Genomic DNA, 110,827 nt, shown 5'->3' with positions numbered 1-110,827 from the left:
GACCTTGGGCCAGTCACTGTCTCTCAGCCTCAGAGGGCGGCGATGGTAAACCCCCTCTGAATACCGCTTACCATGAAAATCCTATTCATAGGGTTGCCATAAGTTGGAATCGACTTGAAGGCAGTCCAAGGAACAGCAGCAGCTAAAAAAGAGCCTTTGCAGCAAAAGCAATTCTAGACCAGTCCACAAAGGTTGCCGTAATAACACTGTTTTGTCTTTGAGAGGTGACATAAACACTTTTGGATGTTTTCTGCAACAGATTAAGTAAGCACAACTATCTCAAAATTAAAAGGGAAAAAATTATCTGTTACACCTTTGATTTCTACAGAGCAGGAAAGGGTACCATTTGGATCCCCCCCAAAATGCTTAAAAAGTCTTAGGTCAGTCCTAATCTCCTCTGGTCAGTTATCTTCTGCAAAATTTGAATTAGCATTTTCCAAAACCCACATTCCCATTGCTGTGCTATATCCAATGGAATCCCATTTTTTTTAACAACTGAAAAATCAACATAAACATCTGAAAAATATCAACAGTTGCCCTATATATATCTAAACCTCATAAAATCCTATTTGCACCTTCCTTCTCTGTCCCAGGAGGGAGGAAAAAATGGTCCAGAGCCAAAGGTGAACATGGTTGTAAATTGGTTTGTAGGAAAACATTAACAAACAGCAAGTTACCAATATTTAAGTCGTTAAACACACACAAGCTTTGAACGCTGGTTTTTTAGCATTTCAGAAAATGTGTTGGGTTGGAGAGAACAGTCACCTAACACTTTTTGGTGGAGGAAACTACTGGTAACATTCGTAGAGGGAGATAATTACTTCCCTAACAGCAGTTTATGCCAGCCGTGGAATGTGGGATTATTTCAGTTTCAGTCACTGAAGTCGAAACGCCTTGGTTGAGGTTGAAGCTGGATTTTGTCTCCCAAGCCATAGAATCATAGAGTTGGAGGGGGCCTGTAAGGCCATCGAGTCCAACCCCCCTGCCCAGTGCAGGAATCCAACAGGCAGCATCCCTGACAGGTTGCTCTCCAGCTGCCTCTTGAAGGCCTCCTGTGTTGGGAGCCCACCACCTCCCTAGATCATTGGTTCCGTTGCTGTACCGCTCTAACAGTTATGAAGTTTTCCCAGATGTTCAGTTGAAATCTAGCTTATCCTTCCAGTCAAACTGGTTTGTGGATGATTGTGTGACAAAGACATGTGATTTGTGTGTGGCAGATTGTTCCCCCACGTGGATTGATCAGAAAAGTTTTCAGAAATACTTCCCAAGTCACAAATCAGCTATTCTCAAATTGGTGCCCTCATGTTTTGGAACACATCAACCCAGCCAGCAAGAGTCAGGAATGATGGGAACTGTAGTCCAAAAACATCTTGAAGGCACCAGGCTGGGCAAGAGTGCTATATATCAACCAGGGAGAAAAATGGTTCTCTCCTGAACCAGGTTCCAGTGTTAGAATTTTAGGTTTGTGGTCTGCAGAACTATCTTAAAAGTTTCCCCTCCCCAAAAAAGAATTATATTCTGACACCAGAATGAACATGAGCTTGCAGAGAAGTCCACACAGCAGAGGGCCTATTTGCCATTCATTCAGTCATTCGCCTGGGATGAACCATCACACCTTACCAGTGCGTCTTCTGCCCTTTTAAGTCTTAGGAGACTGAGCTCCACAGAACCCTGGGGTAGGGGAGAGCTACACGTTCACCTTCTCCCAACTGTTTAAACTCAGGACAAAAGCAAGGCTGGCAGGGCTCTTTACAGCGCGCGCACACGGGAGGCGTTTCTAGGTATGAGCAATAACCCACTTCTCTATTCCCAAAACTGGAAGAAACAGCACGTGTGCACAAAACTGGATGTGACACAGTAGATCCATGAGCAGATCTCCCACCTTTTCCAGTGGGCTGTGGCTCAGTGGCATAGCACAGGTAGGTGGGTCCAAGTTATTCCCTACTTCTCAAAAAGCATCTCGGGTAGCAGCATGGGAAAGATGCGTGTCTGAATCCTTGAAGAACCACTGCCAGTCTGCAGAGCTGGCCTGAGACATTTTGCTGCCTAAGGCAGACAAGAGGATACCTGCCCAGTGCCGTGTTGACCAGATCGGCAGTCTAATCTTACTTCAAGACTGGCAATGAGATAGCAGTGGTAGAGCATGTGCCTTGCGTGCAGAAGGTCCCAGGTTCAATCCCTGGCATCTCCAGGTAGTGCTGGGAGAGACTCCTGCCTGATATCCTGGAGAGCTGCTGCCAGCCAGTGTAGACAATACTGAGCTAGATGATGGACCATTGGTCTGACTCAGTATATGGCAGCTTCCTATGTTTCTAAGAGGGGAGCAGGCTAGCATTGGGTGCTCCATTCTGCCTAATGGTGCGGTTGGCCCTAATAGCTCAGTGTTCTGATGGTGTAAGGCGGCTTTGTGGGAATGCATTAAAACAGTCACTGGGGAAAGGCAAATGCAGAGAAGAGGGAAGCTGTGGGGAAGAATGACAAAAGAGAAATCATCCTTAAAAATATTACATTTTATTGACTTGTTCCCAAGAGGGAGGAGGGCTGGTTTCCCCGGAAAGCTTGGAAGTTGTAGAACAGACTTGATGAGGAACAGACACAGACAGAAGCCGGCTACTCCCTATTGGCTGAAGTGCCTGTCCTCTGCAGGGTAGGCATCCAGTAGCAAACGCAATAAAATAAGTGAAACCTTCTCCAACAACAAAGACAGAACCGAAATGAAAAAGATGCCAAAAAAAAAAAAAAAAAGGTGTGGGAATGTGACAGTTTCTCCAGTGCTACAGTCAGCTGTAACTTTAATGACATGATAAAAGGAAAAAGACCAAAAAAACAAACACACACCACCTGTCGGCAATATACGATGCTAGATGTATATATATATATTTAATAATAAATCTGGATGTTATTAAATTGCAAGAGTTTGCCGTGTTTTTAATTTCTCTCATTTTTTAAAAAAAGACCTCTGCAAGGTTCTCTTTCGTTTAAATTTGGTCCTCAGAAAACCCTGCACCATGATGAAGAAATTACAAAAAAATAGATATATATATATATATAATATATATATAAAGCAGTGAAGCAATGGATTTTTAAAGGTTGTACAGAGTGAGGCGGAAAAGAGGAAGACTGAATGAGTGAGTCGCTCCTGTCCTACGGGCAAGAAGGAGGAGGGAACCAATCAGCCTGAGGCACCCCGAAAGAGGTTTTACTGCTTTGGGCTCCCATCCCATTTTGCAGCCTGATATCCTGCCTGGGTCAACCACAGGCTAAGGATGCTGCCAAACAAGATCTTGGGGTTCTCCCCTTCTTTCCAGATGCCAATCAAGATCTCCTTCCAAAAGCACCTGTAGTTATTTATGATCCCCGTTCAATCAACAACCTCGCTCCCCACTCCAACACACCAGCACACACAACCCCCATAGTGTCGAAAAGTGGAAACAAGGCAAATCTATTCCCCCCGGGGGGGGGGCAACCTGCTTTTAAGACTGATGTCCAGCTCCTAGGAACATTCTTCCCTACTTGAGGAAGTTCAAACCCCTTCCTCCTTGCATCTATGAATCTGCTTCTCATAAACTACCAGCCTTGTTCATGTGCTTCACCCACAAAATTGTGCCAGTATTGCTAAGATAAATGTTACTTCCAAACATGGTTACAGAAGTGGCTTTGGGTGACTTGCCAAGTAGGGAGGAAAGGAAGGGTGTCTGTGGATTTATAAAACCGGAGACAGGCCGAGCGTGTGAAAGAGGATGGAAGTGTCCGACAGGCAGATCCTCTTTGCAAAAAGGTTTGGCTTCTCCTCTAAGCGTCAGGGAAGAAGCAGCAGCCAACAGCAAGAGATTTGAGGAGAGGCACTGCCTCCACACTCATGGGCTCAGTCTGGGAAATGCAACAAGGCAAACACGCCCTTCCCAGACCCCAACCACCCTCTCCACACACACAACCCGCCCGCTCTCCCCTCCAAATAGCCTAGCCCCAAATTGGAAGGCAACCAATTTCTTCAAAAGCAAGTGAGGGACAAAAGACAGATGTGAACCCAATCAGGATGCGAATAAAGAGGGTGCTGATTACAGGAGCCGTCTCGGTCTGACATGACAAGCCCTTCTGAGTCAAACTAATAGCATCACTTGCCTGTGCAGAAATTGTGAGTTTGGATCAGAAGTCCAAAAGTGCCCACCTCTGGGGCGTGTTTGCATTGCTAAAGGATGTAAAGTGGCGGGCAGGTGTTATGGGGGGAAGAGAGAGAGGCTCTGCCCAAACTGCCTAGCACAGCTAGCTAAAGGATCTGGAAAAGGAATGAGGTATCCAGGTTCTGCATTAAAAAGAGAAAGCAAGAAAGTGGATCCCAGCAGTCCTCTGGATCTGGATCACACAGGGTGTCAACGCACCATGGACCCAAGGCTAGAGCTTTGGCTACCCAGACACATAAATTAAAAGAGAGCGACCCCAAGTGATGTTGGGGGTGGGGGGAAGGGACCCAGCTTCAGAGAACATGCCAGCCAACAGTCGGATTCTCCAGCCCACACCCACCACCAGAGCGCCCAGTTAACATCAGCAGGGGGAAAAATAGAATGGGATCTATATATAACAAAAATAGCCATCTGAAGCGCGACTACTGGGATGCTTCCTGGACTCTTTCCCGTCACTGAATGGCCCTAGGAACTTGCCCTTCTCCCCCTCCCTTGCAAATGCCATGGAGAATAAGGAGAGGCCAAGCTTCCCTGCTGCTCCGGAATTTGGGAAAGGAAAGAATAACGACTGTTGCATAGGTAGCAGTGTTTGCAGAATATGCAATGGTGGGCAAGGCGGGGGTGGGGTGGGGAGGAGCCGTTACACAGGGCAGCTCCCAGGGTCTCCCAGCGCAGAGGCAGCTTTCTGTCTTCGGAGAAAGGGCAATGTCCCCATTGCTCTGTGTGTGCGTGTATGAGAGAGAGAGAGAGAGGGAGGGAGGGAGGGAGAGAGAGAGAGAGAGGGAGAGAGAGAGGGAACACAGTGTGGGGAGGGAAAAAAAATCAAACTTTTGCTCCCCCCTTCCTTCCAAAGAAGCGCCAGTGCTTGCTGTTGCCGCCGTCGCCGCTGCCTCCAGCTCCGCCTCACAGGTCACTCTCTCCATACAGCGCCGTGGAGAAAGACTTGTAGTCGAGGGCCCCGGGGATGGCATCAGGACCCTGGTAAGGTGCCATGCGGGCAATGCAGTACTCAGCCTGGTCTGGGGGAAGCTCTCGCCGCAGCTCCTCTGCTGTGATGTAGTTCTGAATTGGGGGGGGGGGGAGGAGAGCAGAGGCCTCCGTGAGCTTGTGCCCACCGGGGTTCAATCCAGGAGCACTGGGATAACACTCTGGGGAAAGGGGAAGGCCTTTGGGGGAGGTGCAAACCAATTTCAAGCAGACGAGGGATTCTAAAATTCATCTCTCGTATCAAAAGGTCATGGAAGGCTGAGTGCTCTGCACTTTTAAGAGGATTCTAAATTCTGCATGGAAATAACCCACATTCTGCAACTTGTCTGAAAATCAGCCAAAATTCACACGAATATGCACGGTCTCCCTTACCCCGTGTGATTTATTTGATACTGTTGGGGAGCAGCAAGGTGTTCCTGAAGCCCCTGGCTCCAAACTTCTTCAGCTACTCCTTTGGCTTTTGAGATACGAGAACTTTCAAGCACACCTTTTCAACCTTAACAGCTAGAAATGGCTTTTGTTTGAAAAAGGAAAGCTGAGATTCTCTCGTGGTGGAATTCTGGGTCGTATTAGGGGAATCCATGCTTTCTCCACCCACCCCACCCTAAAATTACACCCCATACTAATGAAAGCTGCAGGGCAGCAGACAGAAACCGCGACTGAGGAAGCCCCTGGTTAGAGTACACAGATCTCTCCCCAGCCTCCTTCCTTGTGGAGCTCACCTTGTCTCCGGCCAGGACCTTGAAGGAGGCAATGACCTGGTCAGCCGTGTCTGTGTCAGTGGTCTCCCGGGACATGAAGTCAATGAAGGCTTGGAAAGTTACAACACCGCTGTTGTTGGGATCCACGACACTCATGATCCGGTTGAATTCTGCATCTCCCTAAGAAGGGGCAGTGGAGAGAGGAGAGAAAGGCATTCAACTTTTCTGGCAAAAATATAGCAAGCAGCTAAGGCCATTCTGATAAGCATGCGTGGCAGAGGCTGGAACTTGTCACATTTCTGGAAAAGTCAGCTGCCACCTGCGACATGTCAAAGTGTCGAAATGACCAGCTGCATTGCTTTAAGAAGTCTTCCTGGTGTCCCATCTCTGTGGTTCTCTGAATTCATCTGTATTGCTGTCCGATAACAAGTTGGATGACAGGGAATTCTGCAGTGTTAGGAATTACATCCTTGGCCCCGGATCCTTTTCGCTTATGCCTTTGCTTTCCTAGGCTAAATTGCCACGTACTTCTCCTCTGAGCCTCCCAGTGAAGGTTACAGTGTTACACTAAGGAGGAACAGTAGCTCACTGGCCGAGCACCTGCATGCAGAAGGTCTTCCTCTGGTCCCGGCCATTTCCAGGATCAGATAGCAGGAAATGGGAAAGACCTCTCTTTGCCTTAGATCCTTTGCCTCAGAGATCCGCTGACAGTCAGAGCACACAATGATAGTGGTGAGATCAGTCTTTCCTCAACCTAGCTCCCTCCAGATGGGTCAGGATGACTGAACACCAGCATCATCTGGAAGGCACCAGACTAAAGAAGGCTGAGTTAGATGGACTGGACAAGCAGGCAGTTTCCTATGTAGTACTACTGATGGTTTGTTTGTTTTTAAAGATACCGTGCTTTTCACCTCATCTTGGTCTCGAAGTGGCTTATAAAAGATAAATACATACAATATACAGACACCATATATTTAATGCACATGGCTTCCCCTCCAAGAATCCTGGGAACTGTAGTTTGTTAAGGGTGGTGGGACCTATAGCTCTGTGAGGGTAAAACTACAGCCCCAAGGATTCTTTGGAGGAAGCCATGGGCTTTAAACATACGGATTATGAATGAAAACAATGGAGAATAAAGCATCAGAACAGCATTTGCGGTGCAAACGCCTCCTGAAATAAAGCCATGTGAATTGGGCACCTGAAACTTAGCAGGGACGGGGCCAACCTGATTTCTCATTCCCCTCCCACAAGGATTATTATTATTATTATTAATTAGATGTATTAGTCTCCTGCCACCCAAAGATCTCCAAGCGACTTGCAACAATATTAAAGTACCATGTTATAAAAACAAAATAATAACCCCCCAGGAAGCGTTGGCAGCATATTAATAACAGACAACATAATCTCAGTCTATCAAATGCCTGGGAAAAAAACAGTACATCTTTACCTGGCACTAAAAAGATGTCAATGAAGATGCCAGGTGGACCTCAACAGGGGAGCGCATTCAATAGATGGGGAACCTGGAGAAAGGCCTCAGAAGATCTAAGGCTCCAGGTAGGTTCATATCATGAGAGGCTTTTCAAGAGATACTGGAGTCCCGAGCCGTAAACAGCTTTATAGGTCAAAACCAGCACTCTGAACCGTGTTCAGAAGTGTAAAAACAAAGCCACCATCAGCCATCCCCACTCTACCAAAAGGACACTCTCTTCCCTCCCACAGTACAGCCTCCCCAACCAGCGCTCCCCCATCAGCCAACATTAGGACATTCAGCTGGTAGATCGGTTTAAAGCTTTAGGCTGAATGATCGGCTGAGTCCATTTTTAACAGATGGGGCTGTGAGATCAGGATCACACTTGTGATTCTGAGGTGTTACCACATTAGGCAACAGAGGAAAAATAATAAAAATGGCCTTTCCTTCCCAAAAGAACTGGTGCATTTTAGTTATAATATTCCATGTTCTCTCCCACTGCCTTGGATCACTTTCAAAAGACGCTTTTGGCAGTTTGCTAAATAATATATATATATATATTTTAAAAAATGCGGACCTACTTATAAATAAAGTGGCTAGCATCCCTAGCAAATATCCATCCACCTGTAATCCTGTATTTCCACCCTAATCAGTCCATCTCTTGCAAATGCTTTAACAGCACCCTTACACATCAACCTGACATAACACTGGACTCGCACCCTCTGGCTCTCCTTGGCCAGTCCTCTTCAACTATGGACCCCCAAACACTACCGGACTACAACTCCCATCAGCCCTGACCACTGCCTATGCGGACTGGGGATAACGGGAGCTGGAGTCCAGCAACATCCAAGGACCCCAAGGTTAAAGAACGCTGCCCCATTAGGGCCAGTCACAACAGAGGACAGACAGGTGTAGCAATAGGGTTTCCTCATTATCATCATCAACAAAGACAGCGGAGGAAGAGAAGGGGGAAAAGCAGAGGGCAGAGCATACCAGGCTGTATCCTGTGGAGATAAGGAGGGCTCGGTAGTCATCTGCGTCCATGCTGCCCGTGCGCTTCTATTCCAAGAGGCCAACAAGAGGAGGGAGGGGGAGGCGGAGGAGGGCGCAGATGGACAAGGCATGTAGAGATGAGTAAGGAGGGAAAGAGCAACAGCCCCACGGAGGGAGAAAAGGGACGCAGAGAAAGAGAGAGAGAGAAAGTCAGTCAGGAAAAGCCATTGAGATGCCATGTTGCCAGAAGACAAGGACAGGAGGGAGGAGGAGAAACATGCACAGGGATCGGATACAAAAAACATTAACAACAGAATGGTCAGAGGGAGACAAAGGGGGAGGGGGGGCAGGGAGAAACAACGTGGTGAAGGAAGAGAGAAAGGAGACCTGGTTAATAGCAACATCGCCGGAAGGCTGCGCAGTTAACGGGCATCGGGTACCTGTCTGTCATTTTCCACATCGTATCCCAAGCTGATGAGGCAGGCTTTGAACTCCTCGGGTCCCAGGGAGCCGCCGTGGTCCTGCCGCCGGGCCACGCGTAGGGAGGGGCGGCATGCACATCGAGGGAAGGAGGGAGGGGCGGGGAGGCCCGCGGGCACACACGACAAGGGAGGGGGAGCGGAGGGGAAAAGAGACGCCGTTAGTTCCAACACTTGGCTGCTTTGGGGGGAAGCGCCTGGGTGGGAGGGAGGAGCCCTTTGGACGCTCTTGTCCAAGGATCCGGCTGGGGCACCCATGAGAGACAGAACTTTCACATGTCACCCCCGGTTCCGTTAAAACCTCAGCAACGAGCGCAGGCAACTGCATATGCACTGCTTCGACATAGATGGGCTTGTGCGTTAGGAGATGGAGAATGATTCACAGGTGAAAAAATAAAAAATGGCAATGCATGGGACTAGCTGAGAGAGGAAGAGGGATCCACGAAAAAAGCACACCGGCTTCTTCCAAGGAATCCCCAAATTCCTCTGTTTTACATGCCAACACAATAAGGCCCAGCTGGTTTCCTTTGGCCAGACAATTCATATGCCTGCCTGGTCTGGGTGTCGGGAGGGACAACAGGGCCAGAGGCTTCAGCAAAAGCTGTTTCTAGAGCTTTCCAATTCTGTCAGGGATGAGGAAGGAGAATTTCTCCATCTGTCTCTGGTAGCAAGGTTGGGACATATATATGATGGCAATTGGAGACAAGAAAGTAGCACGCACGCGCACACACAGAGGAATCTGTTGCCTGAAGCAACTACTTCTGGTTGCTCCATGGTATGGATGGCCCAACACTGAGACCAGGTTACCTTATCGAAGTGGTTGAAGGAGGCCCGGAACTCCTGCATCTGCTCTTGGCTGATCCCTTTGGCGTCCCGGGTAAGGATTTGGTTCTCTACTTCGTTGATGGTCCGGGCAATGGTGGTTAGGAGCTGCTCCCACCCGACACGGATATGCTAGAAAGCGGAGTTGGAGGGGGTGGGAGCAGGGAAAGAGGCAAGATTAATACACCAATCAGATCTCCATTGGTGTACTGCCTTCTTAAACGCTGAATATATGAAATGGAAATGGACTGCCTTCAAGTCGATTCTGACTTATGGCGACCCTGTGAATAGGGTTTTCACGGTATTCAGAGGTGGTTTACCATTGCCTTCCTCTGAGGCTGACAGGCAGTGACCGGCCCAAGGTTACCCAGTGAGCTTCATGGCTGTGTGGGGATTCGAACCTTGGTTTCCCAAGTCGTAGTCCAACACTCTAACCATTACGCCACACTGGGTCTCTGCTGAATATATACTCAGGAACTAAGATCCATTACAGAGCGATGAGGATTTCTAAGGGTTGCTTGCTAAAGGACTACACAGGTAACACCGAAGCCAGAAGATTCCCCCAAAACTGGTTGCCAGGTCATTTCTGGGTCCAATTCTAGGTGTTCACATTAGTGGTTTAGGATTTTAAACCTCTTTAAACGAGGCCTCAAATATCTCAAAGACCACCTCCTTCCCTACGGACCCTCTTGGGTATTAAGACTGGCAGAGGGGGCCCCCTTGGTAGTCCAAAAGATTTTTTTTGGGGGGGGAGAGAATTCTCGATGACAGTCCCTAAGCTGTGGAATCTCCTTCCCACAGAGGCACATCTGGCACCTTCATGATACACTGTCCTTTTTACCCTTTGGCACCCTAGTCCTGTGACTGTAATTTGTTTTGTTTAATTTATTTTTATTTCCATTTTGCATTAACATGTATTTAGTTACAATATTATAATTTGTTTTAAACTGTTTTTAATATTGCATGTTAATATTGAATTTTTAATTGTTGTAACCTGCCCTGGGACACGATGGTGAAGGACGGATAAGAAACTCTTATTATTACTGTTATTATTCAAAGCCTTGCTCCTTTCCACAGCAAAAGGGCCTCAGAAGAGGAGCCCAGCCAACAGAAGCCTGAAACCTTGAAACTGGCAGGCAGCACAGGGACTCCTCCTGGACTCGAAACGCTTTCAACGCTGCTGTTGTTGACATTCCTGCATGGCTTCAACACTGGCATTGCGCGACTGCTGCTGTTTATGCATCTATTCTTTGACTAATGTTTCTAACAGAGCAACTGTGTTGCGTTTTTCTAATGCACCCAAGTCTACCCCAACTGCTTCCCCAAAAGCCTAGCCAGGTGACACCAGGGCATTTCTAAGGCAGCCTTGTCCAAGCTGGTGGCCTCTGGATGGTTTGGACCACAACTCCCATCAGCTGGCCGGGGCTGATGGGAGTTGTGGTCCAAACGTCCGGAGGCCACCAGCTTGGGGAAAGTTGCCCTTGGGTTTTCTAAACCTCCTCCCTGCTTATCCCGTGTCCAGGGTGGAGCGAACCACCCTAATGCTGAGAGCTGAAAGTGCTGGAGAGCTGCGTGTGGACGCCAAGTGGGGCTTTGATACAGGAACCCCATTTTCGAGCACCACTCTTCCAGCAAGAGAAGCAGAAACACAGCGAGCCAGAAAAGAAGAGTTCCTCACCCTGCGCATTTCAAGCCCGGCTGTTATCTGTGCTCCCCGCCTCCCCTTTCCGCATGCAGGACACCAGAAACACAGGCCGGCCGGACGCTCGGCCAGCTTCCTGCACTGCCCTCACCTCCATGGTGTAGTTGGTGTGCTTGTTGTCGAAGATGAGCGCCTCTTGGATGAGCTGGTGCTGCTGCTCCAGGATGTCAATGTTGGGCTTGTAATCCACAATGCTCTGCTCGTACTGCTTGAGGTGGTTCAGCTGGTCTTCCAGGGTCCCGTTCATCTCGATGGAGATGCGTCCGATCTCCTGACCGGGGGGGGGGGGGGGGAGGGAGGAGTCATATCAGAGCGGGTGGACCGAACAAGCATCAATTCCACCTGATGTTTAGCCTTCAGGTCCATTTACCCCACCCTTTTCAAGCAGGAGGGGCAGCTCACATTAAACGTGTCTCACACACACACACCTCCAGAATAGTAGCTTGCGGCTATCATGAGGGATTTAAAGTGGGCACTTCCTGGCTCAGAGCTCCAGCTCTTAGCTGCCTACATGACACCAGTTTCCAGATCCTCTTCTCTCCACTCCTCTCCAAATTAGGGTTGCCAGGTCCTTGGCCTGAGACTGATCCTGTATCTTTAGGAGAAGAGAAAATTCAGCCAAGTGCTGGTGTTGTTGCAGCCCTGTAATGGGAAAAACCACAAGGTGGAATTCTCCCTTCCCCCTGCACAACTTTTAAAGATACAGAAGATCCCTTGGTTGCCAGGCCCGGCCTCCAAAAGGTCTTCTGTATCTTTAAAAGTTGTGCAGGGGGAAGGGAGAATTCCACCTTGTGGTTTTTCTCATTACAGTGTTGCAAGAGCACCTGCACTTGGCTGACTTTCTCTTCTCCTAAAGATACAGGATCAGTCTCAGGCCCTGAGCCTGGCAACCCTACTCCAAATCCTCCCGGGACAGGGAATAGGGAGTAGAGCCTCTCACCTCCATTTTGGTCTGGATCCAGGGCCCCACAATGTTGGCCTGGCTGGCAAACTGTCGGCGCAAGTGTTCGTTGGACTGCTGCTTGCTCTGCTCGTCCTGCAGGGCGTGGTCCCGCTTCGGCACCAGCTGCTGGACCTGCTCCAAATAAAAGGAAAAGAGAACCACAATTTGAACCACAATTTTATTTGCGGGCCTTTTCAGTGGTAGCTCTCTGTTTGTGGAATGCCCTTCCCAACGAGGTGCATCTGTCTCCATCACTACTGACTTTCAGGAGGAAGTTGAAAACATTCCTGTTTACCCAGGTGTTGGATGCCTGAAGGGGACTGTTCCTGGCAACACAGAGATCACGGGATAGAACAATGTTTTTAAACTATAACCGTATTTTGGAAAGTTTTAAAACTGTTTTTAGAATTTAGCGTGGCAGCACCTACTCTTTGGAATTTCCTGCCTACTGACATCAAGCAGGAGCCTTCGCTATATTCCTTTCAGAGCCTGCCTAAAACTCTTCTGTTTAGGCTATCCTTTCCAGACACATAGATGTTGATCTCTTTTAATCTTTTTAGTAGCTGTTTTCATTGTTTTAAATATGCTTTAATTGCTTGTCTTTAACTGTTTTATTGGTAAATTAAAGGTCTTTTGTAAACCACTTAGAGGTCTTTACATTCAAGCAGTAAATAAATTTTGTTAAATAAAAAAAAAAGTTAAATAAATTGCAAGAGTGACAAGACGGTGTGTGTGGGGGAGGATGCTATGTAAATAAAAATGGCAGGCAAAATGTAGGTTATTGATTGATAACTGGATTTATTTATTTATTTTATTTATTTAATAAATAAATAAATAACTGGAGGCTCCTGGGCCAAAGTCAGCCCTCACCTCTACATAACAACAATAAAAAAGAATGCTTTTCTTTTTGATGCTGTTAAATTGTTCCGCTACATTCGCCCTCATGGGCTCCTTCGTGAAAAGAGTGGGATATAAATGCAATAAATATTAATAAATAATAATAATCAGCCTCAGCGCCTCCCACTAGGCAAGCTAGCTATGTGTCATGCCAACTGCTCCCTCTTTCTCTCCCCCCGCCCCCAAGTACTCTTGTCTGGATGATCAAATGGATCTACAACCCCAGCCTGGACAGCGCAGATATCTCCACGCACCCTTTCCCACTTGGAGTTGATGATCTGCGGAGTGACAGACGTGTAAGGGTTGTTCCCGGAGAGTTTGATGTTATTGTAGTCTGCGATCCTCTGGGCTTCGCTCTGGATACCCAGGATGGCCTCGCGCTCTTTGTCTGCATCGGGCAGGGTGGATTTGAACTGGTCGTGGGCTGCAATCAGGCCCTGGAAGAAAAGGGGAAAACAAGTGCTGCAGGTAGAAACGAAGACTTCGCTAATTCCGTACAAGTCTGAAACCCAGCGAGGTCGTCAAAGTTAGCAATTACCCGTCATAGGAAATGAAAAGCGATCTGTTTGCAATGCACAGGTGTATTACAGAGCAACTGGCATGTCCCAGCTGCCCTTGGCCTGTGGCCCTTGGCCCCCTCTTACCTCGATCTCCTCGATGGTGTGGACGATGAACATGTCCTGCAGGTCCTCCATGGCGCTCTCCATCCAGTTGTTGAAGGGCGCTGCCCTCTTGGCATACTCCAAGTGGAGCTGGTCAATGGTCTCCAGCTGCTTCTCAGTTTTCTGCACAGAGGAGGCACATGGGGTGGCATCAGGTCTCACTACGCAGTGCCGGCTGCCCCCTCCCCTCCACCCAATCCCAAGGCAAGTCTCAGGAGCCTTCCCACTCACCTCCAAGGCTTCCCTTCGTGTGTGGGTCAAGGATCCTAGCGAGTCCCACTGGTCACAAATCTTCTGGCACCGGGCATTGACGCTGGGAGAGTCGTAGTAGTCCAGCTCACTGTGGGGCAGAGAGAAGGGACACATTACTTAAGGCTGTGGTGTGTATGTGTGTGTTGGGGGGGACGACAGGGATGTCCAGTGGGGCTATGTGCTCTGCTCTTCTCCCGAGAGTCCTCGTACAACCATGATGGACCAAACACCTGGGGCACAAAGGATAAAAGGGGAAGGAGAAATGGTTTCCACAAGACTGTATGCTGCGGCAGAGCTCCTGCTCTCTCAGCCTGGCGCACACTTGTGGCATTTATTTATCTATCTATCCATCTACGTTACATTTCTAACCTGCCTTTCTTTCATCAAGGAACCGAAGGCGGCACACCTGTGGTTCCCAGATGGTCTCCCATCCAGGCACTGACCAGACGCAGCCCTGCTTAGCTTCGGCAAGATGGTGGCCTCATGTGCCTTTAGACCATGCTCTGGGGCCAATTGTGGGGGTTAAATCTAGTGGGCTAATGCCCAGAGCAGCCTTCACCAACCTGGTGCCCTCCAGATGTTTTAGACTACAACCCTGTGCTGGCTGGGGATTATGGGAGTTGTAGTCAAAAACCCCAGGCTGGCGAAGGCTGGCCTAGAGAGGTTCCTGTTTCAGGGCAGGAGGCTGGGTGATAACCATCTGATCCAAGGCCTGCCAACAAGGAATTATGCAGCGCAGAGATTACTCCCTCCTCCCAGCTCCCATTTCTGCGCATTATTATGTATGCATCAATATGGTCTAGAATCACAGTTGCAAAGAGGGGCTGCCAAATATCTTGACTTAAGCTAAATGGACTCACACATGACCATGAAAGGTCTTCAGGTTTCCTAATAAGACTAAAGCTAAAATGATTAGAGATCCCCCCCTTTTTTGTGCAGGGGGTTGCTAAGCTGCAGAGAAACAATGGGTGGCCAAGCTGTATCTCCCAGAAAGTCTAAGGAAGTGAACAGAAAGAGCCAGTGTAGCGTTGTGGTTAAGAGTGCTGGGCGAGGGCTTGGGAGACCAGGGTTCATATCCCCACTCAGCCAATGAAGCTCACTGGGTGACCTTGGATCAGACACTGTCTCTCCTCCTAAACTACCTCGCAGGGTTGATGGGAAGATAAAATGGGAAGAGCCATGTACGCTATCTTGAGCTCCTTGGAAGAAAGGTGGGATAGATATGAAATAAATAACTACATACACACATAAAGAAGCCTTTTCCACACAAGCTTGCGTTTTGAATTTATTTATGTTCTTACCTTTATTTCCCACTTTTCCTCCAAGGGGTTCAAAGTGGCAGACAGGATTCTCCTCCCTCACCGTTTTATCCTCACAACAACCGTGTGAGGTAAGCTGAGGCTGAGAGACTGTAAGTGGCCCAAGGTTACCCAGCAAGTTTCATGTGGCCAAGTGGGGGATTTGAACCTGGGTCTCCCAGGTCCTAGTCGAATATTCTAACAGCTACAGCATGCTGGCTTTCCTGCTGCAAAGCTTTTGCGGGAGGGGGCGTGAGTGTATGTGTTTCCCATCTCTTCTTCCAAGCATGCAGTGGGTGAACCTTTAAGGGAAACTAGGCACAAGTAAGGCGAAAGGAGCAGGGGAACTGTTGCCTCCTTGATGCTGACTTTACAGCGGCAAGCTCCTTGGGATAGAGACCTCTTGCGTTGTGTAATATGCTATGTGCGTCCTGTATTAGTTATCATCTTGGAGATGTGACGTGGGACGGTCGTGACGGGGTGGGAGATGCACCATGCACCTATTTCCACAGCCACCTTTTGCCCCCCCACACTCTTCTGAGTAAATCAACTAATACAGCAACAGCGCTTGGGCACCAGGGGGCACTGCTTCCCCTTTAAAGGCTCCTAGCGGCAGAGCGGGCTGATCATCCCTACCAGACTGCTGGGTCGAGGTCTCTCCCTAAAATCTGCAGACTGACGGGGCTGGCACAGTGCCCAGCCTCAACAGTGGCGCATTCTCAGCCAACCTCTGAATGCAATGTTTTAGCAGACTGCCTCCGGAAGGCTGCATGTTGCTACACGTTTGGGATGTAGCAAGGATGAAAAGAAAATAAAACGAAACAAAAAAGAGCAAGAGAATTGCTAAGTAAAATAAAATAACTTGGGAGAGGGCCTAGGAACTGTGAGCACCATCCAGACACAAGGCCAGGAGAGAGCAGAAAAGAGCATAGCCTCCGAGTTCTTAAGCAACATGTAGGGTGAAAGGGCTGTCCAGTGTCCCGGCCTTCAGACGGTGCTTTCCGATTGCAAGGCTTTTGCCGGAGGGGTGTGTGGTGGGTGTGGGTGTGGGTGGGTGCGTTTTCCCCATGAAGTCATGCTCCAGGCCCCACACACCCATGTTTCCAAGTTCTCTGCCATTCCCGGCCACTGGAATAAGAGCCTCTATTCATGCCAGGGGCTCTGCTCTCTCGCCTCTGTGTGTACTAACTGTATGTAAGTTTATCTGAGTGGAAGAAAAAAAAAGGGGGAAAGTTTGCAGCAAACTCTTACAATAGCCACATTCGAGCGACACATAAAAGGAGGAGGGAAGGAGAACAATGGGGTACTGTGTGTGGGGTGGGTGTGTGCGCACGCGCAAGGGGAAGAGAGCACTCTTTTTAAAGGAACTCTTTCCAAAAAGAGAGGGGATCCCAGCAGTCTCTGTGCAAGAGCCAAAGATGTGCTGGAAAAGGATTGTGACAAATGGAAAAAAATGGGGGGGGGGGAGGACTGCTATTTTGGATTTGCCAAAAATATCACAGTGTCTCTTTGTATCAGACCCTTGCTGCAAGACGGTTCCAGTCAGACACACACATGTGGGCTGTGCGATGCGAGGGAATGGCACATGGGAAGTTTTTTTAAAGGGGCTGGAAGCTGCTGACGTTTCCCTGCACAGGATGCCGGCAAATCTTACAGCATTTTTTAAAAAACCCAACACCCTGGAGGGACTGAAATGGGGATTTCACTGCCCAGGCTGGAGGAGGATTGAGGCTTGGCTCAGGAGGAAAGAGAAGAAACCTCCCATCAGCCCCAGCGAGCATGGCCAATGGCCAGGGATGACTGGAGCTGTAGTCCAGCAACGTCTGGTCTAACAGCTTCAGCAAGGAGGCTGCCCCTGTGTTATGGCCAAGTTAAGAAGAAAAGGAGAGCCTGGCTGCTGGATCAGGCCTGTGGTCCATCTAGGCCAGCATCCTGTGCGCACAGTGGCCAACCAGGTGCCTCCGGGACGCCTGCAAGGAAGGCGTGGATACGACAGAGCTCTCATCTGCCATGTTGTGTGTCCCTGCTTGCAGTCTGCAAAACAATTTCTGTAGAGTCTCATGCACTGAACACAGCCTGGATGCAAACGCCCCCAGAAAGAGCGCCGCTTGCGAGGACGAGCCAGGAGGAAGGAGGACGTACTTGAGCTCCTGGGCAATTGCCGCAATCTGCTCCACGCGGTCCTGGTGAGCCGCCAGGTCACTCTCAAAAGCCTCGTGCTTCCTGATCAGGGCCTTGATGTCTGACAGAGTGGCTGTCTCGTAGTCCTTCTGCCTCAGCATGGCCTCTTTACCTGCGGTTGGGGAAAGAAGACGTGGCCTGGTCAGATGCTACCAAGAGAACAGGCCAAGTAGGCACCCAGCCTCACATGCAGCAACGTCACAGGTCTCCCATGGAGCTCACCACAAGGGCCGATGTAGCCCAGGAGGTCCTCCAGTTCAAATCTCACCTCAGTCCCACCTGCATACGATCAACGAGACAGCACCACTTCCCCATCTGTCATGCAAGGATAATCCAACGGCCTACCATACAGGGTTATGTTCATCAAGATAACATGAAGTGACTCTTTGGAGAGAGGCTGCAGCTCAGTGGCAGAGGACCTATTTTGCATTCAGAAGGTGTCGGGGTAGGGCTAGGAGTGTCCCCTGCCGGAAACCCTGGAGAGCTGCTGCTGGTCAGCATACAGCAGGCATGCGGAACCCTTTGGCCCTCCAGAGATTGCTGAACTACAACTCCCAGCATTCCTGGCCAATGGCCACGCTTGCTGGGGCTGATGGGAGCTGTGGCCCTCCGGAGGCTGCTGAGCTACAGGTTCCGTGCAACTGGAGTAGATAATACTAACCTAGATGGGCCAACGGTCTGACTCGGTGTCAGACAGATTCTTATGTGTGCTTGAAATACACGATACAGCAGTTTAATAATATATATTGCCACTGGAACTTCAGAAGCAGGCCTGTCCCCCAGGATATTTCACAGCCCTTGCATCAGAGTGTGCCACTTAGCTTGGCTGGAAGCAAAGACACACCCAGCCTTTATTTATTTAATCTATATCCCACCCTTCCTCCCAGAAGGAGCCCGGCCTTTTCTACTCTAGCCATTATGTGCATATGAGTCACTCCACAAGAGGGGCAGTTTATCGTTCTGCAGCCTTACCTAGCCCCGTTTCCATGCCCCATTTTACAACAACTCGCTGCACCAAGCTTCCTGCAACATCTCCTTGGCCAGGATCAATCTCATCTCGCTCCCTCGCTCTCCTCAAACGCAGATGGGAAGATCGCCCCCAATTTTCCCAGGAAGACCAGGCTGTGCAGCAGGCCTGGCAGGCCAGGGGGCAGCTACAGCGGTTGTGGAGCTTTGCTCCTTACCGGTTAGGTGAGTGGGAGGGCCTTGGAACACCAGCACACAGAAAGCTGCTTTATAATGAGTCGGACCATTGGTCCTAGTTTACAGTATTGTCTACACTGACTGGCAGCGGCCCTGTGGGGCTTCTGGATTTTTTTGGGGGGCGGGAGAATGAGCCTTTGCTTCTGCCACTGTAACAATCAGCAGCTGGAGCCGTGAGCGAGTGGCAAAGAACGATGGCACAGGACAATGCCCCTTGCAGTGCAGAGCCCATGTTAGAACACGCAGTTCCTCCAACTGGCTCGAGTCTGACTCGAAAGACAGATCCACATAGCTTGTTCTCACAGATCCATTTGGGATCTGAAGCAGAGGAGAGGCTGCTTGCCACAGGCGAGGACACCGAGAACCCCAGGGAAGGGCTTTCCTCAATGCCCCCTCCCCTCCTCAAGCCTGGTTCCCTCCAGCTCTTTCGGGCTAAAGTTGTAGTCCAAAAGAGCTGGAGGGAGCCGGGCGAGGGAGGTGGGGAGGCTGTTCTAATAGCATCACCCCCTGCACTTCTCTCTGTACCGTGAGCATTTCAGCCAGCATGGCAAAGAGTGGAAACAACCAGCATCATCACAACACTGGAAGCTGCCTTAAACTGAGTCAGGACGATCGGTCCACCCAGCTCACTATTTGGCAGAAGCTCTCCAGGATTTCAGGCACGGATTCTTCCCCAGCCCTACCTGGAGAAGCAGGCGGTGGAACTGGGCCCTTCTGCATGCAAGGCAGACGCTCTGTTATGGAGCAACAGCCCTTCCCAACCGCCTGTCACGCTGTCTGTCAGCCTCATCCAGGGTTTCCCAAACATTTGCCGTCCCTGGAATACAGCGTGGCTTTTCCCCACCCAGATTAAAATTGCAGGCTGGCTTCCAAGCAAAAGAAGATGCAGGCATATTTTCCTCCATCAGCTCCCAAAACAACGTGCAGGCCACCCACCCTCCTTGCCACTGCAGCTTTGCTCATTATTAACACTGCATGTGGCTGTCCCCTTTGCCTTGTTGGTCACAGCTCGGGGTGGTGGTGGAGGGGCATGCTTTCTGGACCACGCTGATGCGTCAGGGATTCCCCTACACCTGTCACAGCAGCAGCAGAGGCCAGCACGGGGAATCCCAAGATAATCCTTGCCTTGGGATGACATCACTGCTCACTTATTGGCAGGCTGGTGTTGCAGAGGGTCAGGTCTCCACACCTCATGGGGCATATGATGGTGCAAGCACTCTCACTCGGTTTTTTGAAGCCCTTCATGTAGCACACAAGTTGTGGGGGTTTTTTTTAAATAAAAAAAAGAGGGCAGGGGAGATCTCTGTTCCAAAGCTAAGTCCCTCTGCCTAGGCTACTAGCATTCAGTTAGCACAGAGAGCTGGCCACTCTCTCTCCCCTCCACAGTTCGCAGCTCCCAGATTGTCTGGAACTCTGCCTGGCTGGCAGCCAAGGAAGAAATTTCCAAGCTGAGCGTGTCCCACGGAACAGCTGATTGGAACAGAAGAGCATTTTTCAAAACTCAAGCAGTTTTTCTGCTCCCAACTCAAATAGCTTTTGAATTAGTGCAGAAAGCTCCAGCTAGTGCCATGGTGCTAGCAAATGTGGCTTGCCTTGGCCCCAAACTGAAGCTGGGAAAGGGATTTGGTTCTGGGGCTGGGGGTAGAGATGGAGGTGGTGGCAATGGCATCCCAACCAGAGGATAAACCAGAAGGAATCCGGAGCCCAAGGACAGAGCTCCAAGCTCAGGAATCTCAACTGCAGGCAGTTCTCTTATTTCCTGTGTAACCAGAGGAAGCCCAGAGTCTACTTCCTGTGTCTGGGACCCTCTTTGAGGGACTGATGGGAGGCGCACGGAGCAATTTCAGGGACGCCGTTGCCCCCAAGGTCCTGAAGCAGCCTCCGAGTCTGTTTTGGAAGTGCCAACGAGGAGCCAGTAGTCTTTGTGCCTTGAAAAACTGGCCACCTTTGGGGGGAAGAGCAAGGTCATTGCCAGAAGTTACAGTGAGGGGGTCCAAGAGGTATGGGTGCCATCCACTGAGGCCCAGGGTGGTTGGGGTACTCGGGAGGGGGAAGATAAATTTATAATTGCTTGATCCGGAGAGAGATACAGCCAGCACACCAAGCTGAAGTGTGAAGAAGCGCTCCTGGCCACAGGCTGCCTGACTATCTAGGAAGAAGCAGCCCCCTTTCCACAGCAGTAACAGCCCAGGCACAAAGCATGCCACTGCCCTAGACCAGATTGCCTTGCTGTTGCAAGTGCTGCTCCACCTTTACTGGAGATACCCATGCGCAACAGCGAATTGAGCTGCTCCCTTTGGTTAGTCCTATGTACAAATTCTGCACAGCAATAAAAGCCTGATTCACAGGAAAGGATCCTTACTGTCCAATCGTACAGGCTGCTTTCCATGACAAGATGAGGATCAGAACAGGGGCACATCCTTTTCACCACCACCTTCAGCAGCTCCAAAGATATCAACAAACCATCACTTGAGGGCTAGGGCAAGTCAATTTCTAAGGATACCGAAATGGCACACTCAGGTTTCGCTCTTTCCTGGCATTTTAGGGATTTGTAATTGTACAATAATGGAGCTTCAAAGCCTGGCACAGTGCTCCCTTACTCGCATCAGAAGAATCACACAAAATAACACATTTGCTTCAATTACACAGGTTCTGTGCATCAATAAATCTGTTCTTTTTAAAAGCACAGCCTTGCTTGCACTTCTGCTTCGCACCAAGTGGAATGAGTCTGGTGGCAGTGACGTTTCTGTGTGTGAAACTGCCAAAGGGGTTGGGGGACTGTAGGAGGGCGAGAGGGCTGAGCTGTCCTCCTGAACACAGATTGCAAAGCTCTCTTTTGGCTTCTGAAAGGTTTTTTGCAAGATTCCCAACCAGTCATGTGGCTTAAAAGCCTGATTTCTTTTTTAAAAGTAAAGTTTGGAATCCTAATTATTTAGGGTCTGTTGTAAACTGCAACCAGGCCAGGTTTTCTGAACTTGTCCTCTAGAACTGGGATTCAAGTGTAAAAAGAACCAAACACAGCTAGAACAGCCTCAGTGGCCGAGGAACATTTAAACAGGAAGCTTGGCTACCTTCCTGCTTTGTCCACAGTCCAGGCAGGATCTTAGAAGAGAGCGTCTCTAGCACCAAATGAGCTCCCTCCCTCTCACCTCCCTGGGGGTGACTATGCCTCCTATAACAACTGTCTGCCCACTTTGATGGATGAAGCCGGGGGGGGGGAGAGGAGACAGACGAGGACAGCAGCCTGGATGGTGGGGGTGCTCCCCTTTGCTGCAGACAAAGGAATTTGCCATGTATCTGACCAGGCCCAACAGGAAGCTGCAGGGATGTTGATAACACTTTCCCCAGGTTCTGCTAAGAATAGGGGTGGTGACAAATGGGTTCCAGCCAGGACTAAAGGCAGTAAACAACTTGAAAACACCCATCCTGAGCCAGCACCACCAGCCGCAACAGTCACCACTGCAGAGAAGTGGAGTAGGCAAAAAAAACCCAGACAGACTCCTTGACAGTTTGCTGCTGGACTTGCAGGTTGCAGCGTTTGGAGAGAGAGATGTAGTTGCTTCTTCTTTAAAAAAGGGATTAGAAGGGTGAGCCAGTTGGCGGACAACTATCGCCACAATCAGGCTGGCACTGAAGCACTCTGCATGTGAAGGTGAGTCAGACCATTGGTCCACCCAGCCCAACATGGTTCAGTCGGGTCAGCGGTGGCTTACCAGGATCTTGAGCTTGAGTCTGTGTCTCTCTTTCCCATTACTTGTTACTGGAGCCTTTTTAACTGGAGAGGCCACAGACCGAACTGGGGATCTTCCTAAATGCACAGGTCACTTTCAGCCAACTGAGCCCAGGTCCCTCAAGCTACACCCGAGGGGTTGGTGAGTATGACAACATTCTGCAAGGGGAAAAAAGTACTGGGTTACAGAGTTGGGAGCCAGAGTGGTACAGTGGTTAGAGAGTACTGGACTAGGAAGATCCTGGTTCAAATCCCAGCTCAGCCATGGAGCTCACTGGGTGATCTTAGGCCAGTCACCAACTGTTGGCCTAACCTACCTCCAGGGTTGTTGTGAGGTTAAAATGCAGGGGAGGACCATGTGCACTGCCTTGGGCTCCTTGGAGGTTTGTGTGCGTGCGCGCACGCATGCACACACACACACACACTCTTCTGCTTCTTCAGAATCTCAGTTTTCATTTCTAAAAAGGTTTCTAGCCTTTACGGATGTCAAGCAATATCTGAAAAGTGAGTAGGCAATGCCTGGTCAGAAGTCCCAAAGGGTCTTTGAGTAAGAGGTTAGCGGTTCAGGGAGGGAGTATTTTAGTTGTACAACATAGCTTGTTGCTCTTCTCCATGATTAGCGAAGCCAAATAAAATATGCAACCCCCCCCCAAAAAAAGACAACAAACCAGGGGAAATGTTTACCAATTAGCTTAATTTTTTAAAAGGCCACAGAACAGAGCTTTTCTTGGCACAGGATCTAGATCAGGGTTTCCCAAAGTGGTTGATATCAACTCCTTGGGGTCAGCGGGACTAGGCAGGGGGTGAATAAAGATCTAGAGGCTGAAATGGGGGTTAAAAGGGCCTAGGGGTGAAAAAGAAGTATATGAGATAAAATGTGAAAAAATTAAATTAGGAACGATGAGCCTCCAAAATAAAGGGCATGGGCATGTACAGAGTGCACCACCTTTGTCAATGAAGAACGCCTCTGTATTTAACGTCTTCTTTTTTTACTTTTTATGATTTCCAGTAATAGCGATTGATAATAAATGTTGATTATATATTAACTTTATTTCTTTACGTTATTTCATTTACATTCCTAAGAATTTGGGCTGGGGTCAGTGACAACTTTATAAAGGAGTCAATCAACTCAAAAGTGGGAAATCCTGCTCCAGATTGTTTGAACCCAAAACTTTAAGGGGAAGGCAGTGATCATAGCTCAGTGGAAGAGCACCTGTCCTGCACGCAGAAGGTCCTGGGTTCAGTCCCCAGCATCGCTAGTTAAAAGGGTCAGACAGCAAAATGATAGGAAAGACTTTTCCCTGCCTGAGACCATAGACAGCTGCTGACAGCTGGAGCCAACCATACTAGCCTAGATGACCTGGAAGAAGGAAACTGCCTATGAGTTGTGTTCAACTAAGACCTACTCAGAGTAGAGCAGTTGAAATAAATGAACCTAAGTTAGCCATGTCTGCTAACTTCAATGGGTCTATCCTGTGTAGGACTAGCACTGAATAACACCCTATATTCCTATTTTTGAACACAGCCCATAACAGCACCCAAACCTACAGCATGTGCAATCTGCATTTAACTAGATGAATTCTACGAGTGGAATAAACTTTGCAAAATTAAACCAATTTCTTCCACCCTCTGCATAATATAATCCACTTTAAAATGGTTCTGTGCCGCTTATTCTCAAGGGGAGTGGCAAGACGCCCCACAGTCCTACCCCCATCTGTGGGGAATATTACTCAGCCCTCCCCCTGCCCTGAGTCAGCAGGGGCCCCCTCCCCAGATGAAAACTAAGATTGTTAGGAAACCACACTCCTCAAATTTCAGTTCTGTGGCTTTCTCTCTGCCTTTGTTTAACAGACACCCTGCTTTTCTGCACCACGCTGGGGCAATCCAGGTGCCACAGGAGAATCAAGTGAGCAGTAACACACATGGATGCATAATTTAAATAGGTAACATTAAGACACAAGAAACGAGCCTCATGTGAAAAACAGCGCCTGAATAAACAGGCCTTCAAACCTCTTCTAAAAGCAAGGAGAGAGGGACTCTCTGCAAAGGAGTAGTCTACCATTTTGGAGCCACCACTGAAAAGGCCCTGTCCCTCGGACTTAGCCACCAGGCCTCACGTAATGACAGGCTGGAGAGCAGGGCCTCTGCTGATGACCTTATGGTTCAAGGCAGGCACGGTATACTTGTGGGGAAATATCAGCGTATGCACAGCTCTGCATATACCCCAACCTTTCGTACTGAACTCCCTGAAGGCATAAAAAATATGATAGGATATGTCATGTTGGATCCAATTCAAGGTTTGCCTAACCCAGCAGTCTGTCCCCAGCAGTGGTTAGCCAAATGTCCCCTGCCACTCCTTTCCCCCTCTCTCCACATCAAGATATTGGCTTCTCAATACACACACAAAATAAGATGAATAACCACAGAAAGATTTGTCCTCCATGAATTGACACTTGTTTAAAACACACACATACACCACCTCTGCTAGTGGCCATCCCATCCCATGGTAAGAGGTTCCTTCGGCTGAACGAGCATCAGGTGAGAAGGAGCTCCTGGTCTGCTGCCCAACGGCCAACCAATTTTATTTTCAATCTAAATAACCAGGCCACACACAGAGGGGTGAGCAAGTCAGCCACCTGCTTTAAGCTGGTCTTCCAAGGCTGAACTGCAGCTTCCTTCTGCCTTGGAGGGGCTGCAGCTGAGCCTGGGAGAACAGATGCATCCTGGGCCCTTGGAGTGCTAGGGGAAACCCTGTGCTAGACAAGTCAAGTTGCATTTCCTCCCCACCCTCTGCGCAAATGTTTTTTCTCCAACCCTCTCTATGAGAACAACATTCCTTCCAGTACATTCCTTCCAGAAGGGGGGATTATGGTATTTTTCTACGGAACAAGACACACAGCTGCCATGTTGGAAGGTTTGGCCCTCGCGCCTCGCCATCTGGTTTGAACAACGGTGAGAGCAGAAGAGGCCAGAGTGAGACGTTTAACAAGACAGGAGAGCCCCTGGAGAAGCCCGCCTCCCCGCTGTGAAAGGGGAGGCACATCTGTGCCACCTCCAAAAGCACACAGCCACCAGCAGCCCTCCCCATCAGGGAACCTCACCAGAATGCAGGCAAGGCAGCCTGATACCCCCTCAACGGTTCACTCCGTGCCTTTAAGAATGTGAGAAAAGCCCCGCTGAATGGGACCAGAGGCTCTCCTATCCCTTCCCTGCAGTGGCCACGCAGATGCCTCTCTAGGAAGCCCACAAGTAGGAATGAGCACCACAGAACTCCCCATTCATATTCCCCAGCAACTGGTATTCAGAGGCATACTGAAAGCATGAGATAGCCATCATAACTAGAGATAATACTGCACACTAGAGAAGATCCAGGCTGGACAAGAAGGCTTAACTCCTGTGTAACAGGCTCCAGACTGTTATGCAATTAAAACTGGTCCTGGACTTAACCACTTCATACAGCAAGTGGGGGGCTGCATGACTAAAATTAAAACAAAAACCCACGCTTAGAAAACTAGCATTTGAGGAATAAGGCTGGGATTCTCTTTCTAACCTGCTGGGTTCCCCCCCCCCTCAGTGCAGGCAGTTTGATGCACAGCAGCATTCTTTGACACAGTCTCCCCACCACCACATACCTGCAGCCTGAAGTGGTGTAGTCCAGAAAAATTTTTACCATGTGATGAGCACCACTCCTGGGTTTGCATCACTTACCCGGCTCCTGCCAGTGGCTGATATTTTATGAAGTTTGCATAATTTATACAGGCTGCAGGACTCAGCTTTTCTTGGTGTAGAATTTGGATTTATTTATTTATTTATTGTTAAAGCAGGGGGCACCATAGCACTGCCCGGGATCTGTCTAGCCCAGCAATGTCTACCCTGAGCCATGCGCAGCCATAGGTCGAAGGCAGCAGCTGTAGCTTTACTGCTCCTGCAAGAGTCAGAAGAGGCAGCAAGCAAAACGACAAAATTATCCTGCTAAAACTTTGTGGAGGAGACTTAGTTCAGTGGTAGAGCACCTATTGTCACTTTGTAAGACACTTTGGGTCACTTTTTTATGAAAAAGTGACTAATAAATGCAATATATCAGTGGTTCGTAATCTTTTTGGGGTCATAGACCCCTTTTAAGAATTTGATGAAAGCTATGGGCTCTCAGAAATAAATTTTAAAAAATGCATTACATTGGAAATGGATTTTTGTGTGTGCGTCCAGTTCATGGACTCCCCCAAGCCCATCCACGGACCCCCCTAGGGGACCATGGCCTACAGGTTAAGAACCCTGTAATAAATAAAAGGCTGAACCCCTGGCATCCCCTGGTAGTGCTGGGAACATCCCCTGCCTGAAATCCTGGGACAGCCACTGACAGTCAGTAGAGACCATAGACAATGCTGAGCTAGACGGCCCAATAAGGCAGCTTCCTATAGACCTTAGCAACTGTCACCCTCCTCCAATAGAATCTCTTAGACTTAATCAATTTCCCTCCCTCCTCCCAAAGACCGGATCATCCTGGCACTACTGTGGAGGAGCTGCAGATCAGCGGTACAGCACATGCTTTTGCACATGGAAGGTCCAAGGTCCAGTTCCTGGCATCTACAGTTAAAAGGGATCCTGGATAGGAAGGGTGTGAAAGACTGACCGCTGCTAGTCAGAGCAGATGATACTAGGTAAGCTGGACCAATGGCCAGGAGAAGGCAGCTTGGTGTGCGTCCCATTGACTCAGGAAGGATCACAGCTCAACGACAGAGCACCTGCTTTGCACGCAGAAGGTCCCAGATTCGAGTCCCGACACCTCCGGGTGGGGGTGGGAGAGAACCCTGCTTGGAATCCTGGAGCATCTCTGCTAGTTTTGGGTTTCCCAAAAGTGGTCAGTACTGACCCTTGGTGTCAGTGGGACTATGCAGGGGGTGAGTAAAGACCTGGGGGTCGAAAGGGGGCTGAAAAGGGCCTAGGGGTAGAAAAGAAGTGTGAGGTATAATGCGAACACTTAGAGCTATGAGCCTCAGAAATAAAGGGCATGTATGGGGTTCAGCTCCCTTGCCAATGAGGAGCCTCTGTATAAGAAGATGACTCCACGATACAACAGTAAAAATCCAATGGGCCCATCCATCTCATTACAGACGATAACAAGTATGGAATTATTCTTTTCGCTTGTTTTACTTCCTTATTTTTTTACATGTGATGATTCCTATTAATGGTGACTGACGATTAATAAATGTTGCTTATATACTGATATTTCTTGGCTTTATTTCATTTACATTCCTAAGAATTTGGGTCGGGGGCGATGACAACTTCAGAAGTTCACCAAGGGGATCAGTGAGCATCTGCTTCGCATGCGGAAGGTCCCAAGTTCAATCCTCAGCAGCGCCTGGGGCTGGCAGAGAACTCTGCTTGGAACCCTGGTGCGCCTCTGCCAGTCAGTGTAGGCAATACTGAGCTAGTTGGGCCAATAGTCTCACTTGGCATAAGGCGGCTTCCTATGTTCTTAGGCTCACCTTCGGTCCAGGATTCATGGATTGACGCCTTCTGCCTGAACTTCTCAGCCAAGTGGTCCAACCTTTCCAGCCTCCGGATCTCATTCAGCAGCCACTCTTCATACCCTTTCTCTGCCTGCTCCAAGTGCTGCCAGCCATTATTGATATCCTGGGAAAATTCGGAAGGGGAAGGGGGGAAGGTTTCAGCAAAAGCCCCAGGTGCATCATAACGCTTCTGCGTTTTTATCCTATGTCTCACCTCGGGCGCCCCCCAAATTGGTTGCAAACGTCTACTTTAACGAGAAAAAAAAGATGTTACTGAACATAACAGTAACAGTTTCCTCCAACTGTCACCACAGGGGCATCTGCAGTAGAACCATCTTGACCCGAGGTGAGAGGAGAAGAAGCAGTAGCAGATTCTTCTTAAACAAGCTATCTTTTCCATTTTATTGTAACTTTTAAAAAAATCACTGCTTGTCATCGTAATAAACTTATGTAAACTGCTTTGTGAGGTCCACCTGAAAAGTGGTATATGAATGTCTTAAATAAATAAATAATGTTTTTAGTGATTTATCATTTGCTTGCTGTCCTGGGCTTCCTTTGGGAGGAAGGCTGGGATATAGATGTAATCCATTGTTAAAAGAACACACCCTACGGCCATAAACAAACAAAGCGGAACAAAGAAAGACAAAGACATTTTGGAAAATTTCAGTAACAGCTTCTAATGGTTTTTTGAAATTGTTCTAATCGCCTTGATTATACACCCATTAGGTATGTGATTGACTAGGAAACTCTTGGGGGGTGGGGTGGGAAAAAGTGGAAACGGACTGCCTTCAAGTCAATCGTGACTTATGGCAATCCTATGAATAGGGATTTCATGGTAAGCAGTATCCAGAGGGGGTTTACCATTGCCTCCCTCTGAGGCTAGTCCTCCCCAGCTGGCTAGAGCCTGCTCAGCTTGCCCCAGCTGCACGAGCCAGCCCCTTCCTTGTCCACAACTGCCAGCTGGGGGGCAACTGGGCTCCTTGGGACTATGCAGCTTGCCCACGGCTGCACAGGTGGCAGGGCACGTAACCCCTGAGCCACTCACTGTGGGGGTGATCTTTAAATGACCCTTGACCCCCAGGAGATACGAGCGGGGATTTGAACTCGCAGACTCTGGACTCCCAGCCAGGCTCTCCTCCCCACTGTGCTATACCAGCTGTGGGGTGGGAAAGGGAAGCCACAGAAGATTCTTAGCAGCCAATTTGAAGTCATCCATGCAGCCTGCATATTGCCCCGGTTAACCTGTCATATCAGGGGTGCACCAAGCTTCCACCTCCCCTTGCACACGCGGAGAGAGGGGCTTTAAGCAGCTACCTGCAGTCCACCCTACATCCTCTGAAGCAGCAGTCTCCAACCAGGTGCCCTCCAGCTGTTTTAGACTCTTCCTTCCCGCTGGCTGGGGCTGAGGCTGATGGAGGTCACCAGGCTGAGAAAGGCTGAGAGACACCAGGCCTCTAGGGGGATGAGAAGAATTTGACTATGTCTGCCAGGTGTGGGGAACCTTTGGCCTCTCAGGTGTTGCTGAACTACAACTCCCATCATTCCTGGCCACTGGCCATGCTTGCTGGGAGTTATGGGGGTTGTAATTCAGCACCATCTGGAGGGGCCAAAGGTTCCACACTCTTGATGTATGCCACTGTATCTCTCTTAGATTCAGATCCAACAACACTATCCATGCTGCATGTCTCAGTAACCTTAACCACAGCCCTGTAAGATAGGCCAGTATTCCCATATTGCAGACTGCAGCTGGGGGGGGGGAAGAACAGCAGGAGATTTTGGCTTGCCTAAGGCCCTATAGCAAGTTTGTAGCAGAAGTGAGATTTGAAGCCAACTTCTTGACTCACACCCCTTTTCTTTGAAGCTGTCTCCGATTGTTTCATTGGCCGATAGTCACGTCCATCCTGCCTCTGGTGACAGGGAAGAACACCCACCTAGTACAAACTGGAGCTTTGATCTGCAGTTCCCGGAGGTGTTCCCTTCTCCTTTGTAAGATGGCCAGTCAGGCACACTCACCGAGACCATTTTTCCCTCGGAGGGCATGAAGGCCGGCCGGTTGCTTAGCCGCAGCTTGGTCTGCAAGGTGTTGAAGTTGATCTCCAGCTGACACTTCTCCTGCACCTTGGGGGGTTTATGGACCCTCCGGTAGTCACGAAAATCCTCCAACTTCTGCTGCATTTCTTGTATGGTCTTCTGTGGAACACGGTTCTCCAGCCAGGGAATAGTGCGTTGAATCCACTCCAGCAGCTGAGGATTGTAGGTGGGGAGGGAGATACGGGGTTAACAACAGGAGGAAGAGATCAAGAGTCTGCCCCAGAGTTGCATGTTCCACCCCTGGCAAAGTCTCCCCTAACTCCAGCTTGAGTCACAGTTAAGGGGCATGTAGGCACCTTTGCTAGTTGTTGATAAAGTCGGTGGCAGCTCTATGTCTATGCAATCCACTCCGGGTTTTAGTCTGAACTTCCAAGGAACTGCTTGAAACCCGGAGCAGATTCCACCACCCTCCACTGACATGGAGCCATCCACAGACACTGGATAAGGCCCACCAGACTCCTTTGCCACTGAGGTTTGACAACTAGCCCAACCTCCCTGTCTGAACATATCAATGCTTGTGCATATGCGCGTTGGAATTCACTTCTGGGAGGAGAGTGACCACGTGATCCTGCAGCCTATGTCCCATTTTCTCAGCAATAGCTACATCTAGGGTGGTCCACTGACAGCCTGTTGCATGAAACCGCTCCTCCGTCAGATATGGCAATCTTTCAAGAGGAGCAGTAGCCCCAGTGCCTGCCCAGTGGAGGCCCCCCTTCAGCCACATGCAGGGGAGAGGGAAGGGACAGCCAAGACTCACATCAGAAGCCAGCTTCTCATAGTCTTCCATCAGGTGCTCGTTCTCCTGGTTCACTGCCAACACTTTGCATATCCTGTTTGCAGCCGTCTCAGCCTAAAGAGGGGAGGGGGGGGAACCAACAGGGAGGGAAATGGTGGTACAAGAGACAAGCAGCCAAAAATAAATAAATAAATAAATAAATAAAAACAGAACTGCCTGAAGTAAAGACACAGCATGGAAAGATGGTGACAGAATAGCCTACAGGACCCACCAAGTCCAGCAACAGGCAGAGAGAGTATGGTTTTGAAGAAAAGCCAACAAGTTTAAATCAACTCGTCGCCTAGAGTGGCCGTTTTTTGGCCAGACAGGCGACTCAGAAATAAAATTTTATTTATTTATAACTCTTGTGGCTTACCCAAGCATCATCTGGAGGCTGCGCAGGCCTCGCCCCCTTCCATAATCCCAACATCCCAATCCTGGAAAGAACATCTTATTTAGGGTGAAGGCAGCTAGTGCTCCCGTCTGCCCTACGTATAGGCCTAAAGGTACCGGTGCAGGCTGGGACAGCTACAAGGTGGGCTCGAGGTTTACAGGTCTGTCAAGCTTCTGTACTTTTGTGCACGATTAAAGTTCCTGTGAAATGGGTTCCCCAGCCAACCTCCCTTTGAGCTCCCTTTGAGCTCTTGTGCTGCATTTCATACTCTGCAGGTGACTCTGGCTGTTTGGATGTACATTACTCGTCTTGCTAAGCCAAGCTATGCACAAGCCTTATACCCGTCTGTCCTCCATTCACTGCGCATTGCAATTAGATACTTCCTGGGTTAAGTTATACTTTTCCGTTAAGTCCAAACCAGGAAATGATGGTTACCAGGATTGGAACACGCCTGGGATGTTATGAACTTGGTTTCACATCCTGCCTTGTTCCTATCCTGATAACCATCGTTTCACGGTTCTGACCTAATGGGAAACTATGGCTAGATTAATTCAGGAAGTGTTGAATTGCAGTGTACGGGGGGGGGGGGAGTGATGCGAGTGCAGACTGCATGGGTACAATGGCTGTGCATACTTTGCCTTAATAAGCCAATATAGGCACAATTTGGTATTCGTTGAAAAGGTTTAGATCTAGCTCTTGTGTTTGCATTTACTATTATAGCCTGTTGAAATGCAATAGAAAAAACTTGACAAGAGAAGAAGAGCTTCCTTCTGTCATTTCTTTGCGTAGTACTCCACAGATTCTCAGTGGCTTGTTTTTGTTAGCTAAGCTCCCCAATCGTCATGTCGCTATTTCATTTGTATTGTGTTTCAATCACTTTTTGGTTTCCTAATAGCAGAAGCCAGTCTATCATTATCAAATGTTGGTTGTTTTGCATTCTGCTTTCCTGCTCACAGACCACTCAAGAGTGACATGCATAAAACTAAAAAACTCAGTCAAGTAAAACAGAGATAATGACAGTTACAAAAAGATAGGTTTAAGGAGCAGCATTATAGCAGTGGTAAATCAAAAAAACAACACCAGTTTAAACACACACACACACACACAAAGCCTGCTGCAGTAGGAGAGGTTTTCACACTGCGCCAGAGCGGAAGGGCCCCCTCCAGAAGGCAGAGTGCCCTGGATTATTTGAAAGCAGGAGGGGAAATAACTACACAGAAGCCAATGGGATGGGAAAAGTCAAGAGATCAAGTACCTTGCAAGGAGCAGAGAGAGTCCAAGGGAAGGAGATGGAAGCCAGACATCAACAGAAAGGGTGAAGAGGGTCTATAGAAGGACGGGGAGAAGGAAAGAGCCATGGAAGAAATGAGTTGCCAACAGAATAGGATAGTCAAAATAAAAAAATAATATAGTCTTGTTCTACTAGGAGAAAAAAAAGGGATAAGCCACACATTATGGGACCTCCTTACTAAGAGACTTGGTATTTAGAAGGCTGATGTTGGGCAATGATTGAGGAGGAGTAAGAGTCAAGCTTGAGAACAAGTCACCTTTCGATGACACAAGAGTATTGGGGAGGGTGGGGGGGCAACTGTAACTCTGCACTGGGGGTAAGCCCTGCATTTGTGGAGTGCCTCCTGCCCCAGAAAGGATGGCCCTATCACTCTGGGTTTTAAAGTTAACTCTTAAGGAATTTTCATCTCAACTTGCTTTTCATTCATTGTTGCGTAGCGATGTTCTGACTGCTCATTTCAAGACGGGGTGAGGAGCCTATGGGTCTCCCAGATGACAATTCCAATTGTGCCATGCGGGGGCTGATGGGAGTCCCCAACAACATCTGGAGCCCCCCCCCCACGTTCCCACCTCCCGGTTTTAAGGAGTGCTATGTGAATTTTAATCTGATGGTTCTTTAATGTGTCATTAATTGTTCTGTACACTGCCTTGTGAGGGCAAACTGGAAGGCAGTTTATGCATCTCTTAATTGAGAGAGAGAGACTGTGTGTGTTTATTAAATTTGGGGGTTGGAGTGTGATTGGGTAGCAAAGCTAGGGATGGGTTTCACAATGCTGTAGATTTTTAGATTTCTCTTTTGGAGTTTATTCTTAGCTTATGCTGAGCCCAGAAGTACTGGGAATCTCAAGTATGCCAAATCATGTTCTTTTATGCATCAAGAGGTGAAGGATGGGTACTCTGGACATGCTCAAAGGCACTAACTTGTGGGCTGACCTTCCTCAACAAATGTAAAGCTAATCAAAGGGAAAGGCTTGTTTGTGAGACTCCCTTAAATGTTGTAGTTCATTTGAGAAGGCCCCAATCCAAGTGCCGCAGCCTGCAGAAGCCAGGAGGGTGGGGGCTATATGGGGCATAGCCTTCTCAGTGGCAGCCCCCTTGCCTGCAGAGGTTTGGCAGGCCGGTTCTCGACAAAGCCTTTAGGAGGCTGGCTGGGGCATTTTTAATTCCGAAAGAGGGTCTTGGAACTAGTGACCCAAGGCATGACAAGGGGGCCAGGGAGAGAAAAGAATCAGCCTGTGTCTCAAATCTCTGGTCACAAAAGGACCAGAGACCAACCAAGGAGGCCTCCTCGCATCAACTGGCTGGAGCAGAAGACCTCTAGAAAAGGCTCCAGGTCATGCCTGCTCAATGATTCTGAACCACAAGGAAGCCTGCACTTGCTACCATCCTCTGGGCTGCACAGGAGCTGGGCCTAATACAATGTAGTTTGATCAGCTTTAGCGTTTGGCTCATTTTACTTTTAACTATATTCAGCCTGTTTTACATAAACATCTTGGGGGACAAAAGGGCAGGACACAAAAGTCTTAGCCGTCCTGTGTGACACCCCCCCCCAAATGCGGTATTTAGAAACAAACTCTGTCCCCTTAACCTGCATCCCTTTACACTCTTTGCAGTCTCTTACAAGAAAGAGATTGATTGTTCTGTGGCATGCGACACCTTTCCCCAAGCCCTCTGTGTCGTTTTTTTAAAGGAGGGTTTTTACTCAAATCGCAATGGGTCACTGAGACTCCAGTCAAAGTAAATGGAGGAAGATGAAACACGACATGCCCGAGGTACTGGGGATTCAAATGACTCCAGTTGTGGGAAAAATCCTCCATATTTAACCACGCAAGAGGTCTTTTATATTAGTGCAGCAGCTAAAAGGCGGCGTTTAACCATTGAGGGTTTCATTCAAGTAAGTCCTACTCAGAGTAGACCCACTGAAATAGCTCCCATCACCTCCAGCCTGCAAGGTAAATTGTCACGCATGATGGGAGCTGTAGCCCAGTAATACCAGAAGGGCACCAGATTGGGGAATGCTGTCCTTCAGGGATTAAACACAGGAGGTCAGCACAGATCACCCAGCTGTACCTGTGTACTGCAAGCAAGGTATGGGCAAACTTTACACTTGGAAATGATCTACTTTGTGTTTTTTTTTTTAAAAAAACAGAACCCTGATGTCCACCAGCTGCAGCAAGATATAAATGGTGGCTCAGAAGGCATTGCCCAATGGCCTAGAGCGCACGGCTGCCGATTAGTTTCTGGGCTCAATGCAAAGTGCTGATTTTGACCTACAAAGCCTCAGGACCTCAATACCACAAAGACCACCTCTCCCTGTATCAAGCACCCTGGACCCTGCGCTCGTCATCAGAGGCCCTTCTTCATGTGCCACCTGCACAGGAGGCTCAGGAGGTGTCAACAGAATAGGTGGTGGCCCCCGCTGTGGAATGCTCTCCCAAGGGAGGCATGCCTGGCACCTTCTTTGTTCATCTTTAGGCACCAGGCAAAGATCTTCCTTTTCACTCAGGCCTTTGGCCTTTGAGGTATGCTGTCTCAGTTTCTTTCCTTTCAGATTTACGCTTTTAGGTTGCATGTTTTAAAGTTTGTTACATTGTACATTTTAAAATCTGTTTTCTATTGTATGTTTTTAAACCTGTTGTAAGTCGCCTAGAGATTGTTGAGTATGAGGGGACCATCAAATGAAATAAATAAATAGTACTGCACCGTAACAGCGAGACAATGGTGTGACTTGCATACGCAAGTACAAACTTTTATCTGAGTTATTACCAATCAGGAATCCAAAGAGCCTGATTTTGTGAGAGAAAGGGGGAGGACATGATCCTTTTCTCTCTGCGGGTGTTGCTATTGTTAAAACAGCTGGGAGCCAGAAACCCCTGCTGATCTACGACCTGCTGCAAATCTTCCTGCATTCCACCAGCAGACCCTGATCTACCTTCTTCCCACCATGCTGTAAACAAGCCTTCCCCCAAAGGCTGCACTAACGGGAACTGTAGTCTAAAACATCTGGAAGGCACCACCAGGCTGGGGGAAGGCTGCTGGTAAACAGTAATTCTCCGACATGACTTCTTCGTCAGGGCCGGTTTGACCCAAACGTCCGATTAGAAAAGCGCAGGAGTTTTTGATGTTTAAAAGCAGTAAAAAATATGGGGCGCAGCTCAGACTCTGCTCTAAGCCAGCTAATTCAGCAGGCTCCCACGCAGACTGCCCAAACAATGCAGTTGCTGCCTGGAGCCCAGGAAGGCAACACACACAGAGCCACGCTGGAGAGGCTGCTGGTGCTGTTACAAGGCAGCTAATCAATCCCAGCTGATGCCAGCTGAGCTCCCAAAGCCTGGAATCAGACACAAAGGACAATAATAATAATGACTGGCAAGGCTAGAAATTCACACAGTCCAACCATCCCCCCCCCCCCGCACACAAAGGGAGCACCCGATTGTGAGCACCACGGGTGCAATCAAGTTCAGGCGAGGGGGGGGAAGGGGGGAACTGTCCCCTCTAGCTGGAATATGTAGAGAGATTTGCTGGCCAGGGAAAGGCTCCACTTCCTGTCTATAAAGGATTTACACGTTCAGAGCCAATAAATTAACTTGCGCTTTTAATGGAAAACACTCCACTAAACTTAGCGGCAGATCTAGTATGTTAAGAAGCTGCTAAGAAAAAGAAAACACACCAAGAAAAAAACCCCACGTAGACACAGTGCAATGCCCGCCTTTTTAAAAGCATCCATTGGAGTGTTTGGGTGAAGTCATTTCCCTCCCGGCATTATGCATTCCTTCAACGCTGAGCGGCTGAGGTGAACTTTCAGGCTTGCTGGCAGCCAGACGCAGCCAGTAAAAACTTGTAACGCAGTCGTCTCCTACAAGCTGCTCCTGCTCCTTCATGCCACCTGATGCAGCAGCGAGATTCTGCCTGGAGTTCCCAGCAAACTCCAGTAAAACCAGATTATATTTGCCAGATACAAGGGACTGAGGCCCATCTTGGAAAGGACCAAAAGGATCTGGGCCTTTCTAGACATCCTCCAAACTCACCTGACGACATCAATAGTTTTATACAGCTTCAGCTCCAGAGATTTTATTCCTCTGCCCTCAATTTTAAATAGTTTTGTTACAGCAATGTTTTGTTCCCTCTTCTGTTTCATGGATCAAAACAACATGATCTTCATACCCTCTCATAAATTGGGACAATCAGAAAACAGAACTAGAATTAATAAATGGTTTTAGAATTTTGCTTTCACATTTTTCAGAGCAGGGTGAAGGAGAAATGCAAGGGCTTTAAAAAGGAGGGGCATTGAAAGCCAGTGTAATGTCGTGGCTAGAGCAAAAGTTGGGAACATGTCGTGTTGAACTCCAGTTCTCATCAGCCCCAGCTGACCATCAGGGATGATGGCAGCTACAGTCTAGCAACATCTGGAGGGTCACAGGATCTCCATCCTTGGGCTAGTCTTAGGACAGAAACCCAGGTTCAAACCCAGGCTAAGCTATGAAGATTACTGGGTGACCTGGGCCCAAAGACCACTTTTCAACCTAGCCTACATCACAGGGTTAAGAACATAAGAACATAAGAAGAGCCTGCTGGATCAGGCCAGTGGCCCATCTAGTCCAGCATCCTGTTCTCACAGTGGCCAACCAGGTGCCTGGGGGAAGCCCGCAAGCAGGACCCGAGTGCAAGAACACTCTCCCCTCCTGAGGCCTCCGGCAACTGGTTTTCAGAAGCATGCTGCCTCTGACTAGGGTGGCAGAGCACAGCCATCACGGCTAGTAGCCATTGATAGCCCTGTCCTCCATGAATTTGTCTAATCTTCTTTTAAAGCCATCCAAGCTGGTGGCCATTACTGCATCTTGTGGGAGCAAATTCCATAGTTCAACTATGCGCTGAGTAAAGAAGTACTTCCTTTTGTCTGTCCTGAATCTTCCAACATTCAGCTTCTTTGAATGTCCACGAGTTCTAGTATTATGAGAGAGGGAGAAGAACTTTTCTCTATCCACTTTCTCAATGCCATGCATAATTTTATACACTTCTATCATGTCTCCTCTGACCCGCCTTTTCTCTAAACTAAAAAGCCCCAAATGCTGCAACCTTTCCTCGTAAGGGAGTCGCTCCATCCCCTTGATCATTCTGGTTGCCCTCTTCTGAACCTTTTCCAACTCTAGAATATCCTTTTTGAGATGAGGCAACCAGAACTGTACACAGTATTCCAAATGCGGTCGCACCATAGATTTATACAACGGCATGATGATATCGGCTGTTTTATTTGCAATACTGGTTGCTGAGAGGATGAAAAAAGGGGGGGAGCCACAGCTGAAGTCCAGTCAATATATACAAATAATATTTGGAGGGGGGACACCGTGTACACCATCCTTTAAGGAAGTGGGGAATTAAATAATAGTAACCGGAAACATGAGCCAAGACGATGCATCTTGTAGAAATGCAAGGAGTAGTTTGACATGGAGGGACACAGGCTAACCTTCCCAGAAGTAAAATGCCAACTGAGAAGTCAAATAATCTAGCCAGGGGAACAGGAATGAAAGATGTTAACAGCCATAAGTGTAGATGGAAAGGGGTTGATACATGTGCTAGGGAGAGCTGCATAATGAGCATGAAGTGCGAGGCCAGGAGTTCTGTGTAACCTGAGGCAGGGAGACCCATGCAGACAGTGGCTTGGAAGACAGGTTTGCCACCTTCCAGTTCCACGCTGCAGACAGAAGCCAACAGGCTTGGGGGGGGGAAGGGATGGGGGGAAGGGATAGGCTTGAGAAGCAGAACTTCCTACAACAGGGGCGTGCGCTCACTGCACAAAAAAGAAAAATATGTTATCAGATTTCTTCACCCAAAAATGAACCTCTGCAATCTGCATAAATTATGCAAAGCAGGCAAGTTGACATTTTTAAGTACAATTCACTCTGCTTCTGCTAATAAAGGAGCACAGGACTGCAGGTAATAATTGGACCTGCAAATCCACTCACAAAATCAGAAGCTGGCAAAGCTTTGCCAGGAATTGCCCAAATACAATCAGAACTGGAATATTGCTTTGGTTAAAATTAAAAATAAAAGGTAATGTTCTCAGACTTTGCACTTAGTTCCCCAAGTCGTGTTCTTCCAGATTATGGTGGAGAAATCAGGGAACACGCACCACACTGTGTATCACTTCAGATGAACGTGGTCCACTGCCGTTAACTGCTGTAGAACAGCCTTTGCTAACCTGGTGCTGTCTAGGTGTTTTTGGCTACAACTCCCATCATCCCTGATCTCTAGCGATGCTGGCTGAGACTGATGGGCAGTTGTTGAAGCCAAGTCTGTGTGGTTATTTTTCCAGCCAGAAGGAAGATGCAGACATTAGTTTCAAGCGAGACTTGCTGGGTTAACTCCCTGATGTCTCTTCAGAAAGTCAACGCCACACCCTGGAAACTCTACTGCCCTGATAACGCATTACTTAGGCCCAGAGTTGCACGGAATTTCATCTAAGGTGAACATTTGAAGCAAATCTAGAAGTTGGTTCTCGCCAGGAGAATTTTCAGAGGAAGCCAGAAGAGTTTTAACTAGCAGAGCCTCACTGGGGTCTTCATCCATCCCTAGCTTATCACCCAGATTTTGTACCAACAATAAAATCAAAACCACCCAACATTCTAGCCTTGTTGAGCCTTTGCACAGCCCTTTCATACAAGTATAAACACAGTGCTCCAGAAAGTTGATTAAAGAACATGTTAGGGGCAGCTTAAAGTAGTAAGGTACCTTTTCAAAGCAGCAGCGAACAGCCCCACCCAGCCAAAGCTCACCTTCTGAGCCCCAGAGAAAGCATGATAGAAGCAGGAGACGTAGGTCATGATGGCCTTCTCATCGGGCCTGAGCGTGCCTACAATATCTGCACAGGAGGGAAGAGAAGAAGGGAAGCAGAGTCAAGGGCACAATGCAAGATCCTCCAGGCTCCCCTCTGACATGCAGCAGAGGAGGGGTGGGGCAAGACAGGGACCCAAACCTCGGCTGGGACAGGACTCCATAGCAATAGATCTCCTCCTCCATGGTTCAGGCAGCCCTGGAAAAGTTCAAGGTGCCTCTCAAAAAGGTTCTCTATTCTGCTCCCAAGAGCTCTTGAAATGTAGGACTGCAAGACTTAACTGACTTACCCTGCAACCCTGTGCATGTTTATTTAGGACTGCAGCTTTAATCAACTACAGCTGCCACTGATCCACTGGTAGGCGCCCAGTTTTAAACAGTTTGAGTTCAGGAGTTCACTTGTTAATCTGGAGCAGCTATTTTGGCTCAGGTGTGTTACTGTAATAATGAGAGGAAGAGTTGAAGGCTGCATTCTTCTCATAACGCAGCGTTCTTTGATTAAATAAGCACATTCTCACATTTCCTTCAACTTCTCAAAACGACACCTAGAGTGAGGCTTTGGAAATGTGCAAATATATTGAAATTTAATTGGTTCATCCACTGATTTAAAAGGCAGATGATTAGTCCATGAAAATACCCACTGGTTGGCAGCTGTTCCTGAAACACCACAGAGACAGCCCCTTTAAGTAAGTGGTTTTAACTCCACCAATTGAAGCTCTCCAATTATCTTAAGGAGGGTAGAGATTTTGAGCTAAAGATGATCTAAGCATGCCTTGCCCTGAACTAGCTGAGGTTTGGGTTCCCGATAATCTGGAAGTAGCTGCCCTCTGCAGAGAAGTCAGAAGAGTGCAGGATGCTGGAAAGAAGAGGAGCTGTTAACGGTGAAGGCTCGGCCACTTCTGGTACCTTCTGAGCGCCAGAGAAGGCATGGTAGAAGCTGGACACATAAGTCATAATAGCCTTCTCATCAGGCCGGGCCGTGTTGACAATGTCTGAAAAGCGAACAAGAAGTGTTAAAAATACCAGGAGGCAAGACTCTCCCCACCACCACCCACCCTCAAGCACTGTTGGGTCTAGCCACTTCCACCAGCTCTGGTGTCCCCCTGCAGGCAAAGATTCAGCCTGGAAAAAGTTAACACCAATAAGCCAGTGTTACAAGTGCAAGGAGAGCCAGAACTGGAAGTTAACTACTTGTCCAACACAGAACTTGAGCCAAGTATCTTAGATTTATACTGCACTGCCTGCCAGAGCTCAAGGCTGCTTACACAACTGATGCCAAGCCTATTCAAGGTTGCAGAGTTTTTACAACTATGCAGTGGTTAACCTCACTTGCCTTTTCCTCTAAAGAAGAGCTTAAATACACAGATCATGTGAAGAATGTTGAGGGGATCTAATAGAACTTTGTGGATACCCACTGGAATCCGATCACTCCTGCTTTATTTTTGGGGGTGGCTCTTTTGCCCTGGGTTTTCCCCATAGTCACCTAGGGCCTCGGGGCAGCCCTACTGGAGGAAGAGAGGCTGCTATTATTATTATTATTATTATTATTTCTCACCAAAGTGACTCACAGCAACTTATATTTTAAAAAAAGGATAAAAACACACACAGCTGTGCAAAGCCTCAGAAAAAGAAACATTAAGGCAAATAAATAACTAAATAAACAAAAAGCTGAGGTTTGCCCTTCTGGCTGTCAGTCCAGTGAACTGAAGACCACATGAGTGTCTGATTGGCTAGGAGCAGACTGATCCTTCCCCTTGGATCCATCAAAGCACATGTGAAGTATGAGCTTGGAGGAATTCCTTAGCGTGTCTCCTTAAGGAGGCTCATGGCTCACTTTGGAAACCAGGCTCAGGACGCACTGTTTACGCTAACCAAGAGACAGTCTATCTAGAACTGGAGCAAGATCAGTCAGCTTGCTGTGAGATTCAGTAGCTAGCAAGTTTTACACTTCGTACTGGACCCTGAAAATGTATACAATAGTTGTAGAAGGCTGTATGCCCCCTTGAATAAAGTATTACTGTTGGAAAAGCTGCTAAGAAATGTTAAAAATCCTTGCAGCTCAGTCTCTCTATATCTCAGTGCTCAGGTCTGCAGATAAATACACAGGTTTGCCAGCCTACCAGGATGCAATTTCACATGTAGCAGAATGAGGTGGCAAAGTCCTGAGGGGAAAGAGTGGGACTACATCACTTCAGGTGGTGGTGTAAGCCCCACCCATATAACCCCCCCCCCGCCCAGCACATCAGGGAGGAAAGACAGCTGGATAAAACCTCTTTCCCCACCAGTGTTCTCATTTTCTGTTTTCAAGAAGTTGTAAATAGGGCAACATTCAAGATGCGACTTCACTACTTGCAGTCTGAAGTGATATAGTCTCTTCTACCTCAGGACTCTTCCACCTATTTCTGCATGTCTTTATCAGGCCTGTATCACAGTGTGGCAGATCTGATCAGGCAAGTTAACTGACCACAAGGAATTTGGATTTGCAAGGTGTGTGCGTGAGCAGATGTTGAACAGCTATGCACGGGTCAGTTCGACTGAAGGAATGCCAGTTTAACTAGAGCAAGGCAGGTAACCTAAGGCAGTGCTCCACAGTTCTCTTTGGGCTTCTGCAACCCAATCCTACTTATATGGAAGTACAGAAAAAACATACTTCAGTGACAAGGACTTCTTACTATGGGGACTGGTTACATGACAGCCCAGATGCTGTTATGAAATTTGCCTCTTGGAACCGGATAACACAGCCCCATGCTACTAGGAGAGACTCCAGCATACCTTCTGCATCCAACATCTTGGGAATGTCGAGGTATTTCTCCGCGACCTCAAAAGCATTGTTCAGATTCGTGACTGGATCATCCTGGAAGGGGAAATTTGCCAGAGAGCACAGCTGTTAGAACCAGTGCCATCCAGAACAAGCTGTAATCCTGCCCTGCCAAGCCAACTGGAAACGAAGCGTCTAAGGAAAAAAAATGTTGATCTGCCTCTTCCCATGAACAGCTACTGGTGACCTGAGGCCCGATTCAAACACTGCATTTCTAGCACAGCCAAAGTGCCTTGAGAACTCCCCAGGTGTGAGAATGCTTTAAAAATGTTCTTTCATGGATATAGGAAGGACTTTCCTGAGGCTTAATGATGCTCACAGTCATGGCACAAACTAGAGGTACTTCCCATACCACATGACCTGGCAGATCTACATGAAAAGTACATTTAAATATATCATGCAGCTGCCATGCCAAAAATGGAAGAAGTGAATCAGTTACCATGAGCTCAAGATTCTTTATCGCCTTGCTAGATTGTGGCTTGCCCCAGAACATCCAAGGAGATCCTGACCAAAGTGAGATTTGAACCCAACATCTCAATCCAGTGAGCTATACCAATTTCTGGCCTTGCTGAATTCTGGAGAGATCATGTGACATGATGCAAAAAAAAAAAAGAAAAAAAAAAGAGGTATTTCAAGTCCAAAATGAGAAGGAGCTGCTGCCACCAACATACCTTTCTGAGCTTGTCATACTCAATGAGTTCTGGTCTGTGTCTGTGGATCAAGGCATTAAAAGCAAGGCCATCCTTCCAGCTGTAAAAAGAAGCCCAAGGATACAGTTAGATTGTGTGGCTGTTAAGAGGGGAAACGGTGGCTTTAGTACAGCATTCCTCAAAATTGCAAGCCCCATCTGTACAGAATGGTGTTTTTACAAAAAGGCAATCAAAGACGACAAAACTGAGCAAGCATCATGAGAGTCACTAAAAATTCAGAACATAAAGAGTCCTGCTGAGCTAGACTCAGGATTCATTCAGAATTCTGTTTCCCCTAGTGGTCAGCCAGGTGTTTCTGGGAAGCCCATGGGCAGGGTTTGAGGCAAGAGCCTGTTCCTGCTGCCTTTCTGCAGCAACATGTATTTAGTACCCTACTGCCTTAGGTGTGACATAGCCATCATAGTCACTGACAGGCCTCACCTCCTCTGTGCATCTGCCTGTTCCCTTTTAGAAAGCCTTCTAAGCCAGGTGTGGGAGCCTTTGGTCCTCCACATGTTGCTGAACTACAACTCTCATAATCCCTGGCCATGCTCGCTGGGGCTGATGAGAGTTGTAGTTCAGCAACACCACTCCTGATCTAAGCCATCAGCCATCACAACATTGTGTCAGTGAATTCTCTGAAGTCGGTTATGCACTGGGTGAAGGTCTTACCTTCATCTGCCGCCCATTTATTTTAGTGGGTGATTGAGGGTGGGTGGGAATCTATCCAGTTTTCACACAGCATGGATAATTTTATCAGTTCCTATCCACACAGGCCTCCCCAATATCTGTATTTTCCAACACAGAGGTCTAGCCACAGCCTCCTGCCAGCACAATAACCAAGAACACCTGCCAGCCTCTTAAAGATCCCCAGCTAGCAACTGTTTCTATACACCCTGGGTCTCTGGCTTGAGCAGGAAGCATGATGGCTTTTGTTTCTTGATGGGCTGGTGTGCTGAGTTCATTAGAGAGCCATCCTCAGGAAGCGATTTCTCACAGTCTCTGAGATGGGCGAGGCTTTCTGCCCAGAGATAATCACCAGCTCAGTGTTTGGAAAAGAGCAGGTCAAAATGCCGCACAGAGGTCGTGCCTCGAACCGTTACCTGATGTGGAAGTTCTGCACATTCACGTTCTTGTAGGGAGCAGTCTTCCTCTGGCACCAGAGCAACAAGCCTTCCTTGGCCGAAGTCTCTGCACACAGAAGGAGGAGGAGGAGGAGAAAGGAAGGTACAGCGCTGTCCTTAGGAGGATGTGTCCCTGACATGGCAATTTAAGCTAAAGGAGCAACAGTGAGAACAGAACAGAGCCAAGACAAGACTACAAGCCTGAGAGTGGAAGGTCAAGGCACACAAAGCTCTGGGCTTGCACAAAAAGGACGGCTGCACATATGCCTCAAGGTACCTCACAGTGTATCTGTGGTCTCCTCCAAAACGAGAGTTAATTGTTTTAACTGAATTTAATATTGCATTTTTACTTTGTTGTGACCTGCCCTGGGACCTTAAGGTGAAGGGCAGGTAAGAAATCTATACTTGTTGCTTTTATTGGGTTGTATCCAACCAAATTTTATTCAGAGTAGCCCCACTGAAATTAATGGACCTAACTTTGTCATGTTCATTGATTTCAGTGGGTCTAGCCTAAGTAGGAATAGTATCAGTTACAACAACAAATTATTATTATTAATCATCATCATCACCATCGGAAGTGACAGATCTGAGTGCAGAACTGTTGTAGTCAAGGTGGCCTTTTCCTGTGAGGTATTTGCCAAGACCAAGACCAAAATAAGTGACACAGCCACAGAAGGCTTTACTGGCTTGCCTGTCTACAATAAAACACAGCTAGATAGATACACAGCAACAAACTCCAGATTCCTATCCTGCACTTGCTAAGCAGCGATGTGGGGCATCTGCAGGGGAGAAGTGGCAAGCAGGATGGGTTGGTGGGCTCTTCACCCTCTCCTTGCCTGCTTTTCCTTGGCAGCTCCTCCCTCAGACGTGCATCTTTGGTTGCTCTCTACCATGTCCCTGTGTCTCGGGCTGGGTAAAGCCGAGGTCTCTGCCAAAGCCACACCACAGGAGAAGATCACAGAGCTCTTCGCCTGTGCTTCAGTTGGGAATAAAACAGCTGAGGTGCATAACAGCCAGCGTGGGTGGGTGTCCTTAGGATCAGGGACTATATTGCTGGGGCATAGGTGGAAAGCTATCAGGGTGAGCCCCTGAAGCCTTCAGCTGCCTAAGAGCTGCATTATGACAGGCATTCCCAAAGCAAGTATTTGACAAAAAGCCAGAGCCACACGCTCAATAAAGTGAGGGTTATTGCAACTGACTGAGCAGCTGCATGGTGCACGATTTATTGGAGCTGATCTAATGGGAAAGAGGAAGTGGCTGAAGGCATGGGCACCGTCCTGGATCACCGCAACCCCATAATGCATTAACTGCCTGGGCTTTATCATTTCCCTCTCTCATACGTTAAGTGCAGTAGATGTATGCCTGGTGCCAACATGCTGGGAGAAAAATGCAGAGGGTACATCCACACGCAGCCTGTGCAAGGCTAGCCCTTACCTTCCACAGAGATGTCCTGAATGGCAAATCTGAGGATGATGGTCCAGATCATGCCAAGGGTCATCTTTGCATTGCCATCGACGATTTCTGGAAGCAGACAAGAAGACCGTTAAGGAAGGGAGAAAGGTTCTGTTGGGGACAGTTTGCACTTCTACAAGAAACAAGCCACTTGGTTGCATTTATGCTGAAGCATGGAACACACATGATGTACAAAACTAGAATTAATTCGCTCCAACTGTCAATTAGCTCAGGCTCCACCAACTGTTGGCTTCCCTGCCTTTTGTTCTACCAGGTCCGATGGGCACCAGCCACCACTGAGTTAAGACACCTCTGATGTAAACAAGCTAGGTGGTCTAATTGTTTAACTTTGAATAAGGCAACTTCCTACATTATTCCCCATTCTGTGAATTTTAGTTCTGGTTTGTTTGTTTAAAGCAAGTTTCTAGGCCTCATGGCTGTGAAATAATACATCTGGCACTGCAGGGGTAATACTGGTTGAATAACATTTCCAACTGGCTGTGAGTAGGACTTTGGTGTTCTATTTAGCTTCTTGCTGCTCCCCGTGACTAGGAGCAGCAGCATAAATTATGTAAAACAGCAGAAACGGCAGGATTATGCAAACGAACAGCAACTGTGCAAATCTGCTCAGTTTGCATGATTTATGCAAGCCACAGGATTGACTGAGCACAGAATTGTTTTGTGTTTGTGATGTACAGACTATAGACAGCTTTGCATTCTTGAGCCACCTAGGAAGCTTCTTTGTTGGTCCTCCAGTGCAGCCTGTGCCTTTTCTTTCCAAATGCAGACACAATGGAGGAGGAGACTGGAATGTTTTGGTTACCGTGAAGATTAATAAGGGATCCCTGGGAGCAGCCGAGCACAGAATTTCAGATCCAGATTTGTTTATTTGTACCTAGTCATTTTCATCACAAAGCAAGAGTTAAAATTTGGTCCCTATTTTAACATGCTAAAATAAAATTATATAAAACCTGAATAAAATAAAGGTGTGGGCAAACTTAAACTTCTGAATCTCCCTGGCGAGAGACAGCATTCTCCCTCTAACAGTCACTGCAGGTAGAAAAGACGCAGCTTAAGCGCACAATGTCACAAGTATCTCGAAGATAGCTAGAGCCACTCCCCAAACAGACAAACGCTTGGAAGTGAGAAGGATTGGAAGTGAAGATGCCAAAGGAAGTGCTGGGCAGAGATCTAAAGGGTGCTTGTCTTGGAGGGGGAGGGGAGGGAGGAGCAGAGAGGGTGCAGACTTTGGTGAACCTTCACTTCTCTAACGCGAGATGCCACACCTGATGCATTAACAGGGCACCTGTCAGAACATGCTCTGGTTTCAAGGACAGCTCCCTTTCCTCAGGTTAGGTCCCCGAAGGCAGGGGAGTTGATGCTGGATTGCCAAGGCAGATTCAGAGAGCTGTATTCTATTAGTCTGGTCTAGCATCGCTAGGAAGGACAATATGGTGGTAAGGCAAGATCCGCCCCCCCCCCCGACTCAGGAGCAGACCCTGTAGCAACTGTCTCTCTACCCCCCCCTTCGGATAAATAAGTAGAGGCAGAGGACTTCTTGCAGCTGCTATAGAAGAACCAAAGCACATCGTCTTGCTGGATCAGACCAAAGGCCGTCTAGTCCAGAAGTTCCCAATGTGGTGCCCGTGGGCACAATGTCATGCTCAGGCATTCCTGCCTGCCAAGGCTCCCCGCCTCTCCTAATTTTTATTTTAAAATATTGAGCTTTTTGGGAAAGGGAACTCTTTGGTTGGGATGGGATTGCCTGTTTGCAGGAGTGTTTCCTGCTTGTTTTGTCTATGTTTTATTTGTTTGGCTTGACTATCACCAGTTTTTCTCCTGTGAAACGGGTTATGCTGCAGAGCGTCTAGATTTCCAAGTGTGCCTCCAGGCACAAAAGGGTTGGGGACTCTGGTCTAGTCCAGCATTCAGCTTCTGACTGCAGCCAGTCAGGTGCCTCGGAGCAGTTCAGCAGCACAGCCTGAGGGTAGACGGCGTTCCCAATGCTCACCAGCATCCAGCAGGCTGCCTCTGAATAAGGCACTTCCATTTAGCTCAGAGGAAGGGAACCTTTTCAGCCCTAGGGCCGCAATCCCTTCTAGAAAACCTTCGGGGGAGGGGGCGAGATGCCAGCAGTGGGTGGAGCCAGAAACAAATGTGGGCGGAGCAACAAAAGTTCGTTTACTCACACATCCGTCTCTATTTTCTATCCAGAAAAGCAAGAAGCATTATCAGAGTTCAAGGACACATTCTAGCCGGGCAGACACTCGAGCAGGGTGCAAAGCAGGGCTGGGGAGGGGTGTGGCCCGCGCAGAAGAAACATGGCCAGGGATGGGGAGTTCTCTGGGGAGCGTCCTGAGGGCCCGACAGCGAGGTCTGGAGGGCCGCAGACCTGAGATTCCCCATTCCTGATTTAGTTACAACAGATGCTGCTCAGTTCATGACCTCCTTTTTTAAGTCATGGAGACCAGATGGCATATCGAGTCCAGGCAGTTCGAGCCACAGCAAGAACTGGATGGGCAAGCCCAAGAAGAAATCACCAGCCAAATCTTGGGTTGCAGAAGTGTGGCCAACTGTATCTATTTGTCTAAATCCAGACCGAAGTACAGTTGTGGAAATCTAGGGAGGGGTGGGGGCATGAGATCTCCAAGACCCCCTGCATTGTTTGCGAAGGAGTCTTCTTCTTAGTACAAGCCAAAACCAGAGCAGAGAGCCGGCCCAAGAGTAAGAAACTGAGAAAAATCCAACAGAAAAGAATTTTGGGGATTTTTGTTTGCTCGTTTTAAAGCATATAACACATTTACCGCCAGTGTGTAAATCTGGCAAAGCTCAAAGGAATATCGGTCACAGAAGCTCAGAAGAATAAAGGCGAATATTTGGAGGGGGGGATTGCATCACTAGATGCAATTAGTTCAGAGAAGTGAGCAGTAGACTCCCAGCTGACCAGCTGCAGGGAAATGAATCTTGCCCTGGGCAAATGACTCCATGGCTGCCCTGGCAGTAAAGTGTGTGTGTAGACTGCTCCTTCCTACTCCCAAACTCAAAGTGCTTTTCAAATTGCCTTGTACATATCTGCAGACACAGAGAGCAGGGAGACGAAACGATACTGCTGACTTGCCAGAGAGATTTGTTCAAGACCTGCAGCCACAGCCCATCACACTTACATGCTCTTTGGGAGCTTTATACTAAAGCTACTCTAAAGCTAAAATGATGAAACTGAGGTTAACATACTTTGGACACATAATGAGAAGACCTGATTCACTAGAAAAGACAATGCTGGGAAAAACAGAAGGGAGTAGAAAAAGAGGAAGACCAAACAAGAGATGGATTGATTCCATAAAGGAAGCCACAGACCTGAACTTACAAGATCTGAACAGGGTGGTCCATGACAGATGCTACTGGAGGTCGCTGATTCATAGGGTCGCCATAGGTTGTAATTGACTTGAAGACATATAACAACAACTCTATTCAGGTTTGCAAACTCTGCACACTAACTAAATCCTGCTTGCTGCCCTGGGCTCCTGCTGGGAGGAAGGGTGGGATATAAATCAAATAATAAATAAATGAAAATGGAAAAGGGCTGCCTTCAAGTCGATCCTGACTAACGGGCGACCCTATGAATAGGGTTTTCATGGTAAGCGATATTCAGAGGGGGTTTACCATTGCCTCCCTCTGAGGCTGAGAGGCAGTGACTGGCCCAAGGTCACCCAGTGAGCTTCATGGCTGTGTGGGGATTCGAACTCTGGTCTCCCAGGTCGTAGTCCAACACATTAACCACTACACCACACTGGCTCTCCAATAAATAAATAAATAAATAAATACATTAGAATTCTGTGCCCATGTAACCCATATACTGCGACCAGTATAAATTTGGGCAGTTTACAGGATCTCCTATTTTGCATCATTCATTCCAGTTTTGTGAGTCACGGGGAAGGGCAAGGAGTATGCAGGGCACAGGAAATGTTACTCAGCAACTCCTCCAACGTCTAAGATTTCAGCAGGCATTGTCCACACACTTTCAAGCACTGAAGAACATAAGAAAAGCCTGGCTTCTGGATTAGGCCAAAGGCCCGTCTAGTCCAGCAGCCTGTTCTCACCGTGGCCAGCCAGATGCTTATCCAGGAAGCCTGCAAGGAGGACCTGAGTGCAAGAGCACTCTCCCTACTTGTGATTCCCAGCAGCTGGTATTCAGAAGCACACTGCCTCCAACACTGGAGGGAGAATACAGCCATCATGGCTAATAGCCATGAGGGCTAGAAGCTTGCTTACATTTTATTTTTAAATAAAGCTGAGGGCCAAACTAAATGCAACAGATGAATTTGCTGTTTAAACATACTACCTTTCCACACAGAAAGGAGAGTGAGGAGGGCCTTTTTAAAACAAACAAAGGTATGCATCTGCGAGGGGAGCCAAGCCCTGCCTTCTCCCCTACTTTATCTTAGAGTGCTGTATATCACTTCAAGCACCTCTTTCCCCATGCTTTTCACTTCTGGTATGGGGACCAGGTGGGGAGAGGAGAGCCTTGGGCAATGAAACATGGAAGGGTCGAGCCTGCCAAGAGGGGAAGAGTTCAGTGCCCCTCTCCTGCATGCCCTTTTGGTGTAAAAATTAGAAATGTCTCATCCACCTGCCCCATTTTGTACATGACATGGGCAGATAACTGTGTAAACTCTGCCTCCATCACATCTTGTTTGCCCCAGAGATTGTCAGAAAGCTGCTGGATGTTTTGCCTAATGCTACATTCTGTACTTTTTCTTTACTGCTGCAGAATCCTGACACACGCAGAACCCCACCTGTGTTCCACTAGGCCAGAATGTCTTTAGCAGGAGATCTGTCTGTCTCAGAGATGGGAAACCTGTGGCTCTCCACTGCTATTTAGCCCCAGCTCCAGTGATCACTGACTACTGGACACCCTGGCTGGGGCAGACCTGAGCTCTAATCCAACAGCATCTGAAGGGCCACAGGTTCCCCACCCTGCATCTATCATACGCATGTCCCAGCCTTCCAACCAACCACTTATGTGATGTAGTGGGGAGGGGGGACTTGGCCCACGTGACTCTCGTAAGGAACTGAACTCTGCTTTATATGCTCCAAGGACATTACTCTTCTCTATGCCACACTGGCTCTGCAAACAAACAACAAAACACACTGACCCACCCACAGTTTGACAGGTAACAGAGGTGAACTGTAGATCCAAAGGAAGCTCCTGAGTATTTCCTTTGTGGCTGGGGCTATGGATGAAACAAGTTGCCCAGTTCACAGCTGCAGAATATACACTTCCTCAGTGCAGAACCTGGATCCTTGTGTGTCTTTTATGCCCAACCCTCTCCACTTGCAATCTGGGAGGGACGTTGCTCAACGGCAGAGTACACAATCTGCACGCAGTTTTATTGGACTGATTCAGTTTCAACCCAGGAAAATCCCCAAGGTGCCTTGCATAAAATAAGCCAACACAACACTAAGGCTGCTTCTACCCTCTTCCGACACCCAGCATTGCCCTGGAGTTACATATCGTTCCTTCCTCCTAGGACTGCAGGGTCCTTCCCTTTCCAAGGGCAGAGAGGGAAAGGCAGATGCAGGAACAGGAAGTGAGCAGCAGCAGAAGGTTCCAGGTTGAATCCTCAACATCTCAGCTGAAGGAGATCTGGAAGTTGGGCTGTAAAAAGCCTCTGCCAGAGTTCTCAGACAGCCACAGCCAGTCCAAATTTGTGGTAGTGAGCTAGATGGGCAAAAAGTGAACTACGTATTTTATTGTTTTATGCAGCACCATCAAGGTGCAGGGTGCTTTTAGGCAGTAGGAAAAAGACCGGTCCTTGCCCCGAGGAGCCTGCATTGCCCCCTCCCCAATCCCCACAAAAGGCTTAGGTGTTCTGTGAAATGGGTGCAGGTTATCACTGGGAAAGAGTAAAGTAATGGCACCCCACCCCAGTAACTCACCTTCAGCTCCTATGGAAACCAGCTTGACTCCTTTGCTTGCAATGAAATCAAGAGCTTTATTCACATTGTTGATCTTATGCACTCTCATTTTTCCTCTCTCAGGTTTCGGTAACCGTTCCCCTGAAAAAGACCAAATTCATTTTTATTCTGTGGGGGAGCAGAGGAGATTGGATGGAAAGAATGCAAAAGTTTGCTTCTTTTAATATCGAATGCAAGCTTAGCAAGACAAAGAAAGGCAACAGGTCTTGCAGGACAAACACTTTCATTGGCCCAAGAGGAATAGATTTTTTTTCTAAGTTACTCCAGGTTGAATTTTTAGTATTCCATCTGTCTTTCCAAATGCATTGTACACAAATGGAGAAGATGACATTTGGGAGAGCTCTGTGAGTGTGTAAAGCCTTGAATCAATTGGGGGAACTGAGAGGTAGCCAGCACAAATGGGTCAAAATAGGGGAAGCAGGCCCATCACCAGTGCCAGATGGTCCAGCAGCCCTTATCCACCAAAAAAAATCTATTTAAACTCATGCTGTAAAATTATTCAGTTTGAGATTTAACAAGGTTTGCACAATTAATTCAGAGTGCAGAATTGGACAATGGTGGAGGGAAGAGGACACTCAGCCTAACATATTGTCACCACCCCCCTGCAATAAAAGCATTTGTGGTACATTAAGCATCCATCATCAACAGTCAGCAGTTGAAAGGCTAACCCACATTCTTCCAACCAAACCTCTGGAAAATTAACTAAGTGAATTAGGAATCTGATTACTTAGGAATTTGATTGCTTGCTTTACAGGCTGTGGGGTTATTGTTATGATCACAGGATCACATCTTGCCTTCTCAGGATGTCAAGGAGAATTGCTCCAAACTTAAGAAGCTCACAGCAGAAATAAAAGCAGGTCAACAAGAACCCTTGCAGGCCCCTTAAGAAGCAACTCTGGCCCTCACCTGAAATGACCTCCAGTAGCAACATAAGCTTCAGGCCATCCCGGAAATCTTCGTCGATATTCTCGATCTGTGTGCCGGCTTTCCGCAGGTGGGAATTGCACCATGCTGTGAAAGTCTGGGGGTGGGGGGAAGAGAATGAGGAACAATAAAGTTCTGGAACGTTTAGACTCAAAAGCGTTGCAGACTGTAAAAGTGGTGGCCACTTTGGTTCCTTCAAGGCAACATGAGATCCCAAACACACGCTAATGGTTTTTGGCATGAGAGGGAGACCAACAGAGTGGCAGCTCTCTGCCCACCCCCCTCCCTGGTTCTGACTCCAATAGCTGTGGCTTTAATCTGAAAATGAGAAGGGATGCAGTTTGGCCATCAACGAATTCTCATGACACAAGGCATAGACTCTGGCCTAAACACAGCGTGGCTCTCCTTTGGAAAGAGGCAACGTTTCTAGTCCTCATGTTCAAAAGCAGCCTGAAGACGAGTTTTTGACCCTTTAAACACAGCACAAAGCACAGTCCTGTCTCTCTGCCTTCAAATATTTAAGATGAAGCTTTCCTTTCCTAGCCCCTGCCCCTGCCTTTTTTCAAAACACTGAAGAGAAATTATTCAAAAAAAGGTTGCATGGATGCAAAATAAGCGTGTTCTCTTCCAGTTTGCCCAATTTAAATATCTCTTCCCAGTTTGCCCTTAAATATCAGACAGGCGCCATCTCTGTTATCTTTTGGGCGCCTACTGAAGACCTTCCTCTTTCAACAAGCCTTTTAAGTTGAGACCTTATCTGTATTGGAACTGCTGTTTAATATGCTTTTAAACCTTTTTTAAAAAAATGTTTTTAAAGATGTTTGTTTTAATATATTTTAAAGTCTGTTTCTATGATGTTTTAAAGTGCTTTTGTTTGCTGCCCTGGCCTCTTACTGGGAGAAAGTGTGGGATATAAATCAAATAAATAAACAAATAAATTTATGCCAGTTGCAACGATTGGAAGTTTCTCCTGGCAAAACTTGATTTTAGAGCAAACTCTAAATCTTGTTGGACCCAAGGAAATCCCCCCCAGCCAAAGGAAGTCTTATTCAGCCATCTATTTAGCGTCTGAGATTCCAGAAAGTATGATTGCCCCCACATCTTCAAGTACATCTTTGCAAACATAAGGACTAGAAGCTAATTTAAAAAAAATAAAAACGAAAGGAAAGTGGAGATACTAAAAAAACTGAACTCTATATTATATACCCTTTGTGGAATCATACACAACCTTGTCCATAACTAACATGGGAAGCAAATTACCTCTGCCATTAGAAGACATACACACACACTCTCTCTCTCACTCACTCTGCTTTGAATGAATCTGCATGCTAACAGCAGAGAGAGAGAGAGAGAGAGAGAGAGAGAGAGATTCAGTTTGAAGCACACTCTCCCTGACTGCTGTGATCATGCAGAGAGCAGGTGCTCTACTTGACAGCATCAGCAGGGGAAAAAGGAAGTCCCACTTGCATGTGGCTGGGAGGAGGTTGGCAGGTAGGGAAGCAGTTTATGGCTCTGATGGTGTGCACATCCAGACGCATAGGGGAAGACTCTGAAGCAGGGAGGCAGCAGAGAGGTGTTCGGAAAAGCATGCTGGCCAGTTCTTCCAGCCTTATTTTAAGGGAAGCACATTGACGGCAGAATCTTGTCCAGAGATTTTGCTACCACTGTCCCTCCCTTAGCCCAGGGGTCAATTCATGGGATTTACATGGCTTCCTATATGTGCATGCACAGGGGTGGCTGGGTTCTGCCTATGACGACACCTACGTGGTTAACAAAGGACAAAGTGCCTGGCACGGACCTCCATGTGCTTCCAGAGGTTCCTTGCCAAAAGCAAAGCAAGTGGGATCCTGGGCTGTTCCAAAATTGCAGGCACTTCCTTAGGCACCGTCTGCGCTGTTAAACTTGCCTCTAGGAAGGAGACGCCATACAATAGTTTTGGGGGCTGGGGGAGGAGGGATGACTAAGGGGAACATACAATTATGCATGATGTGGAAAAAGCAGATAGAAAGGAGACGTTTCTCTCTTACGCACACTCTCTCCGATATTACACACACTTTGAAAGTGGCGGGATGCAGATTGAGGACAGACAAAAGAAAGGACCGCTTTGCACAACATAATATGTGGAACTCTATGATATGCTAACAGCCACAGCTGGGATGGCTTTAAAAAGGGGTTCAACAAATTCGCAGAGGAGAGGCCTGTTGACGGCCAGATGGAGCATCCCTATCTAAAGGCAATGTACCCCTGCTGAATACTAGTTGCCGGGGACAGTTAATGCTGTCACCAGTTGAGCTGCTGGGCTTCCTGGAGGCATCTGATTGGCTACTGTGGGAAACAGGATACTGGGCTAAATTAGCCTTTGATCTGATCCAAGAGAGCTTATGGCCTTATGATAAACGCTCTAGAATGAGACGTAACCATGCCACTGAAGACCAAGCCACCTTGCTCGGCCTTGTAAATGAGCCAAAAATGTATTAATTGATTTTCATTAATTTCCCAGCCCACATATACCTTAGTGATCTGTAGCACATTTGTAGTTTGGAAAGAATAAAGGACCCATCCTCTTCCCTGGCACCAAACACTTCCCTGGAGGCAATTTTTGCTCCTCACAGGCAACTGGCTCTTTACAAACAGCTGATACGGCTATGGTCTGAAGACACATGAGGCCAGCTCCCTGCTGAAGCTAAGCAGGGTCAGGTCTGGTCAGTGCCCGGATGGGAGACCGCCTGGGAACCATATGTAAGCCGCCTTTGGGTTTCTATCATGGAAAGAAAGGGGGGGTATAAATGTAATAAATAAATAAATATATTACCAAACACCCTCTTGGGGTCCAGCCCTTAAAATCAAGAGCCAGAGTAAGTCAGCAAATCAACATGAAATGAGCCTTAGGACACCTGCACCCCACCTGTGCCATGAACTCATGTGGCCAAGGCACTCAGCTTCCTCTTTCGCAAACTGGAATAGCAGTGACGATTCCCAGAGTTAGTGGAGGCAGCAAATTAAGATTTATAGTGATTGTATTTGCAAGTGCGTTCATTAAATTGTGTATATACATTGCCTCCTGTGGACCTTCTTTAAATCACATGAGATATTACATTCATATGATCTGGGGTTCCACACGGAATTTGAACAAAGCAATGGGTGGATAGCTGGTTTTGTTTTGTTTTTAAGGAAGAGCTCCCAAAATCTCCTCTTGCTTATGTAGCCACAATAGAGCCAGCATGATGCAATGGCTAGTGTGACAGACTGTGGAGACCAGGGATCAAATACCTTTCCAGTCACAAAATTTACTGGGTGATCCTGGTCCAGTCACTCACTCTCAGCTTAACCTACCTCACAGGGTTGTTGTGAGGATAAGAAGGTGTGATCCACGGATACCATCATGGACTTCTTAGAGGAAAGACATGATAAGAATAACCATCACTACTATGAAGACCATAATATGGACTGAGTATAATGAAGAGCTTCACTTAACTCAGTTTTTCAGGTTAGCCAACATATGTCACCAACCCACCTGCCAACACACACCTATAATGATGCCATACAGACAGCCTGAGAAGGTGGTATGAAATGGAGAGGGAGAGAAAAAACACCTCTGTTTTACATCTCAAGTTTCCCTGCCTGGTTGCCTAGAATACAGTTTTTACTCACCACAGGTGACTGTGGCTGTTTATAAGTCATACTTCAAACACACACACCTATAAAACCTGAAGGTCAAGAAGACACATGAAAACTGGCTATGACTGCAATGCTCACACTCCCTCTGCAAACAAACAACTAGTCACACAGGCATCCGCTCATTTGCTGCAACTGATCTCCTTGCACAGCATAGAAACACAGGAAGATGCCTTATACCAAGTCAGACCGTTGGGTCCATCTAGCTCAGGACTGTCTACCAGTGTTTTGGTCCCCAGATGTTGTCAGACTACAACTCCCATCAACCCCAGCCAATGGCCAAGGATGATGCAAGTTGCAGCCCAACAACATCTGGGCAACCAAGGCTGAAGAACAGTGGTCAACACTGATTGTCTATCCCGGAGTTTCAAGTAGGGTGCCCTTCCCAGCCCTATCTGAAGATGCTGCAATATGGTTGCAGCCCCCCCTCCATCCCTTCCAATTTTGAAGAAATCCACACAAATATACCACAGGTGTGGCTGCTACTGTAAGACCTTTTCGGACCAAGCAACACTGCATTCCTGTTACTCAGAAGCAGTGAGCTGTTGGCTATGAGTAAGGCCTGTCAGTCTACATCAAGCGTTATCTGCAACACCCCAGCTCTGAACACCTCCTACGCTACACATACGCCGAGATGGGCAGAGGCATTGATGTAGCGTGATGAGCACGGAGATCAGGCTCAGGAAGCCAGGAACTGCAAGCTGGAGAGCTTTCGGCAGCGGGAGGCTTGTTTTGACAACTGTTACTAACCCCGTTCATTCAGAAACTCAGAGGCAGAGGCTGATTAATTGAGCAGCAACACCACATGCAGTTATCCAGCTACTGGAGAGAGCCAGTATTGCTGGGCTAAGCTGCAGGCAGAGCTGGAGAAGAAGGAATGCTGCACCCCCCATCACCCCAATCCATCCCCTTATCATCTGACAGATGGATTCCATTTGAAATGGAAACTGACACAAGTGGTCTCTGGCAAAAGAGAGAGGCAAACATGGAGGAGGAGGAGGAGGAGGAGGAGGAAGCAGCATCTGGCTTGCCCCTTTGTCCCTCCTCAAAAAGGCCAGGGAGTGTGCTCGGGCACAGCGGAAAGTGACAGGCATTGGAAAGAACCTGGAAGGGGCAGTTTAGTGATGGTGGGGAAAACCCTCATCTGTTCCTCTCAAGGCCTGACACATGGGGTGCGGCGTTAAGAGGAGTGGGCCAGAAGTAGAGCCATGGTGGCCACCAAGACAAAAGGAGCCGCGTAGGGCTGACCCTTTCTGCAGCATCGCAAGGGATTGGCGGAAAGGGTGCCACAACTCTTGGTGACATGGTACCACTGATCATAAAGCAGCGAGGCTTCACCTGCTACCCCTCAAGGGGAGGGAGAAGAGTTAGTATCTGAGGTGTGGCCTACAATAATGCATTGAAACAAGGGGCAACACTCCCCCCACTCACAATGGGTTACAGGGGTGACCCTTGGAGTCAAGACAAGCTCTCCCTCCCCCCACACACAACTGGTTGCCTTCCCAGGAGGGGTATCATTTGCAAGTTTGCTGTCCAGACACTTGCAAACAGATCTACCACTTGGTTTCTTTGGGAATCTGATGCAGGCTGCGCTGTGTGATTCAACTGATGCACTGCTTAACGTATTTGTAAAAGAACAATGTTCAAATCTCTCCTTCGCCAAGTACAAGCAAGCCTTCATCACTCTCAGCATCAGTCCCCTGTCAGCAACATGAGGATATCACTAACCTACCCTCACAGGGCTGTTGTGAGGATTCCCGAGGTAACACACGTGAAGTGCTTTGAACACTTGTGAAGTGCTATAAATGCCATGTACTCTTGCAATATTGCACAAGTGTAAAAGATGGCACTGTTGCAAACTGCCTCAAGCACCTTCAGGTGGCAAAGAAATTGCAGGAATAAAAATAATTGCATCCGTCAAAGAGGTTTTGTTTTTTTTAATTCCCAGCAGCACAGGTAGTGCACAGGAGTTGGCCCAAGGGAGGAGGGCTGGGCCTTGCAGCCTCACCTCTTTATTCCCATGCTCACATTCATTCCCACGCTCCAAGAAGACCCACCCCACTGGCCTGAAAGGGACTGGGAGCCCAAACTGTTCACCTCACACAGCAGAGCCCCTGCTCACATGGCTGGGTGGCATCAGGAAGCCGGCCGGGTGAATGAACAGGGCATACTGTGTTGTTTGGTTTCCAACCCCCTCCCAGCATGGCGGCTGGCCAATCTGGGCAGGCTTCAGTGAGCTAAGCAACCAAGAATGTCGCTTTGACAGTTTTTAACGAACCATTCATCTGACAAGGAGGGGTGGCAGAGAAAGGCTCTTCCCCTGAAAAACAAGAACAGGAGGATCTGAAGCTGCTGCTGCCGCTTAAACAAAAAGAAAACTCCTAAAGTAACCTCAAAGTTCTTCCCATTCATGCTGGCGTCAAAATTCAGACAATTTTAGGAAGAGATGTGCAATGCTCGCTCATGACCTCCCCTCCCCACGACGGGGGTGGGGGTGGAGCAGAGTGGAAACCCAGCCTTATTGTCAGGAAATTTAGATTCTACCTCAACAGGGAGAAAGGTTGCCATTGTACAAGGAAGGAAGATAGCTTTTTCTCAAGCGAAAAAGAAAAAACCCCAGAAAGGATACCAAAAGGGCCCTTCTATAGCTGCGTTCTTAAATTAATGTTTTTGTTTTTTCATTTAAAGGGCCAAGTTTGGGACATTTTGCCCTACCCATCGGGCTAACTCTGGGTACAGACTTTGTTCAAAAAGGTACTACAGCTGCACGTTTGGAGGCATTAAAAGGATGGGGCCTTATGGCAAGCTGCACAGTGATCCAAACCAGATGTACCGGAGTAACGCCTCCTCCACCCTCCTGGAAACACCACCAAGACAGAAGCAAAGAGCACAGAGTGTAGCTCCTTGCACAGAGTCAGTTACTACCTGTAGTTCATGTTTCACTGCTTGGCCCCCGAATTCAGGTCACCCAAATATCATCAAGTAAGAAGGGGGAAGATCAAAGTAAACACTGCACCAAAAATGTTGAAGGGGGGGAACCCACTTCCAGTTTCCTTTCACACCTGCCTACTACTACAAAGATACAATGCAACTTCCACACCCACAAGCCGGGGTCTTTCAATAAATAGCCAATAAATGCTCATTGTGGGAAAGGACATTTTCGTCATCACAAAACAGAGTGAACAAGGAGACATGCCCACTTAGGTTACACAGCTAAAGACTCTGCCACCCAATCCAAAAAAATACAAGATCCACACAGCAAACATCGTGCCAAGCTTCACCCCAAAGCACCTGAAAATACTTGTCCCAGTGATGGGGTCAGCTTACCATTGTGGGGAGGGTATCCTGCATCCCACATGTGTGGCTAGGACATCCTCAGAAATATATCTACAGAAACTACAAAACTATCAACACAAGTAATTTGTGTCACCGTTATTGGATTGATACTCCATCCCACCCCAAGGATTTGGGGTGTTAACATGTAGACCAGCCTTTGCTAAAATGGTGCCCTTCATGCGCTTTTGGACTGCAACTCCCATCAGCCCCAGCCAGAACAGTGTAGGCTGACAGGAGTCCAGAGGGCACCCAGTTGGTGAAAGATGATGTATAATGTCTGGGAGGCAAAGACCTACTTTAGACTCACTCCCAAGTATTTGGGCATGCCCAGGGTGATTTTTGATTCTAAAACATCATGTGCACGCAGACACACACGTGCACACACACTCCCTTCAGTTTCAAAGTGGTTTGCCATGTGGGGGGCTCGTCAAGAAACACAACTGCAAAGCCTCATTGGGCAAACGGAACTTGTTGTGCAGATCCGGCCTGCTCCTTATCTTACTGTATCCACACCCATCAAAAGCTAGCTTACATAGGAACACATCACACCCTGCGTCCAAAAATCCTGGGGAAGGAAGAGAATTCCTACCTTGGGTAGGCTCTCAGAATGCCTCTCTGCACATCCATTCAGCGCTTAGAGGATGTACTTACAACATTCTTGGTGAATTTTCAAAGGCTGGGGTAAGGCTGCAAAAGGCTGAACTACAGCTTGTGGAATACAGCCTGGGAGTAACGGGAGATAGGAAAAGGAAAAAGGATTCTGGGCTTGCAATGGCTCCTCTCACCCTGCCCCTAATCTTGAAGGGCCACTCAAGTAGGAGAGGCGGCACAGTGGCTAAGAGGCTGAGCTGGGAAGTCCCATTATCAACCGCCTAAAAGGAACACAAAGAACAAATTTTCTCCCAGTTTAGAGAACCTTCCTTCTATGGTGGCTTCGAGCCAAGTCCCACAAGGCAAGTGGCCATTTACAGGCCCCGACCAGGAGCAGAGTACAGCTAGTGGCATGAGGTGTGAACCTGCCATTAGGAGGCTTGTGATTCAGTGATAATGACAACCAACACTTGCTTGCCCCATTTCACACAAGCACCAGCATGAGATGGCTATTTTAAACAGCACAGGTTCATAAGCAGGGGAAATTGTTTTCTGTCTGAATAGCTCCATGCACTTTAAAGCCATTAACCCCCACGCCATTCCCGAAATGCAGGCATTTCCCTCTGGTCGATGAAAGCCTTGCTACAGTTACCAGAGTTAACGATAGATCGACAGACCAGCCTCTTGCTCTTCCAACCAGAAAACCAGTTGCTGGTTTGCTCTGACTTGGTCATTTGTTCTGCTTGCTCTGAATGAGCCCATCTTCTTGTAATCGAGAGCAAACGTCTACTTTAATTATCCCTTCTTGCAGAACATGCGTCTGCTGTTCAGGCACATAGACAAAAGCAGAACCCCTTTCTAAACACCATGAAGAGGGGTGTGCTTCAGGATGTACTATTGCATTGGGAAAGCTCACGTTAGTGTTCCAAATAATAGCCATGGTCAATGGCAAGCTAACGTCCAATCAGAAAGCAGCTAATTAAGCTGAATGTGCAAGAGGAGGGGGAAGGGCACATGACTTGTGCCTATAGCACCAAACTAGGGCATTGCATGTGAACTACCTCACAGAGATACACGCTTGATCAAAGTTGCCTGGTTGTGGAACATCACTTGCATTATTCAGAGAAGCATTTGCATTTATAATCCATGGCTTGTTGTTCTACTCAAGTGTGCAAAAACCAAACAATTCAAGGGGCTTTAACCCCATGGCTCCTGTTGCCAGCACTGGAGGAGGAGGAACAGCATTATAGAGGCTAAGAGTGCCAGCTGCAGAATCCTCAGGTCAAATTTCACCTCCACCACATATGCACTATATGGCCTGTGGAAGTTACTTTCCAGCTTCAAACCTCCCATTCACAACATGGAGTAAGAAGTGGAGCAGGCCTGTAAATAGATGTTTGCATGGTCACCTCTGGTGAGCAATCACCACCTCCAGGCAACCAGATGCTTTTGGAAACAGACAGTAAGAGTTGCAAAGAATTTGCAAACAAATGATTAAATTGGGTAGGTGTGGGTAGGCAAGCTCATAAAAAATGTCTATAGCTTAGTTTCAAGCATGAGACAGACGGAGGTGGCGGCATTATTTTCAGCTCGGCTGCCTGTTTGCAGCACAATTGCTGCTCGTTCCAGGTGAGTGGCAAACTGCATCTCTGGCATGAAACCCAGCACTTAGTACCGATAGCTCATTTCAGACGTTCAAAGCACTTCCCATGCACTCTCAGCAATCCATACCAACACCCTACAGGAAGGGCCAAGCATGCAGGAAGTCCCAGGTTCCATCCCCGGCATCTCTAGGCAGGGCTGGCAGAGACCCCTGTCTGAAACCCGGGACAGCCAGTAAACACCATACTAAGCTGGATGGACCAATGGTCTGACTCAGTGTAAAGCAGCTGCCTAGATTCCAACCCTGTAGAACAAGTACAGGATTCTCACGTTGCAGATGAAAGTGGGGGGCAGGGACACCTAGCGAGTCTGTGGCCAAAGTGAGATTTGAATCAGGAACTTGCATTGCAGGCACACCGCTATACCAATTTAATGGCAGTCCACTTTTACTGAGTATTTGAATTTAAAGGGAGAGCCAGTGTGGTGTAGTGGTTAGAATGTTGGACTCTGGCCTTGGAGACCAGGGTTGGAATCCCCACACAGCCATGAAGCTCACTGGGTGACCTTGGGCCAGTCACTGCCTCTCAGCCTCAGAGGAAGGCAATGGTAAACCACCTCTGAATACCGCTTACCATGAAAGCCTTATTCATAGGGTAACCACAAGTCGGGATCGACTTGAAGGCAGTCCATGTCCATTTTGAATTTAAAGGTTTCTTCTGACAGCATTGCGAGTATGCTGCCATTACCTGCGGCCAGCTCTAAGAATCTTGGCTGCCGCTTTTGAAAAATTAAGCTACTTCTATTTCTCATTGGTTATTAAGACATATTGCTGAGTGAATGCACAATGCATGCTGAAACTGTAGAACAGGAGTGGATAAGCTGTGCTCACCCAGCTAGACTACAACGTGCTCTGCTATTGTTAAATGACAACTCTCATCAGCCCCAACCAGCAGAGCCAATAGTTAGGGAAGATGGGAGCTGTAGTCCAACATTTGAAATAACTTTGTGCAATGTGGGCACAGCTATGCCCACTACTCAACCTGCTTGGCTTGCCATCTAAACTGTACAAACCACTATTTGTGTTTTATGACAGAGAAGGGGCCAGATTAAACACTGCTTAATTAAAAGCGCCACTTGGAGACAAGTCCTACGCACAAGAAAAACCTTTAGAACAGTTCTTCTGGAGGCCAACTGTGTGTTAAGGCCAAACTGCAAGTGATGCTGGAATGTTCCAAAATTAATCATAATTTAAACACACTATTTTGAAATTGGGCGTGACTTAGCATTTAAGAAAAAAAGAAGCCACTAATTAAGCAGGCTTTCTTTCATCAAGGCCTAAATGGGGCACGTTCTTCTCTTATACACACCCATGTCCACAGTTCAGCACTTCAAAATTCTGCTCCTGGGCTTTCAGGATCTCTTTACTAGGCGGGAACTGAGGGTGTCAGCAGAAACAAACCTGAAAAAAGCCATCAGTGCTCCAGCTCAGTATTCTGTTCTCATTACTACTAATAGTATATAAAACCCTTAACAGCTTGTGACCAGTTTACTTCTGAGACTGCCTTACCCCATATGTGCCCAATTGAGAACTTCGCTCTGTGCAACAACAGGCACTGTTACAGGTGGCACACAATATTCGTTCTGCACTTGTAACAAATTGTTCTTTTAGTGTGGTAGCACCCAGTCTTTGAAACTCCCTGCCTACTGACATCAGGCCTTTGCTGTATCCCTTTAGGTGCTTGCTTAAAACTTTCCTGTTTAGGCAAGCCTTTCCAGACACATAGATGTTGCTCTGCTATAATCTTTTTAGTTAGTAGCTGTTTTGTTTTAAATATACGTTTTTAATTGCTTGTTTTCAACTGTTTTATTGACAATTTTAATGTTTTTTGTAAACCGCTTAGGAGTCTTTACATTCAAGAGGTATATAAATTTTATTAAATAAAAAATAGTTAAATAAATAAATTGCAAGAATGACTTGGCGGGGTGTGGGGGGGAGGGTGCTATGTAAATAAATGTGGTAGGCAAGCCCCCACCCCTGGAGAATGCCAGTCGGGCCTCCAATGCAGATCTGGAGGCAAAAAGAAGCATGGAAAACATTGGCACAGGCAACTTTAAGCTTCCTGTAGGTCACCTTTTTTAATCAGATGGGAGTCAAGACACTGCTTCTCAAACTGATCTTTCAGGAAGCTGAGTTGCTGACAGCACGGCAGGGGTTTTTATGCTGAAACAGGGCACAAGGGCTGTAAAGAATGAGGAAGTCGTGTTTGCTCCTCTTTGACTTCTCCGACTAGCACAGAATACTGTTTTTTCACATTCAAGCTTCTCGCTGCACGCTGTAAGGGTCAGAAGCTTGCTTTAGTAAAAGAAGTTGCATATATTAAAAATCTGATTGTTGCAAATTATGAATTTCGGCAATCAAGTCAACCTTACATACCAGCCACCATGATCATGAGCCAAACAGCCTGGTCCTTTATATTTTAATCCAAGCTTAATTAGCCAGTCATCTAGAGAGTAAGAACTAGCTCCAGGCAACTAGGTAGAGAAGCTTTACAAAAGTATGTATGGGGAGAGGGGATTGGGTCACAAATAACTAATAACTAATTATTAGACTAATAACATATCATTGTGGACTAGTAGCTTGTGAACTGTTTTACAAGATTGTTCTTCCAGGTGCACCCCAACCCAAAGTAACTAGTTTCAAATATAGTCTGAAGGCACATGATGTAGCTACCTTGCTGAAGCTAAGCAGGTCTAGGCCTGGTCAGCGCCTGGATGGGAGACCACTAGGGAACTCCTCAACTTGGGTTCCATGATGGAAGAGAGGCGGGAACTACATGTAAGGGGAAAAATTCTGTACAGTATCTAGCACTGTCACCCTCCACATGTACATGTGATGAAGAAAGCTATTGTAGCACAAGCATTTGTGGGCATCTGAATCTGAAAAGGAATGTGTTGCCCTCCAGATGTTGTTGGACTACAACTCCCATCATCCCTGACCATTGGCCAAGCAGGGTGGGGTTGATGGGAGCTGGAGTCCAACAGCACCTAGGAGGGCCACAGGTTCCTACCTCTGACCAAGATCTTCAGGTGCCACAAATGCTGTCCACATTTCCAAGGTGTTCTTTATTATTATTTTGTATTACTAACAAAGTTCATTATAAGTTTGCTCTCTTTTAAAAATGGGGGGACCCTGAAGTTATCTAGATACTAGAGAGAAATCCACAGCATATCTCTCTGCAAACTGCATAGCCATCAGCTGCTGTGTTACCAGGAATGTGGGCTGCTAGTTTGGAAGTGCCCATTAACAATTAAGGACAACCACTCCTCTGTTCATTTGACTTGAGCTGAGCTGCTGTGGAAACCCCAGCTGGATACTATCAGAAGCTCTATCTACCTTCAAACAAAGACAAGTTCCCACTGTGTAAATATCTCCCCTTGTGATCACCATTATTTACATCTATACAAATATGCAGACACAAAGACTGCAGACTCTCTCGGACAGCTCATGCCTTACCTTCTGTTCCCCACAATAACCCTGAAAAGAACCCTAGTATTAGAAAACCATTAAGCACCCCCCCAACCAAACAGCATGCACCATTCATTCCAAAGTAGCAAGAGCTTTTCTGTAACCCTGGTCTGCAGTTCAGACTCTTCAAAGTGGGAAGAGGGCCTAGAATTCCATACCAACATCCCCCTCACTGCCTCAGAATCCTGCAAACAGGAAAAATGATGTTAAAAACAGGAATAAATTAAACCACAGAAATTTGCATGAGCCTTATTTGCATCAGTTTGGCCAACTACAAATAATAATAATAATAATAATAATAATAATAAAATGGGGATAGGGTGGAAGAATCTGGATTATTCCAGACCTCTTATAGGGTACAGCCTAGAAACGTATCGTTTTTGGACATTCTGAAGGGGGGCAGCGACCTGGTTTACACACAACTGTAAGAGGAATGGAAAAACTGGAAGGAATTGAAGCATATACAATATCTAAAAGGAGATTACATGTATTCTGTCTAACTTGGCACACACAACTTCAAAAGTATCTTTGGTGCCGTCATCATTTTTTAAACAACACTACAGATAAGATTATTGTGGTTTATTTTGATGCCATCTTTCTTGTCAGCATCCAGAGGGATGGAGACAGAAGCTGGTGCATCCTACAGTACCCCAAATATAGCTTAGTTTTTTGTGAGGTAGAGAAACAGGGAAGGGGAAAAAAGTTGAAAACTGAAATGATCAACACAATACTAAACAAAAAGGAAGGTTTGATTATCTGGGCTTAGAAACAGTGTGCAGAGCTCAATGTTATCATGCAGAAAAAGACAACACTGCTACTTTCAGATAAAAAGCTCAAAAAATACACAGCCCTATAAGGTAACTAATGGCTGCATCCAGCTAAGTCCTTCTCAGAGTAGACCCACTGAAATTAATGGACCCAAGTTAGTAATGTCTATTAATTTCAAAGGGTCTACTCCGAGTAGGACTAGCACTGAATACAACCTGGAGATCACTGGATGGGAGAATGTTTGTAACTGTATTTAGAATGTTTTTAGAATGCCTTTTTTAAAAATAGTTTTGTTGATGTGTTTGCCACCCTGGGCTGCTTTGGGAGGAAGGACAGAATATAAATTCAATAAAAATAACTAAGTAAGCCCATTAAGTCTGGATACTGAGTTAAAACGTTATAACACTGACCTCTTCAATAACCTCTTTCAGGGGCTTCAGAAAATGGAAGGTTTGCATGAACTTAAAAAAAGCTTTTTAGACCTTTGCCATGTCAGTGTGCATTTGTGTGTCTTTTGTCAAACATTAATCCATTTATTTCCTCCAATGCAGAAAGTGGATGTGAGAGGCAGAAGAGGCAGAGGCTGTGCCACATACCGAGGCCCAGTGACCATGTGGCTGGAGCAACAGGCTTGGCAGTCTCCCAGATTGTGCTTCTGGGCTAAATCCCAGAAGATGTTCTGCAAGGTTTGGAAGCATTCCTTCCCCTCTCCCACCCTCACCAATATCAATCCCTAAGAGCATTGCTCGCTTTGTAATCCAAACACAGCAGCCGTACTTCTGTATCAGTAACACTGCAACCTTTCGAATCTTGGACCTTTGATATGTAGCTGTATGAATTAGCTGAATCACTATTAAGTTTTCAGCACCGCTTTAAGGAAGTGTTTCACTCATTGCTCTGAAAGAAGATATTTCCCAAGAGATTTTTTTCATTTCCCCCAAGATTTCCAGGTCTCCCATTTCAGAAGGGAGGGAGGCCATCCACCTATGTCATGCCCCTGAAAATTCCTGCTCCCTGGAACTCTGCATCTCTAGGACAGCCTCAAGAAAAAAAAGGAGCACAGCGCAAGGATAACGGCACTAACAACTGAAGCTTGAAAGGGCAGCTCCCTTTCTCGAACTCACCAAGCCTGCTCTGATTTTATCTTACCACGTTCATATCCTGCCCTTCCCACAAGGAGCGTAGGTTAGTTTACCCTGGGGCTGTCTCATTATATCCCCACAGTTACACAGTGAGGCAGGTTAGGCTGAGAGATAGTGACTGAAGGAAAGAGGCCGCAGCTCAGTAGCATCCATCTCAGATGCTTGATCCGAATGGGAGGCACCTGTTGGTGACGCTGCCTGGTCAGCACTGACCTGTGACAAGGCCTTCTCGGTGGTAGCTCCCCATTTGTGGAATGCCTTCACTGGTGAGATGCAGCTGTCTCCATCATTAGCAACACTCAGGAAGAATTTACAAACATTCCCATTTATCTAGGAGTTTGATGTCCGAAAGATACTGTCCCAATAACGGCTAGAGAAAGACTCCTGGAACCCTGGAAAGCGCTGCCAGTCTGTGTAGACAACACTGATCTAGATGGACCAATGGCCTGACTCAGTATAAAAGGCAGCTTCCTACGTTCTTATTTAGGAGGCTTGCCCAGTCAAATTGAGTTATCAACTTCCAAGCCGGCCAAGAAGAATGAGCAGGGCCTTTGCAGCAGCCCTTGACTACTGCCAGTTACTCACGCTCAGTCTCCACCCTGGAGCTCTGCTGGACTGAGTCCCAGCTGGGCTGCTAACCAACACCCCCCCCCAAACACAATTGCAGATTAACAGAAGGAGCTAAAATTGGTTTTGGAGGAGGAGGAGGAGGAAGGAGGAGCAAAAAGGCAAACCCCAGTTACGAAGTTCACAAATCACAATGTATTCTGCGCAGGGCACCTTTGCGCAAGCACGGCTGTGTCATTAACCTGAAAAGGTCAGGGAAGGGACCTATGAATAATCTGCTCATGTTGCCCAGCAACCTCCGACACGTCTAGGACATGGAGTCCTCAAGCAGTAACTGAAGGGACTTGGCAGAGCCCAATTCTACTTTTCTGGCATTTGGGCTCAAAAATAATAATAATCAGGGAGCAATACAGGCACCTGGGAAAGGGCTGAAGCCTCCCCGTTCCTTCCAGAATAATCCTAGGGCTAGGCGGGGCACGGATGGAAAGAGTCAAGGCATCCAACAGGCTCACTCTGCAAGCAACACAAAAGGCCTCAACCTGGCTGGGTGACCGAGTAGCCTTTCCTCTTTTAGTCCAGCTTCCTGTCAAGTACTGGTTTTGGATAAACCCCCCGACATTTTAGACAGGAGGGCTGGCAGGAACAGGAGAGTGCATGGAGGTGGTGGAGCTTGTTACTTTTTAAGGACTGGCATGTACTGATTTCAGGTGTGACCTCAGTCAGCGAGAGCACAGCGAGCGTGTGGAGAGGGGAGTTAAAAAGGTGCTTTAATTTGCTACATCCTATAGCCAGAAATACCAAGAAATGCCAGCTATGGCTCGGGTTAACAGTTCTGCGTGGGCAGCAAAGCAGAAGCTTGCCATCAGGAAGGGACCAAAATGGAAAAGTGCCGGAACTTTCCAGAAGCCAAAAGGGAAGTGGGAAGCACCTAGAGTGGCAACAGCTGTTGTAAACAAGCAATACTCCAGGGCTTCCAGTTAAGAACGTGTGGTACATTTGGAGAGGCAGTTGGCAGCCCTGCTGCAACATCTAGCCCCTGGGGTTTTGCATCTGGACCCCAACATAATGCCTCGTCCCAACCCTCCCTCCCCATTCTGTACCTGAGCTCAGCCCAAAGGCCACTTTATCCATCTCCTCTCCAAACTCAAACAGCAAAATGCAGACGCCGCCTGTTATTCTGTGCCACGCTTAGCCATCTTTTCCTGCCCAAGCAAGCCTTAGGTTAGGACAAGGGTCCCTCTCCAATGCAAAGGATCCCTTGGTATTATGCACCTCAGCAGGTCACTCGTTTACCTCTCTCAGAACAAGCAGCTGACCTGCCTGAACAGGAAAGGGGGAAGCAGAGGGGAGTCTCCCAAAGCCTCAGCTCCTGTTCAAGGTGCGGAGATGATGACCAAAGAGCCCTGTCACCTTTTCCTTAGGAAAGTCAGCAGGTGCAGCCAAGGTTGCAGCCCTTTCCCCAATTCAAAGTATGACCCTGTTAAAAAAAACCTGCCAGTCAAGGGTCTTCTCATTGCTCAAAGCAACCACCTTTGTTTGTCTTTTTGCAAGCTGACAGGGCTTTCTCTTTCTTCACGTCACATAACCGAAATCTTATGCTGCTTGTATCAGTTTTGTATTGCCAAACTTTATTTGTAATTGTGTTGGCCTATGGCTAAAAAACCACAAATGTACTAATTTCCTTCAGAACAGAGCCCCATCCAACTCAAATGCTTCCTGCTTCTAGAATTTTACTCAGCTCAAGGCTGGGGCGGAGAAGAGGAGAGAGAGCGCTACTTCTGCTTCTTATTAAGGCCCACCGGCACCAGCTCGCAAGTCCCTCTTCAGGACACTGTGGAGCCAGACAGAGAAAACCCAAAAAGTGGGGAAGGGGGAGATAAGAGGGAGCACTTGCCAAACATTGCCAAGATGTGACAGACCTCGTTTGAACACTCTCTCCAGATGGAAATCTGGGTAATATTACAAGTCGGGGTGGTGACGCAACAGTCATATCAGTGTCGGCCACTCCCATCCTGATCTGGGAGCTCTCTGGACCCTGCCCTTCTGTTCCACCCAATCCTTTTGGTTTGACAGAAAGATTCTGCAAATGAAGGAGCTGGGAGACCTCCCTGCACGATCACATCCAAAGCCCCCAAGGGCGAGGGCGGACCGGTAGGTGCTCATTTGAACATGCTGAAACCCAACACCCGCTAAGCCCTGTGATTAGCTTCTACCTCCGAAGAGGACAAGAACCAAACTACACCCAGGCAGCCTCCTTAACCTTGACATTCCTGCTGCCGCGCCAACACCACCAGCCACCTCGGGTTGCTTTCAATGACCTACAGAGGCCGGTTTTCAAGGGGACACAGCTCTTTCCACAGCAGGCAAACACAGTTCCGCACAAGCACATTCAACATAACCAAGAAGACAGCTTAAGAACACAGCACAAGAGCAGAGGATCAGACCCAAGGTGGGAAGCACAGAACAGTTTATGTTCACAGCGCCACTGTTGCAGCTGGGGCAATTTATGGACAGATCTAGGAGGCCCGAGGGCCAATTCGCATCCTGCTTTCTTTGGTGTACATTCAATACACTGAAATAGTACTCCTGTACATGTGAGTTATTGGGTCAAACCTGTTTGCAAACTCAAATCTCGCTCTCTCTCTCACACACACATGCCATGATTACATGCTGCTCCCTGCCAAGTGCATTTTCAGGGGCAAACCCAAGCTTGCCATTCTGAAACATAAAGAGGCCAGAGGTTCAAGCCCCACTCTGCATTTCTCATCTCTGAGAACAGCGATGAGAAACCACCTTACAGGGCGGCTGGAAGGATGGACACGAACAGGAATGAAAAGATCCAGACTCTGCTGAGGTCTAAAAAACTGGACCTGGTGATTAATGCCTGAGTAGCTGAAGAGGGCGAGGAATAGGTGCCTCTTCCTCCCATGTGAGCTGCCCACTGTGGGGTGCTTGTGTGTAACAGGAAGGGCCTTCTCCATGGGGGTCCATGTCTGTGGAACAATCTACCCCCAGAGGTCCATCTGGCACCAACATAGGTATCTTTCTATCAGCAACTAACAACACACTTCTCTGCACAAGGCATTTGGAAGGAGCTAGTCTTTTGTAAAGAATGCAAGTTATATTCTGCATTGCTGTTGTCTTCCGTATTAATGAGCTATGCTGACTAAGTCATATTTTGCTCTTTGAACTTCATTTTAATTTGGATTTTAATGGGTTTTAACTAGGAAGAATATAAAGGAGAGTCCTGCTGGATCAGACCAATGGCCTATCTCGTCTAGCATCCTGTATTCACAGCAGCCAATCAGATGCCTATATGGCATCCCACTTGTGATTCCAGGCAATGGCTCTGACAGTGGAGGCAGAACACAGCCACTCTGACGAGTAGCCACTGATAGTTTTACCATGAATTTGTCTAACCCTCTTTTAAAGCCATTCAAGATGGTGGCCTTTATTACATCTTGTGGGGAACAAATCCCGCCGTTTCATTAGGCGCTATGTGAAGAAGGATTTCCTTTTGTTTGTCCTGAATCTTCTAACATTCAGCTCCACTGGATGGCCCCAGTGCTAGTAATGCCAAAGGGCGAAAAATATTCTCCCTATCCACTTTCACCACACCAGGCATAATCTTGTACGCATATTGTTAATGTTGTGTAATACTGTATGTGGTTTTATGATTCATATAACCCGTTCAGAAGCTATTGGTGAAGGGCAGGCATATCCATCTAAATAAATCAAACTTGAGTGCCACTTCCTCTTAACTGCAAACAGCAACCTCCCAAGGAAGCAAAGTCACCCTGGCTGAAAATGGAAATAGACTGCCTTCAAGTCGATCCCGACTTATGGCAACCCTATGAATAGGGTTTTCATGGTAAGCAGTATTCAGAGGGGGTTTACCATTGCCTCCCTCTGAGGCTAGTCCTCCCCAGCTGGCCAGGGCCTCCTCTGCTTGCCACAGCTGGACAAGCCAGCCCCTTCCTTGTCCGCACCTGGTAGCTGGGGGGCAACTGGGCTCCTTGGGACTATGCAGCTTGCCCACGGCTGCACAGGTGGCAGGACACGTAACCCCTGAGCCACTCACTGTGGGGGTGATCTTTAAATGGCCCTTGACCCCCAGGAGACATGAGCGGGGATTTGAACTCACAGACTCTGGACTCCCAGCCAGGCTCTCCTCCCCACTGTGCTATACCAGCTCCAGCACCCTGGCTAGAGGCTATGATTTCTAGACAGGTTCAAGGCCTGCCCCCAACCCCGTCTCAATTAAGCAGTGCCTAGAAGAGTCTTGGCCAACCTGGTGCGCTCCAGATGTTTGGGACTCCAACTTCCATCAGCCACTGGGGCTGATACAAATTGAAGTCCAAAACATCTGGAGGATGCAAAGTTGGCCAAGACTGTTTTAGAAGAACAGAAGAGACTAGAGCACACATGTACGAACAGGACCTCTTACTAGCAGGCTCAGGACTCTTCCCATGCCTCTTTTGAAACTTGTGCCTAATATGGGCAAAAAAAGTTTGAACTGGCAGTTTGAACACTTTAACACTTCTTCCGCACGACTGTACATCAGAAAGCAGCCAAAACAGATCTGGTCACTACCCTTTTACAACTTCCGCATCATAGTTGTGCAAGTACACGACTGAATTATACGTTCACTGGGCACAAATAGTAGGTAAATGCATTTCAAGGAGCAGTGATTTGTAGAGCAAGGGTTCCCAAAGTGTGGTCCAGGAGCCTCATTCAGATGGTCTGCCACAAAGTCTCTATTTTATTTCATTTTATTTGTTTTTCTCTTTATTACTTATTTCTTGTTCTGTTTTATTGTATTAACATTTTAATTCCGTATAATTTAAAAATACATACTCTAGCATCCAGCACAGCATGTTACAGTAGCTAAACAGGCAGAAAAATAATTTAAGTGGTTGGCCAAGACCCTTAGCAATTTTCACGTGGTGGTGGTGGTGGGGAGAATTTTGGGAACCACTGGTGTAAAGCCTAGAATTCAAGACAGGGCAGGCTTCTAAGTAGCCCTGCACTGTGATACATAAGAATTTTATCCAGGCAAGCAATCAACATGCTACATGTGTGAAGAGACTCAACTCCCCTACCGCAAACTTCTTTGATCACTGATGTGGCACAAATGACTTACTAGCCTGCCACGTGTAACTTCTGTGGGCCTCTTTGCAAGGCTGGCACAAGGGCCTTGGGTCCCTTAAAGCAGCCAGTCTTGGGCACATGGTCAGAATAGCGCCAAGTGTTGCAGTCACAGCCATCCTGCAGCCAAATGAACAACATTACCACACAAGGGGGAGGGAGAGAGGGGGGGAGTTGAGGAAGAAAGGTTTACACACCTAGATTTCAACTTCCAAGGGGAGACCTGCAGTTACTTGCCCCAGTGCCTGGAAAAAGGAGAGGCAAGAGATGAATCACACCCAATTTGAGAGAGACAGGAAGATCTGTCAAATGCATTTGGGAAAAACAAAGCTTTTTGGGTTTCACTTGCCAGCCAGTTCAAACCCCTCTCCCTCCCTTCTCTGGCTTATGGGACAGTGTGTACTTATAAATCCAGAAACCCCTCCATGTGGCTCCCCCTGAAAGCCAGGCATTTCATTACTCCAGTTACTATAAAAAATCTGGGGTTTGTGTGTTTGTCTGTGTCTGCCTTTCAGGCCACTTTATATTAGACTCATTTCCCAGTTCCAAGGAACTGTTGGGCACTGTTGCTGTGAAAAAAAGGGCTCACTGATCCCTTTTGGTTGGTGGCACCACAAACTGTTTGCTCCTTTAACACTTGGAAGCCTTGTGGCTTGTCTGCGCCTTTGGGCACTGTTCGAATTGTCCTTCTACCAGAGCTCCGCCCTTGTTTCAAGAGCAGCAACGGCTACATCCACTCCCTGCCTGACATGCCTCACCCAGAGCTTGCTAGAGAACAACCAGGGAAACTGCCAGCGTGCCTTTGTGAGTGTGCATAATCTTTATTGCCATGGCAAAGGGTCAACTATTTTGCTCTGAATTCATCCATGCAAAACACACCCAGTCCAACATCAGTATACTCCTTGCCAGGCCTTCAGACAGCTGGCGTGGCACAAGGCCACAGATCTGCAAGTTCCTGGTTCAAGTCTCACTTCTGTTTGCTCCTTTTTTACATGACCGTAGGCACATCAGTGTTCTCTCAGCCGACTGAGCTCAACAGACACTCAAGAGTGCTGTGAAAATGTTGATCACCATCATTCTGGGCAGTAATAGTCTGAAAAATATGTTTTTATTGCTCTGCATCAATTCCCACCAGGTCCAGATTCCCAATCAGCCACAAAACTCAGTTGAAAATGGTGGGCCTGTCACTTTCAGCCTAATGTACCTCCTAGGGTTGTTGCAAGGATTTTTAAAAGGTGCCACTTGCTCTGAGTTTCTGGGAACCAGGGTGGGATAACAGTGAAATAACAGTGAAATAAATCAAGCAAGCTCAGATGATTTCTGTTTACAACACTGATCCTGCAATTCATGGGGAAAGAGAACAAAGCCTGCCCCTCCCCCAGTTACTGGAAACGTTATTCTGTTATCTACCACCATCCTTTTGCAGACAATGAATGGAAAAAAGCCCAGGCGGGTTTGGTTCGGCCAGTTGCATGAGGAACTAACATAGAAATCTGACAACCCCACAGGTTTTAAAAGCAGAATTTTACATTTTAAAGTTGCCCATATGGGACAGTTTGATGGAAATTTGCAGAACTCCCAGGCCACAGGAAGGAGAGGCAAAGTGGAGAGATTTGGTACTACCTGTGTGGGGAGGGGCTTCTCCCCCTGTGCATGTTGTCTCATTCACCTGCAAAAGCCCAGGCTTCCTCCAGAAAGGGCACCACTCCCTTTTGTACTCAGTGGTACATAGAGGTCCTCTGATGGGGAAAGGGAATGAGCAGACCAGCAAAACCCTCTGCATTCTGAAGGGGAGGCAACTCGCCATCTCCTTCCTAAAAAGCAAGCGGCCAAGGGGCTGGAGTCCCAGCTAGCTAGCAGCAGAGTGACGAATGCCACATATACCACCTTGTGACAGGTTCCCTGCCTGGATCAGCCAGATTATAAAAGCAGAGAAAGCAGGTTAAGCAGTTACCTTGATAATGGATGATGACAGGAAAGAGATAAGGAGAATGACAGATTTGTGGGGGGGGGGTGCGTGGAGAGTAAGCCTGCAGTCTGTTCCATCTAATAGGTGTTGGCAAAAACACAACATCTCAGTGTTTTTTGGGGGGATGAATACTTCCTTTTCATCAAAACCAACCCCCCTCATCAAATGCTACCTACTCTCCTACTGAAGCCCACTGCTACAGCAGATCTCAGCATCATCAGTACAGTAATATAAATATTTATATGGAAAAACAGAACAAAGTAGAAAAAGAGGAAAACCAAACAAGAGATGGATTGTCTCCATAAAGGAAGCCACAGACCTGAACTTACAAGATCTGAACAGGGTGGTTCATGACAGATGCTCTTGGAGGTCGCTGATTCATAGGGTCACCGTAAGGTGTAATTGACTTGAAGGCACAAAATGCACACAGAGCACTCTGTGAAATGCGCTGAACACTCTCAGAGACCGTATAACACCCTCCACATAGGACACCATTATCCCCCATGTTGCTGAATCCAACAGGACAGTGGCCCGAGAGAGAGATTTGCCTAAGGCAGGGGTGGGGAACCTATCACTCTCCAAACATTCCTGGGCTTCAACTGCCAACAGCTCCAGCTAGCTTGGCCAGTGGTGAGGGATGATGGCAGTTGTACACCAGCAGCACCCAGAGGGCCACAGGTTCCCCACTCCTGGCCTAAGGGTTAGTGTCAAGACTAGAGTTTGGGAGACCCAACTTCAAATCCACATTCAGCTATACAGCTAACCTGGCAAACTTGGGCTAGCTGCTATCTCAGCCTACTAACCTTCCCCAACCTGGTGCCCTTCAGATGTTTTGGACTACAGCGCCCATCTCCATGACCACTGGCTAACTTGCCATGGTTGATGGGAGTTAGTCCAAAACAAAAGGAGGGCACCAGGTTAGGAACAACTGTAACATACCCCGATGGGTTGCTTTGATTTATTTATTACATTTATACCCTGCCTTTCTTTTCATGATTGAAACCCAAGACAGCTTACATATGGTTCCCAGGCAATCTCCCATCCAGGCACTGACCAAACCTGACCCTGCTTAGCTTCAGCTGGGTGCAGACCTCATGTGCCCTCAGACCATAGCCTGTTAAAGAGGGAGAGTACAATGTGTACCACCTTGAGCTCCTTGGAAGAAAGATGAGATATAAATGTAATAAGTAAGTAAGTAGAGACATCAAGGCAGAGGCCGGACTCACACCCTGAATGTGTTTGCTGCTCAGTCACCTAGCCACTGCATTAGACCAGCTATAAATCTTTCCTCAGCCTGGAACTTTATTAGCTGGCCATTAGCAATTTGGCCTCAGCCCACAACAACTGCAATACAGTGAAAATTGCTGCTCCTGGGCAAAACTGCCGCCCTGGGCTCCTGCTGGGAGGAAGGGCGGGATATAAATCAAATAATAAATAAAACTGATGCCATGAAGCTTCCTACGGGTGGCAGTTCACGTGAGACAGACCCTCCTTTGGGCAGCTCATCTGTTGGCTTTACGAAAGTACTTTGGACTCCCTGTGGTACGGCAGGATGTGCAAATATAAATGAGCCTTCTTTGGCCAAAACAGAGTCCGGAAGCAGTACGTTTGCAAAGGGTTCTTTCATCTTGGGGGGCAGGGGGGAGGGGAGGAAGCCGTAATGACCTTGTGGCTTCCTCTGAGAGCTTTGAAACATTACATTTGCCTACCTGTAAAAACGGCAGGCTAACTTGAGCCTTCGTTGGAGAGACTAACCAGAAGTCAGTGAACTTCCTCTCACAGATACAAGTGGCGAACGAGCTGCTAGAATAAATGGGTTCAAGAGAGGGAAGCATGGCTGGGTCAACAAGCTTCTCACCCCTACCCCCAAGACTTAGATCTTAAGGCAGGGGTTCCATGAACTAGGCACACAAAATCAATTTCCAATGCAATAAAATGCTTTGTATTTATTTATTACTTATTTATGGAGGTCCATAGCTTTCATCTGATCCTCAAAGGGGTCCATGACCAAAGAAAGGTTAAGAACCTTTTAAGGAATCACTTAGATATCTGTAGTTGAGAAGGTGTTCACCTCAGCCAAACTAGGCTTATATTCATGCACTGAGTAGCTGGTAGCATTTGTTTGTCCCTGAAGCATGTGGCATGAATTACTTGCCTGCACTATTTTTCTGTCCTCACAACACCCCTAGTAAGGAAGGTCACTACGCTCACTTTACAGGTAAGGGAACTGAGGCTACAAGTAAGCTATCTAGAGCACACTTCCCCATACTGGTGTCATCTAGATGTTGGATTCTCAACTCAGTCCCAGCCAGTACGGCCAATGATCAGGCATGATGGGAACTGTAGGGATGATGGGATGGCTGATCTAGAGCACTGGCCTTCAGCTGGTTGGTTGGGAATGTGACACAAAGTGGGTTGCAACGGCAGCACTTCCACCATACAAATATGATAAAAATTAAGAGGTGGGTTTCCAAATGCAGGCTTGGGCAAAAGGTGGGTCCCAGGTTTCAAAAAAAGCCTACAGAACTAGGGGAAGCACAGGATTTAAAAGCCATTACAATTTCAAATTCAAAACATGGTGCTCCCTGAACCAGATCAGCTCTATTCCAAGGACATTTAAAAATTGCTTTTTAAAAGTGTGTTTTTAAATTTGTATATTTGTTTTTAATGTTTTTAATTGTTGTAAATCACCCAGAGAGCTTCGGCTATGGGGCGGTATACAAATGCAATAAATAAATAAATACTTTCCCACCTTCCTGAATGAGTGTGTCTGCTGAGCCATGATGATTGGAGATTTAAACACCAGAGCTGGATTTAAAAGAGAGAGGCTGCCCATCCTTGCTGCCAGCTGAATATATGGCCTAGTCAAGTGCTTTTCACCAACCATGAGATTTAAATATTACTTTGCCAAACCAGTGTAAAACCATTTCCAGCTAACCTGGTTTAGGCATTTTGGCCTGTAGGATGGCTCAAGCAGAGCTGCACATAACATCTTTAAAAACAGCAAGATTCCTATGTAACCTTAATTGTCCTTTAGTCAACAGGAGGGATGAGCAAGGAGAAAGACTAGACTTTTGAATGAGTGCCTGCTAGCAGCCCAGCACTGCTGAATCAGACCCAAGGCCCATTTAGTTCAGCATTCTGCTTCCCAAAATGGCCCACCAGGAGTCTCTAGGAAATCTGCAGACAGATTGCACAGCCAGTGTGCCTTCTATTGCTTCTACCTGGAGCAGCTTTGTGATCTATACTTTGGGGAGAGGTGCTTGTCTGTGCCAAGGAAACTTAATTCTTGCATACGAAAACTGGGGGGGGGGGAAGCCCTGTACCAAACATTTACATCAAATGCCTTTGCCCAGGTTCCTCAATCTGCAATGTTTCCCTCCCTTTTCCTGAACAGTGAGAGGCTTTTGCATAATTTGGAGGGCTCTCTTCACAAAGAGCAACGTCTTGGCAGGAGAAGAGAGAAAGATGGGAGGCTCAGCAAAGGCTGTTGCACATGTAGAACAGGATTGGTGAATGTTGCTGCTCCCCTCTGAACAGGCCCTTTGGAAAGAGATTGGGAACAATCCAGGGAAGCTGCACCCTTCGCTCCAGGTGTGTAAACAACTATTCATCTTGTTGCTTGTGGCAAGTAAAAGATCTCTTCCAGGGAACCAAAGAGAAGTCCCCACTTGGTTTTAGTTCACAAACCACTCACCTAAGCATGGGCGGGCAGGCGGGAAGGCAAGTAACTATTTGCAAAGCTGCCTTAACTCCCAACAATTCCGAAGGAGCTTCATTGAAGGTAGACGTCCCTTTCCATTTGAGAGGTGTGGAGACCTTGCCCAGCACTCCACTTAATCCACGGCAGTGGCAAACTTGAACCCACAGCTCCCCAGGATGAAGTCCTACATGATCTGCTCAACCACAACAGGGTTACAATTTCCTCCACATACACACACACCAAACTGCCTGCCTGAATGGAGAACTGCTATCCCAAGGCATCGAAATTCACACACCAATCCTTTTTCACAAAGGAGATTGACATTAATTAGGTCTATACTGCATGCACTTGTGAACTATCCAATAACCACTACAAAGAAAAAGGTATCTATTCCTTGCTTCTCAGAGCAAGAGATGGGATGGGGGTGGGGGTTTGCCAGCTCTCCAACTATTTTGCTACAAGTAGCAATTATCAAGATGGTCAGACACCACAGTGCGTACACAGTTGCCAAGTTTTTAAACTCCAGTCTGGAGGATTCCATAAACAGAGACAGATGGCATTGGGCAGACACGGGGTGGGAGTGGAGAAGAGATAATTGTTTTCCCCAAAACTTTTTTTTACTATTCTAAAAAAAGATACCTCATTTTAATTCCGCTTCATGGAAATTTTAAAAAAGATCATTCAATAAAAATAAACATACAAAATGATTGCCTGGGGTTTTTTTAATGATGGGTTAAAACAGGGGCATTTGCCTTCATCTTCCAATATTAGTGCAAGGCCTTAACCAAAAATTCTGGCTGGTTATTTTAAAATCATGCACCTCTTCAATCTCTTTATTCTGGCTACAGCTGCTACTCCTCCTCCAGCCACTCTCCTAGTTTCTCCTCCTTCCAACCTTGCTTTCTTCAGCCTAGACTGTTGCTTCCTCCTTGCCTAGATTTCTACTTCTCTACCACTGAGGTAGCCACCGCAATGCCATTCAGATACTGCTGGACTCCAGCTCCCGTCATCCCTGACCACTGGTCATGCTGGCTGGGGCTGTTGGGAGCTGGTGTTCAACATCTGGAGGGCACCACATTGGCTATCCCTGCTCAACCCACTCTTTCTTTAGGTCTAGTTCTTCCCTAGATAATTGGGTATCTCAGCCAAGAGCAGCCACTGCCTCTTTCCTGGCCTTTTCCCTTTGTAATATTGGGGCTGCCTGGTCAATCTGACAAGGCCTTCACTACCACTACCAAAACACTAGGACAATTAGGCCCAAGGCCAACATCTGTGCACCTTGGTTCAAGTCCATTCTCAGGCATGGACTTGTTGGGTGGCAAATAACTGAGTTCAGTTCTCCAACTCATAATATAAAAATTGTGGCCTACGTCACAGGACTGTTTACAGACGAACAAGATTCTGAAAACACTTTTTGTAGATGCTCATATAGGCTCAAAAACATTCACTTATCCAGATACCTCCAGACAACCAGGAGGTGAAGACTGTATAAGAGTTTCGATTTTTAAATCGCCACCAACCTCCATGAAAATACAGAGATATAGATGTGGGCAGGTTGGCAAGCAACTTTTCTGATCTTACTTGCAAGGCTGGACCAATAGTATAACCGACTCACCTCAGTTTAACCAGTTTGCTTTAGTGCTAGATTCTTAGCAAGTGCTTAAGTTTGGCTACATCAGGTCGAGCATTTGTCATCTGTGTGGAAGCCAAAGATTATCTGAGATCTTCCACTGGCCGAGGCAGGGAGCATATTCATGTAACTTGCTTCTCCTCCACATCAAACCAGAATAATACATATTCTGCCATGGTTGCAACCAGGAAGTACATCCTGATTTTGAAAGGACGGGCTTTTGTAGAACACCTTAAGAAATTGCACAATGCTGAAGCGGGAATGGGAGTGCCACATTCCTACATAAACTTGCACTGCTCCCCAACTGTTAAACACTAGATTATTAGACACAGTGGAGACTGGTGGTCCGCTGTCAGAGGGGCAGTGAATCCACTCTGGGTTTTAGTCTGAAATTTAAAGGAAGTGTTCAAACTGCTTTGCACCTTGTCCCACTGACATCAGAGCTGTCAGTCTCTACTGACTGGTCAACATCTGGTTTTTGCAGCATCAGTCCCACCTCACATGGCTTTGTTTAGAGCGCTTGCAGTGTTCACAGAGCTGATACTCTTCACAATAATAGAACTCGTGGACATTCAAAGAAGCTGAATGTTGGAAGATTCAGGACAGACAAAAAGAAGTACTTCTTTACTCAGCGCATAGTTAAACTTTGGAATTTGCTCCCACAAGGTGCAGTAATGGCCACCAGCTTGGATGGCTTTAAAAGAAGATTAGACAAATTCATGGAGGACGGGGCTATCAATGGCTACTAGCCGTGATGGCTGTGCTCTGCTACCCTAGTCAGAGGCAGCATGCTTCTGAAAACCAGTTGCCGGAAGCCTCAGGAGGGGCGAGTGTTCTTGCACTCGGGTCCTGCTTGCGGGCTTCCCCCAGGCACCTAGTTGGCCACTGTGAGAACAGGATGCTGGACTAGATGGGCCACTGGCCTGATCCAGTAGGCTCTTCTTATGTTCAGACCCTGCCAGCAGCAACAGCAAAGTGGGCCACTCATAGTTCATCCCACTCCAGTTCAGCCTCTCACAGCATTCTAGATTTTGACTCAGCAATGTGCCTACTTACAATGTTGCGATCACAGCAAAAGACAGAAAGTGGAAGATTAAGAGGCTCAAGTGAATGTCACCATAAGGGTATTTTTCCAGAGCAGGCTCATAACATGCCCTTTTGCAACCGCTGGTCTTTAGCTCCTCGGGGAACAGTTATGGAAGGCAACGCAGGACAAACTGGACTTCAAGGCTGGTTCAACAAGCTCTGCTAGGACAGCACAGAGTTTTAAAGAAACTTTTTTTTTTTGAAGCTACAAGCAAAGAAAAACCTCTGCGAAAGTCCTGAGCCACTAATGTGTGCATTTTCAGCTATTTCAGACTGTCAGGAAAACCACAAGTTAAACATGTTGTGCTTTGTTGGGTACATCCCACTGATAAGCATGATAAAAAAAAATAATAGCAACACTGAAATCTTTTTTCTTTTCTGTTTATGCTAATCTTTTTGCCCCTAATCAATTATTTAAAGCCTTATTACTCCAAACCTTTATAGTGACTTTCTTTCCACCAATCTGTAACCATATCCCTGCCTCCACACCTCACTCCTGCCTTCCCCCTCCCTTCACCATCTTCAGTTGAGAACCAGTGACTTTACATGTGCAGAAACCATGTTGTCAGGGCCTCTAGTCAGTAATCTGATTACTGTGTGGCAAATCTTCTGTGTGTCCCCCATCCCTTGATAACTTCATGCCTGGGCTGTCTTTTAAAAATGCAGAATTTGGAGCTGCCACCTGTGCTGGAACTGAACAGCAGGTTCAGGTATTTTTGTCGAATCGGTGAAATATTCAGTGTTTGTGGTCAAATGAGTCTTAGTCATGGATTTTCAAGGAAGAAGGGGGGAGAAAAAACCCTGCTCATCCGGCAGCTATGTTTAAAAATAACAGTAAATAACTCGTGCCATGAAGTCACTGTGCTACACAATGAGTCAAAACTTTTCTTAACCTCTCCAATTCCACAGGGTACAGTATGAGAAGGGTCTGTAAGACAGCAAGAGTCTGTTTCAAGCTTCTTCCTTGGGTGGCTGTTGTCAGACTTTGGATATGGCAGGTGTGGGCTCTGAACAACGTAGGTAGCTTTCCTTCAGGGATACAGAGCATTTGGCCCTCCAGATGTTGCTGAACTACACCTATCATCTTTTCTGTCCATTGGCTGTGCAGGCCGGGGCTGATGGAGTCCAACACCAGCTAGAGGGCCACAGGTTCCCCACTCCTGCTTTGCATGATGATGGATAGAACTTGGCTCTTTTAATCTACTCCGTCCCGCCTCCCCCCACCCAAATCCATTCGGGGGTTTCCCCCAGCCCTCTGGAGCAGATTTTGAGAGGGGATGGGAGTGCATGGGGAGAGGAAGGGGGGGGAACCACACGGTGCCAGTGGAAATCCTTGCAGTGACAGGATGGTTACTTAGCACTACACTGGATACAAGCCTCAGGGTTCAACCCACCAGGAAGTCTTCAGAGGGGCTCATGGCTGGAGCATCCCCAGAGGATTGCGCTCAGTCCCAGGCACCAAAAGGTCCACCACTACCCTGCTCACCTTCCTTCTATTTTGCAGGGGTCACTGTATTGTCTTTGAGGGAACTCCCCTTTAAAGCTGCTCCTGTTGGCAGGATGTCTCCCCAAGCCTGAGAACAGACACTCTGATGGAACAGCAGCAAGGCATTGTCCAACATGTCCCTTAACTAAATAGGGGTGAATGTTTTATACAGGGGTGGGGAACTTCAGGCTTGGGGGCCAAATGCAGTCTTCCAAGACTCTCCATCTGGCCCTCAGAACACTCCCACACCACACCCACTCTGCCCAGCCCCTGCCCTTCATTGGCCCTGCTTCACACCCTCCTTGACTGTTTCTCCCTGGCTGGAAAGGCATCCTTAAACTCTGGTAATGTCTTTGGCCTGCCTGGAGGGTAGGACGATGTGTGCAGAAACTACTCTACTGTATAAATGGTAACATGAACAGTTGTTGCCCCTTTGCATCTGGCCCCACCCAGCACTGGCATGTGGCCCCTGGAAGGTTAGCCGAAGGGAATGCGGCCCTCATGCTGAAAAGGGTTCCCCAACTCTGCATTTACAGGTTGCCAGGGCCTTGTTTGCAAGGAAGTGAAAAGGGCTTGATGAGAACTGCTGTGGGAAGAGGTAATGGCTCCTCTCTTCCCCAGGTGAAATCTGTCTCCTTGAAGGGCATCAGCTCTTTCCCACCTTAACAGGCTGCGACTTTATATTATTAGCTCTCAGTTTACAGGCTTTCTTCACCAGTCTGTGGCAATGCTAAAAGGTTGCAGGATGCCACTCTCCTGTTTTTTTTAAAAAATATTTTACGTTGCTTTTCTGGACAAATGTCAATCCAAAGCTGCTTATAATCGAATTAATGTAACACTTCAAAAGGGGATCGGACATGGGACCTTCTGCATGCAAGGCAGATGCTCTGCCACTGAGCGACAGCCTTTCTCAAACCTCAAGCGTTACATCTGCCCCATTCCCCAGGAAGAGATGCGTAAAGCTCTATTAGACATTTGCAGCTCATTTAGAAAGGGATGGAAGTGCTCAAGAAAGGCAAAGTTATTACACGACAGGATAGAAACAGACGGAAGAGAGACTAGTATGCAACAGGTCGCTCATGCTCCAGTTCAATCTCTGATGAGGCTTAATGAGCTCTCTAGCTAATTAGGCCTTCACCTTCCAAAAAGAGGCAGCAAGACCTCTGGATGTGTTTTGATTAGCGGCATTTGCAGGCGATTGATAGAGCCGGATGGGAGGCAGTGAGAGCGAGATGTTAATGTCCACTGCTCATTTGGTGGAGGACTTAGCAAGCAGCCTCGCAACTGTATCCAGGCTAGCATAACAATGTCTGCTGACGCTGAAATTAACATCCCATAAGAAAAGGTTGGAAATGGAATGCCAGATTGGAATAATAAAAAGAAGGTTGAATTCTATTTTAAACTGAATTTAGGGTGGCACATGAGTAGGTAAACTTTTGAGTCTCACAACACTCTATCAAACACAGCCCAAAGAACTGTTTGCACTGCACTATTGGGAAGAGAAGCTGACATCACCACCACCACCGCATACATACGTATAAATACATACACAATTTGAGACAAGCATAAGGTCTGCACCAGAATGTAGTGGTAGAATAGACTATCCTGATGCAGACTGTACACAGAGGTCAATACTCCCATGAATAGAAAAAAAATTAGCTACCATATTCTGCTGCATGTGTAGACCCAAACCCATAGTTGTGTGCATGGCTGTGTGCATATGCATCACTCTGTGCAACAAGAAAAATGTGAGAGACAGGACAGGAAACACCACATTAAAAAAACACTTTCTATGGCATGACAGTAGCTCTGCCACAACGCCACCTCCGCCTAAATCCCCCTTGGGCAAGCAGAAACTGACACCCCTTTAATGTGAAGATTGCAGGGAGATTCCGGAACTTCCCATAAATGCCCTACCCTTTAAAAAAATTAGTTGCACACCCCAGGGGGTAAAAAGCAACATCTGCCTGAGAGACTATCCTGGGGAGTACGAACACCACAGAGATTTCATTCACATACTTCTGTCCTTTAAAAAAAAGAAAAGAAAAGCTGTTTTTGCCGCCATTCCCTCCCACCATTTGAAGCCACAGGGAAGAGCTCAAGGGGAAAGCAGGACACACGAGATTCCCGTCATTCTTTTGCCTTATTAGGCTATAGCCTGGGTATCATTTTGTGAGATTTAGACAAAGCTAAGGAATGGCAGCAGGAAACAGCTTTTGGGGGAGACAAAGGGGTGGTGGGGAAGGGAGGCAGGTCACTTAAGCAGGAGCTGGGGTGGGAGGGAAATAGTTTCCACTCAGAGCTGGCCTTCTTCGCTGTGTTGGAATGCCTGGGAGTTTGCAACAGGTGCACTCACCTTTCACTTTTAAGAGTGCTTTTAGGGAGGCTCCAGCTCTGTGAAGTTGGGCACACCCTTTCCTCTGAAAGCAAACCCGCCTGGCCAGCCGCTCAAGGAAGGTGGAAGCTTGAAGTGAGCACTGACAGCATTCAGAGAAAGGAGCCACACTGGAAGCTGTTGGGTTGAACGTTGATTTTAACGTTCTAGTTAAGAGAAATCTAGTCAGCTGGAGAGATGATGGGGTTAATTTGTGCCTTTTATGTGCATGTGTTGCTCTTAAAAAGATGGACCTCAGCAAGGTGGCACCAGCTAGACCACTAAGCTGGCTCAAGCCATCATACCTCTGCATTCATAATTTGCCATGTTAGGCTCTTGCTGGGAGGAAAGGTGGGATATAAATAAATAAGATAGATTAGATTAGATAGATTACACCTCCAGGGCTGTGGAGTCGGTACGCCAAACCTTCTACTCCGACTCCTCTATTTTTCTACTGTCGGACTCCGACTCCACCCAAAATTGCTTCCAACTCCACAGCCCTGGGAAGGGCTGTAAATGTCTTTTTAAATTGGAAGCTCTCATAGGAGCATTTTTATCGCTGCCTGAATATGCACTGATCTTGGCATCACAGCATTTGTCTTCATCTGGGTCCTGTGTCATACACTGACACACAAAATGTTTTCCATCTTGAGTTATGGTGAAATGCTCAACTACAGCTGACTTCATGGGAAGCTTCTTTGACATTTTGAATTTATATTTTTTAAAAATTGTCAATCAAAATTTATTTTGAAGCCGGAGTCGGAACATTTCTATCGACTCCGACTCCACCCAAAATTGCTTCCGACTCCGGCTCCACAGCCATGATCATGACACTGACCTAACATAAGAAAGGCCCTGCTGGATCAGACCAAAGGTAGATTCATCCACTTCTACTGGAGACCAGCCAGGTGCTCAAAGTGCTTAAAGCCTAAACCAGTGGTTCCCAAACTTTTTCCTCCATTGGACTACTTGAAAAATTGCTGAGGACGATTGTTGGACCCACTTGTTGATTTTTTTTTTGCCTGTTGTAGCAATTGTAAAGCACTGCGCCAGGTGCTGTATGCTTTTTGTTGAGTCAGGATTAAGCATCTTAATTCTAGCTTACTATTAACTTTGCTGCCACTCCTTCCCCCACCACTTCCGGACTGCACTGCTCACCCTTCCGGGCAGACCGCTACACTCTAAGAATGATGGCACAGCTGCTGTGCCTGCTGTTCACAGTGGCTGTGCCCACTGCTCTCCACAGATCTGCCGTGGACCACTGGTGGTCCATGGATCACAGTAATGGGAACCTCTGCCCTCAACGACGTGGACACCAAATATCTGAAAGACCACTTCCTTCCCTACAGTCACAGGTGTTGAGATCAGCAGAGGGGACCCTCTTGGTAGTTCCATCGCCTTCAGAAGCTCGGGGGGGGGGGAGGCCTGGAAAAAGGCATTCTCTGTGACAGCCCCAAAGTCATGGGACCCTCCCCAAAGAGGTGTGTCTGGCACCTTCACTCTATGATTTTCGGCAAATGCTGAAGACTCACCTCTTTACCCTTGCATTTGACACTTGAGATGTACATTTGTATAACCCACCCTATTCTCGTGATTGCAATTTGTTTTAAACTGTTTTCAATGTTGTATTTTAAATTGTGACCTGCCCTGGGATCAGGTAACATATCAAATTAATATCATCATCATGGTGGTTCCATGTAAATATCATGCCTGGTAGCTGTTAATACACCTCTTGTAATATGATTTGTCTAATCCTCATTTTAAAGCCATTCATAGCAGTGACCATTACCACAGCTTGTGACACTGAACTGCATACATTAACTTTGCATCCTGCGCTGCAAGGTCATGGGGTTGGGCTAGATGAAATCTGAAGTCCCTTCCAACTCTATTAATACTATAAGTGATAAGTACTTCTAAGTACTGCCTTTTGGAATGTAATTGCCCGGCTTAGCTTATAGCAGCTTCTGTCAACCTGGTACTCTCCAATGACTACCCCTCCCATCAGCTCCAGCCAACATGGCCAATACGATGCTAGGGCAGCTTGGCACAGCTGTGTTGCTTGGGGCTGATGAAAGTTGTAGTTCCAAACAGCTGGAAGGTGCTAGCTTGGGAAAGGCCAGCTTATAGTACCTTGGAGGAGGGCATGGCTGGCTGGCAGTGTGAACAAGAGCTCTCCTGTCCATGGGCAAGTGTGCTTTGCAGGTTTGTCTTATAAATTGCTATTGCATTTTTCCACATCTTAATACAGCCTTTTTGCCCTCAAAAAAGCCCAAAGTGTTTTAGCCTACCTTGCTGGATTGTGGTGAGAATGACTGAGCATGTTTGTGAAGGGCTTTGAATCCTCAAAACACACTGCACAAATGCTAAATATTATTGCCTGACGCTGTTTCACTGGTACAGCAAACTAAATGGCCAGCTGCCCAGCCTTCAGCCTTGGAGATATCCAAATCAGGAGTTCGAACCCTCCCACACAGTAGCACTCAGTGATGCTGGCCAAGGCACTTCAGCAAGTTTACTCTAGTATCATACTCATCTGAAGTGCCACTTGTAAGAAGGTTGCCTCCTTTACACCTTCTTCATGAAAGAGGGGGGAAGGATCTGGAATCGCTAAAGGATCCCAGTTGAATAGACTGACATTTCTGCCAGGACATGCATTAAGGGTGGCCAAATGTCTACATAGGAAAATGCTTGCAAAACTCAGCTTATGGAGTGCAGGATCTTCATTAAATATTTTTCTTTTTTAAAGAAAGGCTTTTAAAAAATCCAATTTAAGATTTTTTTGTGAGCTGGAGGAGGCAGAACATCCACACTGCACCTACACATAACAATTAACACAGGTGTGAAGATCCCTTGGCCCTCCAGATGTTGCTGAACTACAACACCCATGAGCCCCAGCAAGTATGGCCAATGGCCAGGGATGATGGTAGTTGTAGTTCAACAACATCTGGAGGGCCAAAGGCTCTGCACCCCTGAATTAATAGGAAGCCCAACCCACTGGGAGGTTCTCCTGCACAAGCTCCATTGCGATGACCAGGAGGTGCATCAGAACTCCTGTTAATCTCAGTGGGGCCTCTGCAGGAGAACCCTCCAACGGCTCACATCCCATAAAGCTCAGATGTGTGAGCCTTCTACTCTGCCATCCTTAACGGTGCCCAAGATCTGCTGACCAAGGCAAGCCACCTCGCCTGGCCTCACACAAGTGCTGCCTCTGAAGAAATTGCACTTTGCTCAGCAGGGTCACTTTGAGTCAAGAGCAACAGCAGCGGCATGCCATCCCTGCCAACACAGCAGATGGGTTACATCAGAGTGGCTCCTGAAGCCAGCTTGCTTTTGAAAGTGAAGCGCCCTCACCCGGGTCCCAAAATGCACACTCAAAGCTTACCCACATAAGGCCACTATTTCACTGAAGCAGCACACCTACAGTCAAAATCCCTTTTGTGCTGGTAGCAATGTGGTTCTCTTGAGCCTGGCCTCACCCTGCACCTCTGCTCCAGTCCCGATTTTGTATCCATTGCCTCTGTCTCCATGGTAATGTGATTTTATCTGATTATTTATTTATTTATTATTTTATTTATATCCTGCCCTTCCTCCCAGCAGGAGCCCAGCGCGGCAAACAAAAGCACTAATAACACATAAAAACATCATAAAAACAGACTTAAAATACATTAAAACAAAACAACTTTAAAAACATTTTTTTAAAAAAGCTTAAAAAAAATCTTTTTAAAAGGGTTAAAAAACATATTGTTTAAAATTAAAAATATGTATATTAAAAGCAATTCCAACACAGACACAGACTGGGATAGGTCTCAACTTAAAAGGCTTGTTGAAAGAGGAAAGTCTTCAAAGACACCAAAAAGATAACAGAGATGGCACCTGCCTAACATTTAAGGGGAGGGAATTCCACAGGGTAGGTGCTGCCACACTAAAGGTCCATTTCCTATGTTGTGCAGAACGGACCTCCTGATAAGATGGTATCTGCAGGAGGCCCTCACCTGCAGAGCGCAGTGATCAGCTGGGTATATAAGACGGTCTTTCAGGTATCCTGGTCCCGAGCTGTATAGGGCTTTGTACACCAAAACTAGAACCTTCAACTTGGCCCGGTAGCAAATGGGCAGCCCATTTATGTGATTTTAATTTTTTTAATTGTTTTTAATTATGTATTTTAAACTTTTGTAACCCACCTTGGGACCTCAGGGTAAAGAGCAGGTAATAAATTTAAAATCATCATCATCACCTGTGGTGTCCATCCTTCCTCCAAACATGATATTGCTATCTAGCAAATGCACCAGGTTCAGTGCTAGCCCAAGACATTCTGCTGCCTGAAGTGGAGAAACGCCTCCCCACCACCTCCACAGCCAGGGCCAACACTTTATAAAGTCTTGCAGCACCACTCAGATGCTAATTCCTGCCTTTATCTTCCCCACAGCCTGAAGTTGGTTGTTACTGCATGGAATGACTGGCCGTGATAAGACTTAAGGGTGGCGGCGTGAGGTGTGGACGCATTCGAGTGCAAGTGCCCATCTGTCCCATATAAAGGAAGAGACAACAGAAATGGTTGCAAAGAATGCTTCTCTCCACAATCTAGTGTCTAATTAGCACCAGCACCACTGTATAATTAAAGATGTTTCAGCTTATTATTCTTTGTTAGATTTATTAGTCGCTTGATACCTAAAGGTCTCCATTTTTGTAAGACACCCTTGTAAGGTTGTGCTATTTCCCCTATTCATCATCATCATCATTTATTAAATTTATATCCTGCCCTTCCTCCCAGTAGGAGCCCAGGGCAGCAAACAAAAGCACTCTAAAATATCTTAAAAACAGATTTTAAAATATATTAAAACACAATATCTTTAAAAACATATTAAAAACATCTTTAAAAACAAAACAAAACTTTAAAACATATTAAAAAGCAAGTCCAGCACGGACGCAGACTGGGATAAGGTCTCTACTTAAAAGGCTTGTTGAAAGAGGAAGGTCTTCAGTAGGCGCCAAAAAGATAACAGACGGTGCCTCTATTCCTGCAATTTTGTGACATGATCCGCTCTCCCCTTCACTCCTCTGCAGGACAGGAGCTCCATCTGGCTCAATATAACCCTTTAACTCCCTACCAACCATGTGAGAGCCCACAAATAGCCCTTGTGCATAGCTACAAGATCCAACTATGAGATTGCAGATGAGCCTCCTACTGCAGATACTGAGTGTGCGAGTTGCAATGTGCAGGCATTATGCATGCGCACTTGCTAGCCAAGGGGCAGCGCAGAAGAGGGGCAACCTCTATGGGGAAACCCTCCTGCAAGAGCTGCAAAGGCAGGGCAGGAGACACTAAGCGCAAGTTTCCCTCTGGGCTCCTTTGGAGGAAGGTGCAGGATATACAATGAATAAATAAAGATAAATAATAATGATGAAGCAGGTTTATCATCAGACTCTTCAGAATTTGAGTTCTCTCATCATACAGTTTTTCCAGTTGCAGCATCCTGCATATACCACCTCTCCCTCCCCCTCCCTCCCTTTCTCTCTCTCACATGCACACAAGTTTATCTTGCCTTGTATGTAAGGCCCTAGGAGCCATGTAGGTGGCATTCTTGCTGACATGTGAAGGGTGGTGGTGGTCTGTGATATGCAATATGTTCAATTAAGGAAGAACCACCGGCAGAGCTAATTGTCCTCTTTTCAACTGGGGTTATATTTTGCTCTGCACTTTGATGCCTTAACTGCCGGTTGCATTTAAAGAAAGGCAACAGTCACAGCTGGTTGAGACTGCTGATTTTTTATTTTATTTTGCACTTTCAACATTCTCAAGATTCCTCCACCACCACTCCAGCAGAAAAGGATCTTTCCTTCCTTCCCAAGCTGCAGATTTTTAGCTCTAAATATAATTTAACAATATTTGCAAAGTTACATCATGGGAAATCAAATGGTAATTCTCTCCATTTGCCAAGAGATTTTGGGGAGTGGGGGAGAGAGAAGTAGCATTTTAAAAGGAGCAGAGATGGGGGGGGAGAGAGAGAGAATGAACACAACTGGATTTAGGTTACAGAGTACCATACAGAAGCACTGCTTTGAATTATACATCCAGCTATGAAAGTTTTAGTAGATAGGAGTCTACCCTACTGGCATGTTCTTCTGAAAGCAAAGGGTGGAACGTGAGCCAGGAGAGAGCTTGGGAAACAAAAAGCACATAAAAAGGCCACATTTGGCAGAAACTGACTTGCCGGGAGCCACTTGCCTGTAAGTGGTGTTTGGAGTATGTTAAGAGACGAAGCCATGTGACATCAAAGAAAGAAAGAAAGGAGATATTCTGTACCGCTTTGTGGCTGGGCAAGGAAAGTGGGGCAGTTGACACTTTCTGTCTGTGCACGTAGAGGCATTGCTTTGCAGTATTTGACAAGCACATGAAACATCTGAAGCCTTAACAGAAAAGGCCAACAGAATGGAGTTAAGTGACCTTATTTTCACAGAATATCAAAAGAAGCCAAAGTTACAATGTCTGGAGGAAAGTGGCATTCCAAACAGAATTTGCAACTGAGGGGTTGAGTGAGACTTCCTCTGTTTTCTGATCCATCGCTTCATCTGTAGCTGTTGCACTTTGAGCAAGTACCAGCAGCCAGGTCAAAAAGAGAGTGAAGTTTCATTTGGAAACACAAGTTGGACACCACGTGTGCAAGCCTTGCAGAAAGAGCCCCAGGTGTACCCTGATCTAGCGATTGGGAAGGGCCATAGCTCAGTAGTAGAGCACCTGCTTTACATGTAGAAGATCCCAAGTTCAATTCCTTGCATCTCCAGGTGGAACTGTGAAAGATTCCTCCTGAAAGCCACAGGCTGAGGAGGACAGTCAGAGCAGACAGAGCCACTAACTTAAAGGTTAAAATTCTACAAGCAGAAAAGCTGGATTCTGCTACTGTTATATTTATTTATTATTTTATTTTTACTCCACCCTTCCTTCTGGCAGAGCCGAGGGCGGCAAACAAAAGCACTGAAAACACTTTAAAACATCATAAAAACAAATTTTAAAACAAAACATCTTTAAAAACATTTTTCTTAAAAAAAAGCTTTCAAAACATATAAATTGTGGATTGTATCCAACACTATCTGTGATCAAACAGAAAAGACTTCTGTTCACACAAGGCAACTTGAGTTTCTTTTCTGCTCCCTTGCAGCCCCAAAATGGGCTCCAGAGGAAGTAAACTCCCGCAACATTGATTCCACCTTATGTAAGGATCTTTTCTTTGGCCAAATTTGGTACTCTGTCAATTGCAGAATGGGGCAAGGAGACACCCAGGACGGAGAGCCCCTCTGCCTGGAAATCTTATTCAGCAACTATTTTGGCTTCTGAGTAGGGTTGCCAGGTCTCCGGTTTTCTGCCAGAGTCTCCGGCAAAAGGGGGCCTTCTCCGGCCTCCGGCAATACTTCAGCTAAACTGGTGGAGCTCCGGCTTTTCATTGGCCCCCTCAGCCACGCATGCGTGATTGACACACGCATGTGTGACGGCTGTGGCTGGCCGCCTTCCCGCCCTTTGTCATTGAGGCAGGGATCACTGAGACAGGAGGTCTTGAGGCTGAGCTGCGTGGAAGCGAGGCCGCGGTAGTTTGGTGCTGGCTAGCTCGGAAGCAAAGCATCGCCCAGGCCAGTATTGGGGAGCGGGGGTGGCCGGCTCCAGCGGCAGCCCCTGTCCGCATTTCCTCACGAGCAAAGCACTGGCGGGGGGGGTGCGGCGCGGCGCGGCTTTTGAGGAAACCTGCTGGCAACTTTTCAACGCGCTTTTATGGAAGCCTGGCTTGCCTTTTGCAACTTTGCCCCTGCCTGCCTTCCTGCCTTCCAAAAAGCTCTCACTGGTGAGACTTTTTTTTTTTGCTTTGCAAGGCTCTCTTTCTCGCGGCGTGCGCCCATCCCCGTGCCATCAAACCGGCGGCCCCTTCCCCGTGAGGACCTCCGCCTCTCCAGGGTGCCGTTTGCAACTTTGGCTGCGCGTAAGAGCCGCTGCTCGCTTTCTCGCGCCTTCCCTGCAGTTTGGATGTAGGGCGCCTGCCGCCCCCCACCTTCCCTAGCGTGACTTGGCCGCGGGCCGGCCGGCTGCCTCTGTCTCCCTGAGGAGTGCCCCTTAATCCCGCATCACCTTCCAACAGAAAGCGGCAGGTTCCTGCGGTGGCGGCGGCACGAGCCGCGAGTGCTTCTCTGCGGCGCGTGAAAATCATGCTGCAAAAAAGCGCTTTCTTGTGCGGCTTGACACCCCCTCCCCGGTGCAATCTGCATTTCCTCTTTCCTAATGCCTCCTTCTTATGAATCGCTTCCCCTGCCCATGCCACAACCCACCGCACATCCCACTTCAGTCGCACTAGGAAACGTTTCCCAGACCCCCCCCAAGTATAAATCCGCGCCCTGGGGGGGCAGCCACCTTCTTCTACCTGCCGGCTCTTTCTCCAAAAGCCCTTCGCATGCATCTTTCACCTGTCTTCCCGCCCCCGCCCCTCTGGTTCTTCTGCAGCTGGAATCGGGGCTGTTTACTGTACAGAGTAATCCTCTTTATTCTCCCCTGCCCCCCCCATGGAAGCATTTGGGGTCTCATCCATCAGGCGCATTTCTAATTCCATGTCCCATGCACAACTTGGAGAGCCAACCTCCTTAAAAAAAGAAATCTGATTGCGTTGAATGGAGGTGTGTCAGGGGCATGGGATGCTTTTTGATGCACATTTCCCTGCTCAATCGTGTTGCTCTCTGGAAAAATGGAAAGGGACTGCCTTCAAGTCGATCCCGACTTATGGCGACCCTATGAATAGGATTTTCAATGGGGTGTAAAAAGCAAATATCCTGCTTGATTCCCTGCCTTGGCAATGCCTGTCACCCCCTCTACTGCTCTTTTAAAAGAATTGTGCCTCCCCTGTCCCCAAGAGATGCAGTCACTCTTCCCCAGGTGTGTCCAAAGATGGTTTTGTGCTCCCAGCTGCCCTCCCAGTTACCTTTCCTGATCTCGAAATAACAAGGTGCCTTTTCCCAGGCTAAAGGTATTACAGCGGGTGTTCAGGGAGAGGTGGCAAAGGTTGGGTGTGTGTGGCTGATTTGGCTCTCTATAAATGACCCCCCTCCCTTGTGCTGGGCTCCCTGTCTGTGATGCTAGCTTTAGGCAAAGACCCCCCCCCTGCATTCTGGAAGAGTATGCATTGCTTGTCTCGCTCCGCATTTCTCTGGAGGCTTCAAGAGGGACAGGTTTGCTATAAGACATTGTGCTGATCTGGACACACTCTTATTTATTTTTCTCTTCTGTAAGATTTTGCGGCCTGGTTCTGCAAGCTGACATTGGTTTTCACATGTCTGTGGTCCCCTCTTCCTTTCTGTCTCCTGGTTTTTGCTGGCCCTGCAGTTTACTGCTGATGACTCCATTAGGACGCGGGAAGACACACCAGATTTCTACCAGGGGCCATGGGACGGGTCGTCCCCTAGAGGGTTTTTTTTAGTCAATCAAAATGCTACAAAATAGTGAGCAATGTGAAGGGCTTTCCAGTAGCTAGCCTGTAGCTGTTGCTTTCAGTTTATTTTGTACTGAGTATAGTTTGATACACTGGTATTTTGTATTATGTTTATGTACATACATTAAAAACCCTTTTGAATCTACTAGAATTCTTCATCATGCTGGATGTTGTGCAAAGCAGGAGGTAAGGCTTGGTATTAAAGCCGCAGTGTTTGCATTGGACAAAAAGTAATTCTTATTGCAGCATCAAATATAAGCTCGGGAACTCACTGTCATTACCAAAGAAGTTTATTTCTTGAAGAAATAGAACACAGGGACAGACAACAGGTGAAAGTGCGCTGTAGCTATTGGCAAAGTCAAGTTTAGAAGTCTGGTATTCCTGGGGCTCTCTCAAAAAAGGCTGAGACAATTCAACAGATTAAACCACATTTATGTAAGTTAACACACACTCTGGAGGAGTAGAGGGGGGGAGGTCACTGCCTTTCCCTTCCCCTGGCCTGGCCTTCACATCCACTCCACCAGTGAGGCGGGGGGATTGGCTGGCACTATGCACCTCTCCCTGCCAAATGCCCCACCGAGAAATATGTGTGCCCCACTTAACAAGGAAGGCTGGCTACAGGGCTGAGTCACCATGGTGCTCTCTTGAGTTTTAATTTGTATAATTTTTAACTTACTTCGGCAATTTTATCTGCTCAGTTAAGTTTTTATGTTTGTATTTTGTACATAAACCGTAGTGGCTGATGACTGATACAAATAAATTCCTCTCTTAGCCTAGCTCACTTGCTTTTGGGGGTGGGTTGGGGGAGAGTTTAGGCAACTCACCTTGGGGGAGAGTATGGGAGTATTTAGTTCCTTTTGGACCTTTTGAAGTTAACATTAAACACCCACCTCTCTACTTTATATGTGGCAGGTACATGATTAAACAAGCGTGATTGCTGTTGTCATATCTAGTTTGACGCTTAGCCTTACACAGACGAACATCTGGCAGGGAATGGAACTATCCAAGCCCTATCAGAATGTTGGCCCCTCTCACTCTCACAGGAGTGGGGGCAACCTAATTGTCACAACATCACCTTAGGACGATTAATAGTGCTTGCCACACTGCTTATGCCTTGAGCATCAGGGCATGAACAGAAACACTCTGTTGTTTGCTGCAATCACTTCTGCAGGCAACAGAGTTTTTGACATTCTCAGATGAAGAAAGAGAGCTTCTGTAGGAAGCCATTCATTTTTATTAGCTCCCTGATCTCCCCCATTGGGTACAGCAGGGAAAAGGCAGCTCTCTCATCCTCATTTTTACCATTGACGCTGTAGTGGAACCCACAGGGGAATGTGACAGTCACTATCCCTTCTGAAGTTCACCAAGGGCAGGTCCACACCATATATTTAAAGAACCCCCAATGCAGATTTAAAGCATGACTTCCCCCAAGGAATCATAAATGGGGTGGGGGAAAAGAGAAAAGTGTTAATCATCCCCTCCAATCAAAATCAGAGACCAGTGCTGCTCCTTTACAGAGAAGGGGAAAAACCACAGTGCAAACAAATCATAGCAGTATTCAAATTCCAGAGGGGTCCTAGCCCCATTACCTTTTGTGACAGTCCCCCTAGCTGCTGTTCTTAGTGGGCATAATTTCATAGAATCATAGAATAGTAGAGTTGGAAGGGGCCTATAAGGCCATCAAGTGCAACCCCCTGCTCAATGCAGGAATCCAAATCAAAACATTCCTGACAGATGGCTGTCCAGCTGCCTCTTGAATGCCTCCAGTGTAGGAGAGCCCACTACCTCTCTAGGTCATTGGTTCCATTGTCGCATGGCTCTAACAGGAGGTTTTTCCTGCTGTCCAGTCGAAATCTGGCTTCCTGTAACTTGAGCCCATAATTCCTTGTCCTGCACTCTGGGACAATCAAGAAGAGATCCTGGCCATCCTCTGTCTTGGCAACCTTTCATGTACTTGAAGGGTACATTATATCTCCCCTCAGTCTTCTCTTCTTAAGGCTAAACATGCCCAGTTCTTTCAGTCTCTCCTCATAGGACTTCGTTTCCTGTCTCCTGATTATCCTTGTTACCCTCCTCTGAACCCATTCTAGTTTGCTGTATCTTTCTTAAAGTGTGGCGTCAAGAACTGGACGCAGACTCAAGATGAAGCCTAACCAGTGCTGAAAAGGAGAACTAGTACTTCAGTCACTTTGTTAATGCAGCCTAAAATAGCATTTGCTTTTTTTGCAGCCACATCACACTGTTGGCTCATATTCAGTTTGCGATCAACAACAATCCCAAGATCCTTCTTGCATGTAGTATTGCTGAGCCAAGTATCCCCCATCTTAATAACTGCATTTGGTTTCTTTTTCCTAGGTGTAGAACTTTGCACTTATCCCTGTTAAATTTCATTCTGCTGTTTTTAGCCCAATGCTCCAGCCTATTAAGATCCCTTTGAATTTTGTTTCTGTCTTCCAGGGAATTAGGTATTCCTCCCAATTTTGCATCATTTACAAGTTTGATAAGCATTTCCTGCCCCTCCTCATCCAAGACATTAATAAAAATGTTGAAGAGCACTGGGTCCAAGACCAAGCCCTATAGTAGCCCGCTAGTTACCCCCCTCCCAGGTTGAGAAGAAACCATTGATTAGCACTCTGAATATGATTGTGTAGCCAACTGTGGATCCACCCAATAGCTGTTCCACCCAGTACACATTCAGCTAGCTTGCTAATCAGAATATCATGTGGCATTTTGTCAAAAGCTTTGCTGAAGTTGAAATGTCCACAGCATTCCCACAGTCTATCAGGGAGGTTTGTTGTTGTTGTTGTTATGTGCCTTCAAGTCAATTATAACTTATGGCTACCCTATGAATCAGTGACCTCCAAGAGCATCTGTCATGAGCCACCCTGTTCAGATCTTTCAAGTTCAGGTGAGTGGCTTCCTTGATGGAATCAATCCATCTCTTGTTCGGCCTTCCTCTTTTTCTACTCCCTTCTGTTTTTCCCAGCATTATTGTCTTTTCTAGTGAATCATGTCTTCTCATGATGTGTCCAAAGTATGATAACCTCAGTTTCATCATTTCAGCTTCTAGTGATAGTTCTGGTTTAATTTGTTCTGACACCCAATTATTTGTCTGTTTTGCCTAGAATGCCCTCCCTTGTCCTTAACATGGCTGCAACCATATCTACTCAGAAGTAAGTCCTATTGAGTTCTATGGGGCTTAGTTCCTTAATAAGCATGTTTACAGTTGCTGCCTTCAGGGGCATCCATCTGTGCTCCCATCTAACATCTCTGCAACACTAAGCTCCTTTCTTCCAATAATGGCCTGGCCTGAGGGCACGTAAACCCTTCTTGCCAGAAGCAAGTAAGCTAGATTAAATGTTCCCTAAAGGAGTTGAACTGTGACCTGGCAGACCAGGGTTGGAATCCCCACACAGCCATGAAGCTCACCGGGTGACCCTGGGCCAGTCACTTCCTCTCGGACTCAGAGGAAGGCAATAGTAAACCACCTCTGTCTGAATACTGCTTACCATGAAGACCTATCTGGGATCAACCTATCTGGTTGATCCTATCTGGGATCAACTTGAAGGCAGTCCATTTCCATTTTCCATCACCCTAAGCTTGTGAGAAAGAATGACCTTGTCACTTCAGATGGACCTAGGAACACCCTATTTTAGGTAAGATTTCTATTTTAATCTCCAGAGAATTTTTTTTTGAATGGTATGCTCCAAGCAACTGTGGTTGATACAATGTATCATGTTTAATGACGTCGCCAGGGCCCGCCCCGTGACGTCGCCAGGGCCCGCCCCGTGACGTCGCCAGGGCCCGCCCCGTGACGTCGCCAGGGCCCGCCCCGTGACGTCGCCAGGGCCCGCCCCGTGACGTCGCCAGGGCCCGCCCCGTGACGTCGCCAGGGCCCGCCCCGTGACGTCGCCAGGGCCCGCCCCGTGACGTCGCCAGGGCCCGCCCCGTGACGTCGCCAGGGCCCGCCCCGTGACGTCGCCAGGGCCCGCCCCGTGACGTCGCCAGGGCCCGCCCCGTGACGTCGCCAGGGCCCGCCCCGTGACGTCGCCAGGGCCCGCCCCGTGACGTCGCCAGGGCCCGCCCCGTGACGTCGCCAGGGCCCGCCCCGTGACGTCGCCAGGGCCCGCCCCGTGACGTCGCCAGGGCCCGCCCCGTGACGTCGCCAGGGCCCGCCCCGTGACGTCGCCAGGGCCCGCCCCGTGACGTCGCCAGGGCCCGCCCCGTGACGTCGCCAGGGCCCGCCCCGTGACGTCGCCAGGGCCCGCCCCGTGACGTCGCCAGGGCCCGCCCCGTGACGTCGCCAGGGCCCGCCCCGTGACGTCGCCAGGGCCCGCCCCGTGACGTCACTAGGGCCCGCCCCATGACGTCACTAGGGCCCGCCCCATGACGTCACTAGGGCCCGCCCCATTTTCTCAGGTTTTTGGAAGGTTCCGACCTGGCAACCCTACTTCTGAGATATTATCAGCAATAGCCCATATATTATCAAACATATCTCTGCAACCATAAGGGTCAGAAACTTGTGAGATTCTCAACCTGTCCTCATTACCCCACTGTGTACTTGTGCAGAATCACAACTCCAATGACACCTTTGGACAGGCCAGCTGAGAAAACTGTAAAAACCATGCTGGCATGTTTAACTTTTATCTTATGTTTCTTCCTCCCTACCCTATGAAGAAGATCCTCTGTGGCGCAGAGAGGTAAGCGGACGGCTGGAGTTCGATTCCAACGGAAGGAGGAAGTCGAATCTACAGTAAAAGGGGTTGAGGTCCACTCAGCCTTCCATTCATCCGTGGTCGGTAAAATGAGTACCCAGCATATGCTGGGGGGTAAAGAAAGGCCGGGGAAGGAATTGGCAATCCCACCCCATATATACAGTCTGCCTAGTAAACGTCGCAAGACGTCACCCTAAGAGTTGGAAACGACTCACACTACAAGTGCGGGGACACCTTTACCTTTTTACCCTATGAAGAGCCTAAAATGCCTAACAATAAATTAATACTGTAGCAATTTAAGAATAAATTGGGGATCAGGATTATGGAACTTAAATGCCATACACTGCATAATTTAGAAATAACTAGCCAGACCATCTCACAATTCTTGGGGAACAAGGTACTTTTGAACATCTGAGATTCAGGCAGAACCAGAAGACTCCACTGTTAAAAGGGTAGAGCTATACTTCTTGACACAACAGGAAGCACTTCCTAAACAATTAAGGGTCCTATGATGATCATACGGCACCACACCACCAAGCTGTCTACCAGCACCTCACTTGTAGGGCCAGATTCATACAAGAGCTTCAGTTTTAGTGCTGTACTTAAGAGATTACCTCTTTGGGCTAGAGAGGGCGACCTTTCTTTCGGCTGAGGCCCACATTCCCTCAAGGGCTGGCTTGCTGGCAGCAGGCAGAGCCAAAAAGTGTCTCCTAAATTAACTAATCCGGAATAAAAACCATCCTGCTTCAATCTTCACCACTACTGGCTACTTCAGATCAGAAGGCTGCTTTAAGGTGTTCTGCTTGAGGACACCTCTCCAGAGGGTCTCCTGGGCTTTCCAAAGTGGCATTGAGAGGGCATAAAGGGCTGCTCCGGCGGATGCACAGAATAGCTCTCTGGATCCTGACTTTGTCAAACTACAAGGCAGAAAGCATACAAACCACTTAAAACTAAGCAATGTCCATTCATATCTAGATGTGGAAAATGCAAGAACAACCTATTTAATCATCATGGGAAAAGGGGCTAATCCCCTTCACAAGGTTGATGTGAGGATAAAATGGGAGGAGAGAACGATACACTCCTCAGAGGAAGATCAAGATAAAAATGTAATAGAATAGGCAGCTTGTGCTGGCTGGCCACTGGCTGCTTCCCCCACTTGATCAGCAGCTGTCCGCTTCTTGGCCCCACAGCTCCTGTTCCTGAAGCTGCACGAGGGACAAGGAAGGTTGGATAGATATTGCAGGAATGAACATCTGGCCAAGTACATGCTCATCTGAACCTGGGATAGGAACATACCAGAAGACGGAGCAAGGGTCAAACTGGAACTAGGCAGCTACAGCAAGCTTGTGTGCCTTTAATACAATTTGCCTTGTGTCATGACATCACAACATCACTACTTTTTTTGCCTCTTAAAGCTGCTCCACATCACTGTGGGTAGAGAGATGCACATCATGACGACACAGAGCATAGGTTGCACTAAATGTTATGGAGGTGGGGGAAGGAAGAACGAGGCATGTGGCTGCCACCTCCAGTGGCAGCTGCATGTTTTGGGGTACAGCATAGCTCTAGCCTTAGACTCGTGGACCATTTCCCGCATCAAGTGAGGGACAAGGTATGATTATCATGTTCATTTGTACCTGGGATCTCCCTAAAACCTGCTACATCCCCAAATTAATTGGCAACTGGGACATCTTGGATACAGAGGGCCAATCTGTTTTTCCACCTGATCAGACATTAGGGGTCAAAGAGAAGCTGGAGGGAAGAACACGACAAGGGTATACTTGAGCCAGTGATTCACATCTCATAATCCTTTCAGAAAGCAATATCCTTCCAACTGACCAAATAAGGCCTACAGTCAGAGTGGTGCTGACCCTGAACAAGGCTGACCGTTTACTTCCTAATTCTTTGCATGTTTCCCAATTGTCAGCACTCTTGGCTCATACAACGGGGTGAAAATCTGCCTTCATAGATATCTTTTTTTTTTTTAAGTGTTGCTTGTTTTGTACAGGGGTGTGAAACTGAACTAGCACCCTAGAAACCATTAAAAGCAAGATGAGATTAACCAAGTTCCTAAATGGGGGGGGGAGAAAAAAGAGAAGAAAACTTGATCAGGTCACTCTGGTTTGTTGGCATTTGTTCACTCCCCCCTCCCCCCAAAAATTCAAGTTTGGGATTTGGCTTTCTTCCCTACTGCAATGGGATATCTGAATACCAGGCAAGGAGCAGGAGATGAGAACTTTCAAAAAACAAAAGGCTCTTGGAACAGAGGGAGTATTCAAAAAAACAATATCTGATCTTTGTGTAAGAAGTTGTTCCACCTGTCTCGTGAACAAATGCTACTTTCCGTGGTGTTTGTAGCCATCTCCTTATATGGAAAGGAAGCAAAGATCCAACAGAAAGAGCCAAAGCAAAGGAAGAAGTTGATTGGGGGGAGGCACTTCCCCCCCCCACTGTATGTGGCAGCTGAATATCTTTTGAGACCTCTCAAATGACTACAGCGAAGCAGCACTCAAATATACAGCAAGCATCTTGGGAGAAACTCAGCAAGGGGCTCTTCTGAAGTCATGGTGGAAAACGTAGAGTGTCATTGAAATTCTGGAGATGACTAAAGAGGGTGGTCTCGCTACGACAGCCCACTCACAGCAGTCTCCTCCTCAAAAGACAGAATGGAAAATGTGTGTAATCCATAAACAATTTCTGCTACAATCTCTCCAAGGGCCAGGGACGGTCACAAACAAGCTTAGAAATAACTCACTCACCTGGGGTGAGTTAAGAATTCTCAGGAAAGGAAGCTTGATTTTTAAAAAAGGCTGGCTCTGTTTTCAGCCTGGAAATTATTAAAAGAGGGACGTTTAGGCAAATAGGCTAGTAAATGCTGCAGACTTATTTGCAAGACTGGTCTAATTGCTCCGTGGATATCCCAGTTTGTGACTTCAAGAGTTTTTCACTTCAGGCCTAGGATCATCACTGTATTATGGATATTGCCCGGAATGAGAGGCAGCGCCGGACTTCTCTCGAACAATTCTGAATAGTGCATATACTTCCACCCCATCCTGGCTCAGCAGTAGGGTACACACTTCCAGGACAGAACATCCCATCCTCACTCCATAGCCTATCCACCAGCAATGAAGGAGGAACTCTGCCTGAGGCTTTGGAGATTTGCTGCCAGACAGACCACTAGTCTGTCGCTTTGATTTAGTAGACAGTTGGCACCTAGACAGGCATGCTTGGTGGGCTCTCAGAAAAGCAAGCCTGTAACATGAAAAGAATCCCTAAGTTAACATGTGCACAGGCAAGCTAATGCAAGTTTATGGACCAGTAATTTTAGTTGTTGCCAAGGCCATAAACTCATAGCTACACCAAGCCTCCTTTTTTTGCAAGTTCTAGTTTCTTTGGGACCAACTGTTTACAACCCTTTAATCCCTACTTGTAGAAATTCTGCATGTACACTTGTTTTTACCTGGCAAAACGCTTTAACATGGCTTGTGAGCATGGAGCAAGGGAAGGGGGAAGCAACAGAGAGCCATCTCTTAACCTGTTTGATAAGGTAGTAAATTAACCATAATCTCGACAAACAGGCACCGGACGGTGCTCTAGACCTGCACCACCACTGTTGTAACTTCACACCCCTAAGAAGTGCTAATATGCAACTCACCTCAGTTGGAACACCTTGCTTTCTGGATGTGCTCCAACCAAATGAAATTTAAATCATGATTTGTTACATAGGCAAGCTAATAACAGATGATTCATCTGCCTGCCCTTCAAAAGCCTGGGCTGGCAACATAGAAACCAGCAACAGTGTTGGCCACATGTGAAGCTCTATCTTCCTGTGGCCTTGAAAAACATAAGCAAGTGGACTAGCAGGGTGGGCAACCACAACCTCATCTCAAGCTCACCAGATTTCCAAACTGAACGAGCACCCTTTTTTCACCAAGTAAAACATGGCAGATTTCCCTGAGACAAAGACATACGCACAAAGAGATACATACTTGCATTTCTCCACTCTAGGCCTGATGCTGCCCCTAAACTGCATTTGCAACTTTTTATATTCACTGATTCAGATTTGAAAATTGCAACAATGTTTGCTGGCTGTGTTTTGCTCTGCCTGCACAAAAGCGGGAGAAAGAATCCTCCATTCTCAAGAACTAGCAACTTAGCACGCACCTCTTCAAAAATTAAACCCAGATATCAAAAGACAGTCTTATATTTAAGAACTACCCTGGCAGCCATAGGCACACAAGTGAGTGAGTGAGTGAGCACCTCCAGTCCTCCTCTGCCTCAAAAGAGGAACCAAACAGGCTGCTAAAAGGAAATCCCCTCCTTCACACCCAGCAGATCTCCATTCCTCCTCTGTTAGCCTCTAGCAGGCTAGTAAATTTTAGGGGGCTTATTTCCAAGGCTTGCTAAAGACCATCAACCAGTCCTTCAAATCAACTGACAAGCTTAAAACTGGCAAGATGTGAAACCTGATGTTTCTGAACCTTCATCATCAATCTATGTACACAGATGTTTAGTATTCAATAAACCTGCTTGCCACATAAAATCATTTCTGGGCCACATAAAAAAAGGCTGCAGGCCTTGTCCAACACTTTCAGACAGTAGCCATGTTTGTCAATAAGAAGTAATCAATATATTAAAACCAGGCAGAATTATCCAAATGCAGTACACCTTAAATCAGTGACCCCTACACTTTAAAATATTACGTGCCTAGCCACAAGCAACAGGAAGCCACACGGCACAGGAATGTCACCCGCTGTTCAAATATTGGCACTTGACGTACGGAACTGAAGAGGCAAGCAGCACACACACTTCTCCTTTTGCTAGCTGGACTCGACATTTACAAATGGTTCTTTCCTGGTGCCTATTTGTCACTTAAGACCAACCAAACCCAGCATTCACCCCAGACCACTTCACACTCTCTTTGCTTCCAAAATGAGTCCCAAATCTCACCAAGTAAATATGGCTAAAGTTCTATAAGAGATTAAGCGTTTGGGAACTGTCAAAACCCAAGGGCAATGCCACGTGTGTGTGTGTGAGGGGAGCAGTTTCCTTAGCATTGGGGGTAAAACTGAACACTACAAGAGGCTCAGCATTCCCCATGGTTTAGCCACATGGGGAAAGAAAGCTTGCCAGCAGTCAGATTTTCCACTTCCAAGCCAGTTTGAGGTGTTTTTTTTTTAAATAAAGAAGAAACTGTAGCTTTGGTTGAAAATGTGACTTAAAGGATCTTTGTCAAAGCTTGGTTAGCACAGAAGCAGTAGGAGTCTCTCTAGCCAAACACTTTGCCATAACAATGTTTGAACAAGAGTTCGAGGCCCTGGAGCACCATGGTGCATAGCTTCAGCCCAGCAGGACTGAAATGGCTATGTGGAATCGATTCCAGATGACTACCTAAAGGCACATCCAGTCCCATAAAGGGGAGGCTCAGCTTGTTCACGTCAGGACAGTTCAGGAAGTTGCCAAGGAGTGCCAGTTCTCTATGTGCAAGGAGGAAAGGCTCAAGAGGGACGCAGAGAAAGCCACAAAGGGGTTAAGAGTCAGGACCTCTCCAGTTCAAACCTCATCTCAGCTTTTACCCTGCTGCAGGGCCTGACACAAGCCACCCTCCTCAAGCAGCAGAAACGGCACTGCAACCTGCAATGTGAGGATAATACTTGCAGCCCTCTTTCAGGACTGTTACATGGATGACTGAGCACCCAAGAGGTACTTTGGAAGCTGTAAAATCCTACATAAATGCCAAGTTATACTGTGTGCTCCTCCCTGACATTCCAAGCTCCGCGCATGGCCTGAATGTAGCAACGAACTCCACCCCCACCTCCTTTTTCTTTAATCTGTCCCAGACCAAGGATGAGCCGGAGAAGGTTATTGCTTAGTTGTTTGTTTAAAAATTTCCTTGGCAGAACTAAAGAGGAACAGTTCATATCAGCCTTCCCCAACCTGGTGCCCTCCAGATCTTTTGGACTGTAGTTCCCATCAGCACCACACAGCACAGCCAATGGGAGTTGTGGTCCAAAACATCTGCAGGGTACCAAGCTGGGGGGGGGGGAGCTCATTTATACAATCAGCAGAACGCTGCACTTCAGGCTGCAGCTGAGCGGGAAATGGATACATATGTCTGGAATGCCTTGCATGTAGCAAACTAGCATATCAAGGATAAGGTTTTCATAGTCAAGCCTCGCCTCTTCCAGCTCCCCCCATATGTGTTTTTGTGGTGTTCCTGTGGGCGAGCATTCAAACACGACACGCAATCCCACTCTTATCTGCAGCCTGAAATGGTACCACAGAGAAAGAATTTGCACTACTTTGATTCTGCTAATTGCCATAAACCCACATTTTACATTCCGGGGAAGGAAAGAGGAAGAAAGGGTACAAAGGAAGATGCTCCCTGGGCATCTTTGAAAGCCTCCTGGAAGAGAAGAGCAAACTTCCTCTGATATGGAGGCCACATGCTGCCTGGAATGCGTGGCTCTTAGCTGCTCTTTCCCATAAAAATAGCTCCAGTGCCAGGTCACAGTGACAAGGTTGATTCAAAGCGTGCCAGGTGTAGTGGGCAGAGCCATGCTACCATTCAGGGTTTGGGAGACCACACCTTCACTTCCCTAGCAACTGTTACACGAACAGGCTTTTTGGAAAGAGACATCTGCATTCCCTCCAGGCCGCAACTATGCCAGAGAACATGGGAAAGTCATTAGCAGTGCTGAACTGGCTCTTGTTCACCAGCATACATGATTCTAGTGGCTACTATTCTGCTGTCTTGATTTTAGCCCAGCTCTTGCAGGAGGGCGGGTGGGAAGAGACTTGAAAGCTTGAGGTTTGTTACATGCATTTGATCAACACATGCTTGTTCTATTCAGAAAAATATTCCCACGAGGACTTTCCTCCTGCCAACTTGAAGCCTGAAGGGTCCTGTGTCTCCCGGAATTTGGCCCTGCTGCTCATAGCTCAGCCTTAAGTCAGTGTGCAATTAAGATAATTAAACTAAATAGCAGATGGCCCACCACTGCTTGCCATTCAAAATCAGAGTGCAAATGCTCTGCTGGAAGACACAAATGCAACATCCGCAACAGCCCAGATATTCTTCCAAGGTCTTGGAGGAATTCCACAGACTGGGGACATACATACACACACACACAAACACAATTTCCCCTTCTAGCATTCAAGAAGCTGTGTAGGATTTTGTAATAAAAATTCTCCACAACTTGAGGGGCAACACAAAGAGGAAACTTGCCCAGTGCTGCTTGGAAGAAGGAGAATTGTACCAACATGGAAGCTTGAGGGTTAATTCCAGTCAAAAATAGGTTATTGGAAAATGAAATCACCACATAGCTGCTATTGATCAGTTTAACGATATAGCTTGTTAGAAAGCACCCTTGAGTATTCCCAAATAAGAATGATAATACTAAGCATTTATATATACTGTAGTGCTTTAGGAGTATTCACATACATTCTCTTAGTAACGCTTACAACAACCAAAAAGGTAAGTCAGTATAACTGCAAACTGAGCAAGTGCCAATCCCTACGGTCACCCATGAAAAAGGCAGAACTTCAACCAAATACACCCAAGTTTGCATCTCCCAGGTTCAGCAGACTTTATTTTCTAGAGCAGGGGTGGCTATGCTGTTGGACTACAACTCCTATCCACCCCATCCAGCACAGACAATGGTCTGGGATGATGGGAGTTGCAGTTCAACTACATTTGGAAAACCACACATTAACCACCCCTACTATAGAAACACACCTACTATGCCCAGTGTGGGGAACTTTTGGCCCTCCAGATGTTGCTGAACTACAACTCCCATCATCCTTGACCATTACAGCTGGGGCTGATGGGAGTTGCAGTTCAGCAACATATAAAAGACCAAATGCTCCTTGCCCCTGTACTATGAGATTTACAATGGTTGTAGACATACACACAAGCACTTCTCAGATCTGAGAGGCACAAGACCAGTGGGGAAGGTGGAGATAAATACCTAAAACACTAAAATGGGCTGTCTGTGTTAATCTGAATCTTTCCCACACACATGCAGCATAAGAATTCCATCTGCCCCAACAAATATTTCCACATCACAGGCCACAGAAATTAGAACAGAAATCCTGGCAGCCTAGGAAGGGACCAAGCACAATACCAGTCAGTTGCTACTGGACATGACAGCTGATCTCAGGGATGTGGCTAACAGCAGCAGGAGAAACCAAGGCCCCAGCTTTTGAGGGCTGGAGTTTTTGGACTAATAAATCCATGCAATGAAGGTAGCTTCAACAAATAATAATAATAAAATACCGTTTAGCAATCATCATTTAGCCAGATTGCAACGGAACATCAGGAAAAACATTAGGAACGAAAGGAAAGAGTTATAAAGGAGGGAGGGGAGCAGGGAACGGAAAACTGTCTAAGATGGAAAGCATCCTGCCTCTTCTTTTGCAGCATTGACTGGCCAAGGCACCTGAGTCTGGGGATATGGAGAGGGGAAGTAATGAGGCAAGGCTGCTGCAGGGAACAGTTCCTTGCACATGGATGATGTACACAGACACTAACAGAGCAACCCAGATCTCCCAGGGTGATTTCTGTGTGTGTGTGTGATGAACCGTTGGTAATTAAAAAATGCTTCCCCCACAACTAAGCAGGGAAGGAGGATTCGGGGGAGGGGAGGGAAAGCTGTCATTTCCCCTCAGCAACTCTTTCCCATCCCTCTCTGCAGGATGAATCAATCAAGGGAGAATGCCAGGAGGGAAGCACGGCAACACAGACTCTTCACCAGGCAAGTTCAGCTGCCCCACCCAGCACCACTTCTCTCCCCCCCCCCATTTCCATAAGCGAACTCCAGAACTGCAGCCACCTTAATCAGCAGCTAAGCTGTATCCTGGTCTCCTGAGGCCCATATCTGCTCTGCAAGCATCCATCATGGGCAACTCTTGAGGGCAAGGCCTAGAAAACAGGACACTTGCCAACATCTAGCTCCCTTTTCTCTTCACAAGAACTCTGCTGCTGTCATCCCAACATGCCATATCGTGAAATAACATCCACACCAGACCCAATAGCAAATTCCACACCCCACCCTCTCCACGTGCTATTTCTATTTCCCCTCACCTCTTGCCCTATTCATTCCCAGTCTCCTTGTCCCTTCTGCATTCTCTCACATGCCTCCCCCATTTCTCCTGTCCAAATCCACACCCTAAATCCTTCCCAAGAACCCACTTCCAGCCCTCTAGACAAGCAGCAAATCCCACACCCAGAAACCTCAGCCCCTTAAAACCTATTTGCCATCCAACCTCCAAATCCTTCAACCCCCCCCAGATGCTCTTCAGTCCTAGCTGCCTGATACAAGGTGGCTGTGATCCTGCTTGCCTATCTAGAAGAAAGTCTTAATGGGATTTACTTCTGAGTAGACAGAACCACACAAAATTATACTTGTACTATCCAGGCCAAACCAAGCCCCCTGAGATTCTCATTTCCCCTAACACCTTGCCTTTGGGATACTCTGTACCATTCCCAGATCAATCAATTTCATTGCCACCCCCAGGATCCCCTGAACACCACCCACACATCCAGATTTAGAACCACTATTTGGCAGACCAGAGAAAGTACCAGCTTTCTGCACTCCTATCACAGTCTACATCGGGGCTCCTATCCCCACCCAGGATTGCACAGGACTCAGAGCTGTTTATGTTTATCTGTATAACACCTGGTACATGTTAATTGTTTGAATCTTGCCTTTCGGATAACAATTGTCTCCCAGCTTAAGCAATTAAATAAAAAATTAGACAGGCCCTGCCATCAGGGTTGTAAAAAAAAAAAAAAAACAGCATGGGAGAGGAGGAAGATCAGTTCTCTGAGGCCAGAACAAAGTGGTAAGCTATAAATACTTATAATTATTAAAGATGTCCTTTACAGTGTAATCTCATTGCCCTCCAGGTGCCTCCACTGCAGATCCCAGCACATCCCATCAAAACCCACTTACCCAAACACTGACTAGCAGACCTTACCTCAGGCTCCCCCCCCAAAAAAAAACCCCCTTTCCCACATCTACCTTCTCTAAGCCATAGAAGAATCCTCTTTACTGAACAGAGTCCTACCCCACCCTTCAAAACATTCCCCCCTAAGGCAGCTTACAAACATATAAACAAAAGAACACACAAGCCATAAAGATCACAACCTTATCCTAATGCTCCCAACCACCACCACTTCCCTTCTTCATTTATTTATTTTAAATGCTTTAATAAGTATTTCGAAGGGCAGCAAGTTACGGCACATTCCGTACATTTTCAAGATTTAAACTTGCACGGATTCATACAGGCACGCACACACACACACACCCCGCTGACGAGGAAACACGCCAGACATCCCCAACCATGCCAATCCCAGCCACTTCCTGCGGTAGGGAGAGAAAAAAGAAGTGTGTGTGTGAGAGCGAGAGAGCGAAACGCTCTGCATATGCCCAGAGGCGCCCTCCGCTTCGCTCGTTTGTGCTTCCATATCTGAGCGCGCGCACTTGAGGAGGGAAAGGAGGAAGCAGGAGGCGCCTGCCGGCTCACCTTGCGCTGCTGCTTCTCCCAGGCAGGGTCGAGCAGGAGGTCCCGGTCCCAGTCGTCCTCTTGGGCCATATAGTCGCCGATGCCCGGCCCGTTGCCGCCGTACTGATACGAGGGTTGCCCGGCTGTGTGATAATCCACCATGCTATTTGCTCTGGCGCGGGGCGGACGGTGCGTGCGTGCGGCGTTTCCGTGTGAGGAGAAGGAGCGCCCAGCTCCGAGCGAGGCGGCGGCACTGACCGACTGACGACAACTGGCACCGCCGCTTCCCAGCGGAACCCACTGCGCCCGCGCGGACACGCCCGCGCGGACACGCCCCCTTCCTACTGGCTCGCGGAGGGGCGCATGCGCACTACGGAAGAGGGGAAAACGAGGAAGAAAGGACAGAACAGGGAGGGGGGGAAAACACCCCACCCAATAAGGCCCGCCCACACAGAAACACAGAAACAAAACCAGCACCCGCTCCTCCTTTCTCAACGGCACACACCCCAGTCTATTAAAAGAACAGCCAGTCGGGAATGTTAGAGCGGAAGACTGCGCTTGCGCGACATGGCAACAAACGTTATCTTGGCTTCTCGCCTGTCACTCTGCTTCGCTCCGCCTCTACTCCCGCTTTTCTCCCTCCTTACTGAGCACTCGCGCTTTTCTCCGCCAGAGGTTTTTGGAGCGCTTTTAAAAAGCGCTTTTTTTTGCCCCCGGCAATGCGCATACGCGGGTGGCCCAAGGCCCTCTGCGCCTGCGCCATCCCGGGCTACTGAGGGCAACTCGCGCCCGATTCCGTGTCCTACGTTTATCGATGTTTTTATTATTCATACATGTTATTGTGTGTGATTATTATTACTTTTTCCATAATAGTGATAGTACGATTTATTTATTTATTAAATTTATATCCCGCCCCTCCCAGAAGGAGCCCCGGGCAGCAAACAAAAACACCAAAAGCACTTTAAAACATCTTAAAGTATTCTTACCTCATTAAAATTATTCTACATTAATATAAACATTTATTCACCATGAATAAGATTCATATAAGCTTATTTATTTCTTGTGGTACAGGTATTCATAAATATTAAAATCATATGTGCAACTACTAAATATATATTAGCAATCTTTATTAAGATATATTAATATCCATACTAGTCACATTAAAA

General features: G+C 47.3%; 1 protein-coding gene and 1 long non-coding RNA gene across 6 annotated transcripts; one reads left to right on the top strand and one right to left on the bottom strand.

Moving 5' to 3' along the window:
• Nucleotides 1–2,492: 2,492 nt before the first annotated feature.
• Nucleotides 2,493–110,241, bottom strand: ACTN4 (actinin alpha 4). 5 transcript variants are annotated; one of them, XM_061597800.1, is made up of 22 exons: nucleotides 109,683–110,233; nucleotides 52,356–52,470; nucleotides 51,411–51,530; nucleotides 45,456–45,542; nucleotides 44,001–44,088; nucleotides 42,880–42,958; nucleotides 42,163–42,244; nucleotides 40,297–40,382; nucleotides 30,858–30,950; nucleotides 30,023–30,253; nucleotides 27,986–28,133; nucleotides 17,528–17,678; nucleotides 14,067–14,175; nucleotides 13,818–13,958; nucleotides 13,428–13,610; nucleotides 12,274–12,408; nucleotides 11,425–11,604; nucleotides 9,617–9,763; nucleotides 8,771–8,851; nucleotides 8,331–8,396; nucleotides 5,891–6,049; nucleotides 2,493–5,243 (listed from the first exon to the last, which is right to left on the bottom strand). In XM_061597800.1, the coding sequence occupies exons 1-22, from the start codon at nucleotides 109,821–109,823 to the stop codon at nucleotides 5,085–5,087; spliced, it is 2,781 nt and encodes a 926-aa protein (XP_061453784.1). In that variant the 5' UTR covers nucleotides 109,824–110,233; the 3' UTR covers nucleotides 2,493–5,084. The 5 variants fall into 5 exon arrangements, with proteins under 5 accessions (XP_061453784.1, XP_061453783.1, XP_061453782.1 ...); XM_061597799.1 differs by lacking the exons at nucleotides 8,771–8,851; nucleotides 40,297–40,382 and adding an exon at nucleotides 39,333–39,418 and having other exon boundaries at nucleotides 109,683–110,241; XM_061597798.1 differs by lacking the exon at nucleotides 8,771–8,851 and having other exon boundaries at nucleotides 109,683–110,236.
• LOC133370904 (uncharacterized) lies at nucleotides 22,209–28,474 on the top strand. The gene is made up of 3 exons (XR_009759209.1): nucleotides 22,209–22,421; nucleotides 26,989–27,157; nucleotides 28,324–28,474. It is a non-coding gene; the product is annotated as an uncharacterized LOC133370904 (long non-coding RNA).
• Nucleotides 110,242–110,827: the final 586 nt, after the last annotated feature.

The sequence above is a fragment of the Rhineura floridana genome, chromosome 15 (assembly GCF_030035675.1).
Source record: "Rhineura floridana isolate rRhiFlo1 chromosome 15, rRhiFlo1.hap2, whole genome shotgun sequence".
Classification (NCBI taxonomy): Eukaryota; Metazoa; Chordata; class Lepidosauria; order Squamata; family Rhineuridae; genus Rhineura; species Rhineura floridana.
The sequence above is the reverse complement of the archived record's forward strand: the minus strand, read 5'-3'. Positions and strand labels throughout refer to the sequence as shown.

What these genes read in the sequence shown, in the direction of transcription:
- ACTN4 (XM_061597800.1), bottom strand. Translation starts at nt 109,823, where the DNA reads ATGGTGGATTATCACACAGCCGGGCAACCCTCGTATCAGTACGGCGGC. An exon ending in ATGAGAAGCTGGCTTCTGAT is followed by an intron (nt 30,254 to 30,857) that starts GTGAGTCTTGGC and finishes TACAATCCTCAG; the next exon opens with CTGCTGGAGTGGATTCAACG. An exon ending in TCAACTCCAAGTGGGAAAGG is followed by an intron (nt 12,409 to 13,427) that starts GTGCGTGGAGAT and finishes TATTTGGAGCAG; the next exon opens with GTCCAGCAGCTGGTGCCGAA.